Consider the following 144,179-nt stretch of genomic DNA (forward strand, 5'->3'; position numbering starts at 1 on the left):
TGAGTACTGTGTGTCTTTATATCTGATTTTGTTAGTGTCACAGACTGTTTGATTGTGTGGATTACGGAGAGAGCTATAGTTGTCCCATGTCTGTTAACTACCAAGACATGAAACTGTTGATGCCACGAACAGGTGCTCCTTTCACCCAATCATTTTTTTGTCTGCATAGGGTGGTTTCCTATCATTGTTTATTGCCTAAATCAAAAGATTATTACTCCTGGAGTGTATATTTCATGCTTTTAGATTTTTAAATGATGATATCTGTTTTTGCGATTAAATGAAAAGTGAAAATTTTCAAGCATACGAAAACGCGACGCCTAAGTATGAATGCTGCAAAAAGCCCGTGTTACCTCTGGCTGCTAGCTGCCGAGCATGGCGGTAGTGTAGAGCTCCCTTCTAGCAGGTAGTGCTTGGTTTAAATAAGGATTATTAATACCCTATCAAACAAAGGAAACTCTCTGACCAAAGACAATTTTAATAGGTGATTGTTAAGTGATGTTTCCTGCAGCTCTGTGCCTCATGTATACATTGATAATATCAGATGATATAAAACTCCTACATACTCGTATAGCATATTGGTTCCTGTGACGTCACGTGGAGTGGCATCGCATCGCCGCCAATCTGGCCTTTTTCATATGAGGTTAAAATTGACCATTGTCATTCGTGTAAACAGGGATTTCTAAAAATCAAATAAATTGTAAACATATTATGAATGCACTGAAGGTGGGTAACGAATCGCAATCAATGCCTTTCGTTTTCTTTGATGCAGGAAATTACCCTATTAGGCTAGTTTAATATGTGTTAAATGCGAAAGTTTTATATTAGGCAAGGAAATACATGTTCTACAAAGGACTTTTTTGAATTTACTTGCCACAATTGAAATATCTCATTCAATTCTCTCTAATTCAATTTGTGCTCAGAAATATTGCATTTGGTGTCATTGTTTTTTTCTGAAGATTATATGTAATCAAGTAATTTAAGATATTCGTTTCCGATCATATCAAGTGTGTCATATGTGTGCCAAATCACAGAACCAAAATTGCCTGAGAACAAAATTCACTATTCCTATTGGTAGTGAGGACTTCTATGAAGGATGTATAAAGGCCAATATCACTTCTCAAAGGGCCCCCTAGTGCAGCAATCTATTGTTTTTTGTAAGAGTAAAGAATTTTGCTTTATTGGGACTTACAGAGTGCAATTCTTTTTTACCTAGGAATTTCTCCGAATGAGACACCTTAAGGATACCATTTATGCCAAGTACTTGCAATTTATGACTTAAAAAACTAAAATTATGAGAGAATGACACTTTGATACCTCTAGTGCACAAACGCTCAACATCACCCACTGAATCAAATCCGCTCTTCTGGTAGAACTAGCCGAGCGGATTTCATTCGGTGGGCGTTTGTGCAGGGGAGGTATCGGCTTGTAAGATCACATCATTAGTTTATTTAATTGTGTAGTATCCTGAATGAGCAAGGATTATATGGAATGATAGCATAATATTTCACTTTAACACTTTTATTAAACTTGAGCATAAATGCGTACAAACATATGGTAAAAATAAATGTTCCCATGTAGCTCGAGATACATATAATAAAACACTTTAACTGTAAATCACATATAATCATGCACTTCATCAGTTGGAAAACTTTGTAATAAAAGTGAAACCATGTGTTTTACATCATGAAGAGTTCTGTAATAAAATACAAAAAATCTTAATCTTTTATTAGTTTTTTTTCTTCACATCTGTAACAATGTTCTCATCACAGCCACATTCAAATATGATCCAAAATCTGGCTGGAAGGTATATTAGCAAGGACATCAAAATTCTCAAACCCTTTATATTGGACACTCATCATAATCTCACTGAGCCTCTGAAAACCGCACCTAACAATAACTTCATTCAATGTGAATTACGTCAATTAATAGTACCAAATTTGACATAAAAGCCGCAGTAGCTAAAAAGGATATGGCGTTGGTTGATTGTTGAATTCTTGCGACGAACAAATAATTTGAAACTAATGAACATTCATGGTGAAAGGACAATCATTGCATTTTCCATAGAAATTCATTTGGATCACCTATCGCAGCACTGCCCTAGTATCTAGAGGAGAATATATATTGTGCTGCAGTGTGGTGAATTGCATTGCACAATCAAAATACATTACTTAGGAAAAGACAAAGTTTTGTCCTTCCATAATGGATGTTAAAAATCATTTTTATAAACAATTAGATTTTATGAGAAAATATTCTATACTGAAGCAATTTTCAAGCAAGTACATACATATTATGAACTCCTGCTACACATCTTCTCTTAAGAGCTGAACAGTTTCACATTTCTCCATCATGTGATCCTCAAATCAAGTTTTGAGAAAAAGGCAAGCACTGTTATTGGTCATCCCATCTACAGAATTCCAGCATAAAATTCAACAATCCATGGGGTCTCAGTGGTCAGACAATCTATTTCCCCATTCCATTAATGGGATACATCAATAAGTGGTTCATTTAGATGCCATAGCATTTCCACCTCTCCATCAAACTCGATCCATTTATACTAACACATGTAACTCATCCATTGATGGATGAAATAGATATAAATAGGCGTACTTTCCTTTGGTCCCAACACCTTTTTACAATATAGCCAAAAATAGAAAGTGATAAAAACTATCTGAAAATAGGCAATCAGTAGTTGGGTATCTATCTTTACTCAATAAGAGAGAACAAGTTATGCAGTATTGATAGCAATGTTCATCACCTTTGCCACATCAATAGTGCAGCTCTCTCAAATATAAGGCACTTTTGCTCCATAATTTAATAGTTACTAAAGATCATTACGTCATGATGAATCACTAATCTATGACCTTTAGTCTTTACAACCATTTGTTTTTCCAAAAACTAATATGTATCCAGAATGTTGCTATTATATAGAGAACCCTTCCTCCACATAATTACCCACCTTATGGTGTGACATAAAAATGCAGATAGGCTAATTAATAAGCAGATGCAACAGAGTGTCTGGCACAGCCAAAATGTTAGAAATTACTTTCATTGGTACATTCCAGAATTGATATTTTTCTTTTCACAGAAACTAAACACTGGATTGTCAGTGATTGGATTGTATCTAGTCATTGTTGTTTAAGAGAAGGATGTATAAGAAGTTCAAATCTTTTGACATCATTAATTTTTCAAAGTCGCATTTAAATAGAATTTAGAAACTTAACAAACATTACACACCAACTCCTGGAAATCAAGATAAAAAAATGAAGCCCACCATTTCCAATTCTATTTTTGAGGAGCACACAACTGAAGGACACAAACAAGCACCCAACTTCCCACTTGGATTTGAAACAGATTCAGGAATAGCAATGGAAGCATGCACCTATTATTGGCAAGAAAAAGGCTGTGGGTGGACCTGAGTGGTATTGAAAATTCATCATCAAATGACGATAATATTTTAATCTTGATGATTGCCAATAATAATTACAAATATAAGCCAGATAAAAATATAGAGACTGATATAAAATTGGACCCGATTATATAAAATAAAAAATTGATTGGGTCTAATTTTTTATCAAGCCTGATTTTTTATGGGTCTCATTTTCGAAAGTAATATATACGTATTGGGTTCCCGATAAATTTATATACCATGATGTTTCACCATACACTGCCTATGGTTAGCTGTGGATAGCTTAAGATGCTAAAAGTAAGTGTCTCAAAAAGTGAATTTAAGCAAATAAAATGTGTTGAATTACAGAAAAGAAACATAAACAGATATAAAAATAAAACTTCACCATAATAAAACAAGAATACGTCACACGCAAACTTTCTTCCCAGAACTCACATTTGGTTGATCAGTAATCACAGCGAATAACCACACATCACCTCATGGGATGTGTGCTAATTCATTCACCAAGATAAAAGATGCAAAAAGGGATTCATCCTTTCTCTCAGAGGTCTTTCCCATTCCTCTCGAATCCTCTACTCTAAATATCACACTTATCCTTTGGATGGAATGCACACAGCAGAACGCCAATAGTACACATGTATGCACTGGTTCACACACTCAAGAGGTATTTTGCCAGTCCACGAAATTTTGCTTTGCAATGAGTTAGCGAGATAGAACAAACTCTCGAAGGGGCAGATCACCGTGTAGACATGAGTTTCCACCTCAGAAATACGTACGCTGCGCAACGCAGGACAAAGAATATCACCACAAGAGCAATAATGTCAATCATGAAGTCACCATTGGTCATGTCCAATTCCTCTAAGGTTGTCTCAGGAGACTTGAAATGACAATAGACCTGAAGAGAGAAAGAAGAAGATATAGCACAACTCATAGATTGTGGAGTACAGGCAAGGGGATAAAAGGACAATGGGATGGGGATGAAGGGGAGAGTGGCTCGGAGGTCTATGATGGAGCAAGATTTGTTGACAGAGCACAGTTCTGTGGGCCCATGTTAGCTGTTAAGCTGAATGATACAGGTACAGAGATGGAATTCTGTACACATTACCGACAACTGTCAGGGTCGGTAGTGGGTCCTACTGACAATTCTCGGTACGAGCGATTTCGGGGACATGCTCTACCAACGATTGTCGGTAATCCCACCTACAGTTGTGGGTAAACTCATCAGTAACTACTGACGATTTCCAAATGCACGGTAGGGCCTACCGACACTTTTTAACCAAGATTTTGAACTTTTGTTTGCACTTTTCAACCCAAGTTGATGATTTTATACCATAATCTCTGATGCTAGAGACTTGTAAGCGCTCTAATTGTATGTTCTTTGTAATATAAATGACCGAGTAAACACTTGAAACAAAATTTACATAGTGGGAGCAGTTATTAACGTTGCTAATATTACAAAATGCGTTCTGATAGTGTTAGTTATTGTACATTATCTGTATTCCGTAATTTTATGAATGTAATGTATTGCTTTGCTTTAAATTACCTATTACCACAAGTGATAGGTATCCATGATTGACTCATGAAGTTTGGTTCCAACATCATTTTATATTAAATGGAATTATATGTATTTTCAACTAAAGTGAATGGGCTGTTAAGTGGGATTGATGCACTGTTATTGAAATATTTCAATTGACATTTTGTTTACTTTCTCCTTAACTCCAACACCCTTGGTGAGCAGCTTTATTGGATTTCTAATGACACTAACTCTCCTACCATCATAAATACCCTTGAAAGCATTTGTTCAAGGGCACAAACAGCACTGCTGCAATTGAAAATGCATCTTAATTGCTACCATGTTTCAAAAGAATGCAAATGGCATCACAAAGATCCTCACAATCATTGACGCCGGTACTGGTGCTTATGAATTTCGTTTCAAGCAACGCTGAATTTACTTCATCATACTAACCAAACACCTTTAGGGACTTAAAAATAGATTTCTAAATCATAAGACCATTGAGTTGGAAGGACATTCCGTGTATTCCAAACAGAAGGAAGTGGCAAATAAACAGAATGATTGCTCGAAACAAGGAAAAATTTAATGAAGAGTTCCTCATAAAACTACATAAATATTAATTCTGCACGGCCAAAACTTCATACCTTCAGCAGTACATCACATAAATATGTACAGTGGCGCCGACTCCATGGGGCCTGAGGGGGCCCGAGCCCCCTCAAAGATTCGTTTGGGGGGGTGGAGCCCCCTCAATGTTTCAAGAAAATAATTAAATTATATTATGCTTTGTGAAATCACAAAAATATATTGGTAATTTTTATTTCCCATGTTTGACAATAGTTACCTTTTAAAATAAATTCAACAATGTGTTAAAACAAATAATTATAAGGTTAAGCAGGTTAACTGAATCAGGTGGTGTGAATCATGATAGTGTTTCGGTGCTGCGACACACTTTGATTTTAACCTCTTCCCGGGGCAAGACCTCGGATATGGGCCCCCCCAATATTTTTTATAAGTCGGCGCCCCTGAATATGTACACCCATGTCTTGTATAGCGCAAGGGATGCGTTCCTTGGGGTCTTTGCGCTATACGAATTTGCGTTATACGAGAGCGTTTTAACATTGGGAAGATAGGGATGCGTTCCTGGTAGCATAGGTCTTGGGTATTGAATTTCCTCTAAAACATCTATATTCCCATAAAAAGCCTTAGAAAACATTATTTATATAAATGTTTATAGTTTAAAACATCTTTAAAGATAGTATGCACGCATTCAAAGACTTTTATTCACGTTAAAAAAAAATTCTTACGTGCTTTTGAAATTCCCTCCTGTCGTGCGGGTAGGCTAACATCTGCTATCTCAGGGGATCGTAATGCGTTGCTGGCAGTTGAAGATTTTTCAAACTAGTCTAAAAACAACTATTATGTCACTCAGGCCCTTTTGTCGCTCATCGAAATGACAGGAAAATGCTACTTTGAATGCCATTTCATAGCTAGCGGAGTTTATGAATGATAAATCATTTTAATTTGAAGTCCTCCGAGTCATTAGCAGCTACGTGAAACAGCCTTTAAATGCCTTGAAACCTGACCCAGGTTTTCCTTCCCTGAAAATAAATGAACGAGATTGCATTCTTTTCCAAAACAATATCGTCTCGTCAACACTAAAAACTAGTTGAGGGGGAAAGGAGCCACTTTCAATCACAGCTTGGAGTTCATCAGAAAATGCTACGGTGACTGCGCTATCAACACTTGCAGATTCACCTGATATCGCCGCACTGAAAATACCTACTTGCCGTTTAAATTCTAGAACCAACCGGAGCTTTCACTAAATGTCTCGGAGCGATTACCACTCTCGTCTTTTTGTACTGATTTACTATGAACTTTCCGTATATGTAGACCGCTTGGTTGAAGTTGGTGCGGCTGAGGTCTTTGATGTTTTAACGTCGTCTTTAGTCAGAATAAGGCATCGTGCGTTTAAACTTCCGCGCAATATCGCTTTGACGTAATCCATTTTCAAAGCAATTGACCTCTTTCAATTCCTCTTCTAGGTTTATAGTTTTTCTTGATAAATTTGTGATTATTCTATACGCATTCCTATTTTTTGGCATATTCTCTTGGTTTTTACTCTGTATGGCTCGATCTAAATCACCTTCCACTGCTGAACTGTATTCCTGAGAAGCAGAAGGCCTACAGCTGCGGGGAGGGAACGAAGCCATTGTGTTTGAGACTTTATAGCGGACCCTTTTATGTGTTGATGCTATTCATGCGCAACTCGGCCACCGCTCCATTTCTCCCCCGTGAATACCGATGACCTTGAAGGCTTTAGCGTAGACCCTCTACCTGGAAGTCAATCGCCCGATAACCTATGACGGCACCGGTCCCACGCTTAATTAACGATCTAAATTATTTATTATCATTCTGTTAAGGAGACGAGATAAATTACTTCGGTAGGCCGGCTATCTGGACCCAATGACGAGTAATACTTTTGGCCATTGCATAGCAATGGATTTCGATTAATATATAAACAGAAAAGAAGATTTGAGGCAAGCAATAATATTAATATGCGTAAAATGATAGAAATTTCGTGTGTACTTAGCGCAAGTTCACGTTTTATCACGAGAGCGTTTAAGATTTTTGATTAGGCTACACTGCGTTGCAATGTTTCCCCGAGGAACGAATTTGCGCTATATCGAAATTGCGCTAATCGAAATTGCGCTATACGAGACATGGGTGTATACTGATCTAGTATTTTTAGTCCAAGACATATCAACGCAAGATTGTTTGAAATGACATGCAAATGGTATCAAAATACAAAAATGAACACTTTCATAGTCGTTACTCAAGAAATTGACATTAGAATGTGTAAAGTAAGTGACAAGTTCACAATCACAACACTCGCAATGATTCTTTCCATGACATCCACGTAATCTGTATTTTCCTCAACAAATATATTTTAAATGGCCCAAAATGTGATTTCTAGTGACAAAAAGGATTTAAAATTAAATAATTACTCTTATGGAAGTCGTGGACATATGGTGAACAATAAGGCAAACGATGTAAACAAGCCGTGGCTGAAGAAGCACTTTGAAACATACATTGTTCTCCCATTGACGACCTTTGAATCCTTGAATCCGATAGGAAAACAGCAAAATCTCCTAACAAAAGCCACATAGCACCAACAGGAGTAAGAAATTGAGTCTGCAGTGTAATTGGATATCATAAATATCTCACAAAACAGTAATCAACTCTTTTAAATTCTTCACAGGCTGCCGAGCCTGCCGAGTATTCTATGGCATTTTTGGAGTCTGATTTGTTTATTGCAAAGAAACGAGAAATATGATTGGTCGAGGTGCCTAACCTAACATGCGGGTGCCATTTTCCTACTGACAAAAGCATGACATCATGAGTTGTCGGTTGCACTAAAGATTGTCGTTAGAGGCGTTCCACTTACATTTCTGTCGGTGTAAGCATTGATCATCGGTAGCCGTGTACAGAATTCCACCCCAGGAAATCTAAGAGTCCATGCATAGTTAAAATTGGTGACACGAAGGAAAAGGTAGGAAGCTGACAAGATCAGAACCTACTACTCAACATATGGCTCGAGAGAGATATTGATGATGATCAATATACAGTGGAACTTGTTTAGTACGTTTCTGAAGGGACCACAAAAAATGAACGTACTAACCAGGAAAACGTGCTAACGAGGAAAGTAAAAAATAGCAGTCGGGGTAATAGCAATCTATGGAAAAGTCGTCATAATAACAATTACTATCGGTAGTTCTCGTAGGATCGCCTTCCTGAACTCTTTTCACCTTTAAAATAAAGAAAATGGGCGCTACATTGAAAAACAATACCATGTGAATAAAAAATCACAATGTTTCATAGATTTCCCGAAGACAATTACATGAAAACGGCGTCTTTCTCCCGTGATTTATCATATATGTATTTATAGAAAGAGGACAAGTAAAGCTAAGTCATTTATTTTTTGTCACAGCATACTCGGAGAATATAACAACAACCCTGAGTATGTCAACGGGTTGTTTTTAAACATCATAAAAATTGGACAAAATTATATTAAATTACAGCAACAGCCGTACACATTCGCTTCTGGAATAAAGCCATATCGATTGTTATAGCGATCGATATATCGAATAATAACACGCAAGATTATTAGATTACGACGTAATTACAAGAAGATTTTATATTATACAGTTGAAATTTACTTTTAAAATTTGTTTAATGTCGTCTGCTTTCGTGCTGAGATCAAGTATTTTTAAGCTAAACTTCGCGTGGAGATCCAGAGCATCATCTGCTCCCGCAGCAGTAGTCAAATACGCACGTACTCCGTAGCATTGACGTCGTGCAGTACTGCTTTAGATAAAGTGGGAATTGGATAAGACTCATTTCTTCATCATGATAACTCGTGCAATAGCAACAATTGCCCACTCGTGAAATTTGTGCGCAGTGGGCACTCCAGAGGCAACAGAAGGTGAGGAGCTCAGGGTGGGGAAAATTGGGGCTTCTCATTGGCTGCAGTTTTGCATAGTCGCACATTCCTGATAAATGGCCATATTTTATTATTCATCGCATCATAAGAAATGAGAAATGCATTTGGATAAATCACGGTCGAAGAAAGATATGTGGAATGAATGCAAGAATTTCAATGGCTAGTAATAATAAATTAAATCATGAATTCGGAGCTTTAAGACCCTTAAGAAGATACTGGAGAACGAATTGCGGGTTGCGTCACGGCTAGCAATTGAGCGTACTAACCAGGAAAGCGCAATTTTTTCAAACGTACTAACCAAATACTTTTGCCTGTATTTTGTTCCGATGGTACCGGGACCGAGAGAAATCGTCGTACTAAGGAGGAAAACGTACTAAGGAGGAACGTACTAACCAAGTTCCACTGTATATATAACGTAATCACCATTCAGGGATTGACAAAAAAGAATTATAATAATTTACCTGATGACATTTGAGTCTTTCTCGTCCATAGGCGTAAGTGGCCAAAGCTGTTCCCTCAAATCCGTAACGTATATAACTCAGATACGTGATCCACCTCAGGTAGATAGGGATGGCATCAAAACTCACAAAGAACCCAGAGAATAGAAGGAACGGAACAGACATCACTGGTGCCAGGAACACGCCATTCTGCAGAAAAATAGAGCAAAGGGCACATCAGAAATGGTAAACCACATTTAAACACATGACTGATCACAAGAACTGAAGTATTCCCAGGTAGCACACACCACGTTGGATGGTTGGACCCATTTGAGGTTAATAATATCCAATAGACACTAGATCCAACCGCAGACATTGCATGGACATTCTGTGTATTATATTTCAATTATTATCAATCCTTCTTAAATTATTTTCCCTTCCATTATATCCATACCATGATATCCATTATGAATCCAGAGAAAAGTTTACCCACATTATTTGCCGTGAAAGCATAAAATCATATTTCATATCCATTATGTATTCATATTATTTCCCTGAGTAGCCACAACTCATACAAGTTTTTGGTGAAGAGTAGCGTCATGAAAAATTGTTTCTGATTTTTGCATTTTTATTTAAATAGTGTTCTTGGGGACAAGAGTGAATGGGGACGGTCTTGGGATGAGTAGCAAATATGAGTGGAATCAATATTACGCTGCATATAACTTTCATGGAATAGGGACTTCCATAGAGATGCATGTAACTGCACATTAATGTTACATGAAGGTTAATTCAGGATATCCAATGAATTTCCACAAGAGGGAACTTTGGATAGCCACTGGATACCCAAGCAATTTCACTCAGATAGTCTGGATATTGTACCGATACGATGAAAGCAGTCGTGTAACTATGGGGGGGGGGGAGGAGAGAGTAGGGAGGAGAGAGTAGGGGATAGATCCCCCGACAAAGCCTCAGAGAAATAAAATAATTATTTGAAACAATTGCCTCGTTTCGACATATAGTAACTGAATCTGCTTAATGATAAATTTTAGGGACAAAATGATGTAAAATATATTTCTAGGCGTGTCATTTTTAAAAAATTTCCCGGTTGCCTGGGGGGAGTGGGTCACCACCCCAGGCCATCCCGTATCTCCCCCAAAGCATATTCCTAGTTACGCCACTGCATGAAAGTTATTTTCTATCATTATCTGGATGTTGTATGGATATCATCGGCTACCACAGTTATTGCTTGGTAATGACCTTTAAAACATACCTGGACATTCATTGCAGCTCCAACAACAAGACCAATACTCTGAGCAACGAACGATATCATTAGGCAAGCACTTAAAAACATTCCAAAACGGAATCCTTCTGCAGGCTGCGACGTCAAAAAGTAAACTATGGTCACATAGACGACACAGAACACCGCCTGAAAGAACAATCAGATCATATACTCTTCAAGTACATACTACTTTAAGGTTTTCATTTTTCAGTCATAATGTCAATTAATAACATCATTAACCCTTCCATGACTATGCGGAGTAACTCAGTTACCCCACATTATGTTAATGTTGCATAATTTTTTTATTTTGTAACTTTGATATATTTTGCATTTGAGCTCCACCACTTTGTCGTTATTTATGCAAGGAATGATTTTTTTAACATTTAAAATGTTTTTGAAAACTTCAATTTTTATTGTTGTGGTAACAGAGTTATCCTGCACAGCTGTTGACGGGAAGAGATAAAAAATTCTTTTTTATATGAGTGCAGGGATAAAGTTGAATGCAATACATTTTATTATATTATCACTTGAATAACCCCAATATTCTACATGATGGCACCTTTTGTACTTGTTTTTTCATAGCTTGTTAGTCAATGTACAATTACAATAACAAAATATGAAAGATTCCTGCCATTTCGCACAAAATCAATGTAAAAACCTAAATGTGGCTTACTACAAGGGTCAGCGCCATTCCAATGATGACTAAGTGAAAATGACCGTGAAGCAGTGGTAGTCTAATCAGACGGCAAGCTTCTTTGACGATGGCATACAAAAGCTGGTCCCAAGATACAATAAATGCCTCAATAGTAATGGGAATTATGTAGAAAGGTAGAGTAAAGCATGGCCTTTCAAGTGAATAAATTATTTTTGAAAAAAATTTACTTGTTTTTTTATGTCAAAACGGTACTTACTTTAAAAACATGCCTTGTATAAATGGGATAGGTACCTGAGGTACCCCACACAGTAGTTCGCGTAAGTTTTATTGGCACAGTCACGGAAGGATTAAGCTAAAGGTTAAATTTTACATGACCACTTAAAGATATCAAAAATTAACAGGGATAGATGAGATCAATTCTTTCATTTCCCATTCCAACTGGTCCTTGAACTTAGAATATGACCTTGATCCATTTCAAATCATCTTACTTTTCCCTGAATTCTCTAACCTGTATCGGCTCTGTTAACTTGCCCTCCCTTTTCAAACCCAACCATCCTACACAATCATGAGAAGGATCAAGTGTCAGCAGAGAATACTCTGTAATGAATAAAACACAAACTTTGTATTTTTAGGACATTATTTACTTGACCTTTACTAGTAGAAATGCATTTGCAACATTTTCAAGCAGTAAGGTATGAGCTAGCAATCTCAGTTTGAGTACATACGGTATGAGGAGCGTACACCCGAAGAAACCTGGTGTTTGACCCTTTGGTGGCCAAGCTTCTCATTTGCCACCCATTTGGCCCCAGGGGTGACCACTCGCGAGACCTTACAAGGGTCACCGTAGGAATTCAGCCAATAAAAGTAATTCCTTTGTTTTTCCCAAACCCATGAACCAAAGAAAACACATTTTCACCAAGAAAGTCACGCATTTTCTCTATTTTGAAATTATTAACATGGAAGGCAAAAAAAAATTGTGTTTGGACCCATGCCATTAGGTGAAAATTATAAAATATGGTTTATGCCAAACAAAAATTACAACTTTTTACGATGTATACACCAAATTACATCAAAATAACAAACATTTAAGTGCCTACAATTAGAGATCAATATTGACGCATGATACATGGAACAGACTGTACATAGGGTGGAGACAGACAAAAGGAGTCTACAAAAGTTGACTAGAAGTTAGCCTACTGCACTCTGAAACCACAAGTTGCTGGTTTGAGGCTCAACAAAGTAATTTTGCTTCCATCACTAATCATGAATACTTAAAAATATTTTTCAAAAATTATGTTTTGTTATGCATATTTCACTCATTTAAAATATTTTCCTTTTATATAACGGTGATCACCTAGCCATGCATGGGGCAATGACAATCAGTGGGCTGATTTTACGATTTTAAATTGCATATTGCAATGAAAATAGGCAAAGTTGGACCAAATAACTACTATATACATAACCATTTCTATTTGCCTTTTGCACCAAATAAAAAATAAAACATTCAAATCAAGGAGTAAACTTTCATTGCCTTCAGCAAAGGTGAAAATGTACATGACAACTGGAAATTAAAAAAAAAAACATTTAAAAATTAACAAGGACAGATGAGTGCAATTCTTTCATTTCCCATTCTACTGTAAGACGAGGATATTAGAAGTAGAATATGTATTGGAATGAGTGACTAGGCACTTGAGGATGAGAGAGCAATTATCAAGGAAGTAACAGCAGACCTGCCAGTGTACCATTAAGGAGAGTACAAAAACTCCACTAAGAAGAAGATGCCTAGGTAGTTCAAGTGGCACAAATTCAGAAGATCTGAGTATGAATCCTGGTCATGGCAAATGATTTTTTCACTGAGGAATTTTCCCACTCTAAATGAGGGACTAAGGTAACTATTTGAAGAAGGCAGTCGGGGAGGTTAAGGAACCGACACTGACTAAAGCGGAGAGTAATCGAAAGGAATTGCCTCAATCAAAGCATAATATCCATGTCATTAAAAAAAAGAGCACTTTGTGAATATTTTGCATCATCTCCCAAAGTCAAAATTTATCTATAAAAAATCATAACATTTGCAGAAAGATGGACTTAATAGAAAGTTTTAAAAGATGCAGACAGCATTATTACCTGAAATGGAAGGTCTGACAGAGTGATGGCTGCATAATATGACTTAAGGGAATACCAGCGGTTGAAGTTCTCTTTGACTAATACAGGCATCTCCAGAGGAACTGCAAGAGAAGAGTGACTTAGATTCATGTTTACCAACTTATCTGTAATTTGCTACAAAAAGCGCAGCAGCTAGGTGGAAGAAAACGCAATTTTTCATAATACCTTCCAGTTCCTTACTTTACATAAATTTATGTACCTATATCATTAGGATATTTATAACTAATAGGTGTCATTGTAGAAAGCATTGCCAGGAAAAGGATATATCCCTTAAAATATCTAATAAGATAATTCAGTCATACATGGAGTATTTGAATAACTTTTGTAAACAACGGCAAAAAAATATTTCAGGCATAAGAACTCCACATTATAATGTTTACCCCTATACATTTCATACTCAATTACTCAGTCAACAATTACAATCAAAATCGTAATTCAGACCTTGTACTGAAACAATCAGTCAACATCTTCCTCAATATATATATTTTTTTTTTTAATCACGAGATGTGGGTCATTGTAAATATTATTTAATTTTTTCCAAACTTTGCCAACGTTTCGGACATTTTATTTGTCCATCCTCAGGGCTATAAAAATGATAATTTATGATACAAAATTTGTTAAATACAGGCAATTTTACAGTTGTTATACATTAAAATACATGGAAATACATATTCAAAATTTACCTTTAAGTCTGATGTTGTTTTTATTTATTTACAATTTGGTTGCTTGGATTTCTTTCTTTGTTGGTTATGTCATTTATTAAATTATGATAAATTTTGCTAAGGTAAGTAATGTCTGTTCTTTTATTGCAGCTTTTTTTATTTCTGGATATGTGGTACATTTCTTTGAATAATCTTTTTGATAAAACTGGTTCTGTATCTAAAATTTTGGCCTCTTCGAATCGAAATGAGTGACTGTTTGTAATTGCATGATCTGCTAATGCACAAATTTGAATTTTGGTCTTAATTGATGTTTTATGTTGTGAGATCCTATTTTTTAAATATTGACATGTTTGGCCTATATAATTTTTATCACAGTCTTTACATGGAATTGAATAAATGATATTGCTTCTAAGCTGCATAGGGGTATTTGACTTAAGTTTAGAATATATGAGTTTATGTTGGGTTTTATAGTTTTTATGTGCTATTTTAAAATTTGTTTTTTTGAATACTTTGGTAATTTGTTCTGATAATCCATTTATATAAATCATTCCTCGATATTGGTCTGTATTTGTGTTTGATATATTTGTTGTAGTTATTGTATTGTGAGTCTGTGAAGATGATTTTTTATTTGAATACAGTATGTTATTGATTAATTTTTTTGGAAAGTGGTTTTTTTCTAAAATATTAAAAAAATTTGAAAATAATTTCCAAATTGTAAATAAATAAAAACAACATCAGACTTAAAGGTAAATTTTGAATATGTATTTCCATGTATTTTAATGTATAACAACTGTAAAATTGCCTGTATTTAACAAATTTTGTATCATAAATTATCATTTTTATAGCCCTGAGGATGGACAAATAAAATGTCCGAAACGTTGGCAAAGTTTGGAAAAAATTAAATAATATTTACAATGACCCACATCTCGTGATTTAAAAAAAAAATATATATATATATATAATAAGGGGTCGTGAAGCATATAGTTTGAATCTTCCTCAATTCAAGACCTTAGAAAACCTTATTAGTTATTGCCCCTCACATCTAGCTACTACAAGCTTTCATTAAATTGCCTTTTGAGTAAAAGTTACAACATTTAACACTTTAAGCATTAGACATAAAGTTTTGCAATCATGCTACATCAACATAATGGAAAGCTCAAAGAATTATTTACCGAACAGACTATTTCAGACTAAATTAGCAGAAACAAACTAAAAATTTCTGCTATCGCGCCATAGCAATTGTTGTTGTCCCCCTAATAACAAACACATATATGACCAATGCAAACAAGGTCTGAGATGTTGGGGGATATTTTCGCTCTTTCAATATCGATGTGAAACAATTGAAACTGAAATGGCTTGTATTATTTACCATATGAAACAAATAAATAATGCAGGGATTAGCTCTCATTAAGTATGAAGTTTTGCTGATGAATAACTATGACCCTTCCAAATACACTTATGCCAACCGACTGAAAACAAAAACATCAGCTACCACGCCTTTCAAGTCCCCTTCAGTTATTTCTTAAAACCTTGGTATATTTCTGATGACATAAAACTTTATAAGATATATCAATCAATGCAAAACATATAGACAATATTGGATAACATATGATTACGGGAATATTCAGAACCTTCCCAATCATGTTTCAAAGACCAATAATTACTGCGAGTTGGAGCAATAGCACAAATTATAAAAGACAAATAATTATAACAGAGCACATGTATAGTACAGTGTAGCATGAGTAGCAAATGAAGCAGATGATGACAAGACGTAAAGTAAGAAAATTTTCAATTAAAAAATGAATAAATTTGTATAATTTCTTCACTACTTAACATTCACAAGGGACAACGCATTTAAAATTTCTGTGAAAGCATTATAGAATTGCATGAAACCACGAGGTGCATGTTCAATATGAGTAAAAAATAACCCACAGCAAATTGAAAAAATGGTTTAGATTCATAGCTTTTTATCATGAGACATCATAAGGTTTTGAGGGAATGAGAGTTTACTATCGATTATTTAGAAGTAACAGATTTTCCTTGTTTGGAATCTTGGGTTATTAGGATAGAAGTATAATGTTTTGTACAAGACCGTAGAGATTTCCAATTCTACTTTTGTGACCCCTAGAGACCGCCATGGAAACCCAAAGTAAACATGCCTATGGAGAGATCTCTCTGAAAAATAAAAGAATTTGCACTCAATAAAAGTTGACTCACATGACAAAATAGTGATGGTCATGGAAGTGTACATGAGGAACAGCATGTTGAAGAACAGGAATCCAAGATTACTCAGGACTTTAGCGCCATCATTGCCAATGTCATAGTAGAGGGCGCCGATGAGGAATCCAACCAGAATGTGAGCAAACAACCGCAGGTACATGAGCGTCTGAAAGGGATAGAAAAAGAGGTCAGTCACATCAGCAGATCACGGCCTAGCTCACTAATTCTATTTTATTTTCAATTGTGAAAGAATTTGAAAGATAGCGTGACCCTTATTTTTTTCCATATTTCAATTCCTTGAGCCATATGACAAGAAAAATCCATTGCATTAAATTTTCCACAGATAAGTTGATGATGCCACAAACTCATTGCATGTCAGTTGCCGCTTCTATGCTACTCCCTGGCCTTGTTCATGGACCTTCAGTAATTAGTTATTGCGTACACTCTATGAACGATTCCTTCCCTCAGTGGAAAGTTCCCTCTCTCTGGAGAGAGGGAAAATAGAATTTGGAAAACTGGATGATACAAAGCCAAATGATCAAGAGTTTATTTCATAGACTTTCTTTCTGCAAAAGTGAAAGGATAAATTATTTTCCCAAATTTTCATACGAGAAATGATTCTCCCATTCACCCTCACAGCGGTACATAGTGAAAGGTCAGTTTAGGAGGGTCATCATTACCTAATCTCTGCAGATGAATAACAGGGCCCTAATGATGCCATCAACTAATGAGAAGTTGATGGCAACTTTAGCATTTTTTTCTATCTTTAAAAAACTTTTTGCTTCAATTTGATAAATGGCAAATGTTTTCCTGGCTCATCCTTAGATTGCAACAGGTCAGTTCAAGAAGGATGGAAGCATAATTACCCAATCCCTACGGCTGAACAGCAGTGTCCTCTTGAGAACAATCCAGAATTGAGTGAAGCCAGAAGTGGGGTATGCCTTTGAGCTGACGATTTCACTCGCATCGAGCAGCGTGTCCATTTCCTCTGGCTTGCCATCCACGTCCCCTGCCTGTCCTGCATCCACCCCCTTAGGCGATGGCTCAACAATCACTTCGAGAGAGCCCTCTGGCACAGCCACTGCAAATCAACATCCAGAGTTAATGACTTCATCAAGGGTGCCATGAGTACTATATATTCCAGCACAGTTGACAACTGGGTTTACAGGATGACTCCCAATTTTGCAACTTAAAATAAAGATTTTGGGTACACTCACTGAACAAGGCTATCCATCTTCCAAGGCACACAAACTTATGTCATAGAAAAATATAGCGATGCTATTACATCACTACTGCTTGAACAGTGCTGCCCTTACTGCTTTCATATTCTTGCTGCCGAGATATAGTTGCAGCCATTTTTGAGTTCCCCCACCCTATGTGAAAACCAGCACTCAAGATCAGACCCAGACAACTTCTGACTTTTGAGAAGATTTTCCCGGGTTAAAAAGTCATCTTGTATGCTTTAATGGGTATCCTGAATCATTGCTATGGGAAAAATTCCCCAGGACTGGGAATAGAATGGAATATGTAGTTCAATAGCTACCCATTGGCATGAGTGGATACGTGCGAACACAGGAAATCCAAATGTCAATTTGATTTGGAAGGAAAATTAGCACCGAAATCTGTTTTCACCAACAAGAAGGAGAGTAGGTGTTCACCCACAATGTGATTGTGCCTCTTATACTAGCCTCTTACTCATTGCAAGTCAAAGGGAGCACGCAAGACATGATAGCAGGCTACTGAAACATGATATCAGAACTCAAACATTTCCATCGGTGCCTCCAATTAGAATTTTTGTCTTACAACTGACGTCTTTGGGAAGAACTTATTAAATTGATGAAAATATTCTTGTTGCATGCGGCCCATTTTACTGACTTAAAATTATATTTTCTATGCATAGAAAGCTGTTCCAATCAGTACAGACTCTAGAACCTAAAAAAATGGCAGGTCCTCAATTAGTGTTTTTCCGTATTTACCGATCAAAAGTTTGTCCCCCAGAGAAACCTAAAATCAGGATTCCACTGTACTCACATGGTGCCTTCAGAATGTCATTTGTAGCAAGGGAAAGGTTGATGAGTGCCAGGTTCTTCTCTGCCTGTTCTCCCTTGGCGAACTTGTCCCCCTTGTCCATTTGCTCCTCATACAAATTGACCGACTCAATTCGATCTCGGGCACTTGAGCCATTGGGTTGTTTGGACTTGCTTCCTCCATCCCCAACGTGCTTCACTTCCGGCAGCTTGATTCCATTGTGAATATCATTTTTACCATTTTCAATGGCATCCACGAGCTTCTTCACATGGTCTCCATACTCTCCACAAGACACCTCAATTACTGAAAAGATAAGTCATAATTCAATCTAATGATATGAACATATTGGTCAAAGAAAGATATACCTAAAAAAACCAGTGCCTAGTTCTGAAATAAGACATTATTTATCATATACATGCATCACTTTTTTCATTAAACCAATGAAGAGTTTATCAAACAATCACTTAAAACTCGTCCTCAAGAGATGTGCTCCGTGGTTCAATTTCAATTACATATACGATTATTAACTGTAAAATTCATTAAAATATGAGAGCAAGAATCAAGCATAAATAAGCAAGAAGACATTGTTCAAATTATGCGCGACGGAAAAAAAATTGAATGGCGAATAGGACGCAAGCGCATCTGATGTATAGTAAATATTACTATATTAATGCGATTGATAATTTTCGTTCAACAGAAAAGGTTGGCGTGGGTAGCACATGTTAAATATGCATCTGAGTGAATAATTATCGCCTCATTTACCCATTATCCATATATTTTACTGATTCCAACCGAAAAAAAGGTCCACGAAGAGGAGTGGCTATCCTGGTGGTTCTTCAGACGCGAAGAAAAAAACGGCGATACTAGAACAAAAACTTGATATTATTAAAAGAATTAAAGAAGGTTTAACTGCTGGAGAGATCGGTTGAGTTTTAGGTTTTCAGGTCGCGTTTTTACAATTAAAATTTCTTCTGTTACTGAAAATATCGATGTTTCGCCATTAAAATACTTTCTTAATTTAGTTTGTATATTTCATTTAATAATGCCTTATTCCCAACCTTTTATCTTTGCGCTGTGAATGAATCGTTATCATGCTGAAGTGAATAATCGGTAATGAATGTTTCTCACGATTTCTGCGGGGTTAAAGAATTCATATCATCACGAAAAGTGACTCGCCCTTCATCCTTGTGCTTCCGAGTGTCAGATTTTTTTTCATTTTGGCCTTCTAATGCATATCTTTGGCCTGGTTCAGGTGTCTCCTGATTGGTCATGAAGTCTGCTTAAAAGTTACGCCTTCGATAATTGGCCTTCTTGGATTATCGCCTGGAAAATTCTGGATTCTTTACGAAGAAATGGATTGTTAGGAACCAATTCAAATTTTTTACATTGTTTCTTATGGGAAACGTCTTCTGCATCGTTTAACATTCTTTTGCTTAACGTCGAGTTTTTCAGGAACGAAACGACAACGTTAAACGAGGACTCACTGTATAATCATTAGGTGCTCCCAGGGTAGAGCTTTCCTTTGAAGAGCATACACAGATTTTCTTCCAGGGAAAATATGCAAACAAGAAAGGACAGACAAGATCCACTATTTTGTCAGTTCCTCACATCAATTCTTGCTTCTAGTTTTTAATTGAGTGTTTCATTTTTACTGGTTAATTTTCAAACAATATGAATGATTCACGATTGATTGATTGGTTTCATACCAATACTTTTTGAATTATGTATGCAATGTAAATTATGTCCAAACCTAGTTTTTACACCAGTCTATGCATCAATATTTTGGCGCCGATTCTTTTTACTTTGGTTCCAATCCTATGCTCAAGAATTGATAGAACCAAAGAACAGAACCACCCCATCCCTACTATCAAGTTCGACACAAATAAAATTTAAATCTTTGAAGTAAATAAAAGGAGAACCAGCACACCAGGTAACAGAGAGTAATATAATTAGAGTAGACCCTTGCTTTGCGATATTAATCCGTTCTGCAGGACAGACTGTAAGACAAATTCCATCGTATTTAAATCAGATTTATTTCCCCACTAGGAATCAGTTAAATGAGAATCAGTACGGGTAAATGTTGCTGCTGTGATATAAAATGTGTTTCATAAACAAATACGGTGTAGAATTACATCACTTATGAAATATGTATAGTGAAAGGAGAAACAAAATCAGCAAAATTTAAAAAGAGCACACATAATCAGTTCAGAATCAAATCCTTCATTCGTCAATCCCATTGCAAAGTGGGGGTTACCTATGCATCACTGATATCTGTCAGAAAATTAGTCTTAATTACTCACTGAAGGAAGCAGGGTTATGGTAGCTGGGGCAGACAAGATCCAACGTGGCCAGGAAAGGCACCAGCTGTGTCGTGGAGCCTTGGTAAACGCACTGCCCATCAGCCAAAGTGTAGAGGTGGTCAAACTTCTCAAAAAGTCTGGCACTTGGCTGGTGAATAGTGCATATGATAGTGCGCCCACCTAAGGCCAGGTACTTCAGTAAAGATATGCACTGAAAACATGATGAACTGTCCAGCCCACTGAAAATTGACATCAAGCAGATATTTGTATCAAATACTCTAAGTAAAAATATAAATCATCATAAACCTTCATACATCATACCACCCCTACAGTCCCGTCGGATTTACATGTAAATTTATACACAAACCTCTTTGCAGTGAACCTCTTTATATGGTAAAACCTCCACTTATCATACCAAGGAGACACCCCCGAGACGGCCTAACTACCTCCGCAAATCGTACTGAGACAACGAGAGACCATTAATGCAGCCGTGATTACGTACATGGAATGATATTTTCAGCAATAAATGTTTCACTCTTTTTTTCTTATATACCTTATTATGCTGTAATTTTCATGTTAACCATTAGTTGTGGCCATTTTGTTCCATACGAGAGCATACCTAACAGTAAATAAGAAAAAAGGTATCCAACTCTCCTAATCATTTTAAGTGACTGTTGAATTGAGAGAGATCACATTGTTTTCTCTCGAATCATGGTAAAAATCATGCAGTAGCACTCACTTTCTGAAATTATTAAATAATAAATATATGCTCACTAATGCATGCATGTTTGTTTAAACACATAAATATAATGGTTTAAAAGACATTAGTGTCTTTCATTTCCAAAGGATATGAAAAAATGGTGCCTATCACTAAAACCTCTCTATAGTGAACCTCCATACATCAAATTACCCAAATTTTGGTCCCCTCCATTACGATGTAAAGAGGTCTTACTGTATTTAGGATGGCATTCGGCTTTTCCATAAAAAAAATCTTCATGCAAAAAAGAATAAGGCCTTTCACTCAAACCTGAAATTGTAATTCATTCAAAGACTTTGGTTATGAATAGAGGAAAGATTAGAGATATGAGGAAGTGAAAATCTTCCTCACTCAGCCTTCCTCTGAATTTTTAAACTAACAATATTGAAGTAGCAGCCCACTATAAATGAGTTTGTTACTCAGCTCACTAACTCACTCAGAGAAAAGAGCTCATCGATGGAAGAAATCAATTACAAGAGTAAAAACAACAATGATCTACACGAGATCTATGCGCAAGGCCTAAGAGTACCTGAGATGCAGTGAATTGCTTGGCTAAAGTGTTTGTGTCATCAACTGCTGTCATTAAAATCTCCGGTATATTGCAATGCAGTTTCTACCAGTATAAATATTGTCCATCGTTTGCTAAGAGTAAGAAATTAGTTTTTGAGTTAAACCTTTATAAGAGCCATTTCCTACTAATAATACAAATATGCAACATCTTCTTATCCGCTAAGGTGTTCGGAGTGTCAATTTTTCTCTGCAAATAACTTAAGAAGTAAGAGAGGGATCAAAAAACAAAAAAATCTAATATAATAATTTTTAACAAAACTCTAATCCTAAATGCTAATAAAAGTCTAAATGCTGGGAACTATAATGTCTCGGAATTCTGTCTCTGACCTCCATCTCCGATGCTGCCATACCAGCAGTTCAGCTCTTAAATAGCAATTCTGCAGATGAATACAGGGGTTTTCTGAAAGCAGGGGAAAGTGGTGTAGACCCCTATTCCACAGTTCGGAATGAGAATTAGTCCACAGATCAAACCTATCTCTCCCTCCAAGATCTCATCTAACCATTTCTCTCCCCTCCTTTGCAACCGATTGCTTATCTCAATATCCCTCACCCCATTTGGGAACTGATATACACACAATATTGTGGAGAGGGAGCTGTTTCCCCTTTTGCTGTGGTGCCTCACAAACCACGTTTGGCAAATGAGAAGTGTTCTAGGATTTTCAGTCAAACCGGAAAAATTGGGCGGAACATCAGCTGTTCGAGGAACAGCCAACCAAGTTCGCCAAAAGCTCTTTTAGTCATCTCACCCCACCACCTTGAGCTCCCAAACAGCTGCCCCCTCCCATAAAGTTCCCCTCTTCTCTCGTGACGTATGCACCACCCACCTCCTCTCAATCGATAAAACTTTCCCCTCTGAGAGAGCTTGCTCTCTTGCTCTGAAAGCCATGCGTTTAGGATGTCTTTATGATTGCAGTTGCTGCACTCCGTCCTAGTTATTTCTCATCAAGTCTACGGTTCATCCTTGTTAATACATATTAGTTTGTAATACTTATTTCGAAATATTTGTTGTTAAGCTTTTAAAATGTATTGATGAGTTAATTGTTCTATCATTCCTTATTTTTGCTTGCCTTTGTGGAGATTTGCCCTCACTTTGTTCACTGACAGATGGATAGAGTTCTTTTTATCAATGTTTTGCCACAAACTCATGAATTACGGGCAGCAACTATCGCGAATTTTTAATCTTCAAATTGTGAGAGAATATGGAAGCATTTTTTCACAACAACTTTTATTTCGCTTCCACTGAATAGAGATTTTGGGTCGGAGTGAATGATGTCCTTAGAAAGGAGAGGATGAAATGTAAACTACGGGAAATGAAAATGAGAGTTTTCAATAAAGAATCCAAGGAATTCAAGCACATAAAACCTAGATATTTCTGTTGAAAAAAATTTATTACACGGTGTTTGAGAACTTGAGCAATGAATCTGTATAATATCCCAAATGAATTTAATTACATTAATATACATTATACATGTATACTCCATTGTGTAATTTTTTTAAAATTACCTGTATTGATTTTTTTAACCGGTAATCAATTCTGTTAATTATGTTTGTACTTGATTTAATGCAAAATGATTTCCATTACATTCTTCTGTATCCTTATGATGTACCATATATAATGCTTATAGAATTCCTGCAGTACTTGATCAATCATGGCACATAAACATCATTATTATTTTCACTCTTAGTATGCTAAATAGGCAGCATGGCAAATTAATGCTCAGTGAGCATCTGATTAAACAGGACACGACTGTATTGCACAGTGTTTGACACTTCAAATAAAGAATAACTGGTCCTTGAGATTATGCAAATACAAACCTTGTGGGCTCATCAAAAAACATGATTGGTGGATTGCTCACAAGCTCCAATGCAATGGACAGTCTCTTCTTCTGGCCTCCAGACAAGCTTCCAGTCATTGTAGCCCGATGCTCTTGAAGACCTAAGGTCTCCAAAATTTCTTGAATCTGTGAAAAAGGAGGAAGAGGATTCATTGAAGGAATAATTAGATATCTTAAATATACTCCAGATAAACATGAAAACAATATAGCTTAAGATTTTCAAGGTCAACGTGGTGGAACTGTTGCATTAAGCACTGCTGAATTAATTGCAATTTTCCACTTTTTAAAAGTGATTTTAGAGGACCAATAATTTTGATATAATGGATCCTTTTCAATGAAAAAAATGATGGTGTATCAAAACAACTGGTTTAATAAATTGTTTTAAGAAAGTAGAAATTTAAAATTCACTCAACACTACATCTACATCTACATAATACCCCGCAAGCCGCCTAAAAGGCGTGCGGCAGGGGGTGTTAGGACACCAGCCGTTTACAGCTAAAAAAAAATTAAGTGCTCAAACGAAGTTGGGACTAGCGTTTATTAAAGTCATTTAAGGTTCGGGGGAAAAACGAATTTGCATATCTATCCGTTCGGCAAAATCTCTCTGAATTTATCACTTCTATCGGACCTGGAAATATAGTGTGGCTCTAATATTATGTTCTCTGTGTCGCTCTTAAAGATATCCATTCTCAATTGTTCAAGCAATCTAAGCCTAGCGCGCAGCCTCCGAGTCTCCAACGGCTCCCAGCCTAACTCGCTTAACATCTGGGTAACACTGTCTGTACGCCCGTAGCAGTTTATGACGAAATGCGCAGCCTTCCTTTGAATTTTATTCAGTTCGCGGATTAAGTCTTTCTGCACCGGATCCCATATGCTCGCTGCATATTCCAGGTGCGGTCGGACGAGAGCGAAATAGCACCTTTCCTTCACTTTCTCATCCGAAAATCTTCCCACAATACGCTTGACGAATCCTAATTTCTTCAGGGCTGTACCGTAAATATTCTTTATATGTGTTCCCCACGTGAGGTTCGAGGTTATCGTAACTCCCAGGTACTTCACTTCCTCTGTTGCCTTTACATTAATGCCATCCACTGCATAAACATGGTTAGAGCTGGACGAATTCCGCAAGAAACGTACCGCCATGCATTTGCTCAGATTAAGTTCGAGTCCCCACTCTTGGCTCCACAAATGAACGTTGTTTAAGTCAGATGATAAAATTTCATAGAGTGATCACTAATTTTGCGATAGATGACAGCGTCGTCAGCAAATAAACGTATTTTACTGCTAATGCGGGAGCAGAGATCATTAATGTAAACTCATTAAATTAACTATATGATGGAACATGATAGAATTATTGTTGACATCCCTGACTGCCTATTCCTCGCTCATAACCTTGGATCATACTCATGCATTATCACAAATGCTCCTCTCCAACAATGTACCATTGATGCAGTTGGTCCCAATATCATCCATGACTATTGATGTTTCACTGTTCAAACATATTTTCAACCAAAGAGGCTTGTGATGGACAAGGTCCAAAGAAATCAGCACAACTTTTCACCTATTTTTTTTTGCAAAAAGGCAATTTTTTCTTGACTAAAATATTCTCAGAATGTTGTATTTCACAATGAAACTCGTCATGTGCAAATAGATACATAAAGGGGAAAATCGAGTATTGTCTAATTTGATAAATATTACGAATTACCACCACATTGTGCCAAAAAATCATATATGAAGCTAATAGCCCTCAAATTCTGCTTGTGTTTATCGTGAATGTAGTAAATCAAGAATCTGAGTTACTGATATGGAGGTAACTCCTTATTTATTAATTCCATCTGTGTATTCATATTGATTCTTACACACAAATCAGCCTCCTTGGCATAACAATCGGGTCAATAGCAGCCACAAACAAAACAGTTGCCAATAGGCAAGTTACCAGAGATACCTAGCAACATAAATGAAAATAGATATACAACAATAAACTACTTTGTCTATGTTAAGGGAGGACATTAGAGTAATCTGCAGAGAGGATAGGCAAAGAGTATCTCACCATGATGGCTTTTTTGTCTGATGAGACGTCTTGGGCCAACTTGAGGCTTGCAGCCACACCCATTGCTTCCTCAACAGTGAGATTTGCATGCAGCTGATTATCCTGCATTATATATGCTGAGAGCTTACGGAACTGGCTCAAATCGCGTTCCCTGCCATTGATTGTGATTGAGCCCTCCATACCCGTAGTCCTGGAAAATCAAAATGTATCAATTAAGAGCAGAAAATGTCATTACCAAAAGCGTGCTATCTTCTCCATTCCCATTGGTAAAAAAGGTCTTTTGGAGGTCTTGTTATTTGCAGCAGGAGGGAAAGGTAAGGAAGGGCGATTGCAGATAAATGGCATTAGTCTGCTCTTAACAAAAGGGCACAGCAGCTTTATGTCCTATCCAACGGACAGTGTTGTGCTTGAAGTGCCCTCCACAAAGCACTCAAGTAGGGATTGGACAGTCACAGGAAAATTTCTGCCACCTCCAGGATTTAAACCTGGATCCACAGGGTAGGAATCCAACACTATATCCACCACACCAACCCCTTTCCCACTTGCAGCACTCAAATGAGGGCTTCCTCATTAATCAGGTTGCAACCACATCAATTTATGCAGGGCAACAACAGTATTTAATGAGTTTACCCAAGTGTCCTCAAGCCAAACTGAAAATGCTTGGAGGAAAACAAGTGAAAAGTTTGGTAAGCAGCGAGGGCTGAGTTGTAAAAATTGGATAAGCCCTTAAAAAACTCAAAATAAAATAATATGGAGTGTTTCAAAACCTCTGCAACATATTCAGAGGAATAAAGACACCATAGAGAGGAAAATGTTTTGTGCAGCAAAAACATCTGCACTACTCTTCAGGTGTACTGGTTTGCAGTTGCAAATGTTTACAGGGAAAAGTTAGCTCACTGTCATATCATATAATACTCGACTACATAAATTACTCATATAACTCTACCACAAACAGATGAAGGTAAGGCGTCTTAAATGTCTAATCTGAAAAAAAATTGGTGTAAACAAAAGTTTTGGATGAGTTAAATGAGGCATATTACAGTTGAATACATGGGATGGACCAACACTTTCTAGCCACATATCTATTACTAATCGGTGGATAGAAATGATGAACTCACTTGTATCCCGTGAGGATGTTGAGGAGAGTCGATTTTCCAGCTCCAGAAGGTCCCATGATGGCCGTCAGCTCACCTGACCTCAGCCTCCCACTCACTGACTTCAGGATCAGTTTCTCTTCTGCAACAGACAAAGCATCCATCAGAAACACTCTAACAAAAATCATTATAACAGTATTCTACAGGTTAAGGTACAGTCCAGCCGGTGAGAGTTGTCCGATGACACTTTAAAAGGAGGGGCAGAGAACCCTGCGCCAGCATGGTTTGCAACCAATCGCTGTCCCCCAAATGCACCCCGCACCCTTGCCTAGTCATGCAACGTTGTCACATGCAAATGAAGCACTGAAACAAGCCTGAGCCACCAAAACAAGCCCTTTCTGCGAATCGCCAAAACAAAGGAATCTTCCTTTGGATCCTTCAAGCTCGTCGTCCCTTCTGGCTGCTTTCTTCACGCAACACTTTTGTTTACACGTGATGTGGGCGTTTACCTTTCTCACCTGGCAACCTTGCCCCCTACCCCTTCTAGCTGTCAACGGACAACTCTTGGCAGCCGGACTGTGGGCATGTGTGGTGCCTTTTGCTAGTTAGCCCATCCTCTTATACCTCCCAACTTGGATTGCTCTCTTAAATTCACATTAAAACCTGCTCCCTTTCGTTCCCTGTATAAATTCTATGATGCCAAACCCAAGAAGATTTTAACAATTGTATTCACCTGGAAAGGCTAGGGCCCTATCTTTATCACGTATTTCTAAATGAATAACCATGATCGCCACAGATCGCCTCTGAAATTTTACACCCACCACGTAGCCTGGGGGGAGACTTTGGGGTCCTCCCTCCTCCCCCAATATTTTGAGTGGTCCCTTTGTGGCGTCTTCCTGAAATACACACTCAAAAGAGGCCACCGACCTAGGGCAACCTATCCTCCGAGAATCCATATTCCAATATGTACAGTTACATTCCATATTGTCTGCAACCAAATTACTTGGAAGAAACATGCTGATACTTCTAGCCCTAAAATTGAAAACTTTGAAAAATTACACGGATTTTTATCACCCCTTCGGAGACCAAGCCATAATAATAGCTACGTCCTTTTCAAATAAAAAAACTTTGTAAATTTCACATGTGATTTTACTTACAACCAGTTTCATCGCTGTGTGATATCGTCAGGTTCAAATATAGTGAGAGCATTATTACTGTAAATAAAAATCTAATAAAACTAATAAAAATCACATGTGAAATTTACAGTACTTCATTTAAAATTAAGCTACTTCACCAAGTCAAGCCTCAAACCATCAAGTTTACGTCCGTTTCAGTAAAAAAAAACGATGACTATAAATTTTTTCACTACATAAAACGAAATTTACATTTCTTTTATGATAAATATTATTTAAGGACAGTGGCACAGTGAGGGGGGGGTTTTGAGGGATAAACCTCCCCCCCAGAGCTCACAGAAATATTTCATTTTAATCCATTTTACGTAATTGGATTAGGATTACTTATAGAATAGTGCTAGAACTAATCAAATATCCATCAGAAACCCGCAAAAACTCGTCATTTTGAACCATTAATCTTAAATTTTTTCTTGAGGAGGGCCCCCGAAAATCCCGTTTATCCTGGCGGGTATGCAATACCTCCACACCCCTGAGTATTAGTTGCGCCTAAACCCCCCCCAGCCTTAATTCTTAGCTGCGCCCCTGTTTAAGGATGCATGTGGAGTTGGCGACCGACAGCTGAGGTCATTTGTGCCATGAGGGAAGGATACCTACGGGAAAAGACAGCCGGTGCGGGCTAATGCCGACGCAGCGCAAATTGCCAGTGTATGCAACCCGCACCACACACAAGCAACTGGAGTTGAGAGACCGCTCTCTTCTCTCTATCTCTCTCTTCCCCTTCCGAAGCAAATTTCTGCCCACATTCACACAAGACATCAAACACTCGCCGCGAAACAGTAGCACTCATATACTCCACCACTCAAAACAGATCCTATAAATGCTCGCGAATATTTTTGAGTGACCGCTGAAAATGAAAGCATATAGCCGCTCAAAAGGTGCAAGTTGCGCCCGGTGGCGGGGCCAGGGGGTCCGGACCCCTCCCCCCACCCCCGAAATATACAATCACAATTATTTTCCTTCATAAAAGGAAACAAAGTATTGAAAAATCAGGAATTTACAAAATATTTCTTTAACAAATGAAGTTTTTTCGATTATGAAAAGTGTTAAAATTAGTTAAAAATCCATTACTTAATACTCTGTTTTTCAAAAAATTTCCTCCCGGGTTTTTGGCCCCTCCAACCCCCCGAACGAAATTCCTGGCTACACTACTGGTTGCGCCCGTGAGAAAATATTTCTAGGGTGGGGAGTTGAAAAAGGTGAGAAATCATATTCACTCAATAAATCATCGCTCGATGGGAATGCGATGCAATGGAAGCAATAAGTCGTAGTACGTAGTCATCGGGAAATAGGTAAGCAATTCATACCAGGAAAATGTAGGAAATTATATTCCAGTAGCCGCCAGCAGCAAACAGGTTTTTGACGAAGAAAATGGCGGTTTTAGGTATTCCCGGTCAAGCGTTACATCTATCGCTAGTGGGAAGTAGCCAGCACGAGAATCAGCACAAGAGAAGAGTAATGCAATAAAAAGTTTTACTCGCGAATAATTAAACTACTCGGCATGATTCAATGGAAAAAGTTTACCTCACCGCTGCAAATTAAGACCACATCACGATAATAGCTTAATAATTGTTGCATTAACTTTGACTAGTCGAGATAGTTTTATGGTTATTTTATTTTAAATGGTAAATTAGTAAGTCGTGATGACCTCAAGTAAGTCTTCTTGTGGACATCGTTTTGCTAAGCTGGCATTCCGTAGATTTACAGTCCCAATCAATGCGGCTTTTATAAAGTGTCTCATACGTGCAACCTATACTGTTCTTTTCACAGAAGCAATGATGACGGATGCATGAAATTGCGAAACGTCAGCTCATAAAAATTTCTCCACTTAAAATACTCAAGGCCGGTAATTATAAAAAAATCGATACATTTCAATTAATTAATAAAAATAATATTTACAGCTCTGGGGCGCTAGGACGAATAGAAAACAGTATGGAGTGGAAGAGCGCATCAAGGACCAAACCTAGAGGCAAGCCATGGTCGTTCAAGTTGTAGCAATTTGGAGCCAAAATGGTGAAGGAAACCAACATTTCAAGAAAATTTTAGTTTTTAAATTTGTTTGCTTTAAAAAATAATTTTTATTTTAGTTACATGTCTTATCTTATATATAAAAATGAATCGCAAAATGTGTTGGTAAGCGCATAACTCAACAACGCCTGGACCAATTTGGCCAATTCTTTTTTTAAAATGTTCGTTGAAGTCCAAGGATGGTTCTTACGGCGAGAAAAAATCGAATAATTGCCGGGAAACCCTAAAAACAGCCCTTTTCTTTTTCACACCTGGGACCTGGGACGACGAAGTCCAGAGTCGGGACCTGGGACGACGGAATTTCGGATCTCGAAAAAAGATCAACCCACGGCGGGATCAGACTACGGCACCAGTACGATCATACTACGGAATAGACCTACGAATCTGCAGGCGCTCGAAGGGAAGAAAATTTTTTTGACGATTTTCGAAGTGCCGAAAAATTTCAGTCCAGAGTCCGGACCTGGGACGACGGAATTCGGACGACATTTTTCAAAGTCCGAAGCCGGACCTGAGACGACGGAGGGACTTTGAAAAATTTTCGAAAGCGGGGGTCTCGCCGAGTAAAGCAAGACGAATCCCCCAAGCTAGGGCTGAGTCTCAAGATATCGCAGCGTGGCAGCTGCTCTACCGAGTACAACACCCCGCTCGGTACCAAAGTCGTCTACAGACAATTCCGAGACCCGACGCCGTCCTCAGTCGGTCACCCATGTTCGACCGCTTGGGGGAGGCATCCCGTCGGCGCTGGATACGCCCCGGGAGCCCGGGTTTCCCCGATCGGCAAGTCGGCTCGGATGCCGACGCACCCCTAAGCAAGGCGCGTCGACTAAGAGCAAGAAAAGTGTCTCGAGCCTGCCGGCTCTCGGGCCTCCTCAAATCACCGTTGCCTCATCGGCTAGAGGGGATTCTGCCTTAGAGGCGTTCAGGCATAATCCCAATAATTCACACCGAATTACTACCAGGGTGACGGTTCTGTTCAGGATAATTTTTTGCAAAGAATATAAAAAAGGTAGGAACAAAACACTGCCACATTACAAATTTTTTTGACAGGACGAAGTCTGTCGGGTCAGCTAGTGTTACATAATTTTTCTTGGGTTTAAAGAAAATTTGTCCATAACTATCGTCTCAATCTAGTTCTGATTTTCTTGAAGAATTTCCAATTGACGCTCATCAAACACAACCCAGTCATTCTGTCCTCCCCATTGCACCTCTGAGTCAGGTCTTCTTCACCCTTCGAAGGGTACAGAAATATCGTTCCACAGTAGCCGTGGTAAAGGGGAAATCACTTAAAATGAGGAGTGCGTGTCTTGTTGCAGGGAAGAAATATTAACTTCCCCCAAAAGTGTACTTTTAAACATTTGATTTATTTCTCATTCGAGGAGGGAGGCAGCCGCCCTCCTGCCTGCCGCTTGGTACGCCGATAATAGGGTGGTTTCCCATTATTTTTTTATTGCCAAAATCGAAAGATTATTACTCCTGGAGTGCGCATTTCATGCTCCTAGATTTTCGAATGACAATATCTATTTTCCGCGATTAAATAAAGAGTGAAAATTTTCAAGCGTGCGAAAACGCGACGGCTAAGTATGAATGCCGGGAAAACTCCATATGACGTCGTTCTGGTTCCCGCTGCCGCACGTGAGGTGACCTTGGAGCGAGGCTTTGAGCGCTTATACGACGCAGGATGTTAGCAGGTATCAGAGTACCCTGCTAGCAAGTAGCGCTTGGCTTAAAGAAGGATTATTATTCCCCTATCAAACGAAGGAAACTTTCCGAAATTAGGTAATTTTAATGTGTGAATATTAAGAGATGTTTCCCTGAGCTCTGTGCCTCATGCATGCGTTAGTAATCTCAGACAATGTAAAACTCTTATCCTCTCGTATAGAAACTAGGTCCCTGTGACGTCAAGTGGAGTGGAATCGCATGGGCGCCAATCTGGCCTTTTTCAAATGAGGTTAAAATTGACCGTTGCCATTCGTCTAAACTGGGATTTCTAAAACCAAATAATTTGTACATTATGAATACACTAATGGTGGGTAAGGAATCGCAATCAATGCATTTCGTTTTCTTTGATGAAGGAAACTACCCTATTGAATGAACACCACATTTAAATCTTCTGAAGGACAAAACTCTAACTGACACACGCACTGTATTGAAATTAAGTCGAGTGGTTTTTGTTAGCTGCCTAGGCGTCTTTTCTAGAGTAACATTTTCCATTTCATTTCGGTATTCTTCATCCCAACATGTCTTCTAGTGAGAAAGGCACGCCACCACGACCAAAAGATGCATATGGCGAGGCCCCGGCACAACATTCTACGAAAAATTCTCGATTTTAAATTTCCTGAAACTTGGGAAATCAGAAGCGTCCGAGGAAATAACTGCCCTCTTTATCGCGGTGGCTATCTTTCTATCGCGGTGGCGCCTCTTTCCTTCATCCTTCCTGACTTCCCCCTCCCCGGGTGATCGGGCGTATCAGCAAGATTGCTGGGTCCCGGCCCAAGTGTGTTGTACCCTCGAAGGGCTCCCCCCCTTGAGCCCCCATACTTCTGCCTCCCACTGGGTACGCCGATATAATTGAATGAACACCACCTTTAATTCTTCTGAAGGACAAAACTCAAACTGCCACACGCACTGTATTGAAATTAAGTCGAGTGGTTTTTGTTAGCTGCCTCTTGCCCTCTTTATGCTGACCTGATGAGGTACATATAATTGGATGAGGTGACCGACAACTAAGGTCATTTGCGGCATGAGGAAAGGGTAGTAAAGACAGGCGAAGAAAAACCCGGCGTCGGCATTAGCCAGATCTTAACGAAAGGCGAGAAGGGGTTTGACAAGGCTTGACCTCTCATTCGACGGACGGAGTGGTGTACTTGAAGTGCCCTCCACAAAGCTCTCATAAGTAGCCATCAGGCAATCTCAGAAAAATCTCTGCTGCAGCCAGAATACGAACCCCGACCAACACGTTGGGAAGCCAACACTGTAGCCACCTCACCGAACCCAACACCTCGTTTAAGTGTTACTTATTTCAATAGGATATTAAGTTCCATTAACTTTAAGACTCAAGAAGAAGAATAACAGGATTTCAATAAAAAATGTTTATAAGTATTTCAATAGCCACATTGTTCCATTTACCATAATAATAATGCTGAAATTTTGATTTCAATATAGGCTTCGGCTCTTGATTACCTACCGCGTAGTCACCTCGCGCACGCCTAATTTACTGTGAGGTAGAAACATTTCCGGAAGTGGGGCATCTCTTTCAATGTAATTGGAAATATTCCGAACGGTTTTGTTTCTGATCTTAAAGACGGTTGGCAAGGTTGTTCGAGTGGTTGGCAACGCGAATGGAATTCGTTTTCTTTTAGATTTTGCATTCGGACGAATTCGGTAATAGTCCCGACGTGAATTACCGTAGCGTGGAAGGCATGTTGAAAGTGAAAAGCAACAAGCAGATTCCCAAGAAAATATGAAATTGATAAATGGAATAACGTCCGAAGAGATTTTTAGTCCTTATAATTATTGTAACGGGTGAAAAAAAATCGCCTCTAGAATGAAATTCGGCCTTCCGCTAGTTACTGATACCCACAATCAGTAAATTATTCACCAACGAGTTCCAAGGATACGAGTTCCGAGGAACTTCCTTATGCCTCGTTCAGATTACGATCGTCCGAACGCTCTTAATAAAAGAATTCGGCGGACGGACAGCAAAGGTCAATTTCAGGGAAAGAAAAAATCTTCCTCATTCAGCCATTCTCTCATGATTTAAAAAGAAAAAATGCGAAAATTTCCGCCAACTTGAAGAGAGTTGGTGACGTCATTTGACTTTCGCCTCATCGGGAGGGGTGTCTTCCAGCGAGAACTTTTGACTTAGGTAAGGAATCGCACGCAATACAACAAACAACGACGGACCGCGAGAGTCGAATGCGCGAGGTCCCGGAGAAGCGGCGACCCGCTCAGAAAGGTTTCGTGACCTTGTCAACTCATCTTACCTTACATAAGATTAAGACCTTCAATAATTCAGCGTAAATTGCTCGAGAAGTAGGGGATGGATCGAGAAAAGGAAAAATATATGGGTTCCCTTTACTCATTAAAAAAACTATAGCAATCCGAGGTTAAATAAAATTGGAGACTGCTCATTACTTCAGACCGGCGTATAATGGGAAGAAAAAGATGGCGGACGAGAATGCGCGCCCTCGTGAGAAGTATAATCACGTGGCCTTGAAGCCGTTTCGCAAGGTATACAGGTAAAAACACGTGGATTTGACGTCGCCAAGATAATTACACGCATATTAATGAACCGACAAGAGGTCAGACATATCGGCGGAATAGGATCGAGGCATTATCATTTTTACTATGCCCTCCCTTTTTCTTTCCCTGACCGCAAAGGTCGCAACTGAAGACAGCACCACTAGATCAGGTAATGTGACCGCGAGGTGCGAGATCACGGAATTATGAAAACACTACCTACCGATACAAGTCGAGTGAAATATGTACGTGATTTCGAAGAAAAGATCTCGACTGGGTGCGAATGGAAAGTACCTATCGATGAACAGGGCTGAGGGTCGGCTATAGGTGACTTAGAATGGGAATCTTTACAGGAGGATAGAGTCTATATGCTAAAGTAAATTCGGAGAAGATTTTATCTCATGCGATGTGAAAAATATGCTTCGTTGACCGTCGCACTATAGCAGACGTGATCACGAGAGGAAAATAAAGGATATAGACTGCAAAACAGAGAAATTTTAAACGCCATTCTTACCTCATATTATAGGGGATAACAAAAGTGTCTCTCTAGATATAATTAATGGCGTCATTCGCTAGGATGGCTAGTTTCATAATTTTTCGATTGTTTCAACCTTCCATGGATTTAATGCAGGAATTACTAACCGTTGGAAAGTTGTGTCTTTGCATGAATATGCACTTGCTTGTTTAAATGTGTGACATTTTTATGATCGTGAGGTGTGCATTATTGGGGTCCTCTTGTATGCTGGTGATTGGCTAACTCTTCCAAAACACCTTTGTGGAGGCTCGCAGGGTATTATGCAGGTGAAGACAAGTTCATTTACCTAAGACACCACTTTATCTAAAGCTACAAAAGCCGTCATCCTGAATTTTCCCTGATGGATAATTTAATATTTTTAATATCCATTATTGGAAATAGGAAACCAGAGCTTTAGCCACTCTAGCTGCGTTTCTACCAGAAGATTGGTTTGGACTGGTGAGGAAGAAGCTCACCCCACACTAAGGGAATTGAGGTACATACTAATTTCGCACGTTCAGGGTGAGGGGACCAGTAACTTTCTCTCAGCCACCTCTCAATTTGAGGATTTTTATTTTGTGGTTACACAAGGGTAGAACAAAGGTTTGACCATTGGACTTTTAGTCAGTAGCTGAGAGCTCTACCTAATGGACCAACATACTCCCCAAGAGATTCAAAGAGATAAAAAAACAATGTTCTTTACCCAGCAAAGTGGATTGGGGCCATTAGGTGTTTATTGCTTCCATTGCCTGATCAAACTTGGTCATGGAACAAAAAACATGTTTTTCCAAAGTACGGTCATTTCTTCCACCAAAATTGGGATTCTTCTCAAATCCTTGACTAGCACACTAAAAAAACATGTCTAGTGATTTATGAACAAGAACATTCGAAGTGGCTAAGCACAAACAAAAATGTGACGCTAGCAATCAAACCTCCAATTTTAGTTTTACTTTGAGAAATGGAAGTTATCAAATGAAACATTTATGAATAGATTCTATATAAACTATGTTATTTTACTTCAAACCTGTCAATGAATGATGTTGACACTCACAGTAAACGACATGGGAAAAAGTTCCAAGGACTAGACTTCAATAGGCTTCACACAACCGATTCGCCAGGAAAGAATTACCTCACATTTTAAAATCCTAATACTTATCCTTCTTTTAGCGATTCAACTTCAATGAAAAAAATTTTCAATGGTAGTGAAAGCATGTAAACAAAGGCTAAAATTAAAATCAGCCAATAAGATGCATCAGAGACCAAGTGATCTGGGATTTGGCCATTTCTATTTTGGTCCAAGGTGCAGACGCCAAATAATGCTTTAGTTTACATTTATCACCTTAAGGGTTGATGTTGATAGTATGTGGGGCCGTGTGACAGATAACATGGTTACAGACAAAGTTTGTACTGTCCACAGATTTTTACTAACACAGTTATTGACGAACTAGATATGGTGTGATACTTGGAGGAGGCGACCGACCGCTAAAGTCATGCGCCATGAGAGAAGGATTTGGTGGAGAGAGAGTCGGTGGGCGCACTTTAAACAATGGGCATCAAGGGGAGCATGGTTTGACGTCCCAACCGACGGAAAGAATGTTGCGCTTGAAGTGTCAAAACAATCAAGTAGAGATCGGGCAGTATCTGAAAATTCCCTGCCCCCAACGGAATTTGAATCGGGGCCCGCTGAGTGGGAAGTCAATACACCAGGCATGGTGCCAACTCAATCAACCGACAAATTACATTATAAAGAAGGTGATCCCAGGTGAATAGTCCATCGAAACCTGGGTTGGTCTACTTAGATCTGTGGACCATACAAACGTCTGTTTTTCATTATGTTATTTGTTTAAGATGAGGGTGGAGAAACATTGTGTCACGAAACTTTAACCTTCGATAGTTGATGCTAGTAGGAACCAAAATTGCTAATGATTTTTAGGCCGAAAACGCACCCAGTTCGCCTTGTTGCCAGATGCTCTTGACAACTCATGGCTTCGAATACTTTGCCTGCCGGAAATTGCGAAGTATCCCAGGCATCCGGCAACAGGGCTAACTCGCGGTCAATTGGAGCGCTCAGCTCAAAATTTCTGCAGTATAAAAATGGTGCTTTTTTGGCCTAAGCATGAACAGCAATTTTGGTACCTCTCGGCATCATCGATCCAGGTTTAAAATTTCGCGACAAAATACCCCGTATGCTCTTGGATGGGGTAAGCGTAGGCCGTGGGTTGGCGTGCGCGGGTACTCACTCTTCTTTGCGCCTTCCTTGACGGTGTAGCGGAGGTCGGAGAAGGCGATGTCGACACGGGGACGCTTGGGGAGGTGCGTGAGCGCCGGCCCACCGCCCCCCGACGGCGGCATCGGGATCTTCACGTCCCCCGAGCTGCTGGAGGTCGCCGCAGGCACCACCACGGCCGAGGAGAAGGAGGTGGGCAACAGCGGGATGGCCACGCCGCCGCCCCCGGCCTCCGACTCGCCCTCGTTCCGACGGCCCTTCATCACGATGCTCTAAGGGGCCTGCCTGCAGCAGAGTGTGGGAAAAGAACACGGGGTTGAAAGAGGGCGGTAGGCGGGGAAAATGAAATTTCTTATTCCGAGACAAGTTCGTCCCTTAGGAATAAAGTGGTCATTTGTCCCCGATTGGCCGAGAAACACCCGGTTTAGACCACTTTTGAGGGTGTCCCATGGGTTTCCGATAATTCACGACAGTGTCCAAGTTTCATGGAAAAATTATGGGAGTTATGTTTTAATATAAATAACAGTTTGAAAGAGAAAGCGTAACACATTACGGCACGAGTTTAGAGTTTCGTTTGTAAAAGAAGGAAAATTTTAAAAATAAAATAGCAAGTATAAAAATAATCTTGGTTTTGATTTTACAAACCCATTTCCATAGAGTAAGGCTATAGGTTTTCGGGCTTTACTGGGGACCCCTCCCGTAGACCATTCGGGACGAAGATGTCCCAAATGGTCCACGCCCAAAGATTAATGGCCACCTCACTTATGAACATACATGGTAATAATATCTTGGAATCAAAAAATCAGTACATACAAAAGGATGATTTACGTGACGCATCAATAACACTGAATCCGATACATAACATTTTACAGGAAGGCAAATTTATGAATACAAATTAAAAAACATGATTTTGACATAGTTAAGCACAATGTATATTTCACTTGTAGTAATATATCATGTTATTACTTTTTGAATTGACTTGTATTTTCAGATTTTTTTTACGTCGTCTGACAATTGCTTCCATACCCAGAGGCGCCGACTCCATGGGGCGTGAGGGGGCCCGAGCCCCCTCAAAAATTCGTTATGGGTGTGAGGAAAAAATGTGTCAGGCTTGTCGATTTTCGCCGGAGTGTTCAGATATCGAGATTCCAGTTATCAGGGTTCTAATTTTGATCACATGCCTCTTCAAAATGCTTAAAAAAACTGAAAACTCACTACTTATAAAATTTCCCGGGAAAATCCCCGGTTTGGCCCCCCCAATATTTTTTGTAAGTCGGCATCCCTATCCATACTTCGCAATAAGTGTCATGGAAAGCAATAGCAAAGACAGATGTTCGATAGTGCGGTGTCAAAAGTTCTTCCATGCGGCGTTCTAAACTCATACGCGTTCCTAGCATTAAATTGTACATATGCCGACAGAACTTCCCACAAATGTATGGGAATGGTTCTGTCGTTATTAACTTGTACATGAATGTTGCCTTATAAAGTAAGCGTGTATGGTATTTGGAGGAGGCGACCGACACAGAAGTTATTTTCGCCATGAGGGAAGGGTATGGAAGAAGGGGTGAAGAAAAACCCGGTGTCGGCAATGGTCTGCTCTTCACGAAAAGCGCCAAGGGGACCACGGCTTAACGTCCCATCGGACGGACCGAGTGCTGTACTTGCAATTCCCTCCACAATGCACTCAACTCTCTGAGAGATCACCGACACTTCCGGGATTTGAAATGGGACACATCGGATGGGAAGCCAACACTCTAGCCATCACACCAACTCATGGTTAATTGTACGAGCATTACAAGTTTATTTTAAATAAAATTTAAAAAATCGATCTCATATACTTAACAGACTGAATGGATTCAGACGAAATTAACGGGAACTGCATTTTTTTTACAAAGAACAAAATTAAAACACTTCGTATGTTCCATACAATGAAATGTAATGTACCCAAGCATAGTTTTACCTTCTCTATGCGTTGAAATAACCTTGAAAATGCCTACGGAGTAAACACAATTCGGGTCGCTATGATAACTTGATTTGGGTGTTTTTGTTTTACGTAATGTTCGACATTTTACGCCTGTTCCTCAGTGTATATTTAACACGCCTCCATAATTTTACCATTACTCTACAATATTGGGGTTCAATCTCGATCCGGGAGGTGGTGCAAACCGAGTAGGTCAAGCAAGGGACGCCGCCGGTTGTACCGGATTCAGCGCTTATCTAGGGGGGGATAGGGGAGAAGCGCGGTAGTGGGAGCGAAGGTCGAGCGATGGGAAAGAGGTAATAATCACTTATTAACTCGTTAACGCCTATCGGTACCAGCTGGTAGTGCAATATTAAAGGTACCTTTTTTATTTTTTGTACTTTATTAGGGATTTTGAGAGTTGTAAACAGATAAGCATATTTATAACAACGTTTTTCAGAAAAGTTAGCCTTAATAAGTAAGATTTGACATTTTTGAGTAATTTTGGATGAAAATGAATCTTTCTTCCTGCGTAAAATAGAAAATATTTGACGTTTTTGGCATTAAAAAGTGAAATTCGTAATGTTTATTTAATTTCGATCTCTTGACCGCTTTTGGCGTAGGGGTACCACATGGTATCAGACTCTATTTTCAAGACTATTAGAGCTAAAAGTATAAAATTTTCAATAAAATAAAAATCAAATTCTAATTGATTTAAAAATATAATATTACGAAAAAGTTCGGATTAAATTTTTAATTCAGGCGTTACCAGGTTAATTTCATTACAATATTTGTCAATAGTGGGCGTATGACGTGCAGACAGAGTTTTTAAATTCAGTCTTTCAACCAAAAAAGAGCAGAGAATTATTTAACAATAGTATTAACAAAAGTGTTCTTTAATATTTGGTGCTAATAAAAAAATCGCCAAGTTGTGCTCGATGTTACACAATTTAAAGTATTCCATCTGGTGGAATCTCGTACTAATATATGGAGAATATGTTGGAAACAAGCGTTTGCTGCGGATCTATCGATTTCCGGGCGTCATACACATTAATTTTTTCATCAAAAGAAGGAGAAATAATCCACACACTACGATGAGTTTATAATTATGCCTATGAAACTAAAGCCTAAATCATACAAAGATTTTTTTCGTCCCTTCCGAGTGATAGCTCCATTGATTGCGAAAAATGACAGTCGGCTCCGCGATTGCTCCAGGGATGCTAACCCCTTCCCTTTTTCCATCAGTCACGTCCCTTTTTCCGTCACTGTAACCACCGTTGGCACCATCCTTGAGCCAATCAGAACGCACGACCTCTAATAGCTATTGTAACGCTTGGATTTAAATTGAATGACAGTTGTAAGCACGGAAAATGCTGGAATAAGCGATGGAAAAAGGGACGGTGGGAATGACAGTGTGGTTCAGATATTGAGGGGAAAATGACTTTTGGCTCCCGAAAACCTTTTTCTGGAGCTATCACTAAGAGCGACGGAAAAATGAATTGAATTCAAATGAAATTTTCAAACTCGAGTCGACATTTCGGGCAGCAGGAGTGGCAGATGCAAGCGGCGATGAAGGCGGACTTCTAGACGACCTCCATGGCAACCGAGGACGAATAACAAGATGAAAAACGGCGAATGTTCGGATTCAGAACGGTAAACGTGCCATAAAGTGCAAGATGCTATAGGACGTGAGGGGTTGCAGAGGGGAGGGAGGGTTGAAGGGAAGAGGGGCGCAGTGGAGAGCAGGGGGTGAATAACATGAATAACACGATGAGGAAGATTCTCTTGAGTCGCCCACAAAAAAATGTGCAGTCACCTAACGTGCATTTAAATGGGTTTACAAGAGACGCCACTCGCGTCGCTGACGGCAGGGAGATCCGAACGTTACGAGAAACTAAGCTACATGGATTAATTAAGGAAAAACAGCATAGGCGAGCTTCGAAAAGAATTCGAATTTTCATCTATCTTCGACAAAAATTGTCATACTTTCCAGGTGAAATAGAGATCTCAAAAAATGTTAAAAAAATTCTCATTCCTCAACAGGACAATATTTGAATGGTACCATTACCTGGAGAGTTTTTTTAAACTTTACCTAATAGCTTTAAGGCGATTAACATGGAATATGATAAATTTATGCATGGTCAAATGAATCATAACTAAGTTTCGCGAAGCTTTACATTTCTAAAGATTCCGTTAATAAAACAACTCGCATCTTTTGATTTAACTTCAGAGTGCTACCTACTAAACTTAAATCCTTTACACTGTAAATGCATAATTACGTCTCTAGACCGAAGTTAACCAAATGACAAAAGCTAATCCATGCGTTATCAACGCTATTCCTCGCCGCTGCAAATACTCCGAGGAAAATATTGAAAAATAAATGGGTCGCTCCGGACTGGGGCGACCTCAATTTATCTTTAAGTCTTACCCTTCACCATCCCGAAAACAGCATATTGAGGTCTATTACATTGGGGTTTATCGGTAAGAAATAAGGGACGATCAGGAACACAAATGTCTTGAATGAGGGTCACCTCCCCAGGCGGGATTCGAACCCTAGACCTTCGGAATGGCAGGCACGGACTTGACCTCGTCATCACCGAGGTATAGTTTCCTTAGCGATGGAAAAGTGAGAAAGTTCGGATTCCGAACGGTAAACGTGCGTTGAAGTGCATAGGCTTGTGGTGAGCAGTGAGCTAGAGATAGGGGTGTGGGAGGGGGGAGGGGCGTAGGGAGGGTAGGGAGGAGTGCGGTAGTGACCTCAAGCGCGAGCGGCCTCTTGCGGCGGAACAGCGCGCGCGGAGGAGAGTGACGAAAGACGTCGGAGCAAGGTCTGTCGAAGGAGAGATTGCGAGGCGGAACAACCGAGGCGATTGCAAAACGATCATTCGAGCCTACGATAAATGACCGTCACTTATTGTAATGAATGCATCGGGGAAAACACCGCACAGCCACCTATTATAACCTGACAAAAAAATACAGAGAGAGAAAGGGATGACCGCGAGTCAGAAAAAAAATAACCTACAGAGGTTCGTTGACGGCGGTGAAGGAGGCGATGGACGGGAGGTAATTTCGTCTCCTAAGGTCAGACACGGAGAACGAAAATAATATTCCTGTAAGAAGACAAGCCAACGTCTCCCTTCGCAACAGAATTCTGCAGATTTTTCCGCTTTTCTCTGTGGGGCGTATCGAACAATTGTCACGGAGCTGAGCGGCAAAGAGACATGAACGCACGAGCAGGCAGAGCTCGACGACCAAGGCGCCGCCGACGGAGGTCACTCCGCATTCATTAACCGGGCACTTAAAAAACACAAATCGGGCGGGTGACTTACCGCTTCGACCCGACCAAGGACTGTCCGGGAATTGTTCGGAGGTCGAGAGAAACTGGAGAAGACCGCGCCGAAGACGACGAAGAAGAAAGCGGAGGGCTCAGGCAGTCGCCTCGAATCGCTCTGACGTCTTGTGGCCGCGTCGGGGAGGAGGGAGACAAGTGAAGTGCGCGCCGCGTGCATTTCCCCGAGACGATGGAAGGGGGCGGTGGTGATAATAATCGGGGCGAAGAGGGGACAAAGGACGCTCGTGCCGCAATCCGTGAGTCAGGAAATGGGTTGGAGATTGAAGTTCACGAGTCCACCACCGGCCGGATGAAGAAAGAGCGCGCGCAACATGAGACGAAAAAACAAAGAGCCTTCGATCAGTGGCTCTATCGGCGGCCCATTATCTCTCTCAGCGTAAGTAGATATGGATTACACCTACGGTGGGACGTGTCGCCGCTGAAGAGTGTAGGCCAGATAACAGCATTAATTAGAATATCTCATTTTCTAAGGTCACACACAAAAAGAACGAGAACACTCTTTCTGCAACGACGCACCACCGCCCTGTCATAATTTTGCAGAAGCAAACCTAGTCTACTAAAAAATAAGCAATAAAGTAACCTCAGGGGAACACTTAGGAGTAAGATTAGTGTACGCATAAGTCAATGACGCCGTTCATGGAAAAACATTGCGCTACTTGGGTACTACACAGGAATATTAGCGTTCAGTTTGGTCCATTTTCCATTAGCGTGACATTTTTTGGAACGCGCCGTGACGTAGTCATTTTACTATGCAATTTTCTAGCGTGTTTTGCTAGCTAAATCCATGAATCAAGGAAGAAGACATATCCGGACGAAAAATAACACGGTATTATATGGAATGGAGAAGCATGCTACATAAAAGACATTAAGGCAGCTGAGAAACAATTCAAATCAATTTCAATACTTTTTCCAGAAAAACGATAAGTGGCGTCCGGTACGAGTATTTTTTATTACTAACGACCTAGAGAAATTATATTCATTTTTAGGGAAGAGTTTTTTTTTATATTCGCTATTTTCTTTTAAATCCGGCCTTTAGGCCTTTACCCCAGGGCTTCTCCAACCGGAGTCATTTGAGGAAGGCAGCATAAAGAAATACGAAGACACGGTGGAGGAAAAGTTGAGAAATTCGTCCTGCTGGGGTCGTCACAGATCTAGATCTTTCGCGTGGATAAGGTTGACAGCCACTAGAGACTCGGAGGCTACGTGCGACGCTTATATTCCTGAAGAAAGTGAAGCCATGAATTCCAAAACAGCACATGACTGTCTGATAAGAAACTGGGATGAACTTAGAACTAGGTCCTTCCACATAAAATGACGGATGGAGTACTATTACTACGGTGTTTCATCGTGGAGTTTTTCAAACAAATTCGACAAAGTCACGCCTGAAACGATTTCATTCACTACAGAATATGATTGAATGGATCTTAGAGAAGGCAACAAACACGTTGGGCCACTTGAGCCAAGAAGGAAAGGTACGGAAGGAAGGGTGGAGTGAAACCTGGCGTCGATCCTGCTCTTCATGAAATACACCAAGAGGACCACGGCTTAACATACCATCCGACGGACGGAGAACTCTACTTGAAATGCTCTCCACGAGGTACTTCATCACAAAATCCGGGTCTAAAACTCACTGCAACAACAGCAATTCTAACCGGGGTCCAACGGTTGGGAAGCCACCACCACACTAATCCGAACACGTGAATTTGTATAGTACTGTATCGCGGACACGGTGGAAATCTTTGCTGATTATAGTGACTCAGGATCAAATTCCGCAATTAAATTTCCAAAATAAATTCATCTTTTAAATAAATCAAGCGAACTTTTTGCTATAGTAGTTGATGGAGTTGGAACATTTTTTTATTCGTAGCTTTAGGTCACTATTTATTTTTCACACTTCTTTTTCAGGTAATTAGATCATTTTCTTGCAAAATCTTAGCGTGAATTCCTTTATATGTAGTACATATATAGCATTTCAATCGTTATCTTTACTGATTGTTAGAACACTTTTTAAATGTCCTCATTTTTTTAGCATTCCACTTTCCAGTTAGCTATTTTTTAGATCAGGTCTATCCCTCTTCCTTTCTAATTCAAACGAAAATCTCCGTAATGCCATCACTCCCGGTAACGATATTTCATTATTACAATTAAAAAGGAACAAGACTTTATTTATCAACACTATTTATAAACAAAACACTTTTCTCCGTTGGTAGCCATATTGCGCTTCCCCTGACTTCTTCCCAAGAACGCATATGATGCTTTGAATAATGGGATAAGGATGCACTCATCGATGCCCATATTTGGCGGTCAAGAAAGGGACCTAAATCCGCTCCCTTATGCTGCCAAACGAGTTGGGACACCCTTCGAAGACGCCCTGCCCAAATCCTAGGATTTGGGTACCTAACTGGCGAACTGGAACACAACTTTAGACAATTTTTAATTCTTTGATGAATGTGTTAGTATTGATTACGTTATCCTCCCTACTCACACTTTTTTTGGATATATATTTTTCATCCTGAACTTTTTCGAAAAAGACGTTAGCACACGTAAGTCGAACTCTCCTAATCAAAGCAATTTTGACAGGTGTCATAATTGATATTTTCAATTTACTGACTAGCATAGAAGATAATTCTAACAAATTCACCACAATATAATTAACAGTTATAACATTGGAACTGAGCCAATCCAACGGCTATCGAGGATGCTTGTAGAGTTGTACGCGGATAGAGGTGATTAAAATTCTGCAGCGGAGATATTAGGTTCGATATCGTCAATTTTACGTCCATTTCTGTAAGTACCTATCGAAAAGATCTATCATATTCACTAACAAAAAGATCACTTGCAAGATCGGAGTCAGCCACTCGAAGCTAAGCCACTGGGGAAGCGATTTCTGACGATTGCGCGTAAGTATTCCATTTCACTGATTAATAGACTGCTTTCGCAATGTCGCCTATTCATAGATGCACTCACCGCCAGCTCATCTTCATCCTCACGTCGGCGAATTCCTCCTCACGCCAGAGAAGTACTTCCGAACTGAATGGGATCGTTTACTCACATCGGATATTTTAATTAATAAAAATATTTCGGTCGCTTCTCGTCCTCACGCAACGGTCTCATGTGGTTCACTGCTGTTCACACTCATTGTCAGTGATATTATCCGAGTACATGCATACGTCACTAACTCATGAAAAAGTGGGCGGCAACTTTCTTTGTTGTTTTCACCAGCAACAGAATGGTTGGACGAGATAGATACCGTTTGGTAACTAATCCTTTCATGCAACATTTTAACCGAATTCTTGAAATGGATTGGGTATTCCCTTTTGGGGCTCCTCTATCTTCCTTCCGAAATTATTAAAAATGCAAAAAAAGATTATTCGCATAATAACTAATTCTAATAATAGAGCTCCCAGCAAACCTATTTTTGAGAAACTAGAAATCTTACCTCTTCCCTGCGTATACATTCTTGAAACAGTGTCTCTTATAAACAAAAATCAAGACAAGTTTATTAAAAATTGTGACCTTCATAGTCATAATACAAGAAGCCAAAATGCATTCAATGTAAGTCTGCACAGAGTAAATAAAATGATTAAAGGGATTGATCATCAGGGAATACTTATGCACAATAAATTGCCTGCCTATATTAAAAATTTCAAAAGTTCCTTTAAATTCAAGTGTGCTGTGAAAAAACTACTTTCATGTAAATTATTCTATAGTGTAGATGATTTTCTAATTGAAACTAATTTAAATGTATAACTGAAAGGAGTTAATCCAAAAAAATTGTAAATTGTATGTATTGTATTTTTCATATTGTTTTGATATTGTGCATAATATTTTTTTATTTATATGGAATGTGAAACATGTAATATATTGACAAAGCCATGCATTATTCATATGCTTATGGTCACTGAATAAATTGAATTGAATTGCGATTGCGGGTGACTGACTGAAAACTGAGTTAACGAGTCCTTCAAGAAAAGAAAGCCTAAGTTTCGATTGTATTCTTTCTATGCACCTGTCCAAGGACGTATTATTCACTAATTAATTATCTTTTTTAATTTTGCGGATTGTTAATGCTACAGTCGCTAGGAAACTTGATTAACGTAATGAGGAGCACTTGCGTCAGTGCAAAAGGGCAGTAAGGGCTAATGGTAACCTTTAATATTAATTGTCGGATGGTACTGATCCAGAGCTCGGCCTACATGATATTAGTTTAGGGGTGCGCTGGCGTAATTTTGTGAGAAACTATACACCAAAGAACCGGCCGTGAATGAGAATTATTGAAATGAAATTGAATATGTTTCCCGGACTCTTCCTTGATTTTCTCCAATTCTTACCATATTCCTTAGAAACCATACGTGGGGCGTACGGCGACTGCCACCCACATCAATCAAGTTCGGGTCAAAAAAAGGCTATAAGGGCTTCTTTTTCTTAGGGATAAATTATCGCTCTCCATTCTGCCGACGTTTCGAAACCCGAATCGCGTTCCATCATCAGGGCTGATGACGTTTGGATGAAGTAAGCCATACTTTTATACTGTTTATCGGCTGTCAGGTGCCACGTGATTGGCCGGAAATCAGCCAACCGAATTCTCCTCCAGTGGCCGGCTTCCACGCTTTGCTGGGTGAATACTCGGCGTCGCTGTTGACCATGTTCCTTAGTCCCTTACGCATGGTCAGTGATTTTTCGAATATTTTTTCCAGAAGAGACACGGAGAAAAGCATGGAGTAAATCCCGGAAGAGCTAAATACTCCAATGAAATCAACCAGCGTAAGCCTTCACTAGGATTGAAGATAATATATACTTACAATTTTTTCCTCGTGATTAAAAGGTCCGAAATTTTACCAATTTCCCATAGTGAGTTGCGATTTTGTGTGTGAGTGAACGACCCCACTGCCGGGGATGGAGCAGCCGACCGTGACACTCAAAGCGCTTCGGCGCTGCTCCACGGTCGAGCGATGCACGTTCCACAGTTCGCAAACGTCTTTTTCCCATTCGAGATGAGATGAGATTGCTGCTGCAGGTGGCGAGGAAGCCGGAAGGCATCTTCAAAGCGTAAACGAACACAGGCAGAAAAAGGCAGCGTCATCGAATGGCTGTTCTCAGCTGTAGAAATACATCTTGTACGCACGTATCTTACGTATCTTCTTGTGTGGGCGTTTTCCTGCAGTGGGTTCCTTCCAATAAGGACAACAATCAATATCCTTAGGTTTTTCCCACGTTCACTAACATATTTTTACACTTGGTCAATGGTAACTTAGTTAATATATAATTTTATTTGTTGATTGAAAATGGAACTTCTATTTCTTTTTATGTAATTTCTCTGCATGTAATTTCATGAGGAACTTCACAATGTGTTTAACTATATTGACATATATTTCATGTTTGACGAGGGGTTAGATGGAAGAAGGGCCTTACTAGTCTCAATATCGCCCAATAAAGACGTTTTTTATTATTATTATCTTATGCCTAGGTTCATTCTTCGTCTACATACAATCCAAAAATCCAACACAGTAAGCGTTCGGTAGGGGATGTTAGAACACCCATTTACATGATAAAAATCGCTCGTGGAAGTTTACCTAATGCATTAGCGTCGTTCGGGGGAAAAACGAATTCCTATACCTATCCGTTCGGAAAACTTTCTCTCCTATATTATCGTTTTCGTCGTATCTGGAAACGTAGCGAGGTTCAAAGATGATGTTCTCCGTGTCGCTCAGAAAGATATCTATTTTTACTAGTTCAATCAATCCTAGCGTTAAGATGTAGTCTTCGCGTCTCCAGCGACTTCCCAATGCACGTGATAGCTGTGAAACGCGCCCTCTGCACGATCATAGCAGTTTTGGACGAATATTCCGACGGTGAACAGCAACGCTCGTAGGTCTATGAAGCAAAAAAAAAATGTGGAGTGGAATGTACATTGCTCAAAATTCAGGACAGAAATGCAAGAAACGAAAATTACACTCAAACGGCTATTTTCCGTTAAACAACTCTCTAATGGCACAGGTGATGGAATGACGGAAATATTTAGGGAGGAAAAACGAAAACCTAGGGGGAGGAAATGGAAACACGGGCGGGACATTCAGGAATAGTGGAACCAGCGGGTGGGGGTCATGACCCCTTCCCATCCCGAGGCAAGAAGCGTTTAATTCCCTGTAGGCGTCGCCAATGAGAACCCAAGGGGGGTTCTTCCAGGGTTACAACCGTTACAACCATCGGGGCCGGGACCCAGTACTACAACTGATACGCCCGCGTTCCCGGGGAGGGGAGTGGAATGGGAAGGAAAAAGGAAAGAGGCGCCGCCGCGATAGAAGCCCGACGACGCCTTTGGGATAGGGAAGGCAGAGGGGGACGTGGAATATCCCCGCCGCTATAGAATTGACCTGGGCCCACTACTAGCGAAACCATGATTTTTACAGAAAGGAAAGATTTGCCTGTGGGGAAGAAAAAATCCTACGATTTTCCGTAAATAGGGGGCGTGTAGGCGTTAGTAAAAAAGAAAAAAAATTCTAAAAGTGCAAATTAGGAGACTATTTCAGTAGTTGAAGAAGCAGTCGATTAAAGCAAATTCTACGCCAACCCTAATAAAATAATAGTTAATTAACATTTTTGAGACGATACATGCATGAGTTTTGTCAAGGAAATTACAACATTAAACATATTAAAACGGTGCATAACAAAAAGTATATCCAAATTAGCATAAATGTGATAAATATACACAATCTTATTGAAAACGATTGGTTAGAACTCGCACCGTAATAACAATAAAAATATGCCTTTCTTATTCAGTCATTCCTTCATAAGATAAAATAAAAAAAGCGAAAGTTGCATCCCGCTTTTCATTAGTAGATCACGTAATCAGAGTTCCGGTTCGTTCATTAGTCCAAGGAAAACCTCTCATTACGTGAATGAATCACTCACAACTGTGTAAACAACAATGGTCCACGAGAAGCGCTGGTTTCCTAAAGGCCGTTTTACACGGGGCACGGAATTGCGCGAATGCATGAACGAAATTAGAACAGGGGCTATTTTGCCGTCTCGCATCCACGCATTCTCGCATATATTCTAGCAATTCACCGCTTTACGTGACGCAATTTTGATTGCGCCTTCGCACGTACGTCAGATTGCGCAATTCCGTGTACCGTGCAATACGGCCTTAACAGTTCTGCTTGATGCGCGGAGGCGTGAACGCGCGATTGTCGTTATGGCAGCACGGCATCTTCGTGTTCCTGGCTGCCACCGTGCATCGCGCGAGCAATGCGCGGTTCGCGATTACGGATCGGGGACCCGCAGCTGTTGCCTCCCAGGCAACTTGTTCGCGACGCGACCACGAGGCGTTATGACTGGTTTCCAAGAATCACGCATCCGCGGCTGCGTGATACGCGACGCCATGGCCACGGGTCCGGGAAAGTGGTTCGCAATAATGCGTGAAAACCATTGCGCGTCGTCGGAAACTGTAGCGTAAGGCGCTAAGCCACGCAGTCGCGTCGCGTACAAGTTTCCCGGAGTGCAAATGCTGATGATCACGGATCCGTGATCACGGTGTGTGCACCGAAATGGAGCGCGATGTCGCCGTCACGCATCGCGCAGTGGGCGGAAATCGAAAAAAGCTGGCCAAAACCCAATTTTTTTACCATACTGCATTGGTGCAAAAGTTGCATAGTATTGTTCTAGAATGCCTAGATACCCAAATACGTCAACTCATTTTTATTGAATATGTTCGTTATATGTATATTGACCTTCAGAAAGTGACAAAAATCGCGAAAATACAAACCTATAATTTTTGCAAAATACCTCAATGCTTGTTGCCCTGTTATGCGGACAAAACATAAAGATTGTTATATTGGCGAATATATAACGATAATATACATCTATTAAGGCCGTTTTACACGGTACACGGAATTGCGCAGGTTAGAGCTGCATTAATTTCTAAAATGGCGTTGAATTGCGCGAATGCATGAACGAAATTAGAACATGGGCTATTTTGCCGTCTCGCGTTCACGCATTCTCGCATGTGTTATAGCAATCCACCGCTTTACACGACGCAATTTTGATTGCGCCTTCGCACGTACGTCAGATTGCGCAATTCCGTGTACCGTGTAAAACGGCCTTTAGATACAATTAGCTATGATTTTAGGAAAACATCACTTTCCGAATGATCATTATACATTAATAAATAATAAACTGTTTTTCGCTTAAATATATACTACAAGCATTTTCTATGTAACGGAACAATAAAATCCTGCGCAAACTAGCAACTTAACGATTTTTTCGTGGTTGAGCAAATTGATGTCGGATGGTTCTAGCGCCCGGTGACCCGCAATACACTGGGTAGGCACTCGGGAACTTCGCGTGATAACCGTAGCGGTCCGTTTGAGAGACTGGATTAACCTTAATCTTGAGCGCATTGCACTCAACTATTTGCGGTGCCTTTATGGTATACCCCCTCATCTGACGATTTGACCCTCAGGTCTTAGCGCAGAAGCCATGTTCGGACGACAATAAACGTTTGGCGCGTTCCCCATGCCCTTTGTCCTCGGCGGCTACCCATTTATGTACCCACATTAGTTCTTTTACTTTGAACATTTTTTGTGCAGATTTTCCCATTATACAAATTGCGTTTTCCCTTAATATGCCGTCTAAGATACTGGCTCGCTCATTTCTAGCCGAGTGCTCAACATCAGTCTCCCGTTAAGTATTCCTCGTCGCAGTTTGTGCCGAAGGGCAGTAATAGTGAAGTTGCCCAGTTATTGAAACAACGAAAGTGACTCGCCAAGATTTTCATATTATGGCGGTCAATTGAGCAGGATAAATCATTCGTGTTAGAGTTTTTACAAAAAAAAGTTTTTGGAAGGAGACGAGAAATTAAAAACTTTGCCTTCGGCCTTTCTTCAAAAAAAGTTTTTTCGTCAATGTTTTCGAAATTGGGATGAGTTCTATACAGAGTGAATAACAGATATCTGAAGTTGAATAAATTATGGTTTAAGAAAAGTCATTAACACTACCTGCCGCTGTACTAAAATATCTTCCAAATACCTTAGAGGTGATTAAATTATGAATCGACAATCCTAATGGAGTGTAATAATAAATCCTTTTCTAGGAATTTTGGACGACCTAATTACCGTTCCTCAGTAATTTTGAGAATTTTATCGGCTGGACTTCACGAAAATTATACGATTAACTCAGCTTACTTAACGCAGCAATTACGGAGCAAGCCTTTTTCTTGACTATAAGTTTAATTCGAACTTATCTCTGCCAATTCCAGGGATCATATAGATAAAGCTTCAGAGTCAGCAGGAAATAGTAATTATCTTCAGTGGCGCAGCGAGGGGGGGGGGGGGGGTTTGGGGGATAAACCCCCCCTCCCCAGAGCTCAGAGAAATTTTTACTTTAAATCTATTTTAGTTAATTGGATTTATGTTGCTTATAGAACAGTGTGAGTATTAACAAAATAACCCTCAGAAGGCCGTAAAACTCAACTTTTTGAGCCATTTATCTCAATTTTTCTGGCGGAGGGCCCCCACATCTCCCGCTTACCCTGGCGGGTATACCACACACCCAGATACCCCAGTATTAGTTGCGCCTGAAACCCCACCCTAGCCTTGATATATAGCTGCTCCCCTGGTAATCTTATCCCATTAGTTCACGATATTACAGCGAGTCGGTCAGTCCAAAATGATATTAAATTAGTTCTGTAGGGATTCTAAAGGAAGTCACACGGTCAAAAATATCCATTATATTTTGTTCAAGGGGTACCAAAGTTGACGATGGGAGAGCAAGATCCAGAGAGGGTGAGAGGTCGCTATAGGAGCCTAGGGATGAGCTCATGAATACAAATATACGGGTAGAGTACAAGAGACAAGTCGTCATAAACAAAGGCAGTACAGTCAATAGCAAATAGCATTTTTCTGTCAAAAATTGTTTCATCAGGACTATTGAAAACCCATTCAAAACGAGGTAACAACTCCGGGATGCCGACTTACAAAAAATATTGGGGGGGCCCCAAACCGGGGATCTTGCCCCGGGAAATTTTATAAGTGGTGTGTTTTAAGTTTTTTAAGCATTTTAGAAGAGTCATATGATCAACATTAGAACCCTGATAACTCGAATCTCGATATCTGGACTCTCCGGGGAAAATCGACAAGCCTGACACATTTTTTCCTCATACCCATAACGAATTTTTGAGGGGGCTCGGGCCCCCTCACGTCCCATGGAGTCGGCGCCACTGTAACAACTCTTCCGAACGAAAGAAAAAAGGTTTTTGTTGCGAGAAAAAAGGTTCTGACTGAAGAATGACGTTGTTATACCTACCCTGTTAAAAAGATTCTTAGTGACATAACAATATTTTGAGCGGAGAACTTAAAACAGAATCAAACACATAACCCGAGAAGACCATTGCAGGGTGTTTAAAAACGTCTATTGAAGGCAGAAAATGAATTATTTCGAAATGTAAGAAAGGAAGTAGGTAATGCGTACTGTCATTTCATATTCACTTTTTCAGTTTAATTTTTCGTCGATTAGAGTTAACAATAATTTTCGAAACCTAACGCCGGATTACCGATAATTTTTTAAATATCGTGACACTTAACAATATATCGACCACGCTTAAAAGGAACCGTGGGTAATCAAATGATACAAGTTTCACTGCATTGGGACGAGGACATAGTCTTTTGAGTACGAATAGAGGCGCTCTGGGAGGTATAGGATGAACACGGAAGCAAGAAAAATGAGCCACGACGAAAGAACACAAATGGTAACTTCCACACTTTTTAATTCAAACACTCAACAACCGACACATGTTTCAAAAAGCCTTTCACCTTGAAAATGACACAATGTGTTGAAACCTGGATCGGCTGTTGAGTTTTGGAATTAAAAAGAGTGGAAATTCCCATTTGTGTTCCTTCATCGTGGATACATCGAACTTCCACCAAATCAAGCCAGAAACGATTTTATTTATTTTTTCACCAAACAGCACACACGCCTCTGCAACAGGGAAGTTCTACAACAATCAACAGCGGAGCACGATCACAATCAACAATGCCCTGGATAAGGCAACTACCCAGGCGTGACTCAAACCGGCGACCATCGGTATGGCAGGCGAGGACTTTACCCCACCGCCACCGAGGCCGGCAATGACAAAGAAGAGGTTATTGGGGAACTATAACTTTTTTCTTAGCTAATTTGTCTCTAAAATTAGTAAAAGGCTACATAGGCGGATTCTGGGAGGGGGCACGTCCCCCCCACACCCTTAAAAATATGCAAAATTTTTAATACGGTCCAGTTATCATTGCGTTTGTTTTGTATTACGGGGTATCCTTGTGCCCCCCCAGAACAAAATCATAGATACGCCCCTGAAAGGGTACATAAAATAATATTCCAGTTCATTTTTGCACGAGCCCGTAAGCCGGAGCGCTTATGACTTCACCAACGCATGAAAAGCTAAATTTACTTTTGAGAGAGAATAGGATATCATACAAGTTACTATTTAAAATTGTATTTCAAATGTAAAACACAAATTTATCCAGAATTTTGTACTTCAACCAAAAATATCGATAATTTCAAGATGCTTCATTGAAACTAAATACAATCTACCTTCCCACAATTCAATTTAAAATTTTCAGTGCTGCAAATTAAAGATTATTTAGCTCTTTCCACTCCGTCTAGAATTAAATACATTGGTCTCACCAAACAAATTTATTGGACTTGGCTCGTTGAAAGAACAGTACTGTGTTACAGGATCCCGACGTATGAGGGAGGGGAGAGGGCTAGGCGGAATCAATGTATCAGATTGGGGAATTCCTGTCAAACAAGAATTTTGTTTGGAAGGGGGATTGTTCCTGGAATGCTGCATGATTTTTTATTATTGTTTTAAAGCATCAACATATGCATATTTTTCAATTCTCTTTCACGAGGAGGATTTCAGTGTCTGATTTTCACAAAGCTATTATAATTGAAACGTTGGTCACAGTTATACTTTTTTTCATTTTTGAGGTTTTGGCGGAAGTTTAGAATATATTGGTGACTGTGATATTTTCCTCCGTGAAGGTTTGCAGCAGAGGACACCTCTTGTTCCTTTATTACATTGGGTGCATAGGCACATGAACATCTCCTCTTTCTGAGAGGCCCCAGCATTTTAGCACTTTTGTATTGGAAAATGCAGGGTCCTGATTAACCACCAAATACCTTTAAGAAATCACTTACTGATCCATAATTAGATACTAAACAGCAATATAGTCCCAATGGCATTGGACTAGTTCACTCATGTTTTAAAATTAGCGGATTGTGATAGACAGTTAAAAGACCCATATTTTTCCATTTTTGACGCATCACCTGCTACTTGAGCTATTTGCAATGAAAAATTGATGGTCTTTAAACCTTCCATAGATAACTTAATGACATCACATGCTCTTGAATTGCTGATAACCGCTTCTCAGCTACTCTATCTCTCTATACACCTGGGTTTAGTGAGAGCTCAAGAAAAGCCAGAATGGTAAATTTCCTGCGATGACAAAATCTGCCATGTGTGTAGTCACTCCAAAAAAAGCTCAGTGGGATAATTATGTAAATGTCACAGGCGTCGTAAACATCAAGCATCATTAGGGGTTATACAATAGCCGCGGTGCATCATGAATAATTTTATAGCGGTGTCAGCAGGTATCAAAACAACAGCATTGACACCTTCAACACTTCATTGGTCACATAGTAACTTAAACCTTTTACTGCCACCAGGCCGACATATATCGGCCCTCGCTGGTTGAGCAAAAACTGCCAGGGGCCGATTTATGCGGCCCGACTGATTTGAATTTTTTTCACGATTGTGGCCTTTTCAACGGCTGTAATTTAAGTAAACCCCTCATAATTTATCTATGGTTATAAGATATAATTATACCTTAAGAATTGGGAAAAAATTAGACATTTAATAAAATTAAGTAGCTGAAAATTTTTAAAATTCGAAATGTAGCAAATTCTGGAAACTAGCCTTGGCTGTCTTCGTACATCCCACCTGAAATGGACTGGCAGTAAAAGGGGTAAATGACGTAATCAAAACTGGCCTTGTGTTTTATATGTATTTCGTACATATTTTGTGCTGCAAAAATTATGCATTATGATTTCACATTCATTTAGAAATTGCAAAATACTTCCTTTTAAGTACTTTTAATAACAAAAGACGAGATATTTTCAGATATTGTATTTTAAATACAAAATAGAAATTACAAAAATATGAGAAATATGTATTTGATATATGTATGTATATGAATTTCTCATATTGCCCACCTACTGCATGTAAGCAGCACTCCATCACCTAAACAGCTGGCAACCCTGAGAGCTTTTTGCATTTATACTGAAGGGCTTAGAAACATGTTAAATGCTCTGAAGATGATGTTGCCCATTGAGCTTATGTAGCATATACTTGTGGAGCCAGGGAGGGTGGTCTTTCAGATGTGATATAACTTATAAAGCAAGGATAACAGTACTTACTGGAAATTTTCTTCATGCACAGATTCACTGTGATACCCAGAAAATATGTGAGGGAAATTAAAAAATTCCTTACATTCAGCTGATGTACAGTTAAAAAAGGCCACAACAAGGGATGATGGTTAAGTGATCAAAGCCAGAATAGAGTTGATAACTCTATCACGAAACAGTAATTCATTAAAAGAAAGTGTAAGATGAAAGGATCAGATGAGTAACTACGAAAGAAAAAAAGATTCCTTTCTCTTTCAGTCTCTCCCTCAATTTTCTTCTCTGCTCAAGTTCGACACAAAAAAAGAAGTTGCCCACTTTTCTTAAGTTGACAGCATCATTTGAGACATAGCTCATTGACAAAATAAGGATAAGCTTTCATCAGGGAAAGAAAGAAAGAGTGGAAACAACTATTAACCATACAAGGCAGATGCAAAAGGGAGTAGTGGCAACCTGCATGCGTCAAATTTTCTGCAAAGTGATACACACAGTTGATAGTTCATCACGATTAGCTATCAGAAAAGTAGTTGTTTAATGGAAATATATGGGCTTCTCTATTTTTTATGCCGCATGACAATCGAGAATTTCAAAACAATGGTAAACAAACCCTGTCATGGTGGACTCTCCCCATGGATGGTCCAATCAAAATGAGCACAAAAAATATAAGTAAGTTTTATAAAACTGCATACACAAGCTGAATAGACATGATATATAAAAGGGATAAAATGGCTATGGCAGAATTTTTCAGCCAAGGTTTTACAGCAAAAGAAAACATTGAATTTAAATCCTCCAAAAGTACCTAATAAGTTCATGAGAGAGGTTAGCTGAGTTATAACTGTTAAGTATCCACTAAAATTAACCAGTAAGTAATATACCAAGGAAACGTATCACTCCCTTGGTGAGGATGTAATTCTTGCATAGCCTAAGCACCACAGAGAGCTAGGAGCTATTGTGAGTCAAGGTAAAACACACATGTGAAATCTTTAAGGAAATAATTAGTGAACGAATGAATTATTTCACACGTAAATCAGACAAGCCAATGGACAAGCACTTCAAAATGGGACAGTGGGAAAGAAATATGTACGTGAAATCTTTCAAAGATTCACACAGACTTGTATCTATGCTACAGTTTCCATGCTTAAGAACGCAGACAACGCACTAAATTACACGATTATTTACGTATTTTGTGGTCATTCGAAGCCGAGATTATGATATCTTATACAAACTACCAACTGACACCAAGTAAGGCTTCAATCGCTACAATTTAAAAATGACAAACACTTCACCGAGTTTAATTCGCTAATACTAATACATTATACCTTTATTTCATACTACCTAATTACAAATTTAATTTACAACTACCTTAATCTGGCAAGCTTAATCCACAAAGTTGTTAATGCTTAAAAGCATTATATACGGGGAATTTAGACCCTCTCAATCGAACCCGGGGAATAATGAGAAAGCTTTACCGAGCAACAAACATAAAGGTCGCTTTCAAGGAAAACATGTTTCATACATCTTACATAGCTCGTCATTCATTCGGAAGATATATCATTACAAATAGGGAACACCCAAAATAATCTTTGCTTGTTCCACTAAGGAGTTCACCCGTAGGACGCAACGGACACCAACAAACAGCGATGACTGGACGAAATTGCAAGTTCAAATACGAAATCCTTGAACCGAACATCCTCAACAAAAGGATCACATGACGTCTATGAACGAGGAAAATGTGGCTAGATAAATAAGTTCACACTGAGTCATTCCATGGACGACATACAAGTTGACAATGCACAGAATAAGGGCTGTCACATGAAAATAGACTAAATAACGCTGATTCATCAGCGAAGGGAGATAAGGTAAACAAAAGCAAATGTAGCATATATAATTTGGGCAGAACACCAAGGGCAAACAACCAAATTTAGACGCAGGAAAACAAATATAGAAAGGCATATTAAGGAAAAGGAATTTCTGTGGAAAACAACTAAAAATCATTATGAGTGAATATAAAATTACATGACTTTAACTGACCTCAAATATTATCCGAAGGTCAGGCGATGGTTGAACTCCAACAACGCCAGTATATAACTATTCTGAATTCACAATGTAACAAAGACTGGAATGAAGAACCTAATCTGTTTCTATCCAGACGTAAAACTACGAAACTAGTCCATATCACAATCGCAAAACACAACTCCTTCCTCCACTCGTGCCTCGCTTTCTCCCCTTCCGCAACTTCCTCCTTCCCCTCTTTACCTTGATTCCCCTGTTGCCTCCCACCCCTACTTTCTTTTGGGAAAAACAAAAGAAATAAGAAATATTTTCAGCGGAATGACTCAAAAGCCTTTTATGAACGATTCGATCTCGATCTCTACTCGCAGTCACCTCATTCCTTTCCACCATCCCCTCTGCTAGCTAAACTATTTCCGAAAATAATCGTGAGAGTTTACGATAATGATGAAAAATATTATGATTGAATCTACGGAAGATGATATCTTTTATTAATAAATACTTGTAGCCGTGCTCAAAACCAAATTAACAAGTCATTATAAAGTTGTAGAGTTAAATTTTCCACTTCAATCTTCTCGGGTTCGATAAAAATGGGTTGTATGTTAGATGAATGAAACGCAAGTTGACCACATCGAGTCAACATAGTTTGTGAATATCAGCCACGATATAAGCAATTTTAATTCAGTATATGACACGCAGACCGAAATATCCGATGTAGTGTTCGGTACTGGGCTGCCGTAACCAATGCCGTGAGGTATTGTGAATTCTTAGGCTCATATTTCAGTTACTTCTATCGTCTCCTTCAGCAAGGTGAGGAGGGACCCTACCTTTAAACACGCCAGTCAAAACGAGAGATTGTCCCCTGTGATCTCTTCCTCCTCTCAACTTGGAGGTTTTGTTTACGTTCACGGACTGATCCATTCTCTCTCTCGGACAGAAGCGAAGCGTAATAAAGGTAAACACTGTTGAAAATAAACGGACAGGCGAGCAGTGGGCTCACAGAACTAATAGTGGAGTATCCAGCAAGTATATGTATGTTGATTTTTTTGTGGTAATGCATTACCTATCGGTATCAAAATTTTACAATCAATCTTTCTTTTTTCAAAGTAGTCAAGGCTCCTCCGTCGGTTGTTCCGTGTGTCGCGGGAGTGATGGCAGGTTCAACACCATTATCCTCTGGTGTCATGACGAGAGGAGATGCAGCAATTGTAGAACCGGTTTGAGGTCTTACAACACAAAGCGGATAAGGTTCAAGCCATCCGGCAAGAGGCAGCAGAAGTGGAGGTGGCCACAGCTAAGCTGGTCCATGATTTTCAACTATAGAGGATGAAGCGTGAAAGTGAGACGCAGGATCTGCAGTTGATGAAACAGGAGTACACGCTGGTGCAATAGTAGAATATTGATGAACTCAAAAAAAGATCCAAGAGCAAGAGTAACACGAGATGCTAGTTTGCCTAAACATATTTTATTAAGTGAAATGGAATGTTGTTGTGAACCCTATTCCTCAGTTATGGTTTCCTATTCTCTTTAATTCATTTTCTTGGTAAATATCATACCAGTAAAGTTTGTTAGTTAATTGATTTTCTGATATTTTTTATTAAATTATGTAGTTCATGGTTTGGACATTTTGAAAATTAATTTGTGAGGTTGCGGGTAATAATATATCTTTTTAAGTAATTTTTTATCTGTTTTTGAGTACTCTTTCCCAAATAGTCCTTTAAATAGTAAATTAAAAAATTGAAAGCTTTAACAAGTGCTACTAAATTAGTAAAGGAGGAGAATGAGGCTGCATTTGACGTTTAATCCATAGTTAGGCAATTTAAGTTCTCAATTGGAAAGTGACTTTTGAGAGGTCGATATTCTTATTACATGATGTGGCTGTTGGAAGACTTTAGTATGCTAATACCCCTCATAAGGTTGCCATAATCCCAGAACCGAAATTAAAGTTGTAGTTCAATAATTCACGCATTTAGTAAAGGAATTGCGAATCATAATAGAAATTAATCCAAGTATTAGCTGTCTGCAAAGGAGTGTCATTAATGAAGAAAATCAATGTTATTTGGCATCAAAAAACTTACTGAACAAAACAAAGTTCAAATAATGCAGCAAAATTGTGTATATTTTAAAAATTTGTACTTTATGTTTTGACCAATAAGTAATTTGATGCCAAATAACATTGATTTTCTTAATCAATGACACTCCATTGCAGACTGCATTAATGCTACTCCTCTCTGTCCACTTCAGCTTTTCCATGCTCACATCTCGATTGCATCCAGTGTTCTCTCGTCCTGCTTCATAAGTGTCCACGTTTCCATACCATGGTAATGCAATTCTCTTCCTAGTATCCTTCTTTCTGTATTCTTTTTCCTCTAAGGTTCTGTGCAAATAGTTGAATTGCAGTTATGGCAATAATTTACATTCTAACTTTAATTGGCATGTATATTTCCTGTCTTTTGGACTACTGCACCCACCTGGGCATATTTATAGCAGGACTTCATTATTCCATTAAATACAGACTCTCCAGCCAGCCTCCATGCGTGGAAATAGATCTTGAGCTTTCCTGGCAAATAGACTGAGCATTCCCAGCAATTCGAGAGTATCAATTTTCTCCAAACTTTCAAGGTTCGACATGATGAAGAAGTTAGTTGTAGGGGTTTACAAAATTTGCCACTGGCAAATGGATAAAATAGATTTATTGTTTATAATGATTATGTTATCCATAGTATTTAATAATGAACCCAAGTTTCAAGTACTATGTAGGCATTACCAAGGTACAAATGACAGATTTCAAGCTCTTCAATACTATTTAAGCAGCATGCAGTAAGGTTTGGGAAAGCTTGTTTTTTTTTAAGGTGAATGATGGGATACTTAGCCAGAAGGGATGATCCCATGTTACTCAGGCAACTATGTATTTATATAAACTATAGGCAATGCTTCATACAAACTTTAATTGGAATAGGATTTCATATCTGGCAGATATTGCAGGTGGGAATGTTTCCGTGAAAAGGGATGTTAAGGGAGAAATCTTCAAGTAATATGTAGTCTAGATTTGTTGGTGAAGGACGCAAAGGAGTATTTAGAACCGGATTGGATTATTGGTAGTCTTTTCAGTCAGGTGATGAAGAGGAGATGCTTTTTGGAAAAATAGCGGAAAATTGATCAGATTGTGGCATTATTTACCCTCCTAACTAATATTTCCTTGAAAATATTCCCTCCATTGGGATTTCACCAACCATCAAAAATTTTACCCTCATGGCTTCATTTATAGGCATTCATGCTGGGGACTGCAGAAATATCTCAGATTCAAAAAGTCAAAGACTAATGCCAAAAATTTATCAGTTCCTGCCTGACGACTCTGCCTAATGGCATTTAAACTTTTAAATACCAGTCATGTAGACAAATACATAGTATTTTTGTCCTGGGGAGTGATTTGATAAGATGCACATTCCACATTTTGCGATTAGAATCACTCCACAATTCGGCAACCATGTTTCTAACCCTAGTTATCCTTACATTTGTCCTCTCCTCCATCACTGCCTGAATGATTTCCTCATTACACTTGGAGCCTAGTGAGCAGAGACAAGCCAGAAGGGGAGTGAATTATAGAGCTATTTACGAGCCTGCTGTATTTTTTCCAGCTTTTCCCATTCCTTCAGCCCTACAGGACAAAGCTGAGAAAAATCTCCAGATTGCTTGTCAATCTTTAATGGTAAAAGCTCCCTGCTATCTCACCTCACTGCCTTAAACCCACAAGGAACCAAACCTTCTCCTAATTTTCCCTCAATGTAATCCCCACTTCTGCCACCAATCGCTGCATTTGGGCAGAGTATTACCATTTTTTTGTCAAGTTAAATGGTCTTCGTTTATGAATGCTAATTTGCGCTACTCGTATAGGAGTGTTTTGGAAATATATTGCTTAGTTGAGTTTTCTATTCGTTTAGTTTTAGTTATTTGTGCCAATAACAGGTGGAAAGAATTCTTTTTCAGGGCAAATTTCGGTGACCCGCTGTGAAAACATTACCCCATACTTACAATGGGGTAGTTTTCTTCATCAAAGAAAACGAAAGGCATTGATTGTGATTCGCTACCCACCATTAGTGTATTCATAATAAACAAATTATTTAGTTTTAGAAACCCCAGTTTAGACGAATGGCAATAGTCAATTTTAACTGCATTTGAAAAAGGCCAGATTGGCGCCCATGTGATGCCACTCCACGTAACGTCACAGGGACATAGTTTCTATACGAGTAGATAGGAGTTTTACATCGTCTGAGATTACCTATGCATGCATGAGGCACAGATCTCAGGGAAACATCTCTTAATAATCACCTATTAAAACTGCCTAAGGTCGGAAAGTTTCCTTCGTTTGATAGGGTATTAATAATCCTCATTTAAGCCAAGCACTACCTGTTAGCAGCCTGCATCACAGCAGCACACATATCCTCACCCCAAGGTCACCTCACACGGCAAAGCCGGGAACCAGAATGACGTCACACGGTGTTTTCCCAGCATTCATACTTAAATGTCGCGTTTTTACACACTTGAAACTTTTCACTTTTCTTTGATCACGAAAAATAGATGTCATCATTTAAAGATCTAAAAGTGTGAAATGCGTACTCCAGGAATGATAATCTTTCGATTTAGGCAATAAAAAAATGAAAGGAAACCACCCTATCAGATATCTATTTCTGGCAAAAACTTATCACATGTAAAACTAATTATACTATCATCATACAAAACAACATATCCTCATTCATGCAAAACAACACGCCCTCATTCACACAAAAAGTACCCTCACTCACACAAATCAATGTAATCTCATTCATACTAAACAATGTAGCCCCATTCACACTCAACAATGTAACCACATTCACACTCAACAATGTGCCCCCATTCACACTGAAATATGTTACCACATTCACACAAAACAATATACCCTCATTCATACTAAACAATGTGCCCCCATTCACACAAAACAATGTGCTCCCATTCACACTCAACAATGTTACCACATTCACACTCAACAATGTACTCCCATTCACACAAAACAATGTGCCCACATTCATTCTTAATTACACTGTCATCCAAATGTAACGACATACATTCACACTATACACACGACCACACTCTTTATACACATTACTCCATCAGTAACACTCAACAAATTGCATCAATGCAGCACTGTCATCTGACAAAAATAAATTCTTTAAATTACACTCACTAGCACTCAAAATAAAATACATATTTGAAAAATTTAACTTTCGTTAGGTTCCTCATTCAAACACAGCAGCACATTCACACAAAATGACACACACAACAAATAAACACTAAACAACATTCTTTACACACTTAGATACACTCTCATACAAATTTAACAAATTCTTTATACTCTAATATACACTGTCATTCGCAGAAAATGAAATTCTTCAAAATCCACCACTCATTACACAAATTTAAAAAAAATGTTTTTAATTAATTAATTTTTTTATTTCTCCAGGACTATACATGAACTAAGCATAACACATGGGTCAAATTTTCATTTTAATTGAAAATAACAAGGAAAAGTGTTAAAATTGGAATGGAAACTTCATTGATTTTGTTGGGCAAAGTAATAGAATGAGACAATTGAAAGATTTTCTTTCTCACAGTAAAATATAAACTAAGCTGAAATTTAAAGTTAAATATATTGAAAGTAATAATTCTTCCCCTCAACAAAAAATGAAAAAACAATGTTTCTGGAATGTGCAAGTAAAAAATAACGAATTTTTAATTCCTGTTTCTCTTGGTTTGAAATGAACTAGGAAGTAATTTAAAGTTAAATATGGGTTGGTGATATACTTAATTGAAAATAATGAGGCCCACATCTAAACTAAAAAATTGAAATACAAACCAAGGTGATAATTCACTTCAAAGCAGGTTTACACAAGATGCTGATACTACAAAGAGGTTATTTAAAATTTTCATCTCTCGTACTACACAAGCATTAAGAAGATATTGTAAATGAAATATGCGCAAAAAATTGAATTTTATTGATAATAAAAAAAAACTGGTTAGTTTTGGCAGGAACAGGTAATGTAAGTGGACAATTTTAAATTATGTATTTATTTCTCACTTTAGTACATGAATAAAGTAAATGAGCTCTATGAATAGAATCTAATGACGACAACAAGAAAAATGTATGTACAAAGCTGTATAAATATAAAAGCTTTATAAATTGGTTATTTTTTATTTTAATATCTGATAGTAGCGCATGAACTAAGAAGATACTTTTTTCATACAATATGCAGCTTCATTGCAGATGGAATTGAAAAATAATTTTTACAGGCTAATTTAACTACAAAAATTACAAATGCTAAAACAAATATGAAATTATTGAGATAAAAATAACTGATGCACTTACAAATTTGAAAAATGGAAATAAATTCGTGCATAGGTCATACATATATGTCACCAACTGCATTAGCCAGCGGAAAGTCATGCGTGGAAACTAGTTCACCAGTTTTGTATTTTGAAAACATTTACCTGGTTTGCATTGACTCAAACTACAATGTTAATGCTGCAAAAAAATAAGCAAGAAAACTGCCAAACAAAGTGGCAGTAAGGTAAATATGTGCATCCATGAAAATCTTGGTGAAACATGACTGTCCGCTGTTACACCCCCTCTCCACGTTGAGGACGCAGTTGGATTTGAGGGGGACATGCACTACACTACTTTCTACAGAACACTAACCAAGTTCTACGATAAAATCAAGCACTACTGCTACCATAAAAAATGCAATCCAAATCATATACTCTCACTTACACAAAAATACAATAATAGTTTCAATCACAAGCAAATCATCTCATTCATACCTAATTAACATTTTATATTCTAAACATTTAACCAAATAACATTCACTCATTAGCAATAAAACCCATTCTTAAATATAATGAAACAGCCATTAAAATGCAAAATAACTCACATTTTCTCATTCACACTGAATCACATCGTCAAAGATAATCCAAAATGCAATCTTGTGATCACATATAATCTCTTAATTTAATGGGCTCAAAATTACACATTCATTCGTTCTAAAATTCATACCTTCATTCACACAAACCGCCTTTCATTCGAACTAAATAAATAGGTAACCTCATTCATATACAAAATAGCATATCCAAATTCACGCCAAACATAACTTCTCTCATTCACACAAAACAACGTAAATTCTTATTCAAACTAAATTAATACTTTCATTCAAACTAAATAACACTTTCTCATTCACACTACATGGTATACCCAAATTTGCACAAAAGCATACTTTATATCATTCACACAAAGTAGCTAACTATTGTACGCACCTCATTAATACCTTAATTCACTCTAAACAACATTCACTCATTCACACTAAATAACACCATTATAAAAGATATTTAAAGTACATCCATTCACACTAAATGAAATGCTATCATTTACCCAAAATTACACTCTCGTACATACTAAAAAACTTACTCTCATTAAAAAAAAATAATTCTCATTCATACTATTTAACATAACATCATTCAAACGAAATGGCACGCTTATACACACTAAATAGCATACCCTCAATTTCTCGAAATAGTACCTTCATTCACTCTCTTCTCACTCAAGTACTCACATTCACACGCATTACCCTCAATCACACAAAATAGGAAACATACTAACTAACAAACTATCATTCACGCTAATGGACATACCTTCATTCACACAAAATAATATGACCTCATTAACACTAAATAAGATGATATCATTCACACAAAGTGAGACTCTCATACAAACTTAACATACCCTCATTCACTCAAAATAACATACTCATTCACACTATTTAATATACTTTCATTCACACAAAATAAAACCCTTATACACACTAAACAACATATACTCAATCACACAAAATAACTAACCCTCAATCACACAAAATAGTAAACCTACTAACATACCATCATTCACGCTAATTAACATACCTTAAATCACACAAATACATAACCTCATTCACACTAAATAAGATGCTATCATTCACACAAAATGACACTCTCATACAAACTAAAAAACATACCCTCATTCGCTCAAAATAACATACCCTCATTCATACAAAATAACATACTCATTCACACCAAATAAAATGCAATTATTCACCTAAAATCATTCACCCTCATACAATCCGAACAACATACCTTCATTCACACAAATAGCACTCTCATTCTCACAAAATACATTCTCTCATTCACACAAAATAGCATACTCCTTCACACTAAATAACATACCATTATTCACGTTAATTAGCATCCATCATTCACACAAAATAACACCCTTGTATGCATACCATCAATCACATCAAAATAAAATACCCTCAATCACACAAAATATCATACCCGAAATCTTTCAAAAGAACAACCTCATTCAAACAAAAAAAACCTCATTCACACAAAGTAACGTACGCTCACTCACACTAAATGACATACAATCATTCATGCTGAACTATATCCTCCCAGACACACCAAATCATATTTTTTAATTGAAAATGTCAGTGATCAAAAAATACAGAATGAAACAAACATTTGAAATAGGCTCAAAATATCAATCGCAAAATAAAGTTCAGTTCCTCTGACTGCAGATTGCCATTCTTCATTTCTTCAGTCTTCAAAAAATTCCTCTTGCATCTTCAATTCTTCAAGGCTTCAGCCCTTCAGGTTGCACTCTGTATATGTTGTTCCATTTTTCACTTTTCTAAGTTCCTGTGTCACTGCTCTAAGTCTACGTATATTAAGTCCACACTTATTTTCTTCCTTATGCCACAATGTCAATGTCCATGAATGCAAGCTGGCGCACTCCCCCTATATTGTAAGAAAAACGTCACATGTATTCAACAATAAGATAGAAAGGTCTCTTATTAAGTAAAAAATTATAATTCTTGAAATAACCAAATGGAATTTAATTGAAAATGAAATATAGGGCAATAATGATGACGTTTGATGCATCAAAATTGCAGAAATCCAATTATTTTTTTTTGCTCAATATTTAGTCCCATTTTAAATATTTGTATTTTCTTAAGTGAATAATATTTCTTTCTTCAGAAGAAAATCAAAATGAACTAGAGGATATAAAAGGATAGCAAAAATAATTTCAAGTACATATATAATTTTGTCTAATGGCATGATAATGATTTTATTACTTAATAACCCTGTAAACACAATGAGTTGCAGCAACGTTGCAGTCAGGTTGCACGAGGTTGCAGAGGTTGCAGGGCTGTTGAGGTCTCTTTGCAACGTCCTGGCAACGTTGCAGACAGGTTGCACGAGGTTGCAGAGCTACTTAGGTCTCTTTGCAACGTTGCAGACAGGTTGCTTTGCAACGTCCTTACAACAATTTTCCCTCATTCATTAAAATATGAAAATATTGAGCTAAAAGAATAGGTACCCACACAGCAGAGGATATTCCTGGAATATCCTATTTTGATCCCTTATATTCCTATTTCGTCCCAGACACATTGCGAACCATTGTGGGATATTCGCGGTATATATTTTGACTGTAGGCTTTTGTGTATGTAATAACTGAGTCACAGTTGTTACAGTGTGTTTCATCATTTCTTTTCGGAACACCCAAGAACGCCGTCCACCTGGGGTGCTACGAAATGCAGATTAATTAAAAAATCAATCAATTCCCTTAAGATGTAAAAAAAATCCTGCCATGATAAGTTTTCCTCGTTTCATAAAGAAGAATGTTCTTCGAAATGTGATTTCACTCGTGCTTTTTAATCTACTAAGGCGATGATACAAAAAAGATATATTTCCCAGTGGGATTTATTCCTCAAGTCATAAGGCGAAACTTAATTTTTCGCCTACCAAGATTTAGACTCCCGCCCGCGATGTCGAGCTATCGATTGTGGATACCATCGATGGTCGATTCCACCAATAGTCGATTTCCATCGAGAGAAAAACAACATGCCAACGGCCATGGCCGTTGTCGTATTCATGTGCACATTAATAATGTTACGTGAACTGTGTTGTGTTCTTCGTGAGCGGAATTGATCCTGCCGAAGCATATCAGCCTCTTAAGTTCTTCTTTTACTTGTTTCACCAGCACCTAGGCAATCATCTACTGTTACTACGTAATTTTGTAGTGTTATGTTTGCGAAACTTCTCCAACAAAAGTTTATCAACCGCTGAAGTTCTACTTTTGCTTCCTTCATCAGAATCTGGGTAAGTAGAAGTGTTGCTTATTGCAACATTTTTTATTTTAAATGAAGCATATTCTTAATATTTTCAACCTTCTCACACTTCCTGAGACAGCTCAGTCAATCCATCTTCTGTGGATTGAAAAACATTGCATATGCATAAACTTAAATTTATTTTAATGCTTGACGCATTGCATCACCGTAGTGTGGGAGGATTATGAAGAAAAACTTCTCGGCTTTACTATTTATTGAGTCATTTAAAGTTATTTACATTTTTTATAGTGTTTATTTTTCATTTAGGTGTAGTGGGTTTAAGTGTAGCTTCATGTCAAAAACATCTTCATGATGATGTAAAAAGTTTTGGATCAAAGTTCCAATCAGGTAATTGTTATTAAAAGAAAACATTTCAATCAATTTTGTGTCTCATTTTTGATAATTTTTTGTAGTTAAAGATGTCACTGTGATTTTGTTAAAGAGGGGATAAGTAATGGGATTTGATTTGTTGGAGGCAAGTCTATTTGTGCACATTACTCAGGGATAAAACCATTGGGCCATAATGATAAAGTGAATATCAGTTTATCTGTGGTAATATTATTAATACCCAGCCCAGTATAGGAAATGGTTTAGATTCATCTTCCTTTATGTTTGCTTGAAGCACTTTTCAATAGAGTGATCAAAGACTTTGAGATGCGTTGGCTCCCTTATATTGTTTTCTTCTGAGCAAGCAGACTGTTTGATCTTGATTCCAATTATGCAGGGTATCCCATTTATCTTGACCACCCGAAATAACTTTTTGTTCAGATGGAAGTTCAAAAATGTGTCAAGCAAATGTTCATAAGCCCTCAGGGGGACATTAATCAGCATGACTGCCTTCCTTGTATCTTTGTTTCTACAAAGATTTGAAGAGTGGTATGTCTTTTTTAAATGACACCCTATATTTTTTATGAATGACTGGTGGAGTAGTTCCAATACCCGCCTTCCTGCACTAAGTGCTATTGAGTCAGACATTTTTCATAACACTGTGTTTATGTTAATGGTCCACTGTGCTACATTTTTGAATAAGTCTTTAGGAGAGGAAATGAACTGCCAAATAAAAAATATAGGGTGCCATTTTAAAAAGACATACCGCTGTTCATATCTTTGTAAATAATAAAGCTACAAGGAAGTCAATCATGCTAATTAATGTCCCCCTGACGGCTAATGAACATTTGCTTGACACATTTTTGAATTTCCATCTGGACAAAAAGTTATTTCGGGTGATCAAGATAAATGGGACACCCAGTATTCTTCATGTAAAATTGTCATAGTGGATGTGTACAGCCTTTGGTTCAATGAATTATCCCTAATATAATAATTTTTATTTCAGATTGATTTTTTGAAAAGAGTTGGGGGTTCTACTCCACCAGATGCAACAAGGCGTGGGTTGAGAGCATCATTCTTAGATGATATTGCAAAATATTATTTATTGGAAGGCCTTAAAGGGAACATAAAGTTTGGACAGACACACATTCATTTGGCTCTAAGCTGTAAGTAAAGTTTTCAAATTTCTATTAATTAAATACTTCAATGAGACCAAAATATGTCAGTAGCTTAGGTATTTTCCTTGAGAGCTATCAGCAATCCATCCTTGCATTTTGTTGAAATTCTTGCAAGGACATTACTTTTGTTATTTTGTGCTGTCCAGCGCCCAGAATTGAATTATGCTCTCTAGTCTCTTGGGTTGTATTCAAAGTTAGTACTCTCCCTTTCAATACAACCCTAGCATTCGATTATTTTTATTAGCATTCCTATGATTTTCAAGATTGGCTGTTCTAAAAAATATCATGAGATAATTTCTGTTTTCTTTGAATGACATTCAATTATTGTTGTGCTTGCTTATTTCATTAACATTTGGACTAAACTTTTATTTCTCTAAAGTAAAGAAACCACTCTCCAGCCTTAAATTTATCAGGTGGATTTTGTGGGAAAATTAACTGCTTACGCCTTAATTATCGAGGTCATTTCAAGATCTCATGTAATGACAGTAATGATAATAGAATCGCTCAAGAAAATGACTAAGTATATGCAGCCAAGCTCGTGTTTCAAACCCTTGTTTGTCATTTCATATTAAGTAATTTGCCAACTCTTGCCTCATAGAAAGTCCAAATTTGTGGGCTCTGACCTAGGTGGCAAGTGCAATACTAATCCTGCTGATTTCATCAGCTGACCATCACATCTTATTGGTTATGTGCATCTATTTAAAAATGGCCCTATAAAAACTACTGTCTTAATTATTTTATAGTCAATTTACTTCTCACCTTTATAATAAGATGAAAAGTACATTATACATATTTTTTAGTAATGTAAACTTCTTCTGGTCCCATAGTTATTTCTGAAGACCTTCTTCAGTATTTAAAGAGAATTGAGAAGACGCAGCTGGAAATTTTAAAGGAAATTCGGGCTTTGAAAAGAGCTAAGTCGAACTGCCAGATGCCAGATGAAAGTGACAACGACTTATTATTGACCTGGAAATTCCCCATGGATACAATGGAAGAATTTGATGCCCTGGAGGTGGAACTCCTCAAAAAGCCATTCCACGCAGCTCTGGTAAAATAAAACTTTTGAGTGTCATTTGCTTGATGGGCTTTTATAAGTAGCTATTTGTGAGTTTTTTTGTGTTGTAAAAATTCCTCTGATTTTTCAGACTGTAGAGTTATGCAGACGAGGTCGGAATAACATTACTGAGGGTGTTTTCGGCATGTTATACCACCTATTTACCAATAACCTTGGTCGAAGATTTTCATTTTTCGGCCATTCCAAAATGAACGCTAAAAAAATCCAGTTCTGTGCCACCAGAACGTGTGCCTGTATTATTGGTATGTTGTGCTTATAAAATTATTTCAAAATGGGAACTGTTCAATAAAACTACTTGTGTCTAAAATCCTTACTAAAATTTAATTTCAGATGCTTTCCGTTGCAAGCCCACATTAAAGGAATATGGCCATAAGCACACAAAGGAGAAGGCAATTGACTGGTTCAGGCACGCTGAGTCAAGGCATCAGAGGGTGGAGGAAAGGAAAACAAATTGTAAATAAGGAATAATAAAAAAATTTCCTTTGAAACGACACAATTTAAAGTTTTATTTATTAAAGGTTGCATCACGTTACGCTTCTGGTGGCGAAGATTTGTGAAAATGTAGTAAGGATTAAATTTTGGCAGTAAATTGGTTGACGTGAGACGTAGCTGCAACGTTGTGGCAACCTATATGGTTTACAGAAGGTTGCAGGCAGGTTGCAATCATGTTACGTGTCACGTTGCAAAGATGTTGTGAAGACGTTGTGAAAACGTAGTACGGAGGACGTTTGGCAGTAAATAAGACGTTGTCACAACGTTGCATGGAACTCCCAGTTGGTTGCCGTGAGACGTTGCTGCAACGTTGTGGCAACCATTATGGTTTACAGGGAACATTCTCAGGATTACACGAGCATGGTACCGTGAGACTGAGCTTTATAACCTAAGTTCTACTGCAAATATGGAGGGAAGATTCAGGGAAAACAATTATGCTAAAAGTATGAGCCCGTAAAATAAAGTACAACACAAAATTGATGCACGCAATTACTAAGTCACATAATTTTGAGAGTTATAAGAAATAGATAATTTGCTGTTATAGTGTACGAATCTATAAAACACCTTTTAGAGCATGCCAATGGAAAAAATAAATTATCACTGGTGCACGGTGGAATAATGTGACATTATAATGTTATAATAACAAACTGACAATAATATTAAAATTTCAATGATCATATGATTCTAAAGATAGATAAAAGGAATCTAATCATGCCCACATTTCCCTACAGGCCCATGCAGGAGTTAATTAAATCGAATCATATTTTGTGAGCGAAAATTCGAATTTTTCGCTAGACCATATGGTATAAAATATCTTCTTTGCTTAAATTGCAGGGTATAAACATGTCTTTCTTGGAAATGAATTTAAATTTTTGATAGCCCAACCATCTGAGTATATTTAACCTTTGGAATGTAGAAGTACAAAAACTGTGCACAGGATTGTAAATTAACCTCGAGAATCGATTTCTGTGGAGTAATGACCGGGAAAACATAATTTCTTCTTGGAATTGACTGGAATGCTGCCAAAATTAGATGTCTATGTTGTGGTTTAGAAGGGCTTGATTGCATCTTTATTTGACTGCAAATTCCTTAAAGATGTCACGAGTACTCTTCATGTACCTATATTAAAAATTAGGATGGCGAAATCAAATTAAAAAAAAATTAAAATCGGGTGTATACCTATGTATGATATATAGAGGTCCGTGAATTTCGCGAGACGCGATCTCGCGAAATAACGCGAAATCGGTGAATAAAAACGAAATTTCGCGTTTTTTGCGATTTTAAGAGGATTAGCGAAAAAATCACATCTAATGAGTCATAATCTATCAAAGCCTAAGCCTTCATAGTTTAACGCTGCCGACGTTCATTTGCTATATCTCATTACGATTCCAAGGTCAATTGGCTCGTTTAGTCTCGCGCATAATGTATCCGCGTAACTGCAGTGATATCGCGCACTGTAGTGATTTCTCCGCCAGGATTGCCGTTAAATTTATCACAGCCTCTCCCTTCGATTCCCATGTATCAATCCTGAAATATTTAAAGAATGAGGCGCTTTCTCGCCTGATGAATTAGATATTATGAATTAAAAATGTGCGGAAAGAAATTTAGCGCGGCCGCGGAAGAGCGGAAATACAAGCTTACGCGGTCGGTACGCATCAATCCCGAGCAGTAATTCTGGTGACTCACCGCGACGCGTTAGACAGAGTTATTGGATAACTTCTTGCAGGAAAACCTTGAGCGTGGGTCTAATGTAACACCTTCGTTGACTTAAACACGGCCGCTGGCCGTTGACTTAGACCGGGCCGCCGTTCACGGCACGGCCTACAGCGTGGCAGAGAGTCGTCTCGTCAGAAAGCGGCCTGAATTTCACGTCGTCGTGACGTGAACGGCGGCAGGCAAAAAGTCGTTTCGTCAGAAAGCGGCCTAAATATAGCACTGCCTGTATTTCACGTCGTAGACGGCGCGCCGCCGCCCGGGCCGGATTGAAATGGGCGCCGTGGTGTCAACTGCGTGATTCGAAGACATCCATTCGAAGACACGTGGTTTAAAGACATCCATAGAAACGCATGGTTATTTGAAAGCACGAAGCGCTAGCAGTGGGGGAAGGGAGGGAAGGAACAGAGTGGATAGGAGGAGAGGGGGTACTCCTTATTAGCGGACGGATCGTCGGATATTCGGCTCTCCACTGAGCTACAATAAAAAAATCATTTCGATATTGGCCAAATATAAAATCTGATTCTTCAGGTGAGAAAGCGTCTGATTATAGATGTTTCAGGATAGATAAATGGGAGATAATTTTTTTTTGGCAAGTTTGGCATTTGGAAATTAATGATTAATGGGCAAGTTTCTTTGAATCCGATTATTTTTTATTACGCGTGCTTCTTTCACTGCCTTTCGTGACCGATTGGCAACACCTGTAATCAAAACTAAGCGATTTTGTTGTATCTAGCTGCTGTCCTACCTTCCCTCAACACCTGGGTGAGGGGTATCGAAAGTGACCCATGACATGAAACATTTCAGCCAATTTGTAAGATATACAGTACTATGGTTATACCGTAGCTACCCAGCACTCAGTTTGAAAACACCATCGTGACAGGTTGTGTTATGCGGTTGGACTGTTTTTTTATCGTAGTTCCAGCTTATAATAACGAACGAAGGATAGGCATTTTAAAATGCCAAAAGCTAGTGATAATATTCATACCAGGGCAAGTGAATTCAGCTGAGAAGGATTTTATGTGAAAGACAGAGTATTACTGTGCAAAGTTGGTGATAAAAGATTTTAAAGATGTGACACTTAGTTAAAGCACATGAGTAGCGATACACATTAGCGTGCGAAAGAAAAAGGACCCGCAAAACGACAGCTATTATTTGAACTCACAGTCACTCAGTCAATGAAAGCAAAGGAGGAGCTTGTTGTTGCTACTACAGATTTTTACTACTAAGAATTTTTAAAGGCTTTATTTAGTGTAGAGAAACTTGACAATTCAAAAAATTCTGGAATGGCTCTCGAAGTGAGGTAGTGGAAATTTGCCGTTTCCCGATCGTATTCACCAAGACTACATACTTGAACCATTCATATACCATGAACCGATATAAGTTGAACCATTTCTTTCATTTAGTTTTATAAGAAATTTTGCACAATCGAAATTGTGTTAAATGTTATATAAAATGCTTAATAAAAGTATAAACATTCATGAAATGTGTACCATAAAATACTAAAACGCCTATAAGTGTGGGAAAATTTTAGAATTATAATATAACTGCCAAGGTTTTCTATAACACCGAAATCACATGGTTTTAAAGCGAATTTTAGCAAAAAATAAAACCACTTTCACGGACATCTAATGATATATTCATTGTGAATAACTTCTTACAATATGAATTTTATTTCATAAAACTTGGGAAAAAAGTATTTTTCATCACCTATTACATCAACTATTTTTTGCAAACATTTTAATTTTCTAAATATTAAAATTTTTAATATCTAAATATTTAACTGGATTCATAGTGCATTGTAGAGTTTATTTCGACAATTGATTGAATCAAACAAAAAGTAAACGTCTCATTTTGAGATAAGCGTAACTCTCAACCATTTGATAACAATTTCCAGCAAGGAAGCTTTGATCGACTATTTTAGGCTGAAGTTTAACCAGCATCTCATGCAATTCGTACATTTTACATTTGCCAAGAATAGGGTAGTTTCCTTCATCAAAGAAAACGAAAAGCATTGATTGCTATTCGTTACCAACCATTAGTGTATTCATAATATCCTAATTATTTGGTTTTATTAATCCCAGTTTAGACGGATGGCAATGGTCAATTTTAACTGCATTTGAAAAAGGCCAGATTGGCGCCCATGCGATGCCACTTCACGTAACGTCACAGGGACATAGTTTCTATACGAGTAGATAGAAGTTTTACATCGTCTGAGGTTACCAATGAGTCACAGAGCTTAGGGAAACATCTCTTAATAATCACCTATTAAAACTGGCTATGGTCGGAAAGTTTCCTTTGTTTGGTAAGGCATTAATAATCCGTATTTAAGCCAAGCGCTACCTGCCAGCGGGGTACTCTGCTACATGCTAGCAGCCTGCATCGTTTCAGCGCTCAAAGCCTCGCCCCAAGGTCACCTCACAATACGGTAGCGGGAACCAGAATGCGTCACACGGGCTTTTCCCATCATTCCTACTAAGCCGTCGCGTTTTCGCGCGCTTGAAAATATTCACTTTTCATTAAGTCGCGAAAAATAGATATCGCCATTTAAAAATCTAAAAGTGTGAAATGCGTACTATAGAATTAATAATCTTTTGATTTAGGCAATAAAGAAATAAAAGGAAACCACCCTATTACACTGATTGTGAGATTCTGATATTCCAGAATTATTAGCCGACAGCGTCCAGAAGATTGGCAACGCCGGAGAAATGCGAGGGGAGGGGTGACCGATGACCTGATATAGATGGTTAAATTGCTAAATGGAATATCAGTCGAATGATTCTCTAGCTTATACAGTTCAATTTCTGTTACTCTCACAAGCTGAAAAAGTTCTCTCATCAAGTCTTAATCCTTGCCAACTTCCCTCGCTTGCCATGATTGTATTATATATCTTATGAGATCTCACTCAACATTAACTTAAATTAGGTCGCCAAATTTCGGATGTCTGCTGCCATTTCCTCACACTTTTATTGGATGAAATATTAAACTTTATATTTAAATGTAAATATAATATAAATTAATGAAATATAGAAAATTAGATATATATTATAAAATTACTTCCACTTGTAGTATGGTACGCCTATCAGGCCCCTTTCAGACGGGACGGCTTTTTGCCGGCCGCCGTCCACGGCACGGCACCGTGACTTTAAATAACCAAAAGTCGCTATGGGTGTCTTCAGACGAGCCGAATCGCGCCGTGTACGGCACGGCACCGTGGACGGCCGCCGTGGTATCCACGGCTCCCATTTCAATCCGGCCCGGCGTACGCCGTCCACGGCGTGAAATGAACACTGTGGTGTATTGGGCTGTTCAGACGCGTCGACTTCTGCCGTCCGCCGTGTAGTCCTATAGAATTCAGAGCAGCGTGACCAGCGAAGAAATACGGACATGAATAATATTTCATCGTTCCCATATTTTAAATTGGCCGAAAAAATGGACAAATATGGTAGGTATAAGTATTCCATTAATGTCGAACACGCACAGATAATTACAAAGAAAAACCGAGGCTCGCCGATTGGAATGATGAATAAACTCTTGTTGTTAGACGATTGGTATGACATTCTGCAGCATGGAAGTGGAAGGGACTGTTTTTCTACCGAATACCAGTCATGCAATTACGCGAGCGGTATGTCCAACAGCTATCAGCCTATCTAGAGCTAATTATTTATTTAAATGGAGAAATGGAGAAAAAATGCTAAAATATGTGTATTCTATTAAGTAAGTAATAAGACTAGTGATATACGAAAAAATAGTCTATATGACTATATGTATATATCAATTGTAAATTACGCCGAGTTACGACATTCCATACCATCGGGGAGCTGCCGCGGACTGCGAGCGCCGATAAAACATCGATTTTTATTTTGCTTGATTCTAATGGTCGTAGTTGATTTCTTTGGATGGACACTTTAGGTTTAAAAGGTTTGATGTAATTTAACGTAAATATCTTGAGGTTACACGGTGATCCTTTTCTTATAATCCCAAATAAATACAAAATTTCGACGAGAAACAGAGTCCTCCAATTTGTATCGTATCGACGATAAATATCGCAAGACAGCGAAGAAATTAGGTTATATGAAATGTAAATTAAATGTGGCAACAAATAAATTATATCTTATACATAATTCTTTTGCTAAAAAATTCACTTTCCAATGTCCGTCGAGCACGGTATTCCCCGTGGCCAGCAGAAAGCTCCGAACTGTGCCGCACGTTCGAAAAATCGATCTAAAATTCGGCGTCGCGGGTGGTCGCAATTCTTCTTTTGGTATCATTCTCTATAGGTTTTGTTGTATTTGTGATGCAAATACCTCGAGGTAACTCGTTGATTCTTTTTTATAATCCTACATGAACATAAAAGCGGGACCTGAGGATAGTCATTTCAACTTTTTTAAAGGAATTCTACCAAGCCTGCATAACCTCAAGGATGCGGAAACAGTCAACTTCCAAATCGAGTTATTGAACATTCTGCAGAGGATACAGCAGTCGCGAGCAGTTTCTTCTCCTCTAGCAGGATCAAGTCATTCTCCAGTATCACTTAATTCTACGCCGTCAAATCATTCAACTTATTCTGTGAGAGATGTGGTAGTGTTTTGGGATGCAGCGAAAGGTTTCAACTTTATCAATATTTTGTGTATTTTGTAAAAATTCTTTGTATTTTGTTTTTTCTTCCTGTTTGATTTCTTTAAATATTTGAAAGTACGGGGAAGAATTTCTGATAAATAATGTTTTGAGAAGTAAACAATAAAATTCTAAAATCGGACTTAATGAAATAATCATTATGATGTACTCCCCATTTCACATGAAATTGTTAAGATCTATCACATTTTCTTTCTTTAGTAATGATATTTTGTTTCCTATGTCTAAAAATAATTTTATGAAAAATAATGCTAGTATAAATATTTTTAAAAAGAAATTATATAATAATAACCTATCAAATAAGTTATTCATTGGCTATTAACAGATTTCATATTAGTATCGAGGGTCCCTAAACTAAATTTAATATATCATCAGCATAGATAAACATTTTATAATAGTTTAAATTATTATTTTAAAATTCGCACCTAACCATGATAACGACTCAAGAACTAGTGAATAAATGTCGCTGATGGTCGTGCCGATTGCTTGCCGTACTGATCTCTGTATTTCACGGCGCGCCGTGTCATGAACGGCGACCGGCGCGGCGGAAAGTCGTCTCGTCTGAAAGCTGCCTAAATTTCACGGCGCGGAGCCGTGGACGGCGGCCGGCGAAAAGCCGTCCCGTCTGAAAGGGGCCTCATACTACGTATTTTTTATCACTTATCGTGCTCCTGACGATCTCGTTTTACCCGACAGCCTCCAGAAGATTAGCAACGCCGAAGCAATGCGAGGGGAGGGGGGACCGATGACCTGATATAGATGGTTAAATGGCTAAATGGAATATCAGTCGAATGATTCTCTAGCTTATACAGTTCGATTTCTGTTACTCTCGCAAGCTGAAAAAGTTCTGTCATGACTGGAATATAATGAAATTATTTTTTTTCTATCGATAACAAGGGAGAAATGGCCACGTGCGACACTTTTTGTGAAAAATCCAAAAAAGTTTCGGAAATAGCTGACTGAAATTTTAAGTGAAACACGCACGAAACTTAATGGCGATATGTAAAGGCTATCAACTCTAAAACAAAGACGTGGAGAAAAATGGAGTACAAAATTTGCAGTTTAATGAAAATTTGTGAATTTCGTCATCAAATGCTCATTATTAGTAGGGAATGATTCAGCCAATACTAATATGTATGACGAACCTTATGTTGAACTGAATTTTGTATATCAACCCTGACTGAATTACAAATAGTAAAATATCTGTAGCCGTAAAGGAAACTCCAGAAATATTCAATAGATTGAAAGAATATTTGCATGCGTTGCCATGCACTCTATATAGACATATAAAAGTATAGATAATTATAAGGTTTCCAAATAATATTCCACCGCGGCAAGGAACTCTTTCCATTCCAAAGATAGCACCATGACCGCAATATAAAAGAACATCAAGAAACAATTTATCAACAATTATCATCCTACCACATCGTACATGATTATAACAATTTTTAAATAATGAATTGACGAACAGAAAGGACGTAATGAAGAGATTGTCTTACCGTTTGGAAGTGCACCGACAGAATCTGTATTCGCGCGATTTTTCCACCAGCTTTCAGCCAACACCCTCCGAGATGGTTTGTGGCTGAAAAAAGGAATAATATATGGTACAGAAATCGAATTTCCGCCGATGGATCAAATATACTCCATAGCAGTGCACTAAAAATTATTAGGACAAGAGGAATCACTTCATATTCAGCCATATGCAAATTCGATGCGAGTGGTACATATGTTTTAAGATAAAAACTTTGAATTTTTAAATATTGAGCAAATTCTTCCGATTAGAGTGATAAAATGAATGGGACCTCTACCATTGGCAAGGATTTGCAAGGATCAAAACGCATAAGTTGAAAAGTAAATATATATAATTTATTCCTACCTCTTAAGTGATCTATCCAGGAGTCTTCATAATCCACAGCACTTCTGTTTCTCCCAAATTCGAATTCCCCCAAACTCGAACATCTAAGGAGAGAAAAATGATTAAGTTCACATATATGCAGAATTACAAACGTGAAAAGGCTGACCAAATAGCACCTAAAAATCAAATGAATGAGGCAGTCATTTAAAAAAATAAGCAACATAAAAGGGGTTGCCATTAACAAGGGGTTACATTAACCTTTTATTAGATGTAGGTATTTATGATAAATCGTAAAAAAGACAAAATAAGTTTAGAGTACAAATATAATTACTAATTTCACTCACAGTTTTTGCAATGTAATTGCGGAAAATATATTTCTTACATTTTCCCTTTAACGTTAATTTTTAACTGGAAGTGTAAAATGTGAATAAAAAAACGAAACAAAGTGCTTGTTCAAAATCGTATGACTTTTACTGGAAAATTTTTCGATTGATTTTATGAGATTCCCTCTATGATCGATTGAATGAAAAAGGAATTTAATTGAGCAAATTTTTCCGTATAGAGTGATGAAATGAATGGGGCCTCTACCATTGGCAAGGATTGCAAAACTATTTTTTACTAATCCAATAAGGAGTTCCTTCACAACAAATGTTTCAAAATATGTTAACCACTTCATAATGTATCAGTAAATAAGGAGAACACTGATACTCGAAATGCACATTCGGTCATGCTGAAGTTTTAATGAAAAATATTTCAATAGCTTCGAAATTAATTGTTAAATATTAAAAGTATTCACACAAGTAAAAGAAGTTCCACTTGGTAAAAGAAATGTTGAAATTGTGTTGGGGAAAAAAAGAATATCGATTATTGATACCTAAGATGATGCATGCCATGGAAATACATAAAAATTGGAAAAGATATAAAGAGACTGATTACATGCTGTGAAACATAAGTGGTGCGAGAAAAAGACATTTGAGGAATAAAAGAAGATATCAAAATTTATTTTTGAGAACAGAAAATAGGAAGAAGTATATTTTGTCTTGCATTTGTGCAAATAAGGCATAAAATAGGTAAGAAAGTATAAATGGAAGTATATGCATCACTAATTAAAAAATAAACTCGTCAGGATATAGTGAAAATTTGAATAGTCATATTAAACATTGACAATTAAATTAAACTCCAATTGGCTGCCGAGAACTCATTAAAATTTAAGCCTTATCATAATATTATACTAACGTATTATTAGCCAACTTGACATTAAGAGATAGGGAAAGATCGAATTTAAATATAGTATCAAAGAAATATTAGAAACAAGTGAATGCATGGGAGAATTTCATTTCACAATTATATTAAACAGAGTTATATAATTATGATGAAACTATATTTTAAAAGCTAAAACAAAAGCACAAGTGAAAAATATTTTAAAATTTAGTTTTTACCGTTTTCAGTGGCACCACCAAAAGAATTTCTGCGTTTATGGGTTACTTCTTGAGTTGTCTGACGGTATCCCTCTTGCGACGTCTTCATTTCTTCGGCCAAACGCAGGTCTTGACTCTAGGTAGAGAGCGGGTAAGTACATGCAAGTAAAATAAATGACCCTTTCCCCAAGGAATAGCATACGCCCCATTACAATATACGGGAAATCACCATGACACCTGGAGGAAATCACCACTTTCCCATCTCAGTGACACAGTTCCAATCCCATACACTGCAATGGTTTACAGCGCATACCAGGCCTCGGTTCGACACAAAAAACTAAAATTAACGCGAGCTAAAAATCCTAGCCTTACTCGACGCAATGATCACGGCCCTAAAGGCCCAAAAGCTAACCTAGTTTTGAAGCTGGGATCCTCTTCAAGTGAAGTTCCGATGTCTTGAACCTGGGGAGAGAGTACATACAAGGGAAATAAATGACCCTTCCCGCAAGGAATAGCATACGCCCCATTACAATATACGGGAAGCACCATGACACCTGGAGGAAATCACCTCTTTCCCATCTCAGTGACACAGTTCCAATCCCATACACAGCAATTGTTTACAGCGCATGCCAAACCTCGGTTCGACACAAAAAACTAAAATTAACGCGAGCTAAAAATCCTAGCCTTACTCGACGCAATGATCACGGCCCTAAAGGCCCAAAAGCTAACCTAGTTTTGAAGCTGGGATCCTCTTCAAGTGAAGTTCCGATGTCTTGAACCTGGGGAGAGAGTACATACAAGGGAAATAAATGACCCTTCCCCCAAGGAATAGCATACGCGCCATTACAGTATACGGGAAGCACCATGACCTAAGGAGGAAATCACCACTTTTCCATCCAAGTGACACAGTTCCTATCCCATACACTGCAATGGTTTACAGCGCATGCCAAACCTCGGTTCGACACAAAAAACTAAAGTTAAGGCGACTAAAAACCTAGCCTTACTCGACGCAATGATCACGGCCCTAAGGGCCCAAGAGCTAAGCTGAATCTCTCGTTCCTTCCATGGTGTTGTCCTCTTGTCTTGGTGTCTTCTTTCTTCTCCTCCTTTATACGGAGGACACACGAATCACACGGTTAATTTGATCGTTTATTATCAAAACGCAATTCGTTCAACCACGCTACGCATAGGACGAAACGCTATGTCACACGCATATCGCTCATTTCCTTCATACTTCGAGCTCCAATCGTTTTCTTCATTCTTCTATGTCAATCTGTAATAGAAGTGGTTAGTGCACCTATTCATAAAATACAACAGTGACAGTTACCCCAAAAACCATCGCAAAATCAAAGGAATCATAATCGTACACATCATTTTGCTCAATATGGTATCTTTATGCAAGCATTTTCGAGATCTCTTTGCCGGCTTAACCTTTATATGAAAGGGACACTTTGTCCACTTATTGGTACCTATGGTGTTTTTGTCGACTTTTCGAATGTTGCAAGCATTCTCTTTTTACCAGATTTTTGTGTGAACTTATAGTTCACGAGAGCTCTCTAAAATTACCCAGTTAAACCATATGTACCATATCGATTATTACCAAAACCTTTGTCTCAAGAGATCGGGTAGAATCTCTTGATACACTATATCAAGAGAGATCTCATATTTCTTTTATACCTCGGTATATACCAAACTCATATGAGTTTTATTTGGAAATAACTCTGTTGAGGAAAACACAACATATTAACGGCACATTAAACCTCTGGATTACATGGAAAAACCCTCAGTGAATGGCAGCGTCCTGCACATCACTGCAAACCCTTGTTTGATAGGAGATCCATCTGCCACAAACACGCCTTCCGTACTATCTCTTTCATTGTGTCAGTATTCTCAATGGCCAGGTAACTGCATAATCTATTTACTCCTGATAAAAATGTTCTCCTTTCACCCTGAAATATATGAAAAAGAAATCACATTGTAAATTTGAAGTAAATTCGTTTATAAAAAAGTCACTGACAAGTGAAGTCAATTACTACATTACAGTTATATGCCAAATTTTCATTGCCATGTTATCCCAGTAATTCTACATTAGTTTGTTTTTAATATTTAAAGTATTCTTGTGTGATCAACTGAATTGATTACTGTCACGTATCAAACAATGGACAAAGTCAGGAATATGAAGGAAGTTTTAAACTTCCTGTATCATAAATTATTATCCGTTGCTTGAATATCTTTCAATTTTTCAATTTATGACGCTTTTAATACATGCGTACTAAAACATTAATGGTCAAGTTTTTTCCCAATAGTTGAGCAGGATTTCAGAGGGAAAATTAACGTTATTTCTATGGTTAGTAAAAATGATAATACCGTAAGGAATTTATTCGATGTTCAGTATTATCTATTTTTCAATGGCAAAGTAATTAATGGGCATTTATTAATACCGGAGAATGTAAAAACCGTGCTAATTAATTTTCAACAAAGACCTTGATTAAATAATGTCACAAATAATATAGTAGAGGTGATAAGTGAATAGGGAATTAAATGTGGATAAATTTAGATAAAGATCACAAAAGGTTGAATCATTATTTCTTGTTCCTCCATACTGTAAGACATATTGTCTTTTATTGCTAATATGGAGCCCTTCCACCACGTAAAAGCTTGAAGTTTCAATTGAAAATCAACGAATGGCCATTCCGTGTCGATGAGTCATACGCACTTTTGTTATTCTCTACGCTTTGATCAAACTTACGCCGACCTTAGCTACACGGCTATCCATGATTCGCAAAGAGTCGAACAATATACCCAAATACATGCTTGTTACAGTAGGTGTAGGAAGAAAAAATTCAGGGTGTTGGTAATGGGGGAGTGATGAGGTCTTACGATGTCCATGAAACAAAAATATACTAGCGAAATAACAATTACTTCACATCTACAAGACACCAGATCATGGGATTAGGCCAACAAGGTCACACAAGGGAAAGAGATGGTGGGTGACTACCTGATGATTCTTTTTAGGAAGGTTTACTCAAAGCAACGGTTAGCAGAATTCATTAACATGGTCATTTAAAAAAGAAACATCCGAAAATAGCCGTCTCCTTTGTTAAACGACTATGTTAGTTTGATTTAAGAGTGGAAAATTATAAACTTGTGCGTGCTCTTCCGTCATCATGAATTCAAAAATTCAACCTAATTAAACCTGATTCCAATGATTATATTCAAAGTCGATTTACACCGCTGGATAAGTCACAGTAAACCGGTAGACGCATTTCTCAAGTTTTCAGCAACATAATTAAACCAAATTAAATCGGTTCGGTTGTCGTCCTGGCGAATTAGAAGCAAGGTCAATCAAATTTGAGATCGTTGGTAAAAATATGTCTAAGGATGGAGTTTGCAGTGGGAGGCTTAATTGGTAGCCGATAACTATGTATAGTAATGAAAGTCGTGGAAGGAAAGTTGGAAATCGGTTGGCTGGGTCGCTGGCCAAGTATAGCGGACTGATGCAAAGAAATAAAGCATCGAAGAAAATGGGCGGAATCCGTAAAAAAAATACCACGGGCGAATAGATAGCGCTACATAGCTTTGTCTCGAAACTAATTGAGAGCCACTAGTGATTCAGCGACTTCGCTCTTGTCTTAGGTAGCTTGAAATACTGAGAAAAATCTCCTATGAAGAGTAAAAAAGAGGACATAGTTCAAGAACTGGACTATATTTTCAGGCCGTAAAGATACACTGCAGCAAGAGAGATACTTTCCGGAACAGATAGGTTATGGAATTCGATTTCCCGCGAACAGGAAGTACAGTTGATTCCGGTTAATTGGGACATATCGGGACTTGATCACTTTGCCCTAACTAAGCGGCTGCCCCAATTAGGCGAACTATCCTGTACATGGTCATAAACAAACGTTGAAATGTTAGAAAGAAGACCCAAGAACGTTTATAATGCAACATAAGTTAATTGAACTATTACTTTGATTCATAAATCAGCGAGTTTAGTTCATTAATTATCATTATTTAGAATAATATTAATTTAGTTAAAATATTTTTCACAGCATCGGGCGACGCTGAATGAATATCTTTCAATAAGTCCAATTAAGGAAAAGTCCTATCCTCTTGCGGATTGTATAACAAGAATAGCTTTCAAAATAAGGAGGAATAGGAACACTTCGAAAAAATAAGAGTAAATTATAGGAGGGAAATAAAAAAAATAGTATTCTGAAAACAAAAATAAAATTTAATTTCGACGCGAGTATTGAGTCTATGCCGCCGACTCATGGTCCAATAAAGTGGCATGCTGTCCCAATTGAGCGGAGAATAATCTGGGACATTCCTCCTTTGGGTTTTGTTCTTCTATATCTGCCCCAATTAAGCGGCTGCCCCAAGTAAACGGTGGACCAATCAAACGGAATTTACTGTAATTATTATTTTTTAAAAAAAGAGGCCACCATCAACACACCCACGACATACACATAAATCGTCCTCCAGGATAGGGTTTATTTAAATAGTATTTATAGGGTTTGAACCATGTTCATCCCCCATCACACGCCTATTGATGCATATTGTCATGTGAAATGTAAATAAAGGCTTGTACTAGAAGATAAGAAGACTGGAATGTCTCCGAAATAGGAAGAGTAAACTTTTCTCACTCCTTACTTTCTTACAAAGGTGCCGGAATGCAGAAAAGTGAATGCGATGGTGGTTGGCGTAACATGGTGAAACTCCTTCATGATGCACAAAGGTTAAGAAAACACTTAGCTGTTTCACAAAATAAAATATACTGCGACCGGTTTCGATACAGCGTATCATCATCTGGCAATTACAAGTATCAGTACACAGAATTTATACCCTTGAAGGCGTTAGAGGGGTGGTAGAGTGGAGGTGGAGAAAGGGGGGAACTTCGGAGTACCCATTATTGGATGCAATTAGTTTGATTGTGTTTAGCTCCTTCATCCTGTTGTAATTCGACAATGGAATCAATCATAATCTGTGAAGCATACAATGTATTGCTGATAGTTTATGAGAGAAGTGGTGTCTTGAATTGCGGTGTATTATTTGGTGGAGGGGGTAAGGGAGGGGAAGGTAGGTTTGGGAAGTACGTCGCTGATGGGTCACTGCACGGTGTAGCCGAGGGTTGGTGTATGATGACGAAATACCGGGAAGGGTGTTATGGAGTGGTGAGTGTCATCCGTAATGGTTTCTCAGAAAAAACATTGAAAAGTGGTGAATGGTGAGAATACAACTGCTCGTTAACTAATGTTATGTTGGGTGAGGTTTGGCCCACTAAAATTTCCAACTGCTCGAGTGCGTCAAGCCTTGGGCCGTTGTTTTCTTTATGTAGGATTATCGGTTCGAAATCGCTTGTGTGGTCGGAATCCAAGAGGTGTTTGGCCAAGTGTGAGGTTTCTTTGTTGTTAATAAAACATGAACGATGTTCCTGACGCAGAAAAGTGAAACAACATCTGCAGACTCCAAAGGCCAAGAAAATCTTCAAGCGAACCTGCCTAACTATCTTACGGGAATGTAATCGTGCTTTAACGTATGCCAATTTTTATAGTTGCTAAGACGTTATGTCACCCTTACTTGGAGCTCTCTGGAATATTGAACCGTGAGTACTGGGACATCGTTGATAAAATAACAAATGACTCATCTGTAAATACTCTTAATGCTACTACTATCAAGTGTAAGCGCAAATTCGAAAATTTTGCATTGAAACAGAAGAAACCGCAGGCTGAGCTTCCAAGTGCGGTATTGCGGTGAGGCATATTTGGTATAAGCAACCGTGTGACATCGTGGTGGCGAGTGTCCGAGGTCCGAGTGGCGGTATTCCTCAGGTAACGCAGGCGGTTGGTGCGGCGGTAAAGGGGCACGAAGTGATTCCGAAAATGCAGGTCGTGGCGCATGTTGACGTCAACGACGCCATGGACCGTGGATCCGAGGAGATGCTGCATTCCTTCGGGGAATTGGACTCCGAAGTGAAACGTATAATTGGTGCCAATAGGGTCGATATGTCAGTGGCGGTTTTTACTCTTGTCCCGAGGATCTATCGTGGTTCTCCGGTTTGGAGCTGAGTGGTAGGCATACCTCAGAGACTGCATCGTTTCTGCACGGACTTCGGAGCCTCTTTCGTGGACAATAGGCCGGCAATCCGATCGTGTCTGGCCCCTCTGAACCGTTAGGCAGTCTATTACACGGCCGAGTCGGCGAGCTGTGTAGCGAGTGGCATATTTGAGCACTGTAGGTCTTTTTAAGAGTAGAGAGTAAGGATGAGTGTAGATATAATAGTGGGTTGATAAATAAATGGGTAAATTCAAAAGATCTCACAGGCACAAGCTCTTCAAGAAATGAGAATAGAGTAATAGAAAGAAAGATCAGCGTTTCAGAATCAGCATTCACAATAATAAATGATACAACTTTAAGCGTGAGAAACGTCAGTTGAGTCATAATTTCAAAGGCAGTCAAGGTTAAAGCCATTTTAATGGTGATACAAGCATTTTGGTCTTATTTTAGTGAGGCTCAAGGTAAAAGATCTACCTTATGTTCACCGAGAAACGATAATTGAGATGTATTGACAAAAAGTTCCGATGACGCCAATTTATTACATTCCTACTTCAAGATCGTGTTCACCGAGCCTTCTTAGAACTCATCCGAGACAGTTGACGATCTCTGCATTCGAAAGATGTCGCCTATTGACATGAGCGCGCACGGAATAGAAAATATATTGAAATCGCTCTGTCCAAATAAATCACCTGGTCCAGACGAAATCCCGTATCGCGTATATAGAGAGCTAGCCACAAAAATTGCCCCCTTCTTGCAATTAATATTCAGTAAATCCATCAAGCAACACGAAGTACCTAATGACTGGAAAATTGCCAACATAACGCCAATATTCAAAAGTGGAGACAAGGAACAGCTTTCTAATTACAGACCGACATCTTTAACGTCCATCTAAAGCAAAGCCCTTGAACACATCGTAGTGAGCTCAGTAATGAAACACCTTGTGACGCAAAACATGTTAACGAGAACTTAACGTGGATTCAGGAAAAGTAGATCATGCGAAACCTAGTTAGCGCTTTTCGCTCACGATATTTTAGTCTCCGGAGAGGACAACATTCCAGTAGACGAGATTTATCATGATTTCAAAAAAGCAGTTGATAAATTATCCCACGGAAAGTTATAATAAAACTGAAATCTTACGGCCTAAATGAAGATGTCATTTCCTGGATAAGAGAACTTTTGAGCGACCGCGTGCAAAGAGTAGTATTAGACGGTGCAGTCTCCAACGAGGTTAGAGTCACTTCTGGCGTCCCTCAGGGTAGTTTCACAGGCCCACTCCTATTCCTTCTTCATCACATAAACGACATTGGTGAAGTAGTACAGAGAAAGCTACAATTATTTGCATACGACGCTGTAGTTTACAGGGAAATCCGTTCCAGTTAAGTTCCAGGAATGAACTAACGAACGAACTTGCTGCGATTCAAGCGTGGTGCGATGCATGGCAGTTCGAATTAAATTTTTTTAAATGTGTAGTGATGAATTGCTGGAAAAAGAATAACTTCCCACAACATAGCTATATCATTCGGGGCAAGCAAGTAAAGACAGTTGAATCCGTGAAATATCAAGGAGTTAGACTCAATTATGATACATCGTGGAATAACATATTCGGGAAGTAGCAGGTGAAGCTAATCGTAAAATGTTTTTTTTAAGAATATAAGGACAGTGCGACGACAAAGAGCTACTTTTCCCGCGTTAGACCACATGCCAGTGTTTGGGACCCTCATGAAAAGGGCTTAATAAAAGAGATAGAATGCGTGCAAATAAGAGCTGCCAGGTAGGTGAAAAGTCGTTAAGATAGTCTTGTTAGTGTAAGTCACCTATTAGATAAACTCGAATGGGAATGCCTGTCAGACCGCAGATTATAAATATACTAAACCTTTTAGATAAATTCAAGAGCAGTGTATTTTCTAACGAAGTTAGCGATATCTTACGAAAGCCAGCATACTACGGAAGATCAGATCATATAATTAAATAAGAGAGATAGAATGTAGAACAGACAGATTCAGAATGTCATTTTTTCCACGATCAATAAGAGATTGTAACGGCAGCGTTGGAACTCACTAATAGATTAGATGAATCGTAGGCTAATAACGTAAGTATTACTAAATGCATGTTTCTGAATTTTATTATTATTTCTAACAGCATGTCGTAGCATAATTTGTTAGTATGTGTCACGTTTTTTAGACCGTGTGGTGTGCATGTAGGAGTCCAATTACATGCTGCATGGTCGTTATTGATCACCCCTTGCAAAACACCCTAGAGGTGGCTAGCAGGGTATTTTGTAGATATAGATGTATACAATCTGATGGAGAAGACTTTGGCCAAAGAGACAGTCTCAGTTCTTTCAAAACGATTAAACTTTGCAATTGCACGAAAATATTTGCCAGCGGAAGACATCATTGCAGGAGCAGAGGCTGCAATACGTCTACTTCCTTCAAACAAAGCTGACAGCATTAGACACGAAATTGTGCGAGTGCTTCGATGTTTAAAATTGCCTAAATTAAATTTACCGGCAACTTGAACGAACTAAAATGCAATAACTTTAACCCACGGCGCCAAAATCGTGTGTGATGCAGAACATTTCCAAAGTGAAATGCGACACCTTACGTGGGCTCTGAAAGTGAATGGCTACTGCGTCTCTTTCATAAAAAGAGCGATAAAAGAAAGACCGCCACTTTAAGATGACGACCACAATAAGAAAAAGCCATTAGTATTCTCTAAACTCACATACATCTCCGCAGTCACAACTAGAATCGCTAGCATCCTTCATAAAGACAACATCAAAACTCGCTTCTACATTGTGTGGACATTTAAAAATATCCCACCTTCACCGAATGATAGCCATTCTCCTCTTCGATCTATAATGGCCGTTTTACACGGAGCACGGAATTGCGCAGGTTAGAGCTGCATTAATTTCTAAAATGGCGTGGAATTGCGCGAATGCATAAACGATATTAGAACAGGGGCTATTTTGCCGTCTTCCATCCACGCATTCTCGTACGTGTTCCAGCAATTCACCGCTTCACACGACGCAATTTTGATTGCACGTACGCACGTACGTCAGATTGCGCAATTCCGTTTACCGTGTAATACGGCCTTAAGAGTGTATGAGGCTCATTGCCGCTGCGGCGGAAGCTACGTGGGACAGAGCAAGCGTTCTAGCTCCCAAAGGCTTATAGAGCACGTAAGAGCAATGCAACTTCATAAATGGGACGCATCAGCGGTCGCTGAACATTTCGCCTCAGGTCCTGGACATAAAATAATGTTTACCCGTACATTGACAAAGACGGCAGATTACTTTCAACGCCTTGTACGCAGAGCCGTCGAAATAGCGGAAAGGCCAAATATCGTGAATAGGGAGGATGGTTATAACGAGCCGGGTTCATGAATCATGACCCATTCTAATTCTCAACGGCTATCGCCTTCCTCGCGAAATTCAAATCAGGACAACAATCGGACAATTGTCTTGATAACGCTCCCAGTAAGAGGAATGAAACGTTGTGCGAAAAGCGTTTTCCATGCCGCATATCCCGGAAACAACTTACAAGATAAATAAAGCCTATTAAACAATAAATGACAGACTGCATACAGAACGCATCATTCCGCTAGACCTGCCATCTTTCTAAATTTACTGGCATATTTGTTTAAGACTTACGGTATCACTCTGAAAATATCAGGTTATATTGAGTACACCCTTTACAGTAAACTCCTTTGTTCACAATACAAAAATTAAGCATCATTATTTTCTCTGAGGTCAAATGTTCGAGCCCGACAGGCCGCCATCCTCCTGAGTGTCCGAGTGACTTCCACGATAGCATGTGAGCCACTCTAGATGCCGTTACACACGGGGCACGTACTTGCACAATCTGACGTGTGTATAAAGGCGCAGTCAAAAAATCGTCGTGTGAAGCCGTGAATTGCTAGGACACATGCGAGAATGCGTGGACGTGAGATGGCAAAATAGCCCCTGTTCTTATTTCGTTCATGCGTTCGCGCAATTCCACGCAATTTTAGAAATTAATGCAGTTCTAACCCGCGCAATTCTATGCCCCGTGTAAAACAGCCTTAAGCCATGACATAAGCATTGGAAATGTGAGGAATGAAATATCACCGCAATGTATTAAAATTGCATTTCGAATCTCAAATTTGCAGATGCTCAAAGATCATGTTTGAGTTCAATCATAAATCGAAGTAAATTTGGAATTTATGAGCAATACTTTATTTTCATCGCTTCAATCGATAAACTTTCATTGAAGTAGGGTATCGAGGGAGTCGATCGCTGAAAAATTTCGGAAAAATAAGACTTCCAAGTATTTCCAAATGTTGTCAAAAACTTGTTGTGCCTTGGATACATCGCGATCCCCGCAAGGCAAAGCAAAGTCATGAGTTGTCAAGAGCATCCGACAACAGGTCTAGTCTGGGGTGGGCCGAAAAAAGACTGTTTTCAGGACGCCCTAAGCGGGAAAGTTGCAAACTTACATCAGGGGCTCAGATACGAAATTTATCCAAATCAGATATAATTAATCACCACCGTCCGGGCCCCAAAGTTAAAGATTTTGCGAACATTCACGTTGGCTTTAAATGGAGGCAGGGGCGCCGCTAGGAATTAAGGCTGGGGGGGGGGGGGCTCAGACGCAAGTAGTACTGGGGTGTCTGGGGGTATAAAATACCCGCCAGGATAAGCCGGAGGTGCGAGGGCCCTCCGCCGGAAAAAATATAAGATAAATGGTTAAAAATGGTGAGTTTTACGGCCTTCTGAGGGATATTTTATTAATCCTTACACATTTCTATAATATTAATTGGTAATTCCCAGTATAACTAGCTGTGCTGACGTGATTGAGTACTGATGTGAAGAGGGGAGAATATATTATGTATTCATGATATAATTTTCTATTTGTCCTACGTTTTTCTGTTACACCTGAATATTTTTCTTTGAATAAATTGTGACACTGTTTCAAATACATTTTATTCGTCTGAAAATGTTGTGTGGCTAGATACCCGGGTATCTATATTCATGATATAATTTCCTATTGATTCTACGTTTTTCTGTAACACCTGAATATTTTTCTTTAAATGAATTGTGATACTGTTTCAAATGTATTTCATATGGCTGAAATGTTGTGTGGCTAGATACCCGGGTATTCGCATTCGGGATTCAATTGTGTGTATATGCATGTGTAGGTTTATATTTTGTTTTTATTTTTAGTATTTTTTCTCTATTTTTGTATTTACTGAGTCTTGATGTAGTGTTTTTTTTCCTTTGAACCTTTGTTAAATGATTTTTACTGAATTGCTGTACACCTGTATATTATCTCATGGGTCAAATGGTCCACGATAATAAATCAATTGAATTGAATTAATCTTAATAAATAAAATAGATTAAACTTAAAACAATGTCTGAGCTCTGGGGGGAGATCCTCCAAAACCCCCCCCTCGCTGCGCCACTGAATGGAGGAACCTTTGGAATATAAATCTTAGCTTATAAGCCCACTGCCCAGTGTATAAGTTTCGGTCTTCCCGAACCGATTTACTAAGTAGCCATACCGAAATATTTCTATTTGGAAACCCTATCCCATCATCGCCTCATTTCATCACTGGCACCGTAAGAGGAATATCATGGTCGACCTATTCACCCGACCTAACTCCCACAGAGAACTTAGGGGAATTATAACAAAGGAATGGCAACCGATGGGCGCCACAACAGAGGAGGAGCTACAGGCGCATGTCCACAACTCGTGGAATTCATTTCGATGACGGTCTCGTAAATGTGAGAAATTAGTTGCATCGATACCTAACTGACTGCAGAAAGTTTTAGAGACAGCGGGTGACGCAACTAAATATAAATAAGCAAAAAAATGTATAGTTTCACTTATTCAGAACCTATCCAACCCCGAAAAAAATAGATCACAGCGAAATCACGGGTGAGCCCAATTAAAAAGTTTTAAGACGTTACTGTAATCCATTTCAGTTATGAGTGCATGATGGTAGTTAATAGTATTTGGTTTATTCAGGGTGAAATACTTTATATACCAATTTATTTCCTCCTCGTCCTTACAATTGGAGCTAATTGTAGTTCGCACACCCACCGGAAGGAAAGCTTTGGTGATTTTAATAATGTAACTTCCCTTATTTTTCGTGACCAAGCACTAGAATTTTGAACACGGTGATTATCTATTGAATTACCTATCGCAACCAATTATCATGCTCTAGGGCAAGGATCTTCAAACCTCGGGCACCATGTGGCCCGCCGGCTTATTTCTTGCGGCTCCTAGAGGCCAATGAAAAAATACTGTGTCGCAACTAAGAGAATAAAACAAAATATCCACACACTCGTCAAAAATAAACAATGTCAAAAAAAGCATTGGTTGATCGTAATTTTTAACCAATAATGATTATTGCACTTTGATATTATGGGTTTTTTTTTCATTTATGTGATGGAACGTAAAATGACGTGGACCATTTTTGCCCTCCGGACGATGTGAAATCGATTTATGGCCCTTGCATTAAAAAAGGATGAGGACCACTCCTCTAGGAATATTAAAATGATATCAGCTTCGAGTGTATATGGTTACTTATTGTGCATTATCAATGCTATAAGTAAGAATTTTACTCGGCGGATATTTGTCAGTAATTATCCACAAGGAAACGAAGATGCAACCACTGCCACGTCCCCAGATAATTTCCTCTCATTGAATGAATCTGTTTAGAAATAAATGTTTCAAAGCATATAGAGTCATTATTTAAAACAATTCAGACGTTAAAATAATTCAGTACCTATAAAAAATTTTCTGGAGTCAATTTTACCAACTGGGTTGATGATGAGAATGATTCTGTGACGAGAGACTATTCACTTCGGCTTCGAACGCTCTGAAAACTTCGCCGCAACAGACGCGCAGGGAATAATTTTACTCAAATAAGGAGCCAGGTCTTCGTGAGACATGAACGGTGAGTCCAAATATGGATCTAAAGAGGAAAAACCTCGACAGCGCGTCCGAAAGAAAACACTGCGACGGCCAATGGTGAGCGAGGACGCGAGTTTCTCTGTGCATTCAATCCAATCCAGGGCTTTTGCCCCTGCAGTTTGACTCCAAATTAGATCGGCGGCAACCGCGTACGACCTCGTCGGTTGTCGGCGACGCAAAGGCAAAGGATGCAGCTAGCCGCGCCAACCCTTAAAGAATTCGACGAACAGGGCACTTGGGTAAAATGAAGATCGTGGGTGTCTACATATTATTGAAAACGGTAGTACATTGTTTACGTCGGGTTCCATAACAGACGACAAATGACGCTCGAATTAACAAGCGGATCAGAGACATTAAATGAGCCTGCTCTTAACGAAAGGCGCCAAGGGGACCACGGCTTAACGTCCCATCCGACGGACGGAGTGTTGCGCTTTAAATGTCCTCCACACAACACTCAAGCAGGGATCTGGCAGTCTCTGAAAATTCTCTGCCACTGCCGGGATTTGAACCCGAGCCCGCCGGGTGGGAAGCCAACACTATCCACCACTCAACCCAATCCCCCCGTTTACGTCGGGTTCCATAACAGACGAAAAATGAAGCTTGAATTAACAAGCGGATAAGAGACATAAAAGAAAATAAGATTAGATGTGCATTCCAGGGTAATGTAAGAGGAAAATAAATTATTTCGGGCCGAGAAAGCGTTTTGCCGAGCATACACTATGGAAAAACGAGGAAATAGTTTCCTTTATACCAACACCATGCCCCGTCCCAACGCACCCCACCAAACATTATTTCGATACCCAATCGCTCGGATTTTATATAAATTGCAATGACAAAATATTGTATAAAATAATGTTATATCACTCGGCTGTTTGTTGATTCGATCGTTTATCGTAATCTGTCATGGATGCCGATGTAAACGATGCACAGTCACTTTCAAAAGTAGGTCCCCACGGCCAGCGCGACTACGTTTTCCGCTGCGCTCGAACTTCGGGATTTGCTTATGCCTTCTGTGCCTTATGCCTGTGGGCCAGTTTGACTTGCTCGCACCTTCCGCGAAAATCTTACCGAAGCACTCTTCTCTATTCCTGGATTCTTCGCGACCTCCCCGACTCCCGGTGCCAGAACACAAGGCGAAGTGTAAGTCCTCAGTCACGCGATTCTCACCGTGATTCCGTGATTCTTAGACAGATAGTCCGAGTAGTCTGGCTTGAGCTCAAAAATACCGAGACGTATCTGCGTCACAACGCACATATAAGGAAGAAACAAAAATCGGAATTTACGCCTGAAAGAGTATTCTAAAAGTTGCCTCCAAATTAACATTCTAGATTATGCCTTAAACACATTATTATCAAACACGATCAGTGCGTATTGTTCTATATATAAGTATTTTAGACAGACCTATGGGCGCATTCATCATTCCTAAGCATTTTCTTGGGATATATATTATCCTATAGGATATCTACACCCTACAGGATATGTAGATATCTGTATACAGATTTTTACGCGTCTCATCATACGAGAAATAAAAAAATATTAATGTGCCGTAAATTATTATGTTTACTTAGTCATGATATTTATTCCAATCGTTACTTACTAACATTTCCCTAAGAAAATATTTAAATAATTCTTAATGTATTCCAGGTATCAGTAAGTAATTAACACATTTCATCGTGTTAATCGAAAGTTGGAATGTCTAAATAGTTATCAGAAATAAATTTCTGATGGATAAAAAACCTTCGGAAACTTTAATTACATGACTTTTTTGCCTCTTTCTTACCATTTTAAGGTTCATTTAATATATGTTTTATCTTTCACTCTTTAACTGAGAGGTCAAACTAAGTCTTTTCCGTTTTTTGTTTCTTTTTTTCAGCTAGAATAGGTCGTAATTGGTGCCTGGTTATTTCATGCATATCAATGTCCTCTACATTATTATATATAAGTGGTCTCGCACCAATTATAGAACTTACATTCACGTAATGAATACCTTTTGGCAGTCGTACGGGTGCACAAATACTGATCATTATCCTACAAACAAAAAGCTACGCATGCATATTTTTCATCCGATAAAAATATACGGTGTCGGGTAGGTACTTGATGACTATTTCTGCGCAATTTATAAAAACGATATGTATTATCTACCAAATATAAAGCTTGTGATGTAGCGCTTTACGGTGCGGAAACTTAGACGACGACGAAAGATGGACAACAAAAGAATGAAGGCATCCGAGATGTGAGTATAAAAAAACAACAGAAAAGGTGGGATGCACGGAGAGGAAAAGAAATGCTATCCATAGAGGAGAGATTTGAGGTACGGGGGGAGGAGAAGGATGAAGGTAAGGATATAGATACAATTCTTCCATTAAGAAACAAAATCTTCCATGTAATCAAAAAATGTCAGGACAACTTCCATAATAATCAAATATACTCCCTTTTTCATTTCTGAAGGGTAGGTAAATTTTGTTTTTCCATGACCACCATAAATGGTTAACTCACAATCATAATGCCACGCTGATTTTGCTCGCACTATTTTTCTTAAAATAACATCCTGCAAATACTAACGTACAAGTATTCCCCAGAAAGAAAAGGACAACATTTCTTACGATGCATTGCGGTCTGAATTCAGCTTAAAAGCTTGCCATTTTTCTCAATTCGCATAAAAAATCTCGCTACTTCTTTCAGTGAAAAATTATATTTATCTTCAAAGAAATTCAAGGCAATCAGATTGCTTATTTAAAAAATATAGTGCAAAAATTATCTTCTCTCATAAAACAATTTCTTTGACGGTGGTTTTTCTAGGTAAATAATTCTTCTTATTTTATAGTAAACGGATGGGAGTAAGTTACGGTATTCAAAATGTAGGCACCACTTGTACTCCGAATAAGCTTAAACTTGGGGAGTAACTGATATTTCACTTGTAAACATTGAAAAATATCTGAAAATCCTTTGCCGTCGACACGGGTGAACGCGAGCATGGATATTAGTCGTTACACAAACGACAATATTAACATTGGCGTATATATTTACATATTTTTCACTACACGATGTGGAGAAATTAAAAAAAAAATACGATTATGCTCGAAATGCTCCGAAAATTTTATTAATACAATATTTTCCTCATAAGTTTACCAAACGACTCGGATGTTCCTCTCACTTCCTCCCTCGATGTGTTACTCGCCGGAAAAATCCTTTTATTCTTCTCCGCTTTCTTCGACGGTGGAATTGTTTGGCTGTGGGAGGGGACCTTCCTGCCTCTGAAATCGTACTTGAAGCTCTGGGCGAGGGTTAAAGTAGTCAACTTCGCTACCCGTTAAAGTAGTCAATTTGCGCTACCCGATCAAATCAAATCGGTCCCCAGCGGACAAGGAACGCGTAAGCAATACGCGAAGGTCGACTTCGGAGAATTACAGAGACGGCTGTGCCAGGCATGTGGACCGTCTTTTGAAAATGACTGTACCATTCTCTCATTGATATAAGAACCATGCATAGTTACAATTCATTTAATATTTGTCACAGCGCTTTTGTCCATGTCTTGGATTTTTTAGATTGTTAAATCGGTGAGCATTTCTAAATTTGGTGAAAATCCGACAAAAACTGGTCATTCAATAAAACTCGACTGTGACCGTCTATGTCTCCGCTTCCGAGTTGCTTACGATGTTTATCATTCATCTGATATAAGTTATTCTTTCTTGATTGTTCCTCCGCAAATGACGCTCAAACACTTTATATTAAGCTTGAATCACTCGATAACTTTTTCCCATCCGTTTAGATGGACAGCTGCATCTATCGCTCCAATGACGGCAGAAAAAAATCGTTTCTCAAGTTCGTTGTCTGAGATAGCTCCAGGAATCACATTCCTTTTTTTATCACTTGCCACGTCCCTTTCTCCGTTGCATAAACCATCGCTGGCACTGTCTTTCAACCTAACAGAACGCTCGGCCCAAAACAGCGATAGTAACGCCAAGCTTGAGGCATAGATTATGTTGATGTTAAGAATGCCTCGTTTAAAAAAAAAAGTATGAACACTTCGGACTCGAACCCTTCCCGACGCGTCTAAGCTTGTGGACGCGTCTACGCTTGTGTCCCAGACACAAGCTTAGACGCGTGCATGGCCCTTATATTCGCTTGGCTATCCTTCTCGGGATAGGTGTGCGAGGAGCTGAAAATTTGCCAGATCATACTATATTAATCCCCTTTTCTGAACGCAGGGGAGGTGAATTTGACCCTGAAAGGACGTAAAACCGCCATAGTGAATCGCGAATGAAAGTTACCATCTTCAGTGATATCTTCTTGCTCGAAAATAGGGTCATTACAGGCGCCGATGGCATAAAAGAGCATAATCTCATCCTAGTGTCCACCCTTGACCACTTAAGACATGAATTCCACGTTTTTGACTGAAAAGCATGTCTATTTCGCGTCATTTATCGCATGCATAGCGTAAAATAAGGCTGCATGTTGCGGGTTTGCTTACCCCACAAAACTTCTTACGGGGACACGAAAAAAGGTCATTTTCTCGATAATCAAAAGCAATAGAGCTGACATTTCTGGTCTAAAGTATCAATAAAAGACCAATGCTGTACTTCATTGGAAAGAATGAGTGCTTGCTAGAACTAAATTGAAATCATTTACATTTTTTACGTTTTTCGTTAAAAATTTCGAAATTTCAAGACAAAATGGCGAACAGAAGATATAAACCGATTTTGAAAAAAAAATCATATCTGCATTACCCACTCGGGTACGCAACTTTTGCCGGGTATTACGATTCGATTCTAAAAAATAGTGGCATAACGAGGCCCCCTAGTGCCCACTGGACCAATAGATTGGTATCTATATTAGCTAATGTAGTCCAATACCGCCAAAAACAAGATGGGGATGTTATGACTAAATCCTTCGCTTTTGTCTCTGGCTGTACAGATCACGACAGATAAAGCGCAATTGTTAAAAATCTTTGCTGGGCCAAATATTGACCTTGATATCAGACAAAAAAGGCAATATAAAAAGGCAATGCAGTATTTTACTTTTTTTCAACGAGTCTCTTCTCGAGTTCAACGAGTTAGTATTTTAACGAAAGTCATCAGTGGGAAATTCTTTTCTTCAATGTGTAGGGTAAGGTGGAGTACTATTCAGAAATAAAGAAAGCGGAAAAAACTGATGATTCGTGATGTTGAAAAATTAATGCATCAGGTTCATTACAGCGCGCAAAAGTTCACGGTTTTCGAACTTTATTTTTAATTAATACGAGCCGTCAATGGAAGTTTATTTCCTAATTGAGCTGTGTTAAGATCACCATATTGCTTCCAACACCATCTTAGGGTGACTGCAGGTGACAGTCACTAACAGGAATTAACTATTGCTTTTATACTAAGAGGGCAATGAACTTTCTGTTCCTCAAGCAAATGTTGTTACATAGAATGAAGCAATTTTTCTTTCACTCCTTACGAATTTACCACCCATACTTCCGCACCCAAGATGAGAACTACCCTTAACCACACATAATAAATGCAATTGGGGATAATTGAATTTGGTTTGAGAATGAAAATATACAGCCTTGTTAAAACTTCCACACTTCTGCCCTTGATAATCGAACCCCACGGCTAAAGGCGCTAAGCAGTGGTCGAGAAAGGCTATTCGAATATTGGAAGGGAAGACATTTTTTACCGTTAGTCAAGAAATTCCCTCCATCCTTTGAATACCCATTGAAGTTAACTTTTATAATATACCTCTGTAACCTCAGTAAATGGCAATTAATTCATTGCGTTCAATTAGCAGAGGTCATAGTACTTAGTAGCCAACCTATATATAAGTATTAGCCAACTCTAGAAGGAGTTAACATAAGAGACCCAACATTAGAAGGAGTTCAGTCGAATCTTTGAAATTATAAATGTTTTTTTTATTAACACAAGAGCTTAAATAGAATGCCAAGAAGAAAAATCAAATCCTTCTACACGCTACCCCGCAAGTCGCCTCCATAGGCGGGTGATATTAGGACACTAGCCGTAAGCAAATAAAAATCTCAAACAAAATAACGCCTTGCATTTATTGAAGTCATCATTTTACGTAAGAATAACCAATTCACATACCTATCCTTTCGACCAAATGTATCTCTTCATTTGTCTTTTCCATAGGTCCTGGAAATATGTATAGTGGGATTCTAATATGATATTCTGAACCGTGTCACGCTCTTGAATAGACCTATCTATTCTCAATTGTTCATGCAATTTAAGCCTAGTGCGCAACCCCTTAGTCCCCAGTGGTTCCCAGTCTAATTCGTTTAACATGTGTTTATCGCTTTCTGTATATCTGTAGCAGTTTTTGACGAATTACGTAGTTTTCCTTTGCATTTTAATAACTTCACGGATTTAGTCTTACTGCTCCGAATCCCATATGCTCGCTGCATATCGAGGAGCTATAACTTTTTCAACCGAAAATCTCCCCAAAAAACATGGAGGTATAAATAAAGGTAAATGGAAAGATAACGATCATATTCCAATGACGGAATGAAATAGGAAGATTTTGCAGAGTTATGCTACTCTGACAGCATCAGGGGAGTAATATCAACTGTTCCTCCGAGGTCAAAAGAAGAAGAGCCTCACTTTCGTTAGCTAAGAAAACGTTTCTATTGAAGAAATGTCTCGTAGTAAATTTCAGGGTCCATGGTACTTTGGTGGGGCCCAAAAGACCCTATGTACACGAGACCCGAGCCATTTGCAATTAGTACGGTAATATCAGCAATATTGTGGATACTGGTAACAAACATTTTCGTCTGGAGTGTGATGGATGTGAGAATGGACTCCAAGGAAGAGCGAAAACCCCAAATTGAAAGCTGCACAAAATATGGTTTAGAGAAGGATTAAAAGAAATAACACTAGATTAACTGGTACACTGAAGAATAATGACATATGTAACTCCGAGATCAAAAAAGTATAGCGTTAGCAATGATAACCCTTCAATTCACGGAAAGTTTTTTAGTAAACAGCGTTATTTTTGAGACTGGGGAGGAACTCCCGCAACATTTCGTATGGATTGTGCTGACGCATGGATTTGAGACACGGAAACTAAGGAAGGGTGAAATGACCAAACTAAAAGCAGACATGTGGTTTGGTAAAAGGAGTAGGTGGATAGACAGAATTCTAATTGAGCACGTACCAAAAGAAGTTCATGCAGAAAAAAACGAATGGAAAAAATCAAATTAAGAATAAGAAAAGTTAATCGGGCAATTACTGAAGCAACACGACTTCGTACAGAATATGAGTTGAATTATTTAATCTTCATGAGTATTGCCGATGGAAATGGGATGCACCTCTCATAAAAGCACGGAGAGAAAGGCTGAAGATAGTTTGATGGAAGTCATGGCAACATCAACAAGGCCAACCGTCAAGGGAAGAACAACCTAAATAAACCAGTCTTTGGAGCAGTCAAAGCATTGACTAAAATTCGCGTCAATAACTATGATGATCTAAGGGTCAAGAACTAGACAGACATCAAAGACAGGGGAATCCCTCTTTGAATAGATATGGAAAACGAGAAAGTGACGATAAATGTCCATAAAGCTAAAAGAAAAAACAGTTGGATGGTTTATTTAGCCATTAGATGCGAATATCTATAGAAAGGATCTCCTAACTACACAGGGTCCTAAATTGATTTCATAACTAAACGCAATCGGAAGAAGTGAACGGGTAAGTAAGGAGCTTTTGAAATACGTTCAATCAAACTGTATATACCAACAAAACAACATATCAAAGGCTGCAGGCGTTTCGAAGAAGAGAGCTCAGTAAAGGTTAATAGATGGTCAGTAAATGTCTACCTGACAATACTACTATTATATCCAATATTATCGCATATTATCGAATTGTAGGAGAAGAATCCCTAACACGTAACATGGAGACATAATCATGCTAATGATGCTAAGTTTCCAATCTACTGCCCCCAAAATATAACAAGCGAAATCAATAAGGTCAATCATTCTCCAAATGCCACTTTATCCAGATGATCACTTGTCAATCGTATTCGGAAGACGCTAAAATTTATGACAAAGACTCAAGAGTAGATAAAATTACAGAAGCCACTAAGAGGTGTAAGGGTAAATTTTTAAAGTAAACTACGTAAGGAATTTTTTTTAAATCGCAATCTCTATCTTTATATCATCATCAAAAAATTTAAACGTGCTAAGTTCCATGAATTTTAAGTATTATTTGAATTTTAAGACTTCCATTCACGAAGGAACAAGCCAAGCAGAAATGAAACTTATCATTATATATAGTATACCACAGTATATAAAACCTTGCGTCAAAAAACTTGCTTTTAATTCAAATAAAAATGAAGAAATATTAGCATTTCAATGGCAACTTTTTGGCATATAACATAATAAAATGTAGTATATTAGTGAAAAAAGAAATTTAGGTACTTACGATTCACTGTGCACGATGGCTTTCCAATGTGGAAGGATTCCACGAATAATCACTCGTATTATAACTAACACACCACTAATTTCACTCTCTCAGACTCGATTTACTGGAAATAATGAGAAAAGGACACATATTAACAAATGCTGTTATCATGTACGAACCAAGAGTACAAAATGCATGAAAGCTGAATTATGAAATACTATCGCAGCAACATCCAGCTGCTACGATGACAGAATTGATGAAATAGGAATTGCAATGAGCGGAGAATGATAGTTAATCCACTAACTTAGTCTATCATCTTTCCTTATTGATTGCTATGGCCACGAAGACAAAAAGACGAAAAGTGAATGGTCGATTAGTTGGTCATATTCAGAAGGAGTTCCCGAATAATTGCGATAAGCGAATACAATCAATTGCTGAATAAACAAAGAAGAGTATTTTTTATCTCTCTAAGCGAAATGATAAGAAATGAGTCCTGTTAGCTCTCGGCAAAACACATGTCACTGATTGCAGAAAGGTAAGGTAATCAGCGGTCAAATGACGCAGTCTTGAAGAGTAAAATCATGTTGGTGACAAGGCCCCAGAAATTCATTCACAATTTTCATACGTCGAGAGCTCCGAAGAGGTGAAAACTCGATCACAATCGCTTTCAGCCAAGTATTTATTTCATTATATTCAAACTGTCCTCAAAAACCTTAAGAAATCACCCGAGTAGCACATACGAATAACCTTAAATAAAATACACAAATCAAGCACAAAATAATCAGAATCCAATTTAGTGACAAAATGATCGCGACCTGAGACATGCTGATAACATTTCTGGAACTAGACTACTAGAAATCGCATACAATGATGAACAATTTAGACGTATCCCGTTTCATAATAGCAATCGGAACCGTGGATGTGATAATATGCCATGACCATAAGGGACAAATACGAAATTTAAAACAAAATACCCTCACTATCCTCGTATCTTTGGCAGGAACAATTAAAACATATAATTATTGGCAAACACATCATAAAAACACTTCCTTCGAACGTAGAGATTCTTTGGAAAGGGTAAAACATGATCCTAAACGCGGAATAAATAAAGCAGTGAATTCACGAACAATTATCGGCTTAATTCACACCAAACTACCTGATTTTATAAACACTGATTGAGAGATGAAATAGTAACGATGTGGGTATATCACTGGGAAAAGAATACTTGCATATGGCTTGAGTACTTACATCTTATCTCGACGACGGTTGGCACGAAACTGAGGAGGGGCGGACCTCCGTGGGAGCGAAGACTCACGTGAGTGAAGGACGTCTATGACGTCACAAAAAAGAAGTCTGATTTATTTTCGAATTAAAAATGAAAAGAGAGTTTCAGTGTTGAATTAATAAAGAGGGTTTATTATGAATTGATTTTTAAAGGTAATATTTTCTATAAATTCCTTTAAATAAATTATGTTTCCAAAATACTGGTTGTTAGCGATCATTGGCGCTTTCGATTTTCCGACGGTTTCCATGCCCTATTCAACCAGACGTCATTGGTTTCCATTTTGAATCCTCCCCACTCCCCAACTTTCGCGGTACATCTGCATCCCCCCTCCTCCTCCTCCCCTGCATAACGGCCGTCACCTGACTATGATTCATTCCCTTGTGTCATTTCGAGCTGCTTGCATACTGTTAGCGTAACATTGTCTATATCAACATGGCGTGACGTTCAATGGATACGGGGATGCCCGACGTGACGATTTGGTGCACACAGACCACGCTGGAGAAATTTTTATGGAGCGAAAATTTTGAAGGTTAGTGTTACAAGATAACGTGGCGCAAACTGCGGCTTTCTGGGACGAAATTAATTGTGTGTGGATAATATTAATGTGGATTTTTATTGTTATCATTATTTAAATTCCATTAATTTGTGCGCCAGTTATCGGCAAATTTCCAAAGTATACAAAAATATGGTCGATTGTTGATATATTATGATACAATTTCATTAGTAATCAATCTTCTCAATAGTTCCTCAAGAAATGCCGTAGTGAATGTCATTAAATCTTTGGGGTTCCGCGATAGTCCTGTGCATCAAGTGTCGTCATAATTACAGGTCAGCGATCCGGAAATTGTTGCGACGCAGTTCTCCATTCCGCTCTCCCATCAGCCATCCTTTCCATATTTACGACTCTTCTAACCAACCGTCGGGTTGGGGCATTGAGTGAGGGATGGAATTAATTATATTTTCGCAAAACCCCTCAAATATAGTCCTAACATAAATTTTCAATGGCGCACGATGCGCCGTTACCACAATGGGCACCCCTCTTTAACCTTCCCTGAACTTATCGGGTTGCATGCGATGGATTATCGGCACTGTTTTTCACTCTTTAGTCTCAAAAAAGTGTATAAGCACCTCTTCATTAGCTCGGGTTGTCTTCCTGTTTCTCAGCAATATTTAATCAACAGAAAAATGTGTCAAGTAATGGACATGTTCTTATGTATTTATTTAATCACCTCATCAATATATTCCGAATAAGTGATGCAGAAGGGTTGCCGACATAGAAAAAATATTGGGGGGGCCCAAACCAGGGATTTATTAGAACCCTGACAACTTTAATCTCGCTATCTGGACACTCCGAGGAAAATCGACAACCCTGACACATTTTTGTGTCAACCCATGACGAATGTTTGAGGGGGCTCGGGTCCCCTCAGGCCCCATGGAGTCGGCGCCGCTGGATGCAGATAACGATAATAAATAACATTTATTCATACCATGGAGTTGTTACAATTGATTCCTTTCTCATGCCCTATTCATTTGTGATTTTTTGCAGTTGCGCTGAACTCGGCGTTTTTCTGGGCATTGATCCTGGAGTTCGTCGGGGCTGCTGTCATAGGTGTGAGAATGAAGCAATGGGGAAATTTGGTGCAAGCGCCCGCTACTACCATGCCTAAGGAGCGAAAATTCAAGGGAATCATCCTGATTACGTGAGTGAAATATTTAACTTTTATCACGCACATTCGAGTGAAACTGCAATCTATAAAGGGGTGCTTACGCCTTCCCTGGCTCGCCCTCTCAAGCCTGACGATAAAGTCCTCCGGAAGCATCATGACTCACCTCCTACTCCCGTACCTTTTCAATTGTATTACCCCGTTTATATTTAATGGCCCCGAGCAATGTGCACAAAGCTAATAATCAATTGCCTGCCTGTGTAAAATATGAAGATAGAATACCTGTGTTTCAAAAATAGTCTACTTACTTTGTCGAAAAGATCTTCTATAGTATTAATGAGTATTTGAGTCCGTCACTTGTAAGGCCTCACATTGTAACATTTTATATTCGATGTGTATATCATACTTTAAATTAATATCTGATATCTTGACTAAGGGCGTACAGGATGAAAACTAGGGGGGGGGGGGGGAAGCCATGGTTGTTCAAGTTGTAGTTAAGATTTAAGCATGGAAAAGGTGGATGAAATCAACATGTTAAGGTAACTTTAACAGCTCTCTATTAGTTTTTAAAATCATTAGCTCGAAAAAATATTATTTTCCTTAAAGACATTTGCGATCTTTGCATCTGGGGGGTGGGGGGGCAGTTGCCCCCTCCTTCCCCTCGGTGCGTACGCACATGATCTTGACGTGTCCTATATACCTGCCTAGTATGTGACTAATGCCTTGTATTATGTGGGCAAATAAAAAATTCAAATAGGCGTGTACGAATGTCGTATTACTCACGGGCGTCACTCTTCGTCCATTACAAGTGATATTTTTGGAAACATGGTTGTCACATGGTTGAGTGAAGATCCGAAAATTCGACAGGAGCGCTAAATATATCACAGTGTATGTTAGGTTGGGGTTATCATAGAGTTTCATGCTTTTAGAGGGTTCCATCGTGGGGAGGGAATTTATCTTGAAATAAAATTTATGTGGCTGCTTCCCTCCCAAAATTCGTCAGTTCCCATATCAATGCTGAGTTTAGGATTTCAATGTTGGCCTCTCAGCACCTCATTTACGAGGAACCGTTTGAGCCGCCACCTCCAAACTCCTTCCTCAAACCTCTCTAAACCGACGACCTCAACTTTGAATGAACGACCTTGTCTTCAACTACAAATTCCCCGTTTCTTTCCAGCTGATTGTGTTAGTTCAACGTACAGTAGAGCGTCACATATCCGAATTGTTATAGGATCTATTTTTTAAATCGGCTTCCAACCAATAACAAAACGATGAAAAGAAAATGAGAATCTGAAGGTAGAGTTCTTGCGCAAACTGTAATTATAGTTTGGAAATAGAACCTAAAGTTGTATCACTCACAAAAAACGTTATTTTCAAATCAATTCGTATGTTCAGTCCCGTGTATAAAAATCTTACCCCCCAAGGATCAATGGACTGTCAGAGGGGGAAGCCACGGTCGTACAAGTTTTAAGATTTAAGCATGGACAAGGGGTATGGAACCAATATTTTAAGAGCGCTTTATTAGTTTTCATAATTATTAGCTCGAAAAAAATATTTTAGTTTCATGGCTTATACTAATATCATTTTTCGTGGGTCTAAGGAAACTTTGTTGAAAACTTTTGTTTCAATCCAGTCCTGATTTTCCGTAAATTCTTCGGCAACTATTGCTTCTAAAGGGGGGCAGCCGCCCCCCTTCCCCTCGCTGGGTGAGCCCATGCCCCAGTTTTCTCTGAATTTGGCAAAGGCCATTGAACCATGCCTCCGTCGGAGAACAACAAACCCTCTTCAGCTGGGGAGGGCCTGTTCTTCGATGCGGTCTTAAAGGAGCATATCGAGGAGGGGAATTTGACAAGCAAAGGGATTGTTATGATGGGATGTGCACGAGATTCCTCACGCAGTTAAGGTACGAAGTATTCTATCAATTTCCTCCGCGGAAACATTTTTGCTGGTAGGATATGTCAGAATATCGTTGAAAAGACATTTCTTATAGAATTCTCTACTCCTCCCGCGTGGGGTTCCCCAGCTTTCCCCCTCATCCCAGGGACTAGTGGCCGATGACGTTTAATTCTCCTTACCTCTATTCTTGAGTTAATATAGGAATGTGTTCTTCCATAGTTAAATTGCCTTGCACCCGACGATTATTCTTAAACGCGTTTTGTGGCAAATAATAAATTATGCGGAAAAGTGCAATAGTTTTCTTTAATGGGTTCACTCCACTACATCAAGCCAGAATCCGTCGAAAACTGTTATAAAATCCATAAAAAATTAAGGCTACTCAAGCTCGTGCAATCATCCGTTTTGATTGAATCTGCTCAGTGGCGTAGCTAGGAATCACGTTCGGAGGCGGGGGGGAAGAAGAAGGGGGGGGGGGGTCCAAAACCCGGGGGGAAAATAAAAAAAAAACAGGGTACTAACATTACCTAAGTAGAGGGTTTTAAACTAATTTAACACTTTTAGTAATCGAAAAAACTTCATTTGTTGAAGAATTATTTTTTAAATTCATGATTTTTCAATATATTTTATCTTTTATGAAGGAAAATAACTGTTTTATATTTGGGGGGTCCGGACTCCCCGCCCACCCTGGCTACTCCACTGAATCTAGTCCCATAAGTCCGCAATGTGACCATCTTCTTTCACTGTGCCACAGATATCGCCAAAGCATGCTATATTGCATGCTCGTTTTTCATTTGCTCATATATAATGGCGTTAGTTAGTAGCTGTCACACCTTTCTTGGCCTCAAAATACTGTCGTTAAGTCTGAATAATTATGTCATACTTTCATGTACACAACGATGAATTTCATAGCTCTTGAATGAAATATATAAGTAACTTAGTATTAATTTTTTCAGGTCATTCGCAGATTCGTTTCACTGTTAGTCAAGTACAATTTGAGCTATGTACGGGTGGAGTAACCTGATGCAGTCATCTTATACAAAGAGATTTCTAAATGGTTCATTACGAACCAACTGAAGATATTAGTCACCTGCGAAAGTTACTACTAAGGAAAGCATAGGAACGGACAGATGAAATTGATTTCTTTCCGTGAAGACAGACATCATTCTTGGTCTTCATCGTCGAATATTACTCGAGGTAAGTCATATCGTTAGCCTTTCATCAATTGAATTAATCAGTTGGTAACGACTCACATTATTTATATTTGATATGGAAAATTTCATACTTCATTGAAGGTATAAAAACTGGCATCTTGAGTAGGTTTAAAAATATTTTAAAATAAAAAAATTTGGTTTAATGTTCCCCAAAATAAAACCATTTTCAGTTAGAATTATTTGTGGATTTCAGGCGCCAGTAAGAGTTAGCTTATTAGAGTTTCTATGTTTAGAGAGGTTAAGTGAAGGAGATTTCGCAACAGATCAACGAAGCCCCATATTCGACTATAACATTGTTTCTAAGTTCAAGAAAAAGCTGTATGAAAATAATGAATGAATTTCAACTTTAGCACTCGCCAACTTCATACCTTGGTCGCCTCTACTTGAATGATTTTTAATTGATATACATTAACTAAATGATTTAATAGATTTTAATCCGCGCGTTTTTGCACGGGAATATTTCTGAATGTGTAATTCAGACTTTGCCAGCGAGGTTTGGCTATCTGCATTGAGTAATTTAATAATAATAGCTAAGAGAGATCCTTCAACCGCCCCATAGCTTTTAGGCATGAGTAATCAGACAAAATATTCGGTCAATATACTTGAATATTCTTCCGCAACTCACGAGTTATGGCAGTACAACAGGAAAGGTCTCGTGCTTTGCTTCAGCTCTCAAACTGCCGTAGACTAGGTGGCAAAGAAAAAATATGGGGAGGAATTATCTTTGATAAACAAGTGAAAGAAGTAAATGGGGAAGAAATAATGAGTAAGCACATATGGCTTGCGTTGTGTCTGAAATTTAGACGGTCGGTATGCAACGGATCAATTGAAGGCATTTACCCTAAAAAACGCGAAAGAATAGCTTTATGTTATCCCAAGTATTATGTCGATAAAAAGATAGAACCAGGATACTAACAAAAATTTAGAAGATGTACTTGGTCGAGCGGTAGTGGTGTGTCCTTTTAATTCATGCCATACATGGAAAAAACAATCTTAAAACTGATAAAATTATCCAGCTATTACCATGAGGGGTGACACTGGTGAAAGATTAGGTCAAATAGGGTCCTGTCTTTCGCGGTTACTTCTTCACGCAGGTTTGCACCGTCATGCGTTAACAGCGCAGTGGGAAATGAGAAAGAAGCTTATTTACTTCTTCTAACCAAACACCTTTCTCACTTTGACACACTTTTACAAAGAGGTGATTCAGTCGTTCTTTTCTATCTGACCCTGTTTTCACTGAACAAATACATTTTTGAGAACTTTGTCTACACTACATTGCATTCAGGCATTTAAATAGAGTACAAACTGTTAGGAATGGCGCATCAGTACAGTATCATTATAGGGTGCAAAATTAAAGTATTAGAGCATTTCGAAGTTTTATACGAGCATTACGAATATTCATCCCAAGGTATCTTAAATCAACATAGTCGAGCCTGTGAAAATTGGTGGCCAGATCACGCGATAGCGAAAGAGCAATAATAGCATTTAATAACTCTTGAAGTAATCTGAAAATCCTTTTTTATCCTAACCATACTACAAATTACGATACCTCCGGAATTCAAAGAATATTTTTAATTTTCAAAGAGTCAAATTAATTGAGTCAAAGAATTTTCACTCTCAAAGGAAAAAATGGAACTAAATCATTTTTGTCTAAAATTATTTCCTGAAAAAACTGTTTAACCAATGTTGAATCAAACTGCAAGAGGAGAAGACTCCCTACCTTTTATTTGCTGCCGGGTCCATCGGCAACAGAGCTCAGCTTTACAACAGCGACTCTCCAAAATAATTAATTATATTCACCTGCACTTCACATCGAACGCAACACTGACAACGAATTTTTTTTATGGACCCTAGACACTTTCACTTCACTCTTTAGCTGAATGAACACTCGCTCATGCCGATGAGTAACACATTCAGGTAGCTTCACATAATTCCATGAGACATGCACACTGCTTCCATGATAATGAAGAACCATTGATAATAATCCTAGCGTTGAGGCAAAGGCTTGAAGAGAACGTTGACAGCTTGATTTTAGGATTGCATTGTCATTCACTGAATTAAGTGAATAATCCACTCCACCTCTGGTAAACTGTAAAAAAACAATAAGTAGCTTTAAGCTTTAACACTAAAAATTTTGTACTGATGAAAGGAGAAGTTTTTAATCATTATACTCGGAAGGAACATGAAGCCTAAGCCAAGAATGTGGGTACAAATACTCCAATAATTGTGACCAAATAATATTTCCAGGGAATGTTTCATTCTTGAACAAAATAATGAACTTGTATGATTAAATTTTTAGATTTTTCTGGATTAATAGGTTTTCTTTACGAGAATAGGACTTACACGTACACTTCAGCGACGGAGGGTACACCTCTTTACCCTAACCGAACTGCTGCGAGACTAAAACTTCACCAGGTATGATGGAATGAGGGGGAGAACCCAAAGTGACGCACTGCTTCTTACTAACGTTCATGAGAGGTATGGAGGGCGGAGAATCACTAAGGATATCAGGGGAGGTTGCCGTGCACAAAGAGCCCAAAGGCAGAGTAAAAATTAATGGCCCAATTTTGAGTCCAAGTGTATCGTGAAGGCGTTCGGGAGAGGTTCGGTTTGCGTGTCGTTTGGTGGAGAGCTGGAGGTTAAGGGGAGGATTTGAAGGAGAAGAAGAGGGTATGGGGGAAAGGGAGTCAGGGCGCCACAAATCAGCCCCTATACATTCCTCTCGTGACATCACATACTTTGGTCACAAGGTTCATTTTACTGCGAATAGTCGCAGAGTGAGCTAATATGTTAATTTAACTGTGTTAAAGCAATTAATTTACAAGTAGGAGTTAAACGTGAATCAATGCCCCAAATCGCATGAATACGGACGTATATTTTGCTATTATGCGTAATATTACTATGACCGTGCGGTATGAATGCGGTTGTCCTCTTGCACGCTGCAAATGGGTGATTAATCACCCCCTGCCAAACACCCTAAAACTGGCTCGACGAGTTTTATGTGGATATAGAAGAATTACAACATGCTCTTTTCCCTGTTCAATCGCCTTGACAGTCGGGTTGGTTACACGGTGAATTATTAAGTTTATACATTCACATATTTCCTTTCACGTTTTTGTGTATCCTATTACCAAACATAAACACCAAGGAGAAGTTCTTAATCATTATACACATTAGAAACATGTGATATGTGTTTTTCATAATAAGTACTAATCAATTATAATAGTAATCTTTACAGGTTCAACTAAACCATAATTTATCACGTGATTTACTTCCATTCAACTGTCAATTCATTTTCGTACCATGAACTGTGGTATCAAGTACTGCAATACATTATTACATTATCTATTAATTACTATCACCGCTTATTATTGCATAATTTTTAGATGAGGAGAATTCTTTGTTTTCATCAAATGATAATTTCAGATATTCTTCTATATCCTCAGACTATCTGAGCTCTACTTCATCTTAAAATTTAAGGTAACTTCCTTTCACACGTTTTAATTTATGTTTTATTAGTAATTCTTCAATGGACATCAAGCCATTTTAGAACCACATGCAGGGTGTTATGTTACTCGAGACTAAATTAATCCAATATTCTCAATATCGCTGAATTTGCCACATGTTTCTGAAAGAAAATTTCTTCGCGACCTAGGCATAATACGATAACATGAAATACTTTTCAAAAATCCAAATTTGAAATAGCATAAAGCCTACCTTATTTAATCATAATAAATTTCATCTTACGCCCATTAGGAACCATGTATATCTCTCCTTCTACCTTCCTTCAGCAGCATCTTGTCTATCTTCTCTTCTCTAATTACCAACTCTATTAGTTGAGAGCATACGTGGTTCAATCGCATAATTAATATTCAATTACATCCTAAAAACGGGCGTGTGACCATAAAAAAAATTAATTTGGTAATGAGAACTTGTGGGAACTCTTCTCCACCATTGAATTCAAATATATATTACAAATTAACTCAATGACCTGAGCCTTATTAGCTAGCCTATAACAAAAATTACGAGTTTTTCAAACATAAAGAGGTGTTCATCTACACCTACATAATACCCCTCAAGCCGCCTAAGAGGCGTGTGGCAGGGGGGCTAGTGTAGGGATTAGGATCCGTTTACTCATAAAAATGAAGTGATCTAACGAAGTTGGGACTAGCGTTTACTAAAGACCATTATGGTTCGGGGGAAACACATATTCCCATATATATCGTTCGGAAAAAAATATCTCTTACTATATCGTTTCTATCGGACCTGGAAATGTAGTGTGGCTCTAATATTATGTTCTCCATGTCGCTCTTAAAGATACCCATTCTCAATTGTTCACGCAATATAAGCCTATCGCGCAGCCTTCGAGTCTCCAACGGCTCCCACCCTAATTCGCTTAACATCTGGGTAACGCTGTCTGTAGGCCCGTAGCTGCTTTTGACGAAACGCGCAGCATTCCTTTGTATTTTATTCAGATCGCGGATTATGTCTCTCTGCACCGGATCCCATGCGCTCGCTGTATATTCAAGGTGCGGTCGGACGAGAGCGAAAAAGCACCTTTCTATTACTTTCTCGTCTGAAAATCTTCCCACAATACGCTGGACGAATCCTAATTTCTTCATGGTTATGCCGCAAATAACCCTTTTGTGTGATCCCCATGAGAGATTCGACGTAACTCCGAGGTTCTTCACTTCGTCTACCGCCTTTATAATAATACCATCCACTGCATAAACATGGCTATAGTTGGACGAATTCCGCAAGAAATGTACCGTCATGCATTTGCTCAGGTTAAATTCGAATTCCCACTCTTGGCTCTACAAATAAACGTTGCTTAAGTCCGTTGATAGAATTTCATAGTCAAAGTGATCACTAATTTCGCGATAGATGACAGCGTCGTCAGAAAATAAACGTATTTTATTGCTAATGCGGGAGCAGAGATCATTAATGTATACAATGAACAAAAGGGGGCCGATTACACTTCCTTATGGAACACATGATGTAACTTTACTACGTCAGAGCTAATTTCGTCAAGAACTACTTTTTGTGTACGATCACTGAGAGAGTCGCGTATCCAGTTTACCAGTGTTTCGTTTAATCGGCATGACTGTAATTTTTATAAAAGTTTGTTGTGAAGTATCGTGTCGAAAGCTTTCTTAAAATCTAGAAATAGTGCATCAACTTGTCTTTTCGATTCACCAGATTTTAGAACATAATGAAGAAAGAGCGCGTGCTGTGTATCGCACAATATATCTTCTCGGAATCCGTGCTGACAGTGGAGGAAGTTACCTCTGTCCAAGAAAGTCATGATATTGCTCAAGACGATATGCTCAAGTATGTTGCCTACATTCGAGGTTAATGAAACTGGACGGTAGATGCCTGGGTCGTGTCTGTTTCCCTTTTTGACTATCGGTGTAACGCTTGCAATTTTCCAGTGTAGCGGTAAATTTGTTATGTTATAATGTAGTGGACTAATTCCGATTTATTTAAAACAAAGCACCTCTCAAATAGCATCACCATGAAATCCGCTGTACCAACAATGCAAAGGACAACGAGACGGCATCGCAAGGCAACACAGCGTACTCTCTAGGTCATCTATTCAGCAACCCTGATGAGGACACGGTGGTCTACTTTGGGGTTTTTATCGGCTTCTCTAAAGTGTCGGACGAATACCAGATCACAAGGTATCACGGAAGAAGAGAGTTCCAGATGATTTTGATTTAACTATGTCCGCCCCGTGGTCATTAATAAATGTATTCAATAAAAACAACTTGTTGACAAGGCTTCACGACGAATAGATAATATTGAGAGGATCTAACGTATTTATCTATTACAACTTATTATATGAGGTTCATGGTTCAATGTTGGAGCAAGTCACAATTTTGCTGTAAAATATTGTAATGCAATAATTTGTGTCGATGCCAAAATTTGTACCATTAGCATTTTGTAATTGACCATCAGAGTTACTTACTTGATTTAAGCAGATTAAATGTATAACAATGATTTAGTAATAAATAAAGATGAAACATCAGCGTCGATGGAGCAGCAGAAAGAAATAAGAGGTAAAGATAAAGTCGGAGGGAAGATGAGGAAGAGGATGGCCAAGGCTGGAGTGGGAAGGAGGCTTTATGGAGAGAGTGGCAGCCCATCGCGGGCTGAGTATAAACGATGTGAGGCGGCTCTCTCAGAATAGGAGGGAGTTTAGAAAGTGGTTGGTGGAACCCGACGCCTATCAGCAAAAGGGGATAAGAGAAATAAGAGGTAAGGATAAAGTTAAAGGATATCCTATTAGCATTTATGGTAACGTCATAGAACATTAAAGATAGGTCTTGTAATGGCGGCTTGACATGTCATGCGAAGAACACAGTGATGTGTTCCAAACGCCCTCCTGAAAGTGCTACGGCAAGCAAGGTGCAATCTTTGAAAAAAAAATCCGCCTCACAGTACTTGTATCCGGTATTATAAATGTGTATAAATAGTTTTTTGTATCCAGTAACACGGAGTATGAAACCCTCTTCAGTTATATCACATCAACCAGACCCCAGAGTGTTACCTTAAGAATAAATTGTAAACATTCTCTTCGCCATTGTTAGAATTGTGAAATTTGTTTAAAAACGTAGCTCACAAAAATAGGGTTTGTGTCTAGTCAGCAGCCGAGGAATGTATCTAGGAAATCTCAGGGTAAGAACTTTATCACCCAATAAATGCCACAAATGAAACATATAATACTTACAAAATCTTCTTTATGTCACTCTATAATTTTTATCAGCAACGAAGGCTTACGTGCTATGAAATTAACAACTAGGTGAGATAATTTCATGATAGTCATTTATAATGACAAAGCACCCATGCCCAAGTTTTCTCCGAAATTGGCAAGGCCATTGAACCACGTCTCCGCATCGGGGAGCAACGAGCCCTCTTGAGCTGGGGAGGGCCTGTTATTCGGTGCGGTCGAAAAGGAGTATGTGGCTCATCGTGGAAGGGAATTTGACCAGCAAAGGGATTGTTATGATGGGATGTGCACGAGTTTCCTCACGGAGTTGAAGTACGAAGTATTCCATTAATATCCTCCGCGGAAAGCATTTTTGCTGGTAGGACATGTCAGAATACCGTTGAAAAGACATTTCTTATAGAATTCCCTGCTCCTCCCGCGCGGAGTTCCCCAGCTTTCCCCCTCATCCCAGGGACTAGTGGCCGATGACCTATAATTCTATTTCCCTAATTCCTGAGTTAATATAGGCATGTTTATTCCGTAATTATCTTACCTTGCACCCGAAAATTATTTTTAAACGTGTTCAATGCCAACATGAGCGTACCCAGCGAGGGGAAAAATCTCAAATGACTTTAAGGAAAATAATATTTTTTCAAGCAAATAATTTGAAAAAGTGATAAACAGCTGATTCATTTTCCTTAACATGTTGATTTCATTCACCTTTTCAATCCTTAAATCTTACCAACAACTTTAACAACCATGGCTTGCCCCTAGGGCGGATCCAGGATTTCTTTCTGGGAGGGGGGGCACAAGTAAGGCCGTGTCCAGGATTTTGTTCTGGGGGGACACAAGGATACCTCGTAATACAAAACGAACGCAATGACAATGGGACTTCATTAAAATCTTCAATATTTTTTAAGGCTCTGGGGGGGGGGGGGGGAGGGGTACGTGCCCCCATGCCCCCACTAGATCCGCCTATGGCTTCCTCCCCCCTTAATTATGATATATGATATTATATGCTTGAAATATTTCAGCCTCCCGTTAAAAATGATAAAAGCATTATATTAAGTTCTGTAGCAGTAAGCGTCAGGGGTGCAGCTAGGAATTAATGCTGAAGGGGGGGGTTTAGGTGAAACTAATACCGGGGCGTGGAATACGTACCAGTATGTGCGAGATTAAGAAATTGCGGAATTTTATGATAAATGGTTCTAAATGTTGAGTTTTACGGCTTTATGAGGGATATTTTAATTATTCCTTACACTTTTCTATTAGCGATATCAATCCGATTAAGTAAAATGGATTGCTTTTTAAAAAATTCTCTGACCTAACTAAACCAAACCGACGACCTCAACTTTGAATGGATCACCTTGTCTTCAACTACGAGTCCCCCATCCCCCGTTTCTTTCCCCGCTGCGCCACTGGTAAGTGTTAGCTACATACCTGGTGTCACTCTCAATAGTCCAATATGAGCAGCATCTTGTAAAAGCGATGAGTATATCCAAACACACACTCGTAGGTCATGATGACGCTGTACTTCATATCTATAATATAAACATTGACCCTTATCTCATCAGCACTCCTGGGCTCTTCAGACGATGTTTTCCTTCGGGTATTCTTCAACTAAGTGCCTTACTCCCTAGTGGCCCCTCTGTTGTCGTGGCCAATGATTCCTCTATGGAACCGCTGTTTGCCGTTGCCGTGGAGGAAGATCTTAGTCATTTCCAGTTCCTGCGCAGAGTCGTCGGTATTTGTCCCTTGGCCGCGCGGCCGCACTACGAAGTCTGCAATCTTTTGCAGCTCTGAACAAAACGCAACGAGCACCTCTTCCGGGTGGTATGTAATAAAGTGAATACGAGTGAAGTAAATATGGGGAATGTTCTCAGGGTTTGCGCGCTTGATTTCTTGGTTCATTCGGCATACACATTTTTAGTAAAATATCTTCGTTTCAAATTATTTTGCCGCAAATCCATTATTAAAATTTCTAGAAATCCAATGAAAAACTGCCAAAAAATGCCTTGCCGTGGATTTATAGAGGTCCCTCAAACCGCGAAATTCAAACACACTTTCGAAAGTTTTTGGTGAAAAAAGTCGCCAAAATCGAACTATCTGAAGTTAGGTGTAAATGTTCAAAATAAACCATTGGCGTAGCTGCAGGAAGACATAATTGCTTTTTGCCATAAAAATCGACGTAAATCGCTTTTTCTGAAGAGAGATGACGTAAGGTTCAAATGCAATTACCACAATTGTTGGGATTATGTTTTTATCTAATCAGTAATCGATGTTTTTAATATGCTTTCAGTATATAGTTAACATTGCAATTATCTTCCTTTTGCCTGTCGATAGGTTAATGAATTAATCGAGACAAATAATTTCCCGTGGAATTTTTCGCCATTACGTACACTTGCGGGTGACTGCATGAAGGCAATGACATCGCAAACCCAGTTTGAATACAATTAACTAAAACAACTACAACAACTTAAACAACTAAAACAACTAAAGTAACTAAAAGTACTAAAACAACTAAAACTACTAAAACAACTAAAAGTGCTAAAAAAACAAAAAAAACTAAAAATACTAACACAACTAAAACAAAAAAACTACTAAAACAACTAAAGCAACTAATTAACTAAAACTAGCAAAACAACTAAAACAACTAAAGTAACTAAAAGTACTAAAACAACTACAACAACTATAACAACTAAAAGTACTAAAACAAATTAAACAACTAAAAGAACTAAAAAAAAAGTACTAAAACAACTAAAAAAACTAAAACAACTAAAAGTACAGAAACAACTAAAAGTACTAAAAGAACTAAAATACTAAAACAATTTAAGCAACTTAAAGTACTAAAACAATTAAAAGTACTGAGACAACTTAAACAACTAAAACAACTAAAACAAATGAAGTTACTAAATCAAATAAAACTAAGTACTCAAACTAAACTAAACTAATAAAAGTACTCAAACAACTAAAAGTGCTAAAAAAAATAAAAATACTAACACAACTAAAACAACTAAAAAAACTTAAACAAAAAAACTACTAAAACAACTAAAGCAACTAAATAACTAAAAGTAGTAAAACAACTATTTTTTACTACACATACTTACACATACTACAAGTTTCACATTGTATTTTCTTGTAAATGACATTTCATCTTTGATTAATGTTAGAAGTTTTTGTAAAATTTCTATTCTCTGCAATAAATCTCTGCATTAAAAAAAACTACTTAAAGAACTAAAAGTACTAAAAAAACTAAAACAACTAAAAATACTAACACAACTAAAAGTACTAAAATTACTAAAACAACTAAAAATACTAAACCACAAAAACTACTAAAACAACTATAGCAACTAAATAACTAAAAGTAGTAAAACCGCTAAAAGTACTAAAACTTCTAAAACAACTAAAACTTCTAAAACAACTAAAACTTCTAAAACAACTAAAAGTACTAAAACAACAAAAACAACAAAACGAAAAAAAACTTAAAACAACTAAAAGTACTAAAACAACATTATATTCGTTCAAAATATTTCTCTCGAAGTAGCTGCATAGGGTGGTTTCCTATTATTTTCATTGCCTAAATCGAAAGATTATTACTCCTGGAGTACGTATTACACGCTTTTAGATTTTTAAATGACGATATCTATTTTTCGCGATTCAATGAAAAGTGAAAAATTTCAAGCGCGCGAAGACGCGACGGCTAAGTAGGAATGATGGGAAAACTCCATGTTACGTCGTTCTGGTTCCCGCTGTCGCAAGTGAGGTGTCCTTGGGGCGAGGCTTTGAGCGCTGATATGACGCAGGATGCTAGCAGGTAGCAAAGTACCCTGCTAGCTGGTAGCGCTTGACTTAAATAAGGATTATTAATACCCTATCAAACGAAGAAAACTTTCCGACCTTAGCCAGTTTTAATAGGTGATTATTAAGAGATGTTTCACTGAGCTCTGTGTCTCATGAATGCATTGGTAATCTCAGACGATGTAAAACTCCTATCTACTCGTATAGAAACTAGGTCCCTGTGACGTCACGTAGAGTGGCATCGCATGGGCGCCAATCTGGCCTTTTTCAAATGCGGTTAAAATTGACCATTGCCATTCGTCTAAACTGGGATTTCTAAAATCAAATAATTTTTATATTATGAATACACTAATGGTGGGTAACGAAACGCAATGGGTGGGTTGGAGCCGAGCAAAGCGAGTACATACATATAATAATGGATCTTACTGCATCTGGTTTTTTGGGGTAGCTACTACCCTACTAAGAAGTGACAATATATAAATATAACTAATAACTTACCATCATAGGTGGATTTAGAGGGGGGCACGGGGCTCGTGACCCCCCCCCCCCAGACCCTTAAAAAATTTGCAATATTTTTAATGCGGTTCCATTATCATTGCGTTCGCTTTGTACTACGAACAATCCTTGTGCCCCCAAGAACAAATTCATGGATACAGTCGCGCTTGTGCTCCCCCCCCAAAAGAAATCCTGGATCCGCCCCTGTTTACCATTATATGTATAAATACTTCTGGAAATTCCTCTATGAGGGGTATAACACAAAAATTGGGCGCACACAGTAAAATACACACTTAAAAATGAAAAAAAATTTCATGGGCACCTACCACCTTCCTCAGAGTTAGGAAAGATTTTTATTAAATTGTCTTGTACTGTGTGTGCCCTACCTGAAACATTTTCATCTTATATATATATATATATTATATATAATATTGTACATACACCTGGAATATTTTACTCTTTTCAGCTACTTAACGGTGAAATAATCTTTCAGCATTATAACAATTCATTAATTACTGGAAGACATAATGAAATGAAACCACATAATTTGAAAATTGGAGTGCTAGAGGGCTTGTGGTCTTCTCAGCAGATGCATTGCAGGAAGTCACCTCCAAGGGAAAAATATGGGGGATGTTTATGCCCCCAAAACACCCCTATGGTTATAAAAAATGACGTACATTATGAAAAACAATTTGTACTGATCGAGCATTACCAGTGCTATTACACTTATTCACAAAATCACATTCATCCATTGTTATCCAATACATTTTTAAAGCCCTACCTACCTAAATGCCTCAAAATGCACGCCTGAATTAATCTAACTCCATAATATGGACTCATTGTCACGATGTCCGAAGGCCTGCATAGTCTGAGTTATATATAATCGACAGCATTATATAATTAATATATAACCCATATTCTCCTGTTCCAAATCTAAACTGCAGCCGGAAAAATACATGTTCCTAACCTTTTTGGGTAACACTATCATATAATTATTACCAAAAATATATTAACAATGTTAACAAATTGCCTATTTGCATACAATTGAATGAATTCAATATTGTATTGCACATAATATGTGCCCAATGCAGTGGCGGATACAGAAAAATCTCAAGGGGGGGCGCAACATATCTTGAGTTGTCTTTACTTTTACGTTAATAAGAGATGATCAAGTCACAGGCAAAGTATATGAAAATTTTATTTAAAGTGATTATAAACATGTAAAAGGCAATGCCATCTTATGATATAAAAAAGTTACAATTGTGGTTTTGCAATGCTAGGCAATACAGCCGGACCCGCAAGTGGGGGGGGGGGGGGGGGCGCGCCCCCCATCTGTATCCGCCACTGGCCCAATGTAATTGCTCCTTGATGGATTCTTTCTGATTATATTCACCTTATTTAGGTTAATTGTCAACTGACGAATGTAAAATTTTGTCAATACCTTAACGACATTCCATTTTACTGGATTTGTACCAGCACTATAATATTTACAAAACTTACATGTAAAAAATTTTATTTAATGTCATCAATCACAAAGATATTAAAATATTTTACTTTTACAACATCTCCTTCGTAACATAGTCGAAGGTATATAGAAAATAGTATTATTGCCTTTACTTGTACAAAGTAGGAGGGAGAAATTACATGCATTCCATTTAATAGCATATAAAATTATTACATTAATAATTTCAAATGCTATTAAAATAATATCTTTAAAAAATCGAGATAAAATATCAACAACAATAATACAAATCGACCTTAGCAATAGGTACAATTTATTCTGGTCAGGGTGTTACTTAATTATAATTTCATGGTCGCAATTTACGAAGACCTACCTATTCTGAGTCATTTCTTCTCAACTGTAAGGTGCAATATTAAATCCCTACTCTCCTGTCCCAAGTCTAAACTTAAGCTGGAAAAAAATACATGCGTTAGTCACAAAAATAATAAAAGGCTCTGTACAATATTATCGGAAAACATCACAAAAACACTAATGCAAATAGCACTAAGCACTGGAATAAAGATCACAGCAACATATCATGTATTATATTCAATGGTGTCACATATTTAATTACAAATCACAAATGCACCAACTGTTTTAGCCAGGGATAAGTCATAATTGCATGTTATCAAATATCCTTTACAATTTGCAACTCATGCGGAAAAACCACAAGCTTTGAAAGAAAAAATATTTCATCATATTCCCAATAAGGGTGCAATTTTGTAAGCAGTTGGCGCAAATTTATGACTTATCCCTGTTACACCCCCTCCCCACGATGAGGGAACAGTTTGGATTTGAGGGGGGCATGCATTACACTACGACCAAAATTAATAGGAATAAAAAAACTACACAAAATATTATTAGCAATTCATAACAATCAAGCACTACTACTACTAATATCATTCATTCATTCATAAACCACATTCCATTCACTCATTCATCAAATCACATTCCACTCTCTCATTCATAAAATCACATTCCATTCATTCATTCATAAAATCACATTCCTCCATTCATACAGCCCTGCCTACCTAAATACTGCTTTATACACTTAATTAATTAAACGCCTAAATACGGAATCGTGGCCACGATATACGAAGACCTGCCTAATCTGAGTTATTTCTACTCGACGATAGGACGCAATATAAAATCCCTACTCTCCTGCCGTAAGTCCTAACTAAAGCTGGAAAAAATACATGCATTAATAAAAAATATACAAACACCCTTTACAATAATTGCAACAAAAAAATGAAAAAAAAAACATTAAATTCACGGAAAAATTCAGAAAGGCAGAAAATATTACCGGTATCTCATTTTTCCCACAGTTAGGGTCTCCGACGAAGTAATTTTTGAGCGCGCATGACGGTTGCAGAATTACCAAAAGCAAGGTCAATATGGAAACCTCGACCTCCACATTACGATGAGAAAATTAAACAGCAAAGTAAATACTTACGAAAATCCCCATAACTGTCCTTCATTCGAATTATTAAATTAAATGGAAATGAAGGAATTAAATCGAAATATATGAAAACAAACGTTATCGTTGTGTGTTGTAAGTTTTGTGAGTGTTGCAAAAAAGAAAAAGCGCGAGATAATAATGTTGGAAGCGGTTTAATTAAATATTTTCGCGTTGAAAAAGTGAAAATATTTACTGATTTTCTTGCGCAATCATTACTTTTATCAAAGAGGTTCCTAATCGTAAAAATTATAGTGTACCTATGTGATCTTTAAATAATGGTTCTGAACTGAACTCAAAACTTGGAAGAGGAATGAATGAAATCTTACCGTCTGCCTCCAGCAACGGGCTGTATTCTTTCGATCTCTTTGCACGTGCTTTCATCGAGGCCTCGAGTACAACGCACACAATACGATCCGACGAACTCTGCAATTGAAAAAAACGAACATTCATAAAGTGACAAAGCAATGTCCTAGAAAATCGGCTTCATGGCCAAATCAATAAATAAATTTTCTTATGGCGCATGGACGTTACAGAGTGAACAGGCTCACCTTTTCATTAGATTTAAAAAACTTCGAGGGAAAATAAAATTTCCCGTACTGCAGAGGAAATTAAAATAATATTCAATTAATTAAAAATACTTATTATAATAAAATAATTCCAATTAAATGGGACTATATCTTTGTTTAAATAGGAAAAATTAAGAATTGATTTTGAAGTGGGTAACCCTTCACAGGACAAAAAATAGTTGTAAGCAGTTGAGAGAGGTGATATTTTGACTCGAAAACATTTGTAAAGAAAATAGGTTGATGTGTTATTATGAGTCATTCTGAAAATGTTGGCATAAAAAATATTTTGCCCATGGGATTATTTTATCATAACTTTTCATTTCAATTCAAAGTTAATAAGTCATTGAAATATCACCTCCGGTTACTAAGGACTAAGTATAATTTTGAAACTAACAAGTAAGTAGTATTGTAAGAAGTGAATGACTAAATTGAGGAGGATATTATGTTTATTTGTGAATTTTGATGGCATTAAAAACAAATTAGAAGTTCACCATCAGCATGAGCACAATTGTGTTCCGATAATGAATGCAAAATTTAACATTCTCAATCAACTCGTTAATTAAAAAAATTATATGGGAAAAATGAACCAAATTTGAATGAATATTTTAAGATCATACCGCTCCTAATCTGCTGCAGCTCATGTAGAGCCGCAAGAAGCCGGCTCGGAAAGGTGCACCATCCCATCTTCTTCCAAGTGTCTTCTTTCTCCTTATCATCATGTCCAGCGATGACTCGCGCCAAAGGAGAGAGCGGGTTAGTGCATACACAAATAAATAACCCTACCGAGGATTTGCACCACTCCAAAGCAGCACACAAGAACGTGACAATGGCATCGGCAGGAAATCATAAATTTCCTACCTAGCCACAGCCACATTCCTGCATGACGCAATGGAATATGTAATGCAAAACCACGGCACAAAAAACTAAAACTAACGCGCGAAAAAAACGCCTAGCCTTACGCAAATTTATGTTTATTGGCCAGAAGAGCCCAAAGCTAAGATGTCGTCTTCTTCTGGTCCCGCGGTGCCATCCTCTTCTGTGTTCTCGTCTTCCGATGAATCTTCATTCTTCTCTTCTCGTTCAGCGATGTCTTGCGAACCTAGGTAGAGAGCGGGTTAGTGCATACACAAATAAATAACCCTTCCGAGGCTTGCATCACTCCAAAGCAGCACACAAGAACGTGACAATGGCATTAATAGGAAATCATTAATTTCCTACCTAGCCACAGCCACATTCCTGCATAACGCAATGGAATATGTAATACAAAACCACGGCACACAAAAACTACAACTAACGCGCGAAAAAAACGCCTAGCCTTACGCAAATTTATGTTCATTGGCCAGAAGAGCCCAAAGCTAAGATGTCGTCTTCTTCTGGTCCCGCGGTGCCATCCTCTTCTGTGTTCTCTTCTTCCGATGAATCTTCATTCTTCTCTTCTCATCCAGCGATGTCTTGCGGACCTAGGGAGAGAGCGGGTTAGTGCATACGCAAATAAATAACCCTTCCGGGGCTTGCATCACTCCAAAGCAGCACACAAGAACGTGACAATGGCATCAATAGGAAATTATAAATTTCCTACCTAGCCAAAGCCACATTTCTGCATGAAGCAATGGAATATATAATGCAAAACCACGGCACAAAAAAACTAAAACTAACGCACGGAAAAAACGCCTAGCCTTACGCAAATTTTTATTGATTGGCCAGAATGGCCCAAAACTAAGCCGCAAATATCGCACACGTCTTCTTACGATGCTTCTCTTCTTTCTTCTGTGAATACTTGCGTCTTCAATCTCCTCTTCTTCGTGCAGTCTTCACTCTTCCTTCCTTGAAGCTTAGCGATGGCTTGAATCTGTGAAGAGGTAAGATTAGTACATGCACAAACAAATAAATAACACTAACATGCAAGACCTAACGCGACGCAACGGAAAAATACTCGCAGCACACGCAAATATAAGTAATCACACGCAGGAAATATCACACGCAGAAAAATATCACACGAAATCACACGACAGATATAAAAACACACGCAATCGGATTCTTGCCGTTCTTCGAGCTCAATTTGATGTCTTCAATCTTCATGGCTGGAAGGGAAAGAGTTACAGACATGTTACAATTAAGTACAAAAAAACACTCAGTTCAGGCGAGGGATTATCAATGTCCACTCATTCCCGATACACACACACATTATCTTCCCTCTTCATTCTTCGAGGCCCCCTACGATGTCTTCAATCTTCGGGGCCTCAGCTACGTCTTCTTTCTTCATTCTTCACTCCTGCAAGGAATGGTGTTAGTACAAAAACCCACCCACATAGCTTAAAAAAACCACACTCACTAAAATACCCACGTGGATTTCCTGCCTAAGAATGCATTCTTTGTCTCCTAGGACCGGTCTCATTCGTAGTAAATAACTTTAAAGTGCACTTTCTCGTACCTTTGTTTCAGCGCTGTTTCGAAAGTTTTCTAAACTTGCTCCTTCGAGCCGCTACCTTTCGTGCACTGTTGTTACCGAGAGCTCGTGCTTTGATAATCGAGGGTGAATTCACTTTCCACCAGGAGTCTCTCATAACTCCAGTTGTGTGGTTCAGGTCGGCCCTAATTTAACATTTCACGATCAAGATAACCTGATGTAAACCTGATGAAATCACAGCGTCCGAGGAAAACTGCACTCTTCCCAGCCTTCAACTTAAGTCGATGAATGGTGTTCTTATTCGTCAATATTCATTCTGAAATTGAAAAAGCAAAAATGTGGATTAAAATTCGAGTAAAATCCCTCGAAATAACATAAAAGGAATTATCATTGCATGTCCCGCGAGGGCTTCGTCTTCTTCTCTTCTTCATTCTTCCTGCTCCACCCTTCATTCTTCCCCTCACGTCCGGGGATGGCTTGCACCTAAGGAGAGAGCAAAAAATGAAATGAAATTCGGGGGTTAGATTATTAAATATGGGTCACTCCATCTAAATTCAACAAGCGTTTGTCCCAAAGAGACTCAGATTTTGATATCTGTATGAGTCTACCTCAACCTCATACAAAATACCCTGAGATCTTTTTTTTAATGTGGTTTCAATACGTTATCGATTTTTTCCAAAAAAATTGCGTTAAATCATATAAATCCCACAATTTAAATATTTAATTTAATAATTTAATTGTTGTTAGCCATTATATATTGCTTATTTTACAGCTAAGTCTTTTCGGAAGTCACTCTGAGTAAAATGTTCATAAAGTGCACTTCCCTATTATTATTATATTTAAATGTTTAAAGCATTGTTAATCAACTTTTCTCAAATAATCCATCTCAGAATTGGCCCAATTCTTTAGTGTAATCTCATTACCTTAGAATTACAAAAATTAAATTTAAATTAACTCCTGAATGATATTTTTCTTAAATATTTAAACATTTATTTTTTCTCCCGTGCGGCTTTCCGATTAATATCAATACCAGTCTATGGACGTGTACTCATGGTAGTCTATATCATAGTAGTATGACCTACAGCTTCAACCATAATCTATCAACCATGAATTCATCAAAATGTGAGACTCAACGGGACAAGCCTATTTGGGATATAGGTGGAATGACTCAAACTATTATACCCGTCAGTCTTTAAAAATCGTGGAAATAGATGCTTAAACAAAGGCTGTTTATTTAAAAAGAAGGACACCCAAAAGTTCTCTAGCAATTCACATATTTGTTCAATGACTTTTAAACAACAGGCTATTTTTTAGGGAGCTAAAAAGAAATGGAATAGAGTAGGTATATTAAAATGTCTCTAAACATATTAAATTATTGTACTTTAACGTGGAACTCTTTATATCCATTTGATTTTAGCAGTGAAATATTTGTATAAATATGCAAACTGACTTAGAAATATATGACTTTAATAACAGCTAGAGAATTCCTACAATAAGCAGTACCAAATAAATACATAGCCAACAAACATTTTGGGAAATATTACATCGTTTTCACTATTTTGTTAAAAAAAACTAATTTTGCAATAAAAAACAATATTTAAATATATAACTCAAAAAAATTGAAGTTATTGGCCACACGATGTTAGTATATTACAAGTTGAGGAAGATTCTTTAACTATATTGGATTTGTACAAATTGGAATTCAATGATGCTTTGTTCCACCGAGATCACGATCTAGTTTATTTTGTATACGTTTATTTTGGATAAATTAGTACGGAATCCCATTTTTAATCAATAATCAGAGTGTGTATTTATATAAAAAAATTCCTTCTCTCTTCACATAAGTCGGAGAAATTGATACTGGAAACAAAGGAGGCAGTCAAGTGAACCTTATTTCTATGTTTTACGGGTTATCTTAGTGGTAAAATGTAAAATCAATAACTTGACCCATAACCATGCGTTATTATCGCGACAGAATGTAAAGCGTACTTTCAGTGTAAATACGTTAATCTAACCTTCATTCGTTAGATTTATTTAAAAAAATGTTTAATAATTTTTTATGAAAAAAATTACGTGATACATGGAGGACCCCTGGTCCCCCACGTGAGATTGGGTGAGAGTCGGCTTGACCCCCTTGCCCCTCCTAAACGCCACATCTAATTAACCATTTCGCTACTAACAAAGTAAATATTCGTCCGGACGGTCATTGACACGGAAGACGAAAGCCGCAAATTTTCGTCGGAGATTTTGCCGAAATAATGCCGCAAATATCCATTTCGTTGCCCTTTTATACCGGTCGCAGCTACGCGAAGTCTTATCGGGTCCCAACAAAGCGGGGGCATAGGCCGTGCCCTCGAAATCCGGGAGCAGGTACTCGGAAACCTCGTCTTCTCTTGCCCCTTTTTGTGGTAAGGGATAGCGATCATTCAGTCAGTTTTTGAAATAAGCATTTGTTCCTTTCTCAAAAAAATGTAAACTAATTATTAAATACTTTTTCTTTTAAGGAGTTTTTATAATTTTTGAACGAAATTTTACCATAATATTACTCATATCTCGATTTCAATTTAAACATCAACATAGAAATTGTTGATGCATTAAATCCGTTAATTAGGACGGCAGAAGTCCGTTCAAAAGTTGACAATGCACTGAAAACAACCGAGGAATTGAATTCGAAGAATGCAACATACGGGCAAACAACAATTATCCATGTAGCTAATTCACAAAAACTAATCATGAGTTGACCCGGAACCAATTCCGCTGCTAGGGCTATCAACCCGGAAAGGAGAGAGACCACTATACTTTGAGTCCGAGATAATGCGGAGTCCCCGCTAGGAAAAGTCGAAAAAGGTTAGCGCTGAGATAGTGTGATTATCCGTGAGACCCTTCTTAACCGATGTCCTGCAAAAATGGTCGGTACAGAGGGGACGGAAGAGACCCTTGAGACTCATTGTCAGTCCAACAGTCATGCTAAGGAAACAACACCACTGTGTCGAAAGGGTTAATGGATACCCCCAATTATGTAATATTCGTAAGAATTGGCTTGTGTGATACGGAGTAAGTATATAGTAGATAGACGAAAGTGGTATATTTTGCTCGAATGTTGAGAAAAAAACAGAAATAACATCCTTTCAGGAAATAAGGAAGGTGGATTATTAAACCAACGAAGCATTATTTTACATTAAAATATATAGCTCTGTTGTGCCTACAAGTCAAGGGGAAAGTGAAGGGTCTATCAATTTATAATTAAAGGAAATTTGAGAATAAAATGATAATAATATTCGGTTCTCTTATTTTTCACCTCTATAAAGGCTTTCGTATCGAGTGCGGACACGTAAAGGATAAGCGTGTAAACTCCATCTGCGAAAAAATTATGAAATTTAAAGTATGAAATGCTAATGATTGAATAAAGAAATTATAATTTTTCGAACGTTTCAACTTCAGTTGTTAAGTATATGAATAAAAAATAATAAAAAGCACGGTCTTATCCTGTAAATCATGTCATAAATGATTACCGTCATTCACTGAACCGAATCACGTAATGGCTTTCTGTACGCGAGAGACTATTTCTACACTTATCACCTGCTTTGCTTATTCATGCTTCACGTGACATTTTTTCCGATGCCCTGTGAAGGTTTAATCAAATTAGCGCCAACGAGAGTGAGGCATGTACCCCGATGTCAAATGCTAATTCAGCATAATATCCAGCCATCATTGTGCTAAAAATCCACGGAGGGTCCGGGTTCGAATCCTGGATTCGAACCCGGATCACCAGAATGATTTTTTTTCTCAGTGGATTTTAGCACAATTTGTGCATTGTGGATGACTCTCGTAAAGTTACCACCGTGGCTAGTCCCGGTATACTTTAAAAAAAAAGAAACACTTATCCAGCCAGCAAACTGAAAAGGTTTTTGGCAGAGTTGGCTTAACACAAGCGTGTAAGCTACCTTACATAAATTTTTACGAAACATAATAGTAATGGAAGAGGAGTTTGGTCCGTGATTTCAAATGATATTATCGTTGAACATGTAATTTACTGCGTTCCATTAGTCCTAACTTCCTTTCTTTGCAAGAATTATCGCTCACGGGCACTATAAAATTAATCTGAATTTATTAAATTTTGTCATGTGGTAATGTCCCAACATATATTCCAGCAATTTTCCTGGGCAATGATTAGTACTTCCCGATTCCCAATGAAATTATTCGAATGATAGAGCTTTATGTTATTGTATCAGCTTTAAACTAGGGAGCCCCTTTTCATTTATTCCATAAAACCAGTACAAACTAATATTTCAGTTTTCAACGGACAAATTGAAAAGATCATTTTTAATCAAACAGAATCACTACTACTATGTAGTTTTCCCATCACCGTTCTCAGTGCATGACATATGACGTTATTTTACTCAACTTTCTTCTCTTCGACAACCACTATTATCCTCTGTATTGTAAAATTCTTTAGAACTAATATCATCTACTTCGGACACAGCTAAGTAAACGTTTCAATATTTCTGACTCTCCACAAGAGGGCAGGTGAAAAATTCTAACGGAATGAAAAAGGAAGATTATATACGTTCTTGTCAGCGAAAAGAAAAGTATTAACTCGAAAGCACACAATATATTTATGAGTGCATTTGTAAAAATTTATACGCTAACGCATTTTATCATTAATTAATCGTTACTAGTCACCTGGACGTTATTAGGACGCGTTAACCTTTTACAGAACTAATCCACAGCATAATTTAAATTATTTAAAAATTGTTTTGAACACCTAAATCTACATCTACATACTATAACCAGCAAGCCGCCTCCAAAGGCGTGTGGCAGGGGGTGTTAGTTCACCTGCCGTTGACAAAAGAAAATTATATGCTCTAACGAAATTACGCCCAGCATTTAGTAAAGTCCTTTATTGTCGACGGGGGAAAAACTAATTCCCATACCTATCCGTTCGGCAAAATATCTCTCTCAATTTATCGTTTCTGTCAGACCTGGAAATGTGGTGGGTCTCTGATATGATGTCCTCCGTTATCGCTTCGAAAGATATCCATTGTCAATTGCGCATTGCTCAAGCATTCCAAGTCTAACGCGCAGCCTCCGAATCTATAGCGGTTCCCAACTTAATTCGTTTAACATCTATGTAATACTTTCTGTACCCTCGAAGCGGGTTTATTACGAATCGTGCAGCTTTCCTTTGTATTTTATTAATTTCACGAATTAAGTCTTTCTGCACCGGATCGCATACGCTCGCTGCATATTCAAGGTGTGGCCTGGCGAGTGCGAAATAGCACCTCTCTTTTACTTTCTCATCCGAAAATCCACCCACTAAACACTTGACGAATCCCAGCTTCTTCAGGGCTATGACAAAAATATTTCTCAAGGCCTTTTTACACAGTGCATTAACACGTACGGGTCTAAATGTATGAACACGAGAATAAACGCCAAAATGCACCGTGTAACCACCCAACTTGTGCGAATGCATGCACAGAAAATAGAACCTGTTCTAATTTGGTTCAAGCATTCATACGTGTTCCGTCCCGATCCACAAAAATCATTCATAGAAACATACATTAACTCTTTCATGTTAATTTATCGTGTAAACAGGCCATTATATGTGTTCCCCAAGATAGGGTCGAGGTTATGGTAACTCCCAGATACCTCATCTGTCGCCATAATGTTAAAAACATCCACAGAAAATACATGGAGATAGTAGGGCGACCCGAGCAAAAAATTATAAATAACTCTTATAGTCAAGATTCAGGTCTTTCTTTCCATGTGAATTTTACGGGCGAGTCTCGTCGCCCTCAAAGTTTTTTTTTCACTTCATGTCAAAAATAGTCCAAAAACAATGCACTTTTGAATGTTTAATTATAATATGAAAAATTGACAAAAATAAATAAACCATCCCGTATAATTCTTAAAATAGGTTAATTTTTTCAGAAAATATGCTTTTAAATTATTGAAAAACCATATTAACGGCTCACGAGCGAAAGTAAATACTCAATTTTTGCAGAAATTCAGAATTGAAATAGTTTAAAAAATTTTCTCGTCTTTAACGGCTTTTAATGATATAATGGGTGAACCAAATATTTAAATAGCCGTAGTTCCTTGATCCATGGACATTATTCTATCGGAATGTACCATTTTTGCTTACCAAAAAAATAGTGAAAATCTAGGGTTTTGTCAAGCTTTTTTCGATTTCCGCCCACTGTGCGGCGTCGCTAGCAAATAAGCTTACTATTTTACTGCTAATGCTAGGGCATAGGTAATTTATCTATATGCGTAATGAACAAAACGGGGCCCATTACACTTCTTGTGGGGCACCTTATGTCACTTCAACTACATCAGAGCTAATTCCGTGTTGAACTACTTGTTACTTACGACTACTCAGAAAGTCGCGTATCAAGTTTACCACTGATTCATCTAATCCGCATGACTGTAAATAGCATATGAGTTAATTGTGATGTACCGTGTCAAATGCTTTCTTAAGATCTAAGAGTAAAGTGTAATCATGTATTTTCGATTCGACAGATTGAAGGACATCGTGAAGAAAGAGCGCGAGCTGTGTTCCCGGAAGCCGTGTGTATGTAAGACATTCTCTTGGTAATAAGGTAAAAGGATAGATTAAATCGAAATCCCTCCGTGAAGGGATTCAGGGCAAATTTTTGGCAGGTGGCTCCTCAAGTTTATTGAAGCCTCCTGAATCATGTAGTTATGATATTTATAATATTTCACACAAACATTTTATTTTCGCTTCATATGTTTTTTTTAGAACGTATACCCCTGCCTGTCCTTCCCGTATTTCATTTATACTTAAAGGGCTCCTAAAGCCCGTCCATATTACGATAGTATTACTTCCATTAAACTAAGCCACCAACAATGTATTCACAACAGCGTACCAGCATTCCACGCCTACTTGAACACCTTCTAAAAACTGTAACAACTGTCATATAAAGCCTAAATAAGGTTTTAAAAAGGAGCATTGATATCCGTATAAATAATCGGTTATAAACTAGGACTCAACAACAGCTGTCAGCTCCGAGTTCTCAACGTGACTCAAGTTAACAGAAGAATAACCAGACCGAAAACCTTTTGCATTGCAAGACTTCGGAGCCTCTGATGAGCTCAGTTATACTCCCAAAACTTCTCCATTACAACCGCGCACAGTAGGTATAGACGTACTCGGCGACGGAGCCACGTAGCAGTAAGAGACAAACGGTGAGCCCAAATGTGAATCTTAAGATAGGCAAAACCTCGCCTCGGAGCCCGAAAGAAAATACTGCAACGGTCCAACGTGAGTGTGGACGTGGGTTACCTCAGTACATTCCATCAGCTAATCTTATTTCTGATTGGGCTTATGCTAATGGAGTTTGACTCCAGATTCGGTGGCTAGGTCGCGTCCACCTCCATTCTCGTCGGCTCTTGGTTACTTACGAGTGAGGGATGCAGGTCGCTCTATGTGCCAACCTCTCAAGTTTTAACCGACCTGGTTCCATCAGTTACTAGTAAGTAGGACTACTGGGTGTCGACATATTTTAGAAAACGATAGTACTTACATTATACGTATGAGGGAAGAATGGAAAACTTTACGAGAAGTAATCGCGTTATAACCAAATGAATCCTAATGTAAAAGTATCTCTAACATTAGCTGTGAAATGTATAGGGCTATCTTACGATTATTCGCGAGTGTATTGGAAATTTTGTGGCTTGGCTACGTATATGACGGCGTTGATAGAAATTCCTATTATCAATAAAAATCTTAAATTACTCTCACTGCAGCGTTCATTTTATTAAAAATATATTGATATGTGATGTTAGTTGTGATATCTATTTTTCGAAATTGAATTGAAAATGGTGTAGATTATCTACACACATGACGACGTTTGATGTAAATACCTATTCTATTTCTCAATCGCTGATTGATAATAATCGTGAAATATTTCAAATTCGTGTCGTTATGGCGTGTAGTGAGACTTGGACGTTGACAGCAGCAGAGAAGTGAAGAGTGGAAGCATTCAAAATTTGGTGCTACCGGAGAATGATAAAGTTAAAGTTGATGAAGCGAATAGGTGCTATAGACGAATGATGAATATGAAATGGATCGACTGAGTAAGTGTAATGAGGAAGTGCCAAGAAAAGTTGGAGAAAAGAGAAATATTCTAAAATCCTTAGGATAAGACGGGAAAATTGAGTTGGCAATAATATGAGCTATGATAATCTGATGAAAACAATCTTAGAAGGACAGGTGGAAGGAAAGAAGGGCAAGAAAAGTCATGAAAAGAATGTGGCATTTCGGATAACGGAATAATGCTTTTATATAAATAATTATTTCCTTTGAAATAGAGAAAATTAAAATATCTTTATCGTTAAAAATAATTTTTTTATAGTCTGTCATGGAACTTTGTTAAAAAAGGTGGATTTCTGAAAAATATCTGCATTTCTAGAGATTGCATTTAATATTCAGTAAATATTTTTGGGCCCTTACGGATGAAGGAACAAGCATCCTTCTACTTGAAAATTCGCAGTGTGAATGTCTCGTCATCCGACCAATAAAAATCATCATCAGCCCGTTGCGTGCGAGAGGTGAGTATGTCGTGTGCGAATCTCCACGTCCGCCTTCAAAAATAATTCAGCGTGCTACCTCTGGCTTTAAGCTGATCTATTTTATGTTAACAGAGTACTTTGTTGTGTTTCACCGCTAGAATTTTGTGTATTGGAGTGCTTGGGACGGCAAAGCAAAACGTGTCATCTCATTTGATGCCTTATCTATGCAATGAATAAATCAATATGGAATAATTACCAAAGTGTACCTCACTGGAGTTTTTGGTTGGCATTCGAGTAAAACTCATCGGATTTCTTGGAACGATTACTTTTGCAGTAATTTGTATTTGTAACAATTACTTTTTACGAAATGCAAGTTTTATTTGTAATTTACTTCTTACATTGGAAGAGGAATCGGTACTATCGATGTAATCGTTAATTGCTCCCAATCGACGCTAAAATTACAGATTTCACTGATTTGCCTAGGTCTACGTATAACTTCTAATCCTTGAGTGTCATAATTTCCTAGCTTAGGTTCAGCCACTCTTATGTTGCAGCCAACAACACAAATGCGTACAGAATACGACACCATTAGTGTCGTATTTTTTACCCATTTGTGGTGTAACAATAGTTATCTTTTGTATGTATCGCGAGTTAAAATGCAACTTTAGCTATTTCTGACTCTAGTATTCCATATTTTTACTCCAATATTCGACTTTAATTGCCAAGTGGTTTTATAGTGGACAATTTTACAAGTAAATATAATGTTGCCGATTACTTTCACAATCAGTCATTTATACCCGTAAATAATTACCTTTTAAAAAGTAACTGCAATTGAGCCCATTTATTTTTCTCAGCACTTTTACTAACTCTGCTCATTGGATAAATATACGATAACGGGCAAGCGGTTAATTTCACTGGCATCCGAGGAGGTGATTGATTACCAAGCAGCAATATGAAATATTTGACATCTGGTGAGACCTGCCTTCATTTTCCATTTCGCTGATTGTCATTTTGGTACCACTAGATTTGGGCAGCCGAGCTTCTTAACCGGGTGAGATTCTACAGTCTCGAATTAATATTGATATGACTCCCTTCATTCCGTGTAACGGAATTAATTACGTTCGACTTTTTTAGTTACTCCGGCAATCAAAGGTTCATTACCGTGTCTGAAAACTTCGCGGTGCCCCTTCGCTTGATTAAACTGTGCTATTAACATTAAAGCAACGGACGAAGTGAAGTATCTGGGAGTTATGATAACTTACAATCAATCGTGGGGAACACATATAAGGAATATTTCTAGCAGAGCCCTGAAGAAGTTAAGATTCGTGAACCGTATTGTGGGAAGATTTTCGGATAAAAAAACTGAAAGAGAGGTGCTATTTTACGCTCTTCCTGTCCACACCTTGAATATGCAGCAAGCATATGGGATAGGGTGTAAAAAGACATAATCTATGAGCTGAACAAAGTATAAATAAAAACTGCGCGATTCGTAATAGAACTGCTACGGGGGTACAGACAGCGTTACCCAGCGAATTAGCCACCGGAGACTGCGGTGGCTGCGCGCTAGGCTAAGATTGTTTGAACAATTGAGAAAAGATATCTTTAAGAGTGACATTGAGAACATAATATTAGAGCCCCTCTACATTTTCAGGTCCGACAGAAGCAATAAATGAAGATATATATTTTGCCGAACAGATAGATATGTGAATTCGTTTTTCCCCCGAACCATAATGGACTCTTAAAAATGCTAGTCGTTATTTCGTTAGAGCATTTTCTTTCATATGTAAACGGCTGGTGTTCTAACACCCTCTGCCGCACGCCTTTTTATGCTGCTTGCGGGGTAGTATGTAGATGTAAACTAAAGGGCAATGTGTGCAACGAGGTCCGGTGCTAAGATTGGCTACATTCAGTTCGTGTTCCGCTCCCGTCGGGTATGGATGTGTTCTCACTCCGTGTGGTTGACTCAACGATATTAATCGCCTGTTGCGAGCAATTTAGTTTCAGGCTAAATGTGTGAAAATAGTGGTCTTAATTGAGTGGAAGCCTTATTTGTGTAAAGAAAAGTGTGCTAAATCGAGCTTACGGGAGTTATATCCGCCAGGCCTACAACATCTTTCTGGCATTAGTTCGCGTGCAAAGTGTAACACATCTACACGGAATACAACTTCAATCAATAGCGATACCTGCCGTTAAACCTTCCATGGACTTTCTCTACAGGAGTCGCTGACATCGAAGGGATTGAATCAAGAGGACAATCCTGGAAATGTGTGGACTGCCAAAATTTACGAAAGACATCCCGGATGGACAGAAGTAAATCGGAAGGTAAATCCCTTCAGGAAATATTTTATTTGTTCGTAGAGGTTATGAAATAACTAAAGATAACGGATAAAAAAACTAGGGAATACTATTCATAAGCCATACGATACATTGGAAGACAAGTTAAAGTTAATTGAATCGCAGGGTAAATTAATTATTAGAGAAATTTTTAGATCAAATATTCAAATTGCAAAGTGAAAATGTGGTGCTTAAGACGCAACTTTCTGACGTACTAAACCGTTCTGATGGCCTTGAGAAACGCATTTTAGGTATTAACACGGAAATTCATGGCATCCCCAGCCAATTTGATGAAAATATGGAAGTAGTAGTGAATAAAGTTTGTGCTGCATTAGATGTAGAAATAAATAATAGCCAAATTGTCTAATTCTACCCGGTTTAGACGACATCTAGTCGGGAAACAGGAGGAATTCAAATCCGACTTCCGAATCAGCACGTAACTGATAACCTGTTAGCTAAGTGCCAAGTAAAAATAATTACACGTGTCCCATTTTAGTGAGTTAAAATAATTTCCATACCCTAGGGCTATAAAATGATTTCAACTACGAATGTATCTGGTTAGTTCTTCAGTATTGTCGATACTATAAGTTGGGATTTCACTCAACGGTTATTTGACAGTAATTAGCCGCAAGGAAATTAAGATGCAACCACTGCAACTGCTCCTACTTATTTCAACTCAGTGATTTAATCTGTTTAGGGAGAAATGTGTTAAGGTAGATAAAGCCATTATTTTTGTACTTAAATGTAGTATTGACTCATGTATACTCTATTATTTTATAAACAAGTTTCAAGTCAGAAACATGGAGTCACGAATGAATATGAAAAGAGGATATACCATGCCTCAAAGTCAACCTTTTTCCGGGGAGATATCGCGGAACAAAATATCGATTTGATCAATTCAAACAAATATATACACTGTGCAATATGAAATATCGATTGATGCATTTAATATGTCTATGGAAAGGAACTGTTTTGAGTCCTACCTTAGAAAGGGACTATGGATGCCATTGGTGGGCTAGTGAAAAACCTGCAGTGGGGCTCCGCACGGTCAGGGGAAAATGTGATGAATGCTAATGAGTTTATGTTCGTGTGCGAAAAAAGAATACAAGAATATCAATCTTGAAGATAACATCTGATGAAGTAACTGAGTGTTAAGTTTTACTCGACAACCGATGGATTGGAATCAACGCAATATACCTGCATACGAGAGTATACCATGTGTAAGCTGTAAAACCAAATGAGGTATTGTATTGTGAGCTCATGGGCGTACCCAGAATCAAAACTAGAATCAAAAGGTTAATGAAACCAAAATTTTAAGGAAATTACGACAGAAATATATTAGTTTTTATAATTATTTGCTTGATAAAATAATGATTTTAATTTTAGTTCCATGTCTTACACTAATATCATTTTTCTTCAAAAGGAAAATTTGTTCACAACTTCTGTTTTGAACTAAATTTATTTTCGCTTCTAGGGGGGGCAGTTGACCCCCTCCCACCCCCCCGCACTGGGTACGCCCATGAGTTAGCTCCCTAATGAGTCATCCATACGCAAAAACATGTTTCGCTCATGTATTAATTCCATTTCTATGGATTCCGAATGAACGTATTTTAACTGTTTTGAGGTTCGTACTTTATTTTGAATGATTTTTAAGGGTTTCTGAATTTTATAAATTTTAAATTGAAGAATTCATTTTGCAAATTTTATTGGCGGTGAATAAATTTATATGAAAAGGGAATCATTAAAGCCAGCACGTGAAATTTCTGATAAGTCCGTGACGATGGTTTTAAAGAGCGATTACTCCACAGTAATATCAGTTATTGAAATAGGCTTGGCAGCATGTTGAAATTTACAATTGGAGTTATGAGATGAAACTTCTTGCTGAAACTCAAAATGTCACTTTATTTCGGAGAATAATTGAAAGGTCCAACTCTGAACTCAAGGTTCTTTTCATTTTCCTGCTAGGTTTTTAAGTCGCGTCAGTCCTGCAATTTTCAAGACAAAACTATCACCCTAAATAAAAATGCTCACAATTTGGTAGCAACTTGGAAGCTGGAAAATTTTAGTATGTCGCTCCATTCGCGCTGGGAGTGTTCGTAAAAGCTCTAAAGCGCATTGTGAAGGTCAGTCTGTTACGCGAGGAAACGCCGTTAAGGGGATGACATCCGAAAGAAGAGAATTTATATCCTCCGCTAGAGGATTAAGTGGTCGACATTGAGGTGACTGATGTATGATGGTAGCTAATTAGAAGGCTCTGCGATAAATTCAACGGCATGTAAAGAGTTGACGAAGAACATGATTGCAGAAAATTTAATAAATAATGAAAACTTACGGTAGTTCTCTACTTTCATTACTCTATTATTCTTATGTGCAAAGTTATACGAATGATTATTTCATTTTATAAAATTCTATGCAGTATTTCTCTTTTTTTCAACGAGTCTCTTTTCGAGTTCAACGAGTTAGTATTTCAACGAAAGTCAACAGTGGGAAATTCTTTTCTTCAATGTGTAGGGTAAGATGGAGCACTTTGCTAAAATTCAAAGTTCACGGTTTCCGAAGTATGTTTTTTAATTCATACGAGCCGTCAATGGAAGTTTATTTCCTAATTGAGCTGTGTACAGATCACCATAGTGCTTCTAACGCCATCTTATGGTGACTACAGGCCACTGTCACTAAACAGGAATTATTTATTGCAATTATACTTAGGGGGCAATTAACTTTCTGTTCCTCAAGCAAATGTTGTCTCATGCAACGAAGTAATTTTTATTTCACTCCATACGAATTTAACACCCATACTTCCGCACCCAAGGTGAGAACTACCCTTAACCACACAAAAAACATGCAATTGGGGATAGTTACTTATGGTTTGAGAAAGAAAATGTACATTTTGGGCCAGTCTTGTTTGTACTACCCCACTTCGATCCTTGATAATCGAACCCCCGGGGCTACAAGCGCTAAGTATAAGTGATCGAAAAAAGCTATTCGAATATTGGAAGGGAAGGCATTTTTTATCTTAAGTCAAGAAGTTCCCTCCATTCTTTGAATACCCGTTTAAATTAACTTTTAGGATACACCTCTGCAACCTCAGTAAATGGCAGTAAATTCATTGCGTTCGATGAGCAGAGATCATAGTACTTAGTAGCCAACCTATATATAAGTATTAGCCAACTCTAGAAGGAGTTAACATTAGAGCCCCAAGGTTAGAAGGAGTTTAGTCGAATCCTTGAAATTATAAATGTTTTTTATTAAGACCAACACTTAAATATAATGCCAAGAAGAAAAATCAACTCCATCTACACGCTACCCCGCAAGTCGCCTCCACAGGCGGGTGTTACTAGGACACTAGCCGTAAGCAAACAAAAACCTCAAACAAAATAACGCCTTGCATTTATTGCTTGCATTTATCCTTTCGACAAAATACATCTCTTCATTTATCTTTTCCATAGGACCTGGAAATATGTATAGTGGGAATCTAATATGACATTCTCTGTGCCACGCTCAAATATACCTATCTATTCTCAATTGTTCATGCAATCTAAGCCTAGTAGTGCGCAACCCTCTAGTCTTCTGTGGTTCCCAGTCTAATTCGTTTAACATGTGTTTATCGCTCTCTGTATATCCGTAGCAGTTTTTGACGAATTACGTAGTTTTCCTTTGCATTTTGATACCTTCACGGATTTAATCTTTCAGCGCCGAATCCCATATGCTCGCTGCATATCGAGGAGCTATAACTTTTTCAACGGAAAATCTCCCCAAAAAACATGGAGGTATAAATAAAGGTAAATGGAAAGATAACGATCATATTCCAATGACGGAATGAAATAGGAAGATTTTGCAGAGTTATGCTACTCTGACAGCATCCGGGGAGTAATATCAACTGTTCCTCCGAGGTCAAAAGATGAAGAGCCTCACTTTCGTTAGCTAAGAAAACGTTTCCAATAAAGAAGTGTCTCGTAGTAAATTTCGGGGTTCATGGTACTTTGGTGGGGCCCAAAAGGCCCTATGTACACAAGACACGAGCCATGTGCAATTAGTACGGTAATATCAGCAATATTGTTGATACTAGTAAGAAATTCCTGAACAGTTTCGTATGGAGTGTGATGATACATGGATGTGAGAATGGACACCAAGGAAGAGCGAAAAAACCAAATTGAAAGCTGCAGAAATATGGTTAGGAGGAGGCTTATAAGAAAAAACACTAGATTAACTGGTACACTGAAGAATAATGACATGTGTTCCTTCGAGGTAAAAAAAGTATAGCGTTAGCAATGAAAACCCTTCAATTTAAGGACAGTCTCCCAGTAAACAGCGTTATTTTTTAGACTGGGGAAGAATTCTCACAACATTTCGTATGGATTGTGCTGACGCATGGATTTGAGACATGGATACTAAGGAGGGGTGAAATGACCAAACTAAAAGCAGAAATGTGGTTTGGGAACAAGGAGTAGGTGGACAGACAGAATTCTAATTGAGCACGTACCAAAAGAAGTTCATGCAGAAAAAAAACGAATGGAAAAAATCAAATTAAGAATAAGAAAAGCTCATCGGGCAATTAATGAAGCAACACGACTTCGTACAGAATATGAGTTTCATTAGTTAAGCTTCATGAGCATTGTCGATGGAAATGGGATGCACCTCTCACAAAAGCACGAAAAGAAAGGCTGAAGATAGTTTGTTGGAAGTCATGGCAACATCAACAAGGCCAACCGTCAAGGGAAGGAGAGCCTACGCAAACCAGTCTTTGGATCAGCCAAAGCATTCCGAATGACTAAAACTCGCGTAAATAACTATGATGATCTACGGCTCAAGAAATAGACAGACATCAAAGACAGGGGAATCCCTCTTTGAATAGATATGGAAAGCGAGAAAGTGGCGATAAATGTCCATAAGGCTAAAAGAAAAAACTGTTGGATGGGTTATTAAGCCATTAGATGCGAACATCTATAGAAAGAATCTCCTAACTACACAGGATCCTAAATTGATTTCATAACTAAACGCAATCGGAAGAAGTGAACGGGTACGTGAGGATCCTCCGAAATACGTTGAATCAAACTGTATATACCAACGTAAGAACATATCAAAGGCTCCAGGCGTTTCGAAAAAGAGAGCTCACATCAGTAAAGGTTAATAGATGTTGAGTAAATGTCTACCAGACAATACTACGAATATTATTTTATCGAATATTATCGCATATTATCGAATTATAGGAGGAGAATCACTAACACGTAACATGGAGACATAATCATACTAATGATGCTAAGTTTCCAGTCTACTGCCCCCAAAATATAACAAGCGAAATCAATAAGGTCAGCCATTCACCAAATGCCAATTTATCGAGATGATCACTTGTATATCGTATTCGGAAGACGCTAAAATTTATGACGAATACTCAGGAGTAGATAAAATTACAGAAGCCACTAAGAGGTGTAAGGGTAAATTTTGAAACAAGTAAACTACGTAAGGATTTTTTAAAATTGCCATCTCTATCTTAAGATCTGCATAAAAAAATCTAAACACGCTTAGTTCCATGAATTTTAAATGGTATATGAATTTTTTAAGACTTCCATTCACGAAAGAACAAGCCAAGCAGAAATGAAACTTATCATTTGTAAACCGCAGTGTATAAAACCTTGCGTCAAAAAACTTGCTTTTATTTCAAATAAAAATGAAGAATTAATACGATACCAATGGCACCTTTTGGCGCATAACATTTATTGTATGTAAGTGAAAAAAGAAATTCAGGTACTTACTATTCACTGCGCACGATCTGTTTCCAATGTGGAGGGATTCCACGAATAATCACTCGTATTATAATTAACACACCACTAATTTCACTCTCTCGGACTCCATTTACTGGAAATAATGAGAAAATTACGCATATTAACATAACGCCGTTGTCATGTTCGGACCAAGAGTATAAACTGCATGAAAGCTGAATTATGAAATATTATCGCAGCAACATCCAGCTGTTACGATGACAGAATCGTTAAAATAGGAAATGTAATGAGTGGAGAATGATAGTTAATCCACTAACTTATTCGATTATCTTTCCTTATTGATTGCTATGGCCACGAAGACAAAATGATGAAAAGTGAAAGATCGATTGGTTGGTCAAATTCTGAAGGAATTCCCGAATAATTGCGATAAGTTTAAGCTATCACGATCAATTGCTAAAAACACAAAGAAGAAGATTTTTTAATCTCTCTAAGCGAAATAATAAGAATCGAGTCCTGTTAGCTCTCGGCATAACACATGTCACTGATTGCAGTAAGGCAAGGCAATCAGCGGTCAAATGGCGCAGTCTTAGAAGTGTAAAATCATCTTGGTGACAAAGCCCCAGAAATTCATTCAGAATTTTCATACGTCAAGAGCTCCGAAGAGGTGAAAACTCGATCACAATCGCTTTCAGCCAAGTATGGGAGGCAACTCATTATATTCAAACTGTCCTCAAAAACCTTAAGAAATCACTCGAGTGGCACACACGAATAACCTTGTGGAAAGCACTTTTTCCGCGATTCGCAAGTACACATAATCACAAATACACCATGAAGCACAAAATAATCAGAATCCAATTTTGTGACAAAATGATCGCGACCTGAGACATGCTGATAACATTTCTGGAACTAGATTACTAGATATATCGCATACGACGTTAGACGTATCCCGTTTCATAATAGCATTCTGAACCGTGGATGTGATAATATGCCATGACCATAAGGGACACATACGAAATTTAAAACAAAATATCCTCACTATCCTCGTATCTTTGGAAGGAACAATTAAAACATACAATTATTGGCAAACACATCATAAAAACACTACCTTTAAACGTAGAGATTCTTTAGAAAGGGTAAAACACGATCCTAAACGCGGAATAAATAAAGCTTAATAAAGCGTTAATTCACGAATAATTATCGGCTTAATTCACACCAAACTGCCTGATTTCATAAACACTGAGATGAAACAGTAACGACGTGGGTATATCACTGGGAAAAGAAAACTTATACGTGGCTTGAGTACTTACATCTTATCTCGTCGACGGTTGGCACGAAACTGAGGTGGGGCGAAGCTCCACGGAAGCGAAGAGTCACGAGAGTGAAGGACGTCTGTGACGTCACAAAAATAAGTCTGATTTATTTTTGAATTAACAATGAAAATAGAGTTTCAGTAATGAATTAATGAAGAGGATTTAATATGAATTGATTTTTAATGGTAATATTTTCTATAAATTTCTTTAAATAAATTATTTTTCCAAAATACTGGCTGTTACCGATCCATTGCGCTTTCGATTTTCCAGCAGTTTCGATGCCCTATTCAACCAGACGTCATTGGTTTCCATTTTGAATCCTCCCCACTCCCCAACTCTCGCGATACATCTGCATCCCCTCCTCCTCCCCTGCGTAACGGCCGTCACCTGACTATGATTCATTCCCTTGTGTCATTTCGAGCTGCTTGCAGACTACTAGCGTAACATTGTCTATATCAACTTCGGTGTAGCGGTCAATGGATACAGGGATGCCCGACGTGACTATTTGGTGCACACAGACCACGCTGG

The 144,179-nt window shown here is 38.2% G+C and overlaps 1 protein-coding gene and 3 long non-coding RNA genes across 6 annotated transcripts in view; 2 read left to right on the forward strand and 2 right to left on the reverse strand.

Moving 5' to 3' along the window:
* Positions 1-1,502: 1,502 nt before the first annotated feature.
* On the reverse strand, positions 1,503-58,619 carry LOC124157082 (ATP-binding cassette sub-family G member 1). Of its 3 annotated transcripts, none has more exons than XM_046531561.1 (13): positions 58,467-58,619; positions 37,682-37,953; positions 27,495-27,612; positions 26,377-26,566; positions 24,307-24,452; positions 21,165-21,403; positions 18,868-19,167; positions 17,703-17,917; positions 16,834-17,002; positions 13,916-14,016; positions 11,128-11,283; positions 9,882-10,067; positions 1,503-4,301 (listed from the first exon to the last, which is right to left on the reverse strand). In XM_046531561.1, exons 2-13 carry the CDS (start codon positions 37,929-37,931, stop codon positions 4,143-4,145), a joined length of 2,229 nt encoding a protein of 742 aa, XP_046387517.1. In that variant the 5' UTR covers positions 37,932-37,953; positions 58,467-58,619; the 3' UTR covers positions 1,503-4,142. The 3 variants fall into 3 exon arrangements, with proteins under 3 accessions (XP_046387517.1, XP_046387518.1, XP_046387516.1); XM_046531562.1 differs by lacking the exon at positions 58,467-58,619 and adding an exon at positions 42,958-43,118 and having other exon boundaries at positions 37,682-37,949; XM_046531560.1 differs by lacking the exon at positions 58,467-58,619 and adding an exon at positions 42,958-43,118.
* Positions 58,620-58,743: 124 nt separating this feature from the next.
* LOC124157083 lies at positions 58,744-60,123 on the forward strand. Its single transcript, XR_006864531.1, has 2 exons — positions 58,744-59,477; positions 59,553-60,123. It is a non-coding gene; the product is annotated as an uncharacterized LOC124157083 (long non-coding RNA).
* A 5,043-nt stretch (positions 60,124-65,166) lies between these two features.
* LOC124158294 lies at positions 65,167-81,695 on the reverse strand. Its single transcript, XR_006864762.1, has 4 exons — positions 81,386-81,695; positions 79,968-80,050; positions 79,591-79,673; positions 65,167-67,298 (listed from the first exon to the last, which is right to left on the reverse strand). It is a non-coding gene; the product is annotated as an uncharacterized LOC124158294 (long non-coding RNA).
* Positions 81,696-144,134: 62,439 nt separating this feature from the next.
* Positions 144,135-144,179, forward strand: part of LOC124156943 — a 4,901-nt gene continuing 4,856 nt past the window's right edge. The window contains exon 1 of the long non-coding RNA XR_006864454.1: positions 144,135-144,179. This exon is cut by the window's right edge and continues 30 nt beyond it. This is a non-coding gene — a long non-coding RNA (uncharacterized LOC124156943).

The sequence above is a fragment of the Ischnura elegans genome, chromosome 4, assembly GCF_921293095.1.
Source record: "Ischnura elegans chromosome 4, ioIscEleg1.1, whole genome shotgun sequence".
Taxonomy (NCBI): Eukaryota; Metazoa; Arthropoda; class Insecta; order Odonata; family Coenagrionidae; genus Ischnura; species Ischnura elegans.

Coding starts and splice junctions, on each gene's coding strand:
- LOC124157082 (XM_046531561.1), bottom strand. CDS start 37,931: ATGAAGGGCCGTCGGAACGAGGGCGAGTCGGAGGCCGGGGGCGGCGGC. Junction 19,168..21,164: donor CCATAACCCTGCTTCCTTCA/GTGAGTAATTAA, acceptor TTATCTTTTCAG/TAATTGAGGTGTCTTGTGGA. Junction 10,068..11,127: donor GAGCTGCAATGAATGTCCAG/GTATGTTTTAAA, acceptor ATTTTTCTGCAG/AATGGCGTGTTCCTGGCACC.